The 119,315-nt window shown below is 36.8% G+C and overlaps 1 pseudogene; it reads right to left on the bottom strand.

Moving 5' to 3' along the window:
• Positions 1–9,619: 9,619 nt before the first annotated feature.
• Positions 9,620–117,175, bottom strand: LOC130453476 (vomeronasal type-2 receptor 26-like; annotated as a pseudogene).
• Between the last annotated feature and the right edge of the window lie 2,140 nt (positions 117,176–119,315).

Raw genomic sequence — 119,315 nt, 5'->3', positions numbered from 1 at the left:
GTTAGGTAATACATGACTGGAGAGATGAGTTTGAATGAACTGGATTTCTTTAAAACAGAGCAGAATCTCAAAGAGATATGATGGGAAGAGAATGATCCCAAGGAGCCGTGGGAAAGGCAATGGACCAAGAATTCGCTCTTTGGACTTTCCTCACTAAGGAAGGTGGTTCAAGGAGGCTGCTCTATGAGTTGAAAAAAATCTGTTTGGTTTTTCTTGAAGCATCTTAGCAGACAGGAGTGGTGCTGCAATTCCCTCATGATCACCAACAAGTGGAAGTCGAGTAAAGTAGAGAAAATGATCATTCAATAAAACAGAAGATTTTTAAACATCCCTAACTATACTATAAAACAGTGATCATCAAAATAATTTGGTATAGGCTAAAAGACAGAAAGGGGGATCAGTGGAACAGACTTGGTGTAAGTGACCTCAGCAAGACAGTCTATGACAAGCCCAAAGATCCCAGCTTTCAGGACCAAAACCCACTATTTCATAAAAACTGCTAGGAAAATTGGAAGACATAATGGGACAGATTAGGTTTGGATCAACACCTCACACCCTACACCAAGATGAAGTCAGAAAGGCTGAATGACTTGAATATAAAGAAGGAAACTATAAGCAAATTAGGTAAACACAGAATAGTATACATGTCAGATCTTTGGGAAAGGAAAGATTTTAAAACCAAGCAAGAGCTAGGAAAAAATGTAAAATCCATAATTTTGATAACATCAAATTAAAAAGGTTTTGTACAAACAAAACCAAAGTAACCAAAATTAGAAGGGAAGCAACAAATTGGGAAACAATCTTCATAACAAAAACCTCTGACAAAGGTCTAATTACTCAAATTTAAAAAAAGCTTAACCAATTGTACAAAAAATCAAGCCATTCTCCAGTTGATACATGGGCAAAGGAGATCAATAGGCAATTTTCAGTTAATGAAATCATAACTATTAATAAGCACATGAAAAAGTGTTCTAAATCTCTTATAAACAGAGAAATGCAAACCAAAACAACTCTGAGGTATCATCTCACACCTAAGCAGACTGGCTAAGATGACAGCAAAGGAAAGTCATGAATGCTGGAGGGGATGAGGCAAAGTCAGGAAATTAATGCATTGCTGATGGAGCTGTGAATTGATCCAACCATTCTGGAGGGTAATTTAGAACGATTCCCAAAGGGCTCTAAAAGACCCTTTGATCCTACCATAACACTGCCAGGTTTCTACCCCAAGGAGCTAATAAGGAAAAAGATATGTACAAAAATATTCGTAGCTGTGCTCTTTGTGGTGGCAAAAAAAAAATGGAAAATGAGGGGATGCCCTTCAATTGGGGAATGACTGAACAAATTGTGTTATATGTTAGTGATGGAATACTATTGTGCTCAAAGGAATAATGAACTGGAGGAATTTCATGCAAACTGGAACAACCTCCAGGAATTGATACAGAGCCAAAGGAGCAGAACCAGAACATTGTACATAGATACTGATACACTGTGGTACAATTAAATGTAATGGACTTCTCCATCAAGGACAATGCAGTGATCCTGAACAACTTGGAGGAATCTATGAGAAAAAAAACATTATCCAATTTCAGTCAAAACTGTGGAAGTAGAAACACAGAAGAAAAACAACTGCTCAAAAGCATGGGTCGGGGATACGGCTGGGGATGTAGATTCGAAATGAACACCCTAAAGCAAACACCAACAATATGGAAATAGGTTCTGATCAAGGAAACAGGTGATACCCAATGAAATTGCGTGTGGGCTGCTGGAAGTGTGGGGGAAGGGGAGGGATGGAAATAATGTGATTCTTGTAACCAAGGAATAATGTTCTAAATTGATTATATAAATTATTTTTTAAAAAGATTTTTAAGCATTTGTAATGAAAACACTAGACCTAACAGTTCTCTAAAGAAACTTAAAAAATATAAACAAGAAAGACAAAATTTAGAGATTCAAGATAGTCAAACAGTAGTTGTTTTTTTCTCTTCCTATGTGGAAAAAATATTCTTATCTTAAACTTGCTATCTTTATGAGGGAAGTGAGGAGGAATATACATAGATTGATGTTGTAAGAGAAGGTTGATTAGAATGGCATTGTATTCAAAGAAATCAAGGGGTGAAAAAGAAGATTGCATTGACAAAAAAGGGAAGGAAGATACAGAAGAGGATAAATTATCTCACTTAAAGGGGCATGAAAATAGCTGGAGTCAGAATCCAGATCCAAGCATACTATTTTCCCCTTTAGTTTATTGATGTTTTAATTTGGGGATTTTGGTTTAATATAAGTATTTTCTTACAACAGTGACCAATATGGAAGGATATTTTGCCGAATAATACAGGTATGTCTCAGCTCAAATTGATTACCACCTCTGAGAGGGGAGAGGCAAGGAAGGGAGGGAGAAAATGTCAGACTTATGTCAGAAATCATATGCTGAAAATTGTTATTAAATATAATAGGGGAAATAAATTATGTAAAAAATAAACTAAATAAAATGTAAAAGCCATTTTGAGTTGATCTTCTTTCTGAAAAATAGGAAGCCAGATGAGTTTGTTTCAGTTTTAGCTCACCAAAGTTGAAACTAATGAACTCTGATAGTTCTATGATATGAAAGGCGCAGCTGAACATATGGGAAATGCCTTTGAATGAGGAGTGGATACAGTTAATGGGAAAAATGGCAGGAACAATTTCAGCCTAGAGACTTACAACAGTCCTTTTCTTAATATTTTGGAAAATACAATAAATTAATCATGAATAAACCAGAGACAGGCACTTTGTCAGCCCAGGTCAGCATTAAATATAGAAAAATGGCTCTGTCCAATTCTTAGAAGAGAAGGAACATCAATATAGTTCCCATTGAATGGCTTTGAGCCCATAGAGACATTCAAGGATATCACAGCAACAAAAGAGATGGGCCCATGCTTGCTGCCCACCAGGGTGAAATGGGTGAATAAATAGTATCATTTCAAAAACATTTCAAATGGAGAAAGTTTCTAAAACTCTTGGCTTCAGACTCTCCTAAGTATATTATCTTTAAAATATCCCTAAATAAAGCTTTAATAGAGAACAAAATGGAAAAAGCCTCCATGTCCACCAGGGCCTTCCTCTTGGTGCTCTGCTATATGGGTGGGAAGGAAACACAGACACTACAGAACACCAGCATGCTGTAGGCACGTGGATTCATTGAAAGTTTCTGCCAGATTCCTTCCCAGAAAAGCTACCATAAAGCTAACCAAGGCCAGGAAGCCCATGTAGCCAGGACCCAGTAGAAGGTGAGGAAGCCTTCATTACACCAAATGACAATGAAGTCAGCATCAGAGTATATACCGTTTTTATTTTTTTTAATTAATTAATTTAGTCAATTTAGAACATTATTCCTTGGTTACAAGAATCACATTATTTCCCTCCCTCCCCTTCCCCCACACTTCCCGCAGCTGACCGGCAATTTCATTGGATATTTCCTGTGTCCTTGATCAGAACCTATTTCCATGTTGTTGGTGTTTGCTTTAGGATGTTCATTTAGAGTCTACATCCCCAGCCATATCCCCTCGACCCATGCCTTTGAGCAGTTGTTTTTCTTCTGTGTTTCTACTTCTACAATTTTGACTCTGAATGTGGATAACATTTTTTCTCATAGATTCCTCCAAGTTGTTCAGGATCACTGCATTGTCCTTGATGGAGAAGTCCATTACATTTGATTGTACGACAGTGTATTCGTCTCTGTGTACAATGTTCTGGCTTTGCTCCTTTGGCTCTGCATCAATTCCTGGAGGTCATTTCAGTTTGCATGGAATTCCTCCAGTTCATTATTCCTTTGAGCACAATAGTATTCCATCACCAACATATAACACAATTTGTTCAGCCATTCCCCAACTGCTGGGCATCCCCTCATTTTCCAATTTTTTGCCACCACAAAGCATGGCTATCAATATTTTTGTACAAGTATTTTCCCCTAATATGTTTTTGTGGTACAAACCCAGCAGTGCCATAGCTGGGTCAGAGTGCAGGCAGTCTTTTTGCATCCTTTGGGTATAATTCCAAATTGCCCTCCAGAATGGTTGCATCAATTCACAACTCCATCAGCAATGCATTAATGTCCCGACTTTGCCACATCCCCTCCAGCATTCATTATTTTTCATTGCTGTCATGTTAGCCAGTCTGCTAGATGTGAGGTGATACCTCAGAGTTGTTTTGATTTGTATCTCTCTATTATAACAGATTTAGAGCACTTTTTCATGTGCTTATTAATAGTTTTGATTTTATTAACTGAAAATTGCCTATTCATGTCCCTTGCCCATTTATCAATTGAAGAATGGCTTGATTTTTTTGTACAATTGGTTTAGCTCTTTATAAATTCGAGAAATTAGATCTTTTTCAGAGGTTTTTGTTATGAAGATTATTTCCCAACTTGTTGATTCCCTTCTAATTTTTGGTTGCATTGGTTTTGTTTGTACAAAAACTTTTTAATTTGATGTAATCAAAAGTATTGATTTTGCATTTTGTGATTTTTTTCTAGCTCTTGCTTGGTTTTAAAGTCTTTCCTTTCCCAAAGATCTGATATGTATACTATTCTGTGTTCACCTAATTTGCTTATAGTTTCCTTCTTTATATTCAAGTCATTCAACCATTCTGAGTTTATCCTGGTGTAGGGTATAAGATGTTGATCCAAACCTAATCTCTCCCATTTTGTCTTCTAATTTTCCCAATAGTTTTTATGAAATAGTGGGTTTTGGTCCCAAAAGCTGGCATCATTGGGCTTGTCATAGACTGTCTTGCTGTGGTCACTTATCCGAAGTCTATTCCACTGATTCTCCTTTCTGTCTCTTAGCCAATACCAAATTATTTTGATGACCACTGATTTATAGTATAGTTTGAGATCTGGGACTGCAAGGCCTCTTTCCTTGGCATATTTTTTTCAGGATTTCCCTGGATATCTTTGATCTTTTATTCTTTCAAATAAACTTTGTTATGTTTTTTTTTTCTAATTCAGTAAAAAAGTCTTTTGGTATTTCAATGGATATAGCACTAAATAAGTAATATATAATATATATATTGTAAGTAATATATAATATATATATATGAGGTATCACCTCACATCTAGCAGACTGGCTAACATGACAGCAATATATATAAAATAAATAAAGCACTAAATAAGTAAATTAATTTGGGTAGGATTGTCATTTGTATTATATTAGCTCATCCTACCCATAAGCAATCAATGTTTTTCCAATTGTTTAGATCTCCTTTTAATTGAGTGGAGAGTGTTTTGTAGTTGTGTTCACATAGTTCCTGCGTTTCTCTTGGCATATAGATTTGTAAGTATTTTATATTTTCTAGGGATTTTAAATGAAATTTCTCTTTCTAATTCTTGCTGCTGAGATGTGTTGGAAATATATACATAAATTTTGATGATTTGTGTAGGTTTATTTTGAATCCTGAAACTTTGCTAAAGTTGTTGATTATAGCTTTTTAGGTGATTCTCTAGGATTCTTTAAGAAGACCATCATGTCATCTGCAAAGAGCGATAATTTGGTCTCCTCGTTGCCTATTTTAATACCTTCAATTTCTTTTTCTTCTCTAATTGCTACTGCTAGTGTTTCTAGTACAATGTCAAATAGTAGAGGTGATAATGGGCATCCTTGTTTCACTCCTGATCGTATTGGAAAGGCTTATAGTTAATCCTCATTGCAGATAATGTTTGCTGATGGGTTTAGATCTATACTGTTCATTATTTTTATGACGGTCCCTTCTATTCCTATAGTTTCTAGTGTTTTCAAAAGGAATAAGTGTTGTATTTTGTCAAAACTTTTTCTGCATCTATTGAGATAATCATGTGGTTTTTCTTAGTTTGCTTGTTGATATGGTCAATTATATGGATGATTTTCTTATTATTGAACCATCCTTACATTCCTTGTATAAATCCTACCGGATTATAATGAATAACCCTCGTGGTCACTTGCTGAAGTCTTTTGGTTAGTCTTCTATTTAAGATTTTTGCATCTATGTTCATTAAGGAGATTGGCCTATAGTTTTCTGTCTCTGTTTTTCACCTGCCTAGCTTTGGAATTAAAGGAATTTGATAGAAGTCCTTCTTTGTTTATTGCTTATTATGTCAAATAGTTTGTATATTATTGGGATTAGTTTGTTCTTTCAATGTTTGATAGAATTCACTTGTGAATCAATCTGGTCCTGGAAATTTTTTTCTTCTTTGATGGCTTGTTCAATTTTTTTTCTGATATGGGATTATATAAGAATTTTATTTCTTCTTCTGTTAATCTAGGCAATTTACATTTTTGTAAATATTCATTCATATCACCTAGATTGCCATATTTATTGGCATATAATTGGGCATAATAGTTTTTAATGATTACCTTAATTTTCTCTTCATTTGAGGTGAGGTCTCCCTTTTCATCTATGATGCTGTTAATTTGCTTTTCTTTTTTCCTTTTTTAAATTAGATTGACCAGTACTTTGTTTATTTTATTTGTTTTTTCAAAATACAAGCTTCTAGTCTTATTTATTAAATCAATAGTGTAAATGGTCTGCCTGCTCTGAGCTTCTCCTCTTGCTGCCTCTACTCCACAATTGTTCTAAACCCTGAGACTGGCATAGCTTTGCCAGCAAGGTTCTCCCTCCAGCCTAGTGTCCTTGCCCACCCAGAGATTCCAGTCACCACTGCAGGCTCAGCACTGTAGGTGGGGGAGGGGTCCTGGGATCTTCCTTCTTCCTTCTCCTTAAACCTGCATGTTCTGGAGTTCAGTTTTGGGGGGGTGTACCTTTTAAGTTGGGTCCAGGAGCAGGGTTCTCTAGCTCTGTCTTATGTGAAAATTGGATTTAGCTCTCTCCTGATTGTAACAATGAAGATACTTAGCTCTTCCTTGATTGTGAAGATTAAATTGTAATCCCCTAATTGTAACAATGAAGGTACTTAGCTTTTCCTTTATTGGGAAGATTGGATTGTAATCCACCATCTATTTTTAGATTTTAATCTCCAAAAAGGTGGCAACTCAGTATTTTAAGTAGATCTATCCATTTTAACTACAAAAAGGTGTTAAGTAACTTCAAAAGGTGAAAGAACCAGAAAGGTGTTAAGTAACCCAAAAGGTATAATCTAACCAAAGAAGGTGTGAATTAAAGAGTGGACAGTCCTAGAGAAAAGTGCTGTGATTTGTAGACATGAAGTTTAGGGAAGGTGACACAAGAGAAAAAGGTCTTTTAAAAAGACAGCAAAAGGCCAGAATAAAAGATATATTCAATTCAAGGAGATCGAAGAGCTCTTTGGCTTGGAAGAGAGACTGAAAGACATACACTTGAGGAGTGACCAGAAGACAGACACTCAGACTTCTTTCCATTTAGATGGTCACCATTGGTGAGTGAAAAGCTGATTTAGTGACCCTGCCTTTCTCGGAGGGCTAAACCTCCGAGAAAAGGCCCATCAATTTGAGACTTTTTCCCCCTGATTGGGGCTTAGACATTCTAACTGATATCAGAAGAAGTCAGAGATCTCTACCTCTTTCTCTTTTTCTCTCTCTCTCTCCTTTTCTCTCTTCCTTAATATCTTTCCTCTATTGTAAACACACTACCATGAATTCCATTTACATTGATAATCCATTTTGGAATTTAGAAATTAAATCCCTGGTGACCACATAATTAATATATTTCCATCTCAAACACAAAGTACATTTAACACTTGTTGTTAGATTTGGTTTTCAATCCACTGGAAGCATTGTGTTTTTGATCAGTGAGGAAGGGTTTATATAGGTCTACATTTTTGCTACCTCTAAGCCACCATCTTGACTCCACCTCTCTGATAAATCTCATTTTTCATAAATCTGCCTGCTATGTTACTAGTGGGTTCATAGGGCCATCCTCCCAGAGGCAATTGGGACATAATCCAGAAGAGAAAAGTACATCACACAACAATTGTCATGTTTTAATTGGGAACCATTTTACTCTCATTCACAATAGGCCAATGTCAAGATTAAATAATTTATCTGAAATAAACATTCATTAAGTCCTGATTTTGAGTCAAGTATTTTTTGGAACTAAAGAAAAGACTTAAAACACTCCAATAAATTGATGATTTCACTGTGGGTTTTTCCTCCATAGACTGTGATCAAAATCTGGATATATCTGCCCATTCTGGGAGACTCAACTTCCCAAGTTAAGAACATCTCAGGTCTTCCATATAACTTCCAGTTTTACCCAAAATTATAAGGTTCCCATGGAGCATATTAATACTTCATTTCTTATCAATACTTATTGCTACTCTTACTATATGACCCATTCTCCTTATATTTTACCCATGCAGTTATGGAATGATGCTCTTTGTCCTTATTTTCCTCTAAAAAGCTGTCATTCTAATCCAATCCTATCAGGAAATACCTATTAAAAGGATTTATTTTTAATAATATTACCCTTTTGAGTAACAAGTTCAAGTTTATTTGTTTTGTTGATAAGTCATATTACTCATTTTGTGACCCTCCCTGAATTAGCTTCTTGGGACCAATTTCATTCCAAGTCCAGGATTTAGCTACTAACAAATTGGAGCACAGTCTACCATTTTATCCACAGAGTCTAGCTCTGTAGTTTCCATGAAATAGAAATTGATTAATACATACTGGTTGACTTCTTGCTCTAAAGAGTAAAATTTGGGGAGGACAAAATGACTTGACCTCCATCTAAATAGATGTTGGCATAATATTAGTATGTAGCTTCAAATTAGGGCAATCTTGGCTCCTACTCCTTCATTTTTAAGGAATGCCAACAATTTTTGACATCTCTTTTTCCAAGGTACAAACTTCACTGATACATATATGGTGTTCTTCTTGGTCCTCAGAACTATTTGGGTTCCTTGTTCTCAACTCTCTTTGTCACAGGGTAGGAAAAAGTGTATGTGTTTAACTCAGAAACAGAGGGACTTAAATTTTTCCCAGACTTATGGGTCTTAAAAATTTTCTCTCCTAGAACATGGGGACCTGAAATAAGAGAATTCAGGAGTACAATAAGGAAATATGTGATGTCCTCCACTTACCCAGGAAGTAAGGAAAAATCTTTCACCTTAGATTCATTCCCTGCTAAGGAAACTGTAAAGGCTGAAATCCAAAATATAGAGTCTAAGGTTGAAGCTGCCACAAGGTTCATAGACATGTGGTATACGTGTGATTGTACTGTGAGATTGTTTTCAGGTCAGTTGCTTTTCTAATGATAAATATGACATTTTCTTATATTTTTCATTGTTATTTTACTTTTTCTTGATTATTCATGGAGTCATTAGCATCAATTTGTCCAAACCTTATTTTAAAAGAATAATGTTCTTCAGTGATCTTATAAATCTTTTTGTCATTTCACCAATTCTAGTTTTTAAGTTCTTTTCTACAGTGAATTTTTATAAATATTTTCCTTTTGATTATAATAGATGCATCTTTTTAATCACTTCTCATGTAACAACAGGTTTATGTTACTTGTCATTTCAATGGGTGATGGAAGAAATGTAAAGCAGTAGAGAATTTGGAATTTGAGATTTTAAAACTAATAAAATAAGCCGTCTGAAGTTGAATTGCGAGACATATACAGAAAAAATATTTTTAAATGAAGGAAAAAACTGAATAAGTTCTGATGCATGATCATTTTCTCATTTTTATTATGTCTTATGGCAATCAACTACTGTTACATTCAAAGTATCATTCATGAAACAACAGGAAGAGAACAATTAGGCTTTGGCAAAAGATTGTTCATAAGAGATTATCATCATATGATAAAATAATTTATAGAAAGGAATCAAAGGCATAATAGCTTACTGTAGCTTGTTATACATGCAAAATCATCCTATTCAGTTGGGTCTTCATAATTCTTCAACAAATCATCTCTCCTATATTTACAATTCATCAAACAATAGCCAATAGATGTAATGACTGATATGACCCAGATAAACATATTGGGGAAAGAATAGACGTCCAGCTTTGCAAATCTTTTTAAATCAGAACCCTGGATAGGCTTATGCATAAAGAGAAATGTGATACAAACTCAACCAAGAATTAGAAATCAAGCCTTCATATTTTTAAATTCATTAATTATTCCATAATTATATTTGTCATCCCTATTGTAGGTGTCTACTCCATATAATGTATTTCTATATAACTACTTTTAATTCTTCCTCTATTAAAAAATCAGGCAACATGACTCCATTCAAAATAGTACTTGATTCCAATGAGAAAGAAAGAAATAACAACAGAAAATAAAAGGTATACAAGCTAGGCTATTTTATTAAGACTCTAGGAAGTTAAGAGCTGCATCTCTATGATTGGTGAGGAAGAGATTGAGATCACATTGCTCTTCAGAGACTAACTTTGTTTTTCAGTATCTCCAGAGTATTTCTGTCTGACCTCAGAAGGATCACATAGCATTTGGGAGCAAAGATACAGGTGAGAATCCCAGCACTGGAGACCACAATGGAAAAGATCTCCACGGCCACCATGGCCTTTCCCTTAGTGCTCTGATATGTGGGCAGGAAGGAAATCCAGACACTGCAGAAAACTAACATGGCAAAAGTCAAATACTTGGCTTCATTGAAAGTGTCTGGCAGTTTCCTTGCCAGAAAGGCCATCATGAAGCTAACCAAGGCCAGGAAGCCCATGTAGCCTAGAACAGAGTAGAAGAAAAAGAGGGATCCCTCATTGCACTGAATGACAATGAGGGAAGCCTCGGAGTGTGTATCCCTCTCAAGGAATGGGGCATGTGTTCCAAGCCAGATGCCACAGAGACACATTTGGATAAGAGTACAGATACAAATGAGAAAATAAGATGTTGTGGAGCCCAGCCACTTGCGGAGCCCACTCCCTGGCTTGGTGGCCGCAAAGGCCAGAACCACAGTTAGAGTTTTGGCCAAGATAGAAGCAATGGCCACGGTGAACACTACTGCAAATGAGATTTGTCTCAGCAGGCAGGTGGCTTGAGTGGGAAGACCAATGAAGAGCAAGGAACAGAGGAAACAAAGAGTGAGGGATATGAGAAGAGTGTAGCTGAGACTGCGGTTATTGGCTTTGACTATGGGGGTGTCTCTGTGCTTCACAAAGACTCCAAGGACTAGAGCAGTGAGCAGGGAGAAGCAGAGAGCTGCAGAAGCCAGAGCCATTCCCAGAGGTTCTTCATAAGCCAGGTAAGTTATTGTCTTGGGGAGGCATCTATCTCTCTCCTTGCTTGGGTACTGCTCTTCAGGGCATTGCAGACACTGCTGTGCATCTATGAATAAGACAAAAATGAATCTCTTGTTATATATATAGTTTTATTTCTCCAGTAAATCACAAGTTTAGTCATTCTACATGAAGCTCCATCTTTTCTTCCTACTACTCCTCCGGCAGGACAAGAATTTTAGAGGCTCAATAAGATATACCCATATTTCAGTATCTCCACATCTTTACATATGGATAAAATAATGTATTAAATTATTGCTTTACTATCATTTCCTTAATAAACAAAAATTAAAGTGTCTCTAATCCATTTAAAAATCAAACCTTCTATGTTATGTTGGTTGTCTCTCGAACCGAGGATGACGATTGACTTTGTGCGTTTTTGTGCACACAGACACTTGTGCATGAAGATTTAAGTGGAAAAGTCAATGCACAGAGACAGTCCCACTCTCTCGGCGCTGGAAGCCTGGGTCCAGTGGCACGAAAAGTCCTTACACCTGGAGACTTCCTCAGCTGCATTGGATGGCTATGTTGTCCTTTGTGCTCCAACACGCCCTAAGCACTCCACAGTGCTTTGCTGCGTCGCCATCTCAGCCATTGAACCTTCTTATTGGTTTCTTCCACATGTTCAGCCAAAGCAGTCTTCACATGCTGGGTGAGCAAAGCCCTGGTTCACCAGGGGTCGACGACCCGATGGCTACCCTCACAAGATTTAGCTGGCCTGTTGAAGCCATTGCCCGGGATGTGGCCACTGCAGCATGCTAACAGCTACTAGGAGCCACAAGTGAGACCTGGGTGTCCGGTGAGGGTCAGAGGCTGGAGGGCTGCCCTAGAAGGCCATGACAAGCCCTCCAGGGATGTATGGGGTGCTCAGGGAGGGGTAATAAAACCTTCTATAATGAGGCCTAAATTGATAAGTAACCAATTTAAATATAATCATCTATGTTCAAAATAGAAATGAGAAAATGAAAAATTTTATTATCATTTTTCATAGATAGACCACATATTGTTGAATAAATGATATGGAAAAGGGTTTTTTATTTGATTATGATTATTTTAATATTTTATATAAGTTTTATACAAATTATATTTCATGTAACTTCAAGTCTTCTGAGTTATTTTGGGCACATGATTATGGTGATGTAAATATTCTTCAATTAAAGTGACTAGTGTTAGTTTTGAAAAAGATCTTGACTTTCTCATCAGAACCTAGATTTTCCATCTGTGACGACTTCCTAGATTCAAGTTTTGTAAAAATAAACTTCTACCCTGATATCTTTATGGTTTCCATGCATCTGGGTGGTATTTCTATTGTATAGATATTAATTACTATAGCACCCATGACTATTCCCCATACTAGGTGGATATCTTGACTATGTACATAAATATTTAAGTCTTTCTTTCATTTTTGGCTCAACTATTAAAAAATGGTATGATCATGAACTTTGTTATTCATTTAATCTTATGTGATTAGGCTAGAAAGTGAAATTTAAAGACATAAGTGAAAGCTTATTGAAAAACAAACTTGATTAACTAGCATTTAATCAAAATGTGGTACCTTAGAAATAATTCATCACTCAATAAAATGGATATAGTAAAATCAATCATTTTTTTAAATATTAGGGTATAAAATATCTTTCCTACCATCAAATCTGGGATAAGAATATGCAATAAATAAAAATTAATCTTGAAGGCTTTATACTAAATTTATAAGTATTTATTAGTAAAGAGAAAGAAACAGAGAAAAAAGATATCACCAACAAACTCCCCAGAGTCAGTAGCCATGTTACTTCCCCTTCATCAGATCCTGGATTCCTAATGGGCCCTGATCCATTTCATAAGTTGGGGCCAAGGGGCCCAGCTACCCATATAATTGTGACAGACAAAATGAGACCTGGCATGGAGCTAACTTGAGTGCAGGAAGGTATGGGAGCCCAAGAGACTGTCCCTCTGCATCCTACCTTAATGTACCTGTGCCAACTATATGAGTTATACTTTATGTTATTTTAACACAATATATATAAGAGAAATGAATAAGGAGTAGGTAGAAAGAAGGGTGACAAGTCACCCTACATAGTTTATTTTTGGAGTACATCTACTCAATATCCCAATTTCATTCAAGTGTCACCACCACAAGATTCATAACATCCTCTTCATTACACCCATCAGGAAATGGAGGCAGCCATATATTTTCAGCATATTGGGCCCTGGTTATTTTATTCAACCATGGCAATCAAGAGAGAAATTATATAAGAAAAGTAAATAACCTAAAATATGGTACTCAATCTCATATATTCTATTCTGGTTATGTACTGGGAAAAAAAGCAAAGGAAGGGAAAAGGGAAATAGGTTGTGGTGAACCACACAGTTTATGTATCAGTTATAAATATTAAGTAATTCTGAATGTGGAAGAGTTATCAAAGGAGTCATAAATTATATTTGTAACTTTCAAATTTTTTTCACTATCATAATAGATAAAAAATTGATCCTAGGCAGAGACTGGGGTACTAAGTTATTTAAGATGATATGTAAAAAAGGGGGGAAGTGGAATAGAAGATGGCACCAGAGCAACTTAAAGGAAGAAGAAAAATAGGATGAATTATATCACAAAAAGAAGCTCATGGTGGGCAGGAAAGAAGAACACTCATAAGAAAGAGAGGAAGAGAGTGGTACTAGGTAATACTTAAACCTTGCTCTCAGTAGAATCAGTTCTAAGAGGGAAAAACAGCCAGATCTATTGGAGTATAGAATTCTGTTTTACCCCACAGGGAAGTTGAGAGGGAAAAACCAAAGTGGGGGAAATGGGGCAGGGAGCATTCAAAGTGAAGGAAAGTCAGAGGAGCTGCATTTAACAGACCTTAAAGAAAAATAAGAGGGGAATAAGAAGGGAGGGGAGGAAAGTAAAGTAAAATAAGTGTGTGGAATAAGGGGACAGATTAAAAGCAAAAAAAAAAAAAACCTAGTGTAAAATGAAACAATGAAAGAAGAAAGAGCAGGATGAAAAGAGGAAATAAAAATGATGTGTAATACACAGGTGGTAATCATAACTCTGAATGTAAATGGGATGAACCCACCCATAAAGTGGAAGGAGAGAGCAGAGTGGATTATAAACTAAAACCCAACATATGTTGTCTATGAGAAACATACATGAGGCAGGGAGACACACACCAGGAAAAGGTAAGAGGCTGGAGCCTAATTTATTGGGCATCAACTGAGAAAAAGAAGTCAGGAGTCTCAATCATGATATCTGAAAAAGCCAAAGTAAAAACAGATCTGATTAAAAGAGATAGGGAAGATAATAACAACCTGATAAAAGCAGTATAGACAATGAAGAAATAACAGTACTCAACATGTATGCACCAATAGTATAGCACCCAGATTTTTAAAGGAGAAACAATTGAAGCTTAAGGAGGAAATAGATAGTAAAAGTGTACTAGTGGGAGACCTGATGCTTCCTCTATCAGAACTAGATTAAACAAACCAAAAAACAAACAAGAAAGAGGTAAGAGATGTAAATGAAATCTTGGGAAATTGGAGTTAATAGATACATGGAAAAAAATAAATAGGGACAAAAAGTAATACAGCTTTTTTTTTCAGGAGCACATGGTACATTCACAAAGACGGACCATGTACTAGGGCATAAAAACATTGCAAACAAATGCAAAAAAGCATAAATAATAAATGCATCTTCTTTTTCCAGATCATAATGCAATAAAAATTATAATTTGTAAGAGTATATGGAGAGGTGAATCAAAAATTAATTGGAAATTAAGAAATGTGATTCTCCAAAATTGGTTCTTTAAAGAATAAATCATAGAAACAATTAATGATTTCATTGAAGAGAATGACAATGAGGAAACAACATATCAAAATCTATAGAATGTAGCCAAATCAGGACTCATGGGAAAATTTATGTCCTTGAGTGCATATGTCAACAAATAAGAGAGGGAAGAGGTCAATGAATTGGGCATGCAAATTTAAAAAAAAAGCACTAGAAAGAGAACAAATTAAAAAGCCCCAGATAAAAACTAAATTGGAAATCCTAAAAATCAAAGGAGAAATTAATAAAATTAAAAGTAAAAGAACTATTGAATTAATAAATAAGACTAGGAGCTGGTACATTGAAAAAAGAAATAAAATGATGTAATGGCTAATTTAATTAAAAAAATAAAATTAGCTGTACTAAAAATAAAAACGGCAACCTCACCTCTAATGAAGAGGAAATTAAGGTAATTATTCAGAACTATTTTGCCCAAATACATGGCAAAAAATAGGATAATCTAAGTAAAATGGATGAATATTTACAGAAATACAAATTACCTATATTAACAAAAGAGGAAATAGAATACTTAAACAATCTCATTTCAGAAAAAAATAAATTGAACAAGCCATCAACCAACTCCCTAAGAAAAAACTCCCAGGTCCTGATGGATTCACAGTGAATTCTATCAAACACTTAAAGAACAACTAATTCCAATACTATAAAAGTATTTGACAAAATAAGCAAAGAAGTTTTAAAAAAAATTCCTTTTATGACACAAATATGGTACTGGTTCCAAAGCCAGGCAGACCAAAAACAGAGACAAAAAACTACAGTCCAATCTTCTTAATGAATATAGATGCAAAAATCTTAAATAGAATCCTAGCAAAAAGAATCCAGCAAATGATCATACGAATTATTGATTATGACCAGGTGGGATTTATACCAGGAATTCAAGGATGATTTAATATTATGAAAACCATCCACATAATTGACCAACAACCAAAGCAACAGAAATCACATGATTATGTCAATAGATGCAGAAAAAAATCTTTGACAAAATGCAACATTCATTCCTATTGAAAAACACTAGTAAGTATAGGAATAGATGGGTCTTTCCTAAAAATAATAAACAGTATAAATTAAAAACCATCAACAGGTATCATTTGAAATGGAGTGAAGTTAGAAACTTTCCCAATAAGATCAAGAGTGACACAAGGATACCCATTTTCACCTCTATTATTTAACATTGTACTAGAAACCCTAGTAGTAGCAATTACAAAAGAAAATGAAATTGAAGGTATTAAAGTAGGCAATGAGGAGACCAAGCTATCACTCTTTGGAGATAATATGATTGTCTACTTAAAGAATCCTAGAGAATTAACTAAAAAGCTATTGGAAATATTCAACAACATTAACAAAGTTGCAGGATACAAAATAAACCCATATAAATCATCAGCATTTCTTTATATTTCCAACACAACTCATCAGCAAGAGTTAGAAAGAGAAACCCCATTTAAAATCACCCTAAACAATATAAAATAGTTAGGAATCTAAATGCCAAGATAAACGCAGGAATTATATGAACACAACTACTAAATACTTTTCACACAATTGAAATGACATCTAAATAATTGGAAAAATATTGATTTCCCATGGGGAAGATGAGATGATATAATAAAAATGACAATCCAACACAAATTAAGTTACTTATTCAATACCATACCTATCAAATTACCAAGAATCATTTTTTTATTGAATTAGAAAAAAAAACTATAACAAAGTTCATTTGGAAGAACCAAAGATCAAGAATATCAAGGGAATTTTTTTTTAAATGTGAAGGTTGGGGATCTAGCATTACCAGATCTTTAACTGTATTATCAATCAGTAGTAATCAAACAACATCATACTGGCTACGATACAGAAGAGAGGATGAATGGACTTGGGGTAAATGGCCTACACAAAATAGGATACAATAAACCCAAAGATCCCAGTTTTGGCAACAAGAACCCACTGTTTGACAAAAACTGGAAAAATTGGAAAACAGTATGGGAGAGATTTGATTTAGAACAACAGTTAGGACAGTTGTTTCTGAAAAAAATTTCTCACTCCAGCACAGGCATTTTTAACAGTCTCCGGGTGTAAGAAATCATCTCCTCTGATAGTACATCAAGACCCAATTGCAACTCAGCAGCTTCCATAAATTTGTCCAAGAATGCAGCAGGTGACTCCCCTAGATCTTGCTTAATGTATTCAAATTTTGACCAGGCACCAGGTCTTCTTGAATTCCTTTTCATAACGTCAATTATAAATTCTTTAGCTTGTTTCAATACTCTATAACTGTACACTGAACTTAAGTCAATTTCCTCATAAGTCTCTGGTCATGGTGTTAGATCAGCATCATTCTGGGTTTTTTCTATGTAGTATTCCTTCTCCCTTCTCATTAATAGTTCTTCCATAAGAAGAGAGAAATCAGCGTATGTAAAAAATAGACTCGAATACAGGACTACAATCCCCAAGAGCCTTTGCTCCACTTCCACAGAATTCCTTGTAATCTCACCTGGGCCGTGATCGAGAAGGTATTTAAACTGATTCAAAGGCTTTTGAGGGCTCTCTTGCTCTCTTGGACTTCCATTTTGGGGCAGATGTGGATTTTTTTCATAATGTAGGTGAGGTTGTGTCTAGGCCTCTCTATGGCCTGGACACGTGTCTCTTATCCTGTATTTTCTTTAATCCTTAATCCTTAATAAACCTCTAAAAAATATAATACTCCTTGCAGAGAGAAACTAATTTCTACCTGCCTCAGTCTCCCCATATTTCTAAATTTAACTGTAACAGATGGCTACCACTAGATTGGATGAGAACTTCTCAAAAAATTTTTTAGCCTAGAGAATTTTTTTTAAAAGCCACAATTCTCCAAGATGCTCTTTAGAAAACCATCTTGATCAGCTCCTGCCTGTGGTCCGCTCTGGCTCCTGCTTCTGCTCCTGGCCTCTCACCTGATGGCTCTTGGCCCGACCCACCCTGGTGGTCTGTCTCTCCCCCATCTGGCCTCCGACCCAGACGGCTCATCACCCCAGCCCCAGCGCCAGGAACGTGACCCCAGCCAGCTCATCACCCAGATCCTTGGAGCAGATCCCTGAGGACTCATTGTGACCAGCTGGTAACAGTATTGGCCACGTGGGTGGAGGGGAGAGAGGAGAGGGAAAGGAAAGAGGGAAAGGAGAACGGCAATTTTCCCTTAGGCTAAGCCTCTGAGCAAAAGGGGGTGTATTGACTCCACGTGGGCGGCCTGGGCTCCACGTGGACTGAGACAGGAGGAAGGATCATATCAGGGGAGAGGGGAAAGAGAGACTAGAGAGAAGAAACAGATTTTTTCAAACAGAAATGTAAAAAGCAATGGGCTGTTTAAAAGGATTTTTGACTGTTCTGGTAATTTCATTGATTTCACCTGCGTGCCAGAAGAAACATTCAGCCCAAAATTCAACTTTGAATTTGCAAATGGGTGGCTCAGGGCACTGAGAGCATGGTCCTGGGTTAAAATCTGGCCTCAGATTCTCCCCAGCTGTGGGGCTCCGAGCAGATCCATAGCTCTTAACACTCTGCCTTCTGACAATAGACATTTAAATGGATAAGAACCCAAGGAACTTTGAAGAGACTAAAGGCTATATTCTAAGGCATTTCAGACTCCAATGGTTTATAAAAATCTCTGTACTCTATTGCATTTTTTGTTATGGTTTAACTTTGTGATTTTAAGTTCATATATTACTGGATTGAATATTATTCTGTGAACTGAAGGTTGATTGAATTTATTTTGAATGTACTAAGTTTTGAAATTCTGTTGTTTTTCCCCTATAACTGTGCTGAAAATATTGTTGTGAATAAGCCCATATATGAAAAAACAGCTTTTCTATTTTGACTTTGTAAATTATCACATAGATGGACTTCAGAACTGGTTATAATTGTATTAACAACCTTTGGAAATTTTAATGTGCTAAATACCTCAAATGATTTGATTTTAAGGGTTTTTTAAATATGATTTTTGGAATTTTTTTAACAATCTGGTTATTTTTGCCTGCCCTAAGGCCCATTAGCTGAAGTGAAATAAATTTTATAACCCCCAACCTTCCCACATTTCTAAATATGTGAATGGAAGTTGGGCAGTTAATCTCAGGGCATTTGTATCCCTATTAGCCTCCGAAAAAGGAGCACCCCTTTATTTATACTCTTCAGCTCACTATTTTACTTCTACCAGAATGATATAGATTTCTTGATTATGTTCTAAACCCAAGATGAGTTTTACCTTGTTTAAAAAAAATAATATATATATACATATATATATATATGTATATGTTTATTACCAAGGTTGAAAGATTGCTATGTTTGTAAAAATTGTGACAAATGTCCATCAATTCATAGGTTTTAAAAATGTCATACAGCAACTTATGTGAAATATGAAAGTGTGTTTGTTTGCTATTGTAATTGATTGGGCTATTGAGAATTTGGGGGATTTAAAGCTCTTTTATTATTATATTTTTCTTGCATGTGCAATATACTTTTTCCGTTTTTTTATTATTTTTTCTCTCCTTTTTATATTTGAAGCACATGTCACCAGTATTAAGATTTTCTTTAACCTTTTGATTTTTAAGTTTAAGATACATTTGCTAATGCATGCCCTAAAAGGCTTGTGACTATAAAAACGATGCCACTATTTAAATAAATTATGGGGCTTTGCTTAATGATTCTGTCTGATTCCAGGACAAGATATACCCACAAGAGCCATTTCATAGGGCCAAAGAAAGGCCAATCTAGGATGGATTGATGCACTTCTAGGCCAATACAAAGGTCTTGAACCTAGTGTGAAGACTCGAGGTTACTCTGTTTAACATGTGTTAAGACATAGGCTTTCCTTGTATCCACACTCACCCTGAAGATACTCACAGACGAGTATCCCCGAAACCTTGGCTCCTATAATCTGGTCCCCTTTTCTGCCTCTCATAGTGTGGTACCTTTCTGTAGTCCTGGCACTGACTGGGTAAATGCCTCATTGCTTAGATCATTTTGATTGGGCCCTGATTGAAGGACCTGTTATAGATTTATTTTTCTTCTACTTGGAATTTTTATACATAAGACTTTGATAGTCTGTATTTTCATCCAGAAATTTTTCTTTTCTTTTGGATTTTCTGATGTCTTTTTAATATCCCTTGCCAATTGATTCATATACCTCATACCTCAGCCATGCATCCCTAACTGATTCTGAATCTTTCAATCACCCACAACATGGGGGAATGTAAAAAATATCATTATTTAAATTGCAAAGTTTAAATTCCTTTTGAGAAGAATTTTAGGTAAAGAAGATGCTACCTCTCTGAATCCAGAACTGAACTGTTGGAGAAGCCACCATGAAGAAGCCTCCAGACCACAAGTTGAACAAAATTGAACTTTGGGTGTGGTTGATTGAACATTTATTTGTATCTGCACTTTCATGCCAAAGGGGACTGCCCCCTAACTGGCTTTTTGTCAATGCTTTCAGCAATTATTGGTTTTATTCTTTTGTTTCTCTTATCCTCAAATTATTGTAATCTTTAAATTGATTATGTTTTCATGATTCTTTGGAAAAAAATGAATTTTTTCAAACGATCAAACGGGGGTATGTAAAAAATAGTCTCGAATACAGGACTACAATCCCCATGAGCCTTTGCTCCACTTCCACAGAATTCCTTGTAATCTCACCTGGGCCGAGAACGAGAAGGTATTTAAACTGATTCAAAGGCTTTGGAGGGCTCTCTCGCTCTCTTAGACTTCCATTTTGGGGCAGATGTGGATTTTTTTTCATAATGTAGGTGAGGTTGTGTCTAGGCCTCTCTATGGCCTGGACACGTGTCTCTTATTCTGTATTTTCTTTAATCCTTAATCCTTAATAAACCTCTAAAAAATATAATACTCCTTGCAGAGAGAAACTAATTTCTACCTGCCTCAGTCTCCCCATATTTCTAAATTTTATCTGTAACACATAATCAGGGTCAAAGATCTTAATCGCCGTCCTGAACTTGTGGACAACCTTATGAGGTTCATCAAAATATCTAAGGGGTCTCCTTTTCATTGCATCTAATTCAGCTGAGAAGAATTTCTTATGGGATTTTAGATGAATAATCCCCCTGGCTGGAGTAACAATAGGCAGGGCTCTCAAAGGAAACAACAAAGCACGTGTTTTATCTAATGCCTCAGTTTCCCTTTCTAGCCTACTTGGGAGTATTTAGTATTATATCACTTCCCTCAGCTAATTTCTCAACACCAAGCACATCAACATTTTAAAATTCAAAGCCAGTATTTTTCCGTTTATGTTATTTACAAGAGTTGCATTAAAACATTTCTCCATCATATTCAACTTTCCTTGCATTAATACCATCATCTGTTTCATCTCTGAGACCCTGAATTCCATTGTAAAAACCATCTCGATCTTATAGACAACCATAATAAAAAATCCATTTATATTTATATATAATAGCAACACCCACCAAAGCCACAGGTAAATGTGAACACACTGTCTGTAGTGACAATTGCACTATTGATCTTATCATGTCCCAATTTAACAATCCATACACACATCCTGGTATAACACTTAACAATTTATATGGCATCATCAGCAAATAACCATAGAAAACTTCCATTAGTGCCTGTAACATGTTAGCAGTCATACAAGAGTAATGAGGAAATAACACTGGATATAGGAAGGGTTGTGTAAAATTACCCTCCACTTTGAAAAACCCAAGCCTCTATCAAAGAGCTTCACTTCCACAGGGGACAGCAGCTTGTGCTCAGTGATAGATGCAACTGTGGTGCTGAAGGACAGCAGCCCCCTCCAGCAAGCACCTTAAAATCCTACTGCCTGCTGGCACTTGATTGACAGCTTCAGGAAATTCTAAGCCTGTCAGCTCAAAGTTCCCTCTCAAGTGTCAGTAAAAATCACTGACAAAAGTTTGAAAAAAATCCCTTACTCCCTTGCCCCAAAAGTAACCTAAGTCCAAACCACCTGACTCAGCCAAACTGTAATTTAGAGTGGTTTGGGGATGGGATTAGATGTTTTAATGTAGGCCAGTATCTGATGGACAACTGTTTTGGGAAGGCTACAAGTCTGGTCTAGGCAGAGCCTGACCTGAGGTAACAAACACAGATCACTCTATAACAGGGACAGATTGTAGAATTTATTAAACAAGAGATGGTGAAAAGGGGATTGGGGATAATCCTAAACTAATGTCAACTATCTAAAACCTCACTGATATAAATAACACTTCATAGAGTTTTCTTCACAGATTTTGAGCCACACTGATTTTTACCCATCTGTCTAAGATCCCAGACCCTAATATAAATAAACCTATACTAATCCCCAAACCCCCTTCTGACAGTGAAAGAAAGGTTTGGACAATTAGGCAGGAGAGGGCCAAGGAGAGGTCCTGGATCCATATGGATCTCAGAGCTAATCTAACAGACAGATGTTTCAGGATCAAACCAGGAAGCTCTGTAGATAAAAGCCAGCAGGGAAGCAAGTAAGACAGAAAAGATAAGGTAGAAACTGACACCAAGAGAAAATAGCCAGTCTCTCCAGGTCAACATGCCTGAACCTAAAAGTTAATTCAGATGGTATATATATATATATGTATGTATGTATATGTATATGTATACATATATAAGTGTATAAATACTTATATCACTGCAAACCCACTTCATCTGCTCTCTTATTTATAATACCACCAAGATAAATTCAGAATTGGGTAAACAATTTAAATATACAGAAGGAAACTATAAGTAAATTAGGTCAACATAGAATAATGTACCTGTCAGATCTATGGGAAAGGATTTAACACCTAGCAAGGAATAGAAAATATTATAAAATGCAGAATGAATAATTTTGATTACATTAAATTAAAAAGATTTTCTACAAACAAAACCAATGTATCCAAAATTAGAAGGGAAGAAACAAATTGGGAAAAAATTCTTTATAACAAAAACCATTGACAGAGGTCTAATTTCTCAAATTTATAAGGAGCTAAATCAATTGTACAAAAAAAAAATCAAGCAATTCTCCAATTAATAAATGGGCTGAGGACATGAATAGGACATTTTCAGCTAAAGACATCAAAATTGTCAATAAGCACATGAAAAAGTGTTCTAAATCTATTAAAATTAGAGAAATAAAAATCAAAATAACTCTGAGATACCATCTCATACCAAGCAGTTTGGCTAATCTGACAGCAAAAAAAAGTAATAAATGTTGGAGGGGATGTGGCAAAATTGGGACACTAATGCATTGCTGGTGGAGTTGTGAATTGATCCAACCATTCTGGAAGGCAATTTTGAATTTTACCCAAAGGACTTTAAAAGACTGCCTACCCTTTGACTGAGCCATAGCACGGCTGGGTTTGTACCCCAATAACATAATAGGGGAAAATACTTGTACAAAAATATTGATAGCCATTCTTTGTGGTAGCAAAAAGTTGGAAAATATGGGGATGCCCTTTGATTGGGGAGTGGCTGAGCAAGTTGTTGTATCTGTTGGTGATGGAATACTATTGTACTAAAAGGAATAATAAATTGGAGGAATTCCACGTGAACTGGAGCAACCTCCAAGAATTGATGCAGAGTAGAACCAGGAGAACATTTTATACAGAGACTGATACATGGTAGCACAACCAAATGTAATGGACTTCTTTACTAGCAGCAATTCAATGATACAGGAAAATTCTGAGGGACTTATGAGAAAGAACACTAGCCACATTCAGAGAAAGAACTGTGGGAGTAGAAACACAGAAGAAAAACAACTGTTTGATCACATAATTCAATAGGGAAATGATCACTCTGTTGCAAATATTTATAATATGGAAATAGGTCTTGATCAATGATACATGTAAAGCCCAGTTGCATTGCTCATTGGCTATGGGAAGGAGGATGAAGGAGGAGAAGGAAAGAATATGAATCATGTAACCATGGGAAAATATTCTAAATTAACTTAATTAATTAAAAAGTAATATAAAATAAAATCCTTTATATTTTTAAAATTTTAGAAATCAGAGCCAATGGAACTTTTCTCCTGTTATGGTATATATCAGTCAGTCAGTGCCCTTAACATTATTATAACTATATCCTTCTTCCTTTCATAGCAAGTTTCTATAATCAGGAAAAGTCAGCAGTAGAAGTTTGGTGAATACAATATTAAATTTATTAAATAATAGATTGATACTAGACCAACTCTGAGTTCCTATAATAAAATGCAAGAATGAAAACTTTTATAATTATAATCATCAAATTATATATGGATTATAGCCTCCTAATGGGACAATTAGACAAATCAAAAAGACAAAAAAGAAATGCGATGAAAACGTTTTCTAATTAAACAGACTAGCAAAATTTGAGAAAGCAACAGGATTTAAGAACTACATACATGAGCATATGATTGAATTCCAAGTTATTTTATCATAAAAATTCAGAATTTGTCTCTTAGTAATAAGTTCTTAAATATAGATTAAGGATCTTACATTTAAAATTGTAGAACTAATTGTAAAGAAAGTTAAATTATTTTCCCATTTTAATGTATCTTTCTGATCATTTTGAAAGACAGAAGAGTTTATTTTACAACTTATACCCTCATGCATTTTTAAAGATTTTTATATCTGGCATGGTATTAAGATACAGATAAAAATAGCAACAGATATGTTAAAAAAGTAATTCTCTGCCACTTCGGATATGGAGAAACAAATTTGAAACAGTACTGAATTATATTGTCTACTTATTGCCATATTTTGTCAGAATTTTCTAGGAATTTCAACAAATGGGTTAGAAACAGAAAAACAGACCCTTTCACAGCTGCTCTGAAAATGAGGCCTAATCCAGAATGTCCAAGAGACAACATTTCTAAGGATCAGCTGATAATCAGAACTAGTTCTGTTGATTAAATGGATATTGGGATTGGGTGACTAGTATGGAAAGAGATTTAATTTTTCAGATATTGATGATCATAATTATATTGCTTTAACCTTGCATTTCGTGGTTTTTATGTTTGCTGAGTTTTGTTGCTTGCCTTGGTGATATGAATCTGTCTTCAAAATTAGTTCTTTATGAGATCTCTAATCCATTTGATCTGTAGGTTGGCATATATTTTGATTATGAAAGTATAAAAAACACACAGCTTTGACTTAAGATAATTGATTCCTTGAGGAAGTATCTTTACCCCTACTTCATAAGTCAAAAGATGAAATTTAAGGAATTAGAACTGCAAGTGGAAGTGAGAATTGATTTAAAGCCACCAATTTCAGGGCAGCTAGGTGGCTGGGTGAATTAAAAGTCAGGCCCAGAAGCAGTAGTCCTGGGTTCGAGTCTGGTCTCAGACACTTCCTATCTGTGTGTCCCTGGACAAGTCACTTAACCCCCATTGACTAGCCCTTACCACTCTTCTGCCACTGAACCCATATATAGTATTGATTTCAATATGGAAGGTAACAGTCTAAAAAACAATTTTAAGTCACTGACTCTTTCTTTTGACTCAATTCTAGATTTAATTTAGTTTCAATTCTAATCAATTATGGATCTAATTCAGTTTGTGTGTTGTGAGAAAAATTCATTCAATTAAGCAAATTGTGCAAAATCCTTATCTGATTGCTTGAATAGGGAAGCTTGAATAGGGAGTAGGGAAGTTAAACTACATCTAAGCCACAACTTAGAGATCCTTAATTAAGAACCTCAGTTAGGCTGACCAAAAACCCAAAGACTGATGACAGGAGCTTTCTTATAATTATACATCTAAAGCAAACTATATGTATTTTCTAAAAACTGGCCCCATACTGAAAACTGGACCCAGAAAAAAAGCAATTTCTTCTTGGGCAAGAACTTTGCCTTTTATTGTGTCTTCTTGACTTGTCTAATATTGTGCTGTTCCCAAAGAAGGCACCCAATTCATTCGCAGTGAACACAAGTGATTGAATAAATACAGGGTTTTTTTTTAGCTCAGAAATGTTATTATATTAAGGAAAACTTTTCTCAGGTTAAGATTCAAAATAAAAAAGAAAGAAATCCAATGTCTCTAATTCGAGAGGACCATTTGTCTTGAGGCACCCACCTGTCTGATTGGAAATTTCCCTGTCAGAGCACAGAGTACAGTCGAAACAGCATATGGGCTCGCTTTCACGAATTATCTTCTTGAAACCAGGGCCACAGCTCACACTGCATATGGAAATTGGAGTCTGAGTTTCCATCAAGAGAAGAGAAAAAATATCATGGTAAGAAAGACTGATGAAACGTAGATGCACTGCGGCAAGGATGATTCCAGATCTCTCCCAAGGAAGACATTAGATTAAGGATTTTTAGTGATTCAGAGCAAGAATGATATATATATCTCAATGGAAATTTCCTTCTTTTTTCTTCCATCACTGCAAATCAATGTTTGCCCAAGTAATGATCACACACAGATGCTCCACAAAGCACAATAAAGTGCCTGATTTTTTTAAACGTTTATGTGGTCGCCACATTTTCCATCGAGTATATCATACTAGTATATCTCCAAAGTGCATTTCATTTTCTACAAATACTTCTGACATAATTCACAAGTGACCAGGCTGGCTGAGGGAAATTATTTTTTTTTCTCCAAATAGACCCTATTCTTTCTATTTTGGTGAAGAATCTTGAATGTTTCAATGAGTGAAAACTTTAGGGAGGTTATAATATAATTAATTAATTAAACCATACAGCATGATTGAATCTAAGAATCAGGTCATTTGATTGGTTTATCTTGTTTTTGAGGCTGGCATTTAGACTTAATTCTGGAGATTAATAAAGGATAGAATTTTTTGAATGACACAGAAGATTGAAACTGAAGCTGAATATAACTATATATGTATATATGTATGCATGCATGATCTACATTAGAAAAGGACATAACTATAACATTTAGATTTGGAGATGTGTCAGTTTCTCATTTTTGTCCATCTCTTCCTAGCTCTTCTTGGAATTTTCTTGGTAAAGGTTTTTTGGATGAGTTTGCTATTTCCTACTCCAACTGACTTTAAAATATGAAAAAATTGAGGCAAATGGGGTTAAGGATCTTGCCCAGGGTGATAGCAGTAGTAAAACGCTGACTATAAATCTGAACTGAGGAAAGGGGTCTTCTTGACTCGAGGCACTCTGTCCATTGCACCAACTTATCTAAATTAAGAATCTCTAAAAGTGAGTTGTATACTGGGAGTTAAGGTGACAAAGTAAAAGATAATGCACTCCTCCAACACACACACACACACACACACACACACACACACACACACACACACACACACAGGATCTAATTGCCTGAAAACCAAAGTAAAGTCAAAGGAAGATGTCTCATTGGGGTAAGAAGACAGAGTAGCCAAGGCAGCCCAATATATGTGGGAAATGGAAGAACTTAAACCAGTTCAACATGCTTTGACTCTGCCAGAGGCCACAAAGCTCTATCCAGGGAGCAGACCCAGTCCAAGCCATTCAACAGGCATATATCAGGCAGAGAGGGCAAGGAATGGAACCCGGCCAATGTAGGCCATGTGAAAGGGGTAGTAAAGTAAAAGAGGACAAGAAAACAACAAAAACTCACTTAGCTTCAGAGTGCCTGAGGCAGAAAGGGAGCAGAGTAGGGGACTGGCAAACTGCAAAAACTTACTCATCCCCACATGGCAACAGAATGCCTGAGGCTGCAGACCCCAAAACAATAAAGTGACAGAGTGGGAAATCTGCCCAGCTTAAACCACTCAACAGGGGCATTGAAGGCAAAGGCAGGAACGAACACACTTCCAGATGACAGAAGAGTATCTTGAGCAGTCAGTCCCAGAGAGGGTAGTTTGTCCAGCCAAAGGCAATTGGCAAGAAGAGGAAGTAGCAGAGTAGGGACCCATCCAGCCCATAAAACAACAGGGGAACTTGTAACACAGGGTGTTGAATCTGGTTGGACAAAAACAGCAACAAGCCTCCCTATGGCAAGCTAACAGAGCCAGATTCTCATTGGACTCAATATGGGGAAAAAAGGCAGGCTAGCCTACACTAAATTTTAGAGAATAGTATTCTGCAATTTATAGCAGTGCTCCCTCTACCCCATGAACTGAGAAGACCCTCGAAATATAGATGAGGAAACTGGGGGAAAATGAGCAAAAAAATTAAAACATCCTTATCTTAGAAAATTATCTTTTTTCAGCAAAGATAAAAATATGAACTCAAAAGAAAACAATAATTTTTAAAAGGGAACATGTGAAGAAGCTTCAAAGGAAAGTGTGAAAGGATGCTTTGTCCCCCCCAAAAAATGCCTGAAAGAACTTGGCAAGTCAAAAAACTAAATAATAAGAACCTTGACTGAAAAACTCTATAAATGGGGGGAAAGTCTCCTGAAGAAAGCAACTCCCTATAAAATGAAATAAGTAAAAAGAAAATGGACACAAAATAATACATTGAAATAAGAAGACCCTGAGGAATAGAAAGGACAAAATGAAAATTCAAGCCAAAAAGTATTGAGGGGAAAAAAACTCTTTAAAAATAGGATCAGTCAAGTGAAAAAGGAAGCACAAAAACTCAAGGAAGAATATTAGACATTAAGTTAAAATTAACATTATACAAAGAGTTAATGAATCCATATGACATCAGGAAATAATGAGACAAATTTTAAAAATTAAAAATAGAGGAAAATCTAAAGTGCCTCTCAAGAAAAATATCTGACATGGAAAATAGAAGGAGAGATAATCTAAGAATCATTGGAATACCAAAAAGCCACAGTCAGAAAGTGAGCCTGGACATCATATTATAAGAGATTCTATGGGAATATTTTCCTCAGAGGATAATGGAAATTAAGAGAATCTACCAATCACTTCCTGAAAAAGACCCCCAAATAAAATACCCTAGGACTATTATCACCCAAGTCCAGATCTCCCAAGACAACAACAACAAAAAAATATATATAACAAGCATTCAGAAGGAAAATATTCAAATATCAGAGAAACATAGTCAGTATTTCACAGGACCTAGCAGACCCTATATTAAAGGCCTGGAAGTCATGAAATATGATATTCAAAAAGGCAAAGAATTTAGTACTATAATCAAGAATTATATACCCAGCAAAACTGAAATTCATACTACAATGGGAAACAGAATTTAATTAAATAAAGGAATTTCAGAAGTTCTGGACTAAAAAGTCAGATCCAAATAGAAAATTTACTAAACAAATTCTACATTCATAAGATGGATAAAAACCCAAAGCAATAACTTAAGGGTTTCAATATGGCTAAATTGAGTACATTCATATATGGGAATGGGAAATTAAATTAAACACCAAATTAGAAATCATTAAAATCAAAGAAGAGATTAATAAAATGGAAAATAAGGAAAACACTGAACTAATAAATAAAACAAGGCATTGGTTTTGTGAAAAAAAATAAAGAAAATATGTAAATTAATAGCTAACATGATTTCAAACAGAAAGAATAAAGCCAAATTAGTAGTATCAAAAAAGAAAAAGGTAAAACCACAATCAATGCAGAAGAAATTATACCAATTATTGGAAGATTTTTCTAGCTATCTGCTGTTAGGGGTAAATTTTATGGTTGAGATTGAATATATTTTAATTAGTCTCCATGGATTTAAATTCTAAATCCCAATGAAATACTCGTCATAATGGAATTTTATGGTGGTTTATTTATAATAGAAGGAAGAAATTAAGAATGAGAGAGAGAGTGGGGAGGGGGGGAAGGGAAGGATAGCTGCCACAGCCTGGTCTGAACCTAGCAGGAGTTCATAGGCCTCAGCCAAAGGGCTTTTCCAGATGTTGTTGCCTCCAGAAAAGTCAAGGAAAGGGGGCCCAAGAGATGGGCCTTTCCAGATGCTGATTACTCCAGAAAAGCCAAAGCAAGGGGAATCAGCCTTATCACTCATCACGTTATTATCTAAGGGAAGCAGTCTGAGGTCTCACACTCAAGTTCCTTCATGAGCAAGTTCCACAGCCCAGCCCCTCTCACAGAAAGTCATGTGAAATATAAAGGCAGTTCTTTACATTTCTTCCTGTGTCTTACATGTACCAATGGTTGCTTAAACTTGGATTTGGAAAGCCCAGGGGGTCAATTAGTTGTTTCTGATTTGTCACTTGCTAGCACACGTGTGTCATCTTACTCCCCCACACTCAATCCTTAAGTGGGGGTGTCTACATTCTTGGTTGCTAAAATTCTAATGACTAAACAGGGTGGAGTAAATCTAAAATTCACACTGCCAAAAAAAATCTGAAAATCTAAGTGAAATAGACGAATATCTACAAAAATATAAATTATCCAAGTTAACAAAAGAAGAAATAGAACACTTAAACAACCCCATTACATAAAAAAGAAATGGAGCAATCAAAAAAACTAACTAAGAAAAGGCCCAGAGGGCCAAATAGATTTACAAATGAATTCTACAGAACAACCAAAGAACAACTAACTATATAAGTACATAAACTATTTGGGGGAGGTGGGGAAGGAAAGCAGGCATCCTTACAAATTCTTTTTATGACTCAAATATAGTACTGATATCTAAACCAAGTAGGGCTAGAAACAAAGAAAGAAAACTACAGCTCTATCTCCCTATTGTAAATTGATGTAAAAATTTTAAATAAAATACTAACAAAGAGATTACCACACTATATCACAAGAATCATATACCAAAATCAAGTAGATTTTATACTAGGAAAACAAGGTTGCCCTGATATTGGAAAAACCATCAGAATAGATGAAAACTATATGATTATTTCAATATATGCAGTAAAAAGAATTTTACAAAATACAATATGCATTCCTTATAAAATAATTAGAAACCATTGGAATAAATAGAACATTCCTCAGAATGATAAATGGTGTCAACTTAAAACCATCAGCAAGTATTATCTGTAATGGAAATAAAATGAAACCCTTCTCAGTAAGATTGGGGTTAAAGCAAGGATGCCCATTATCATCTCTAGTAATTAATATTATACTAGAAATGCAAGATATAGCAATAAAGGAAGAAAAATAAAGGTGAAATATATAAAAGAGCCAACAAAGTTATCACTCTTTGGAGATGATATGATGATATACATCGAAAACCCTAGAGAATCAACCAAAAAACTAATAGAAATAATTAACACCTTTAGCAAACATTCAGGATAAAAATTAAATACACATAAATCATCAGCATTTCTATTTACTACCTATGAAGCCCAATAACAAGATATAGAAAAGGAAATTACATTAAAATAACTCTAGACAATAAAAAATCTTTAGGGGCATACCTACAAAACAATTCTGCAAGTAAATGAACACAATTATAAAATACCCTTCATACAAATAAAGTCAGACCTAAAATATTGGGAAAATACTAATTACTAGGGGGCAGCTAGTTAGCTCAGTGGATCGAGAACCAAACCTACAAATTGGAGGTGCTAGGTTCATATGTGGTCTCAAATACTTCCTACATGTGTAACTCTGGACAAATTATTTAACCTATTTATTAACCAATTATTGCCTGGTCCTTAGCACTCTTATGCCTTGGAACCAATACATAGTATTAATTCTATGACATAAGGTAAGGGTTAAAAAATATACAAATTGCTCATTGAAAGGTCAAACCAATATAATAAATATGATAATCCTACCTAAAATAATATACCTATCCAATGCTATACAAATAAAACTACCCCCCAAAAGTTTGTAGAACTAGAAAAAAATAAAATTAATCTGGAAGAATGAAAGGCAAAAATATCAAGGGAATTGGTGAAAAAAATAAATAATGGAAGGAGGTCTACCTATACCAAATCTCAAACAATGCCATAAAGCACTAATCATCAAAACAATCTGGTCCTGGCTAAAAATTAAAGTAATGGATAATAGAATAGATTAGGTAATCAACATACTACTGTTAATGTCCATACCACTTAGTGTTCAATAAACACAAAGATGCAAACTTTGGGTGAAAGAATTCACTACTTGACAAAAATTGCTGGAAAACTGGAAAACAGTATGACAGAAACTAAGCATGGACAAAAATCTCACACCATACATTACAATAAAGTCAAACTGCTAAACATGAGCTTCAGTTTCTTAACATATTTCTGGGTAATTTGAGGGAAAATACTTCTTGGGAATCACTGGGGACAGAGCCCATGGGCCTTGTCACATTCCTTTCCAGGAAGGAAAATGTACACTGGATGGACTCAATAATATGAGACTTCTCCTAAACATTTCAAATAGGGAAAAAGAAATGTAAACTTTTCTTCCCATTTTGAACCATTATCAATGGGATTTAGGATATGTGAGACAGTGTCCCAAAAGACCTTGAAAGTCATCCTGGTCCCAGAAAGCTTAAAGGGGATCCTAATTTAAGAGGAATTATCTTCTTAGTAGATATTGAGAGATAACAGGTCCAATTAGTCTCATCTTAGGAGCTCATATTATTCACCTGTTACTTACCTCAGAGAAATCATCTGGCCAAGCAATGTCTTCTTCATTAATAATTAATCCCTTATTAAAAGGACTGATTTCTCCAACTTTCACCAGTGTCTCCTTAGGACCAGGAAAAAATTGAAAATTTAGGACATTATATGTCTCTGCCATGATCCTGGATTCATCCCCACATACTTCATCATTGGCACCAGGGACAGGATTGACACACTTCAGATAGTAGTGGAGCTGAAGGCAAGGACAGTAATTTGTTACTCCTTGGGGAAAGAAGGATTCATTAATGTCCCAATACTTGATTATCAACATAAAATGCGCTATGCATTTGGAGCTTGACAAAGTTATCATTCTCTCTTAAAATTCTTCATACTGAGCTCTTCTTAGCATTCTGTACTCAATTTCTCTTTTTCCCTAGCAAATCATAGACAACAGAAGAACAGAAAGGCCAGGAAACAAACATGTATTCTAGATAATGAACTTACCTCAAAAGTAATTTCATCTTTCCTCCACTAAATCATAATTTTTTTCAAATATCTTTGATACCTGGCATTATAATTTCTTTTGTAAAATCCATACTCACAGGGAACTTAGTGTCTTAGACAAGGACACCCCCAGTACTTCTTCCCCATTAGATTCCTAGATCATCGAAAACAAACTCTTTTCTGTATTTCCTTGCATTTCCCAAAACTTTTAACAATTCCTGGTACATAGTATCCCCTGCAACCTTCTTTTCTTACTAAACTTATCTCTTCCTCATAACAGTGGGTATTTTAAAAATGTGTGTTAGCACAATGATTTTAATAGCAATCTGCTAACTTTTAAAAAGTCTCTTTTAAAAAGTCCATATGAAGTCTGTGGAGTGGTAGATCACGTTTTCTTAGGAATGAAGGACAATATGATATTCATGGTGATAAAGTTCAAGGTATAGAAGGAAAAGGAAATACAAATGATTAAGTGGTTAAACAATTCCCAAAAAAAATCAGTAAAGAAAAATAAAGAGGGGGCAGAGTCAAGATGACAGCATAGAGGCACGAAAGTTCAGACCTCTGACAACCTTTCCTCACCGATTAAAACCTAAATGCTCCTAGGGGCCTGAAAACCAAACTTAACAACAGGACAGAGCTAAGGAACCCTCCTGATGGACTAAACTTAAAAGCTAAGCCCCCCAAAATCCTTAATTTGAGAACACTGAGGTCTAAGGGAAAGGAGGAAGGAAGGTCCCAGGACTCCTACAGTACTGAGCCCCCAGCAGTGACTGGAATCTCTGGGCTGCCAATGGCACTAATCTAGAGGGAGTACCTTGTGGACAAAGCTGTGCCAGGCTCAGGGCTTTGAACAAAGTGGCAAGGAGAAGCATAGAGCAACCAGCCTAGTCACAACAGAGACACTCCATATTGCCCCTCTTCCTAAGGTTTTTGCCTAGGGGCAACTCCAGATATGAAAGATCATCTCCTCTGGGATTAGTCTTATCAAGCCTTCAGAGGGCAGGGAAACTCAAGCCCCAACACCCCTCCCCCACAGACTACTCTGAGAGCTCTGCTGACTATGCTTTAATGGTGAAGTTTGACAGAAAAGTCCAAACACACAGATCCAGCACATGATGAGAAGAGCAAAGTGCAGGCAACTACAGGGGAAAAAGAAGGGGCAAATATGATCTAAGAACAGTAAAAAGAAAAAAGAAATTAAAACTGACATCTGCTATCCAGGCAATGAACAAAGTACAAATGTAGCAGAGGAAGATGAAGGAACACCAAGTAAAAATACAGAAACTCCAACAAATTGGACACAGGCTTTGGAAGAAGTCAAAATACAATTCAAAACACAATTAAGAGAGGCTGAAGACAACTGGGAAAAGAACTTAAAAATCAAGATAAGTCATCTGAAAACAGAGGCACTTGAGCTAAAATGAAAAAATAATGCCTTGAAAGTCAAAATTAATCTGTTTGAAAATGAGGCAAAAGAGATGAAAGATGAGGCAAAGAAGATTAAAAATGACCTTCAAAGAAAATCAGACCAGAAAAAGAAGGATGACCAAAAAGCCAGGAATGATATTCAGTCTTTAAAAACTAGAATACAACAATTAAAAGCAAGAGACTTCACAAAGCAGCAGGAAACTATAAAGCAAAATCAAAAGAATGAAAAAAATTGAGGAAAATATGAAATATTATATTCACAAAACAGAAGATTTAAAAAATAGTTCCAGGAGAGACAACTTAAGAATCATTGCTCTACCAGAAGACGATGACAAAATAAAAAGCCTGGACATCATCCTACAGTTAATCATCCAAGAAAAATGCCCCAACATTGTAAAACAAGAGGGAAAAGTGCAGATCGAAAGAATCCACAAATCACCTCCTGTACTTAATCCCCAACTGACAACATGCAGGAATGGTATAGCCAAATCCAAGAACTACCAGACCAAGTAAAAAATAGTACAAGCTGCTAAGAAGAAGTCATTCAGATACCATGGAACTACGGTGACGATAACTCAATATCTGGCTGCATCTACACTGAAGGACCAAAGACATGGAATATGATATTCTCGAAATCAAGGGAACTAGGTCTACTACCAAGAATCAACTCCCAGCAAAACTGACTATATTCTTGCAGGGGGGAGTATGGTCATGCAGCAACATAGAAGAATTCCAAGCATTCCTAAAGATAAGACCAGACCTGAATAGGAAATTTGGTGCCCAAATACAGAAGTCAAGAGAATCATCAAAATGTAATTAAGAAAGAGGGAAAACAAAGCAAAACAAAACAAAAAAAAATCTTTTTTAAAGGACCCAATAAGTTAAAATGTTAATTTTAATTTAATTTAATAAAAAGTTAAAATAAGTTAAAAAAAGAAGAGAGGATATTAGTAACTCTTAAAATTCTTAGAATCACCTGGGTAGCTGGAAGAATTATACTTTGAGGGAACATTGACAAACTGCATAGGATGAAGTGCCAAGACATAAATATGTATATAGACATATGTATGCATAAATGTATATATATACATATATATGCATACATATAAAACTAGATTTTTTTAAAGAGGTTAATACTAAGAGAAATGGGGAAAGAAACAAAGTGGGGTAAATTTATATGTCACAAAAAATATATAGCAAGGGGTGGGGGGAGAACATCAATACACTGGAAGGGTAAGGAGTTTGAAGATAGGAAATACTCAATTCTTACATGCATTGAAATTGACTTGGAGAGGGAAGAACAATCAAATACACTGGGGTAGAGAATTAATTTGTGCCCTATAGGGAAGTAGACAGGTAACAAATGGACTGGTGGGGAGGGAAGCAATACAAGGGAGGGAGAGGGTCGGAGTAGTCTAAAAAGACTGTAAAAAAAATAAGAGGAGGATAAGAAAGGAAGGTGTGAAAAGGAGAAGTAAAATAAGGGTGGGAATTAGGAGGACTGATTAAAAACAAAACACTGGTATAGAAGTAAATAGTGAAAGAAGGAAGAGTAGGACTAGGATTGGAACTCAAAATGTTGGGGAATACACAGCTGGTAATCATAACTCTGAATGTGAATGAAATGAACTCACCCATAAAGCACAAGAAAATAGCAGAGTGGATTAGAAACCAAAACCCTACCATATTCTGTCTACAAGAAACACGCATGAGAAAGTTAGACACTCATAGGGTAAAAGTAAGAGGATGGAACCAAATATATTGGGCATCAACTGAGAAAAAGAAAGCAGGAGTCACAATCATGATATCTGACAATGGTAAAGTAATAATAGATTAGTGAAAAGAGATACAGAGGGTGATTACATTCTGATAACATGGAGTATAGACAATGAGGAAATATCAGTATGTAACATGTATGCACCAAATGGCATAGGATCCAAATTTCTAAAGGAGAAACTAGTGGAGTTCAAGAATACAATAGATAAAAATCTATACTAGTGGGAGAACAGAACCTTCCTCTATCAGAACTAGATGAATCAAACCAAAAAATAAATAAGAAAGAGGTAAGAGAAGTGAACGAAATCTTAGAAAAATTAGAGTTAGTAGATATGTAGAGAAAAACAAATAGGGACAAAAAGGAATACACCTTTTCAACAGCATATGGTACATTAACAAAGATTGACCATGTGCTAGGGCATAAAAACATTGCAAATAAGTACAAAAGAGCAGAAATAATAAATGCAACCTTCTCAGATCATAATGCAATGAAAATAATATTTAAGTAATGGTACATGTAGAGGCAACTCAAAAGTTCATTGGAAAATAGACAATATGATTCTCCAAAATCAGTTAAAGAACAAATCATTGAAACAATAATTTCATTGAAGAAAATGACAATGATGAGACATCCTTTCAAAACCTATGGGATGCAACCAAAGCAGCATTCGGGGGAAATTTATATCTTTGAGTAAATAAATTAACAAATTAGGGAGGGCATAGGTCAATGAATTGGGCATGAGAATTAAAAAACAAGAAAGAGAACAAATTAAAATTTCTCCGATGAAAACTAAATTAGAGATCCTAAAAATCAAAGGACAAATTAATAAAATTGAAAGTCAAAGAACTATTTATTTAATAAATAAGACTAGAAGCTGGTACTTTGAAAAAAACAAATAAAATAGACAAAGTACTGGTCAATCTAATTTTTAAAAGGAGAGAAGAAAAACAAATTGACAGTATCCAAGATGAAAAGGGAGGCCTCACCTCTAATGAAGAGGAAATTAAGGCAATCATTAAAAACTATTATGCCCAATTACATGGCTATAAATAGGGAAATCTAGGTGATATGGATGAATATTTACAAAAATATAAATTGCCTAGATTAAGAGGAAGAAATAGAATCCTTAAATAACCCCATATCAGAAAAAGAAATCAAATAAATCATCAAAGAACTTCCTAAGAAAAAATCCCCAGAGCCAGAAGGATTCACAAATGAATTCCATCAAATATTCAAAGAAGAACTAATTATAAAATGTATTTGACAAAATAAGCAAAGACAGAGTTATACAAAATTCCTTTTATGACACAAATATGGTACTGATTCCAAAGCCAGGCAGGTCAAAAACATGAATGTATATAATGAATATAGATGTAAAAATCTTAAATAGGATACTAGCAAAAAGACTCCAGCAAGTGATCATGAGGGTTATTCATTATGACCAGGTAGGATTAATACCATGAATGCAAGGATGGTTCAATATTAGGAAAACCATCCACATAATTGACCGTATTAACAAGCAAACTAAGAAAAATTGCATGATTATATCAATAGATACAGAAAAAGCCTTTGACAAAATACAACAACTCATTCCTATTGAAAACACTAGAAAGCATAGAAATAGAAGGGCCTGTCCTAAAAATAATAAACAGTATATATCAGGAAACATCATCTACAATGGGGATAAAGTAGAAGCCTTCCCAATAAGATTAGGAGTGAAACAAGGATGCCCATTATCACCTTTATTGTTTAATATTGTACTAGAAACACTAGCAGTAGCAATTAGAGAAGAAAAAGAAATTGAAGGTATTAAAATTGGCAATGAGGAGACCAAACTATCACTCTTTCAAGATGTCATAATAGTCTACTTAAAGAATCCTAGAGAATCAACTAAAAAGTTAGTTGAAACAATCAACAACTTTAGCAGATTTGCAGGATACAAAATGAACCCACATGTCAAAATCATTTCTACATATTTCCAACACATCTCAGCAGCAAGAATTAGAAAAAGAAATTCCATTTAAAATACTTAAGAATCTATCTGCCAAGACAAACACAGGAACTATATGAACACAACTACAAAACAATCTCCATACAATTAAAACTAGATCTAAACAATTGGAAACACATCGACAAACTAACATAATAAAAATGACAATCCTGCTGAATTTAATTACTTATTTAGTGCAATATTCATTGAACTACCAAAATCCTTTTCTATTGAAATAGAAAAAACCATAACAAAGTTCATTTGGAAGAAAAAAAGTTCAAGGATATCCAGGTAAATAATGAAAAAAATGAGAAGGAAGGTGGCTTTGCAGTACCAGATCTCAAACTATACTATAAAGCAGTAGTCACCAAAACAATATGGTACTGGCTAAGAGATAGAAGGGAGGATCAGTGGAATAGACTTGGGGGAAGTGACCTCAGTCAGACTGTCTATGATAAGCCCAGAGATGCCAGCTGTTGGGACAAAAACCCACTTTTTGATAAAAACTGCTGTTGAAATTGGAAGACAGTATGGGAGACATTAGGGTGGGATCAACATCTCACATGCTACACCAAGATAAACTCAGAATGGCTGAATGATTTGAATATAAAGAAGGAAACTATAAGTAAATTTGGTGAACACAGAATAGTATACATGTCAGATCTTTGGAAAAGGAAAGATTTTAAGACCAAGCAAGAGTTAGAAAAAATCACAAAATGTAAAATTAACAATTTTGATTACATTAAATTAAAAAGATTTTGTACAAACAAAACCAATACAACAAAAATTAGAAGGGAAGTAACAAATTAGGAAGCAATCTTCATAACAAAAACCTCTGACAAAAGTCTAATTATGCAATTCTATAAAGTGTTAAATCAATTGGACAAAAATCGAGCCATTCTCCAATTGATCAATGGGCAAGAAATATGAATAGGCATTTTTCAGACAAAGAAAACAAAAGTATTAATAATCACATGAAAAGTGTTCTAAATCTCTTATGATCAGAGAGATGCAAATCAAAACAATTCTGAGGTATCACCTCATACCTAGCAGATTGGCTAATATGACAGGAAAGGAAAGTTATAAATGCTGGAGGGGATGTGGCAAAGTTGGGACATTAATTCATTGCTGGTGGACTTTTGAATTGATCCAACCATTCTGAAGGGCTATTTGGAACTATGCCCAAAGGGTGATAAAAGACTGTCTGCCCTTTGATCCAGCCATAGGACTGCTGGGTTTATATTCCAAAGAGATAATAAGGAAAAAGACCTGTACAAGAATATTCATAGCTGCACTCTTTGTGGTGGCCAAAAACTGGAAAATGAGGGGATGCCCTTCAATTTGGAAATGGCTGAACAAATTGTGGTATATGTTGGAGATGGAATACTTTTGTGCTCAAAGGAATAATAAACTGGAGGAATTCCATGTGAACTGGAATTATCTCTAGGAATTGAGACTGAGTGAGATGAGCAGAACCAGGAGAACATTATACACAGAGACTGATACACTGTGGTACAATCCAATTTAATGAACTTCCCCATTAATGGCAATGCAGTGATCCTGAACAGCTTGGAAGGATCTATGAAAAAGAACACCATCCACATACAGGGGAAAAATTGTGAGAGCAGAATCACTCAAGAAAAAGAACTACTTGATTACACGGGTCAAGGGGGATATGACTGGGGATGTAGACTCTAAATGATCATCCTAGTGCAAACATCAACAACATGGAAATGGGTTCTGATCAAGGACACATGTAAAAGCCATTGTAATTGCATGTCAGCTACAGGATGGTGGGGGAGGGGAAGGAGGGAAATAATGTGATTCTTGTAACCAAAGAATGTTCTAAATTGACAAAATAAAAATAAAATAAAAAAATTTTTAAATGAGATGAGGACAAAAAAAAGAAAAAAAGAAAAAGAAATAGGAAGGATAATTTCAATTCAAGAAAATGTAATTGTGAATGAGATGGACTCACCCATAAAAGAGAAAGAGAAAGCAGAATAGAATAGAAATCAGAATCTAACAATATGTTTCATTAGGAAAAAAAATCCTTGAAGCCAGAAGACACAGAAAGAACTCAGATAAGGAACTTTAATAGAATCAGTAGCATTTTAATGAGGTAAGAAAGTCATGGGAAACAATCATGATCTCAGACAAAGCAAAATAAAAAATATTCTTAATTAAAAAATATAATAAGGGAAATTATGTTATGACAAAAGATAGAAAAGTAATATTTTAAAATATTTTAATGCAAAATCATGTGGTAAAGTCTATATTCCTCAATATATTCATAGTTATAGCATACTTAATATAAAACTGATTCAAATTTATTAAAATAAGGGCCATTAACCAATTGATAAATGATCAAAAGATATAAACAGGCTATTTTCATAAGAAGAAATCAAGGCTAAAACTATCTTATTATAGATTAGAAAAATTGTAATTAAAATAATTTTGAGGTACCACCTTACACTTATCAACATGAGAAATGTTGGAGAGGATAAGTTAAAAATAACTGTGCCAATGAACTATTGGTGGAATAGTGTATTGGTACAACCATTATAAAGAATAATCTGAAACTCTGCCCAATGAGATATAAAACTATGCATACCCTTATAACCACTAATGCCAATACTAGAACCATATCCAAAAGAGATCAAAGGAAAAGGAAAAGGACCAATGTGTGCAAAAATATTTGTAATAGCTCTTTTCCATTTGACAATTAATTGTAAATTGAAAGGATGTTTTTCAATTGGTGATTAGCTGAACAACTTGTAGCATATGATTCTTAGAGTACTACCGTGCTAAGGGAAATAAGGATGGGGTTGGATTGAAAGAAACATGGCGAGATCTATATGAACTTTTGCAAAGTGAAGTAAAAAGGATGAGGAGAGCACTGTGCACAGCTAACATTAATGTAGAAGCAATGATCATTTGTAGAAGACTGGACTTCTCTAATCAATACAATGATCCAAAATAATACAAAGGATTCACATACACACACAAAAAAAATTATGTACCTCCAAAAGGAGAACTGATGAACTCTGAGTATAATTGAAGTATAATTTGCTCACTTTCTTCATATGTCTTGCTTCTTAAAGAAATTTTATCAAAACAGAATTATATTTCACATGATTTAAAATTTAAAGTTACTACCATATTGTTTCACTTTAATATGTGGGGTAAGTGGTATAAGGTAGAGACATAATTAAGAACTCAATATTTAAAAAGAAAAGAATGTTGAAATTAAATAAAGTATTCAAGTATGATATAAAAATGTCAGAAAAATATATGGGGTGCTTACAAGTGGTATGAGAGAAACCAGTTCTCCCCAAAAATCTATTCTCCAGAAATACTTCTACATTCAATCTGCATTATTAGATTTTCTCCCTCACTCTCTTAAGTCTCAACAACAACAACAAAAATCAATAAGAGAAGAGTTGAAATAAAACAACAAAAAGGTACTTCTTCTGGAAGGATTAAAAAAAAAAGTACTACCCTAAAGTTAATAAGGGTAATAGTAGTGGTGGTGATAGTAGAATTGTTAGTAGTAATAGTAGTGGTAGTGTAAAGATTAAAATTTAGGGGAGACGGGGAGACTGAGGCAGGTAGAAATTAGTTTCTCTCTGCAAGGAGTACTATATTTTTTAGAGGTTTATTGAAGATTAAGGATTAAAGAAAATACAGGATAAGAAACACGTGTCCAGGCCATAGAGTGGCCTAGACACAACCTCACCTACATTATGAAAAAAAGCCAGGCCTGCCCCAAAATGGAAGTCCAAGAGCCAAGAAAGAGCCCTCAAAAGCCTTTGAATCAGCCTAAATACCTTCTCGATCTAGGCCCAGGTGAGATTATAAGGCATTCTGGGGAAGTGGAGCAAAGGCTCATGGGGATTGTAGTCCTGTATTCGAGTCTATTTTTTACATTCCACCGTTTGATCATTTGAAAAAAATTAATTTTTTTTCCAAAGGATCATGAAAACATAATCAATTTAAAGATTACAATAATTTGAGGATAAGAGAAACAAAAGAATAAAACCAATAATTGCCGAACGCATTGACAAAAAGCCAGTTAGGGGGCAGTCCCCTTTGGCATGAAAGTACAGATACAAATAAATGTTCAATCAACTATAGCCAAAGTTCATTTTGATCTTGTGCAGCTTGTAGTCTGGAGGCTTCTTCATGGTGGCTTCTCCAACAGTTCAGTTTCTGGATTCAGAGAGGTAGCATCTTCTTTGCCTAAAATCCTTCTCAAAAGGAATTTAAACTTTGCAATTTACAATAATATTTTTTTACATTTCCCCGTGATGTGGGTGATTGAAAGATATGGATGCATGGCTGAGGTATGAGGTATATGAATCAATTGGCAAGAGATATTAAAAAGACATCAGAAAAATCAAAAAGAAAAGAAAAATTTCTGGATGAAATATAGACTATCAAAGTCTTATGTGTAAAAATTCCAAGTATAAGAAAAATAAATCTAAAACAGGTCCTTGAATCAGGGCCCAATCAAAATGATCTAAGCAATGATGCATTTACCCAGTCAGTGCCAGGACTACAGAAAGGTACCACGCTATGAGAGGCAGAAAAGGGGACCAGAGTATATAAGCCAAGGTTCCAGGAGCCAAGTTTGAGGTACTTGGTAGAATGTGGAACAAGGAAGACCTGCTTTTAACACATGTTAAACAGCCGCAACCTCGAACCCCAAACACATTCAAGTCTTCTTTGTCTAGGCTCAAAGTGACATCAATTTCACCAGGATTTGTCGGTCTCTTTGACCTTATGCTCTATTGGCACTATGCAGTGGCTCTTTTGTGTATATTTTGTCCTAGAATCAGACAGAATCATTAAGCAAAGTCCCATAATTTATTTAAATAATTAGTGGCATCGTTTTTATAGTCACAAGCTTTTTAGGGCATGCATTGACAAATCTATTTTAAACTTGTAGCACTGAAAAGTCAAAAAGTTAAAGAAAATCTTAATCCTGGTGACATGTGCTTCAAATATAAAAAGGAGAGAAAAATAATAAAAAAAACTGAAAAAGTATATTGCACAACATGCAAGAAAAATATAATAATAAAAGAGCTTTTAAGAAAATTCAAAAATATAGCTTATAATCATTGACACTCTGTGTCAGCTAAAAAAATAAAGATTACAAGACTTTCTCACCAAAAATGAGATCCATTTCCTCTTAATGTCTGGCCATGATCACTGTGAGTAGAAGGCAAATGAATTGAACAAGGTTAACAATTTTTTCATTTTTAAAAATACAGTAGTACAAATATGTAGTTACCAAAATCCCCAAAATTCTCAATAGCCCAATTAATTACAATAGCAAACAAACACACTTTCATATTTCACATAAGTTGCTGTATGACATTTTTTAAACCTATGAATTGATGGACATTTGTCACAAGTTTTACAAACATAGAAATCTTTCAACCTTGGTAATAAACATATATATATATATATATATATATATATATTTTTTTTTTTTAAACAAGGTAAAACTCATCTTGGGTTAAGAACATAATCAAGAAATCTAGATATCATTCTGGTGCAAGTAAAGTAGTGAGCTGAAGAGCATAAATAAAGGGATGCTCCTTTTGGAGGCTTATAGGGATACAAATGCCCTGAAATGAACTGCCCAACTTCCATTCACATGTGGGAAGGTTGGGGTTTATAAAATGTATTTCACTTCAGCTACTAGAATGGGCCTTACCTTATGGTGGGGGCAGGCAAAAATAACCAGAGATTGTTAAAAAAAATTCCAAAAATCATATTTAAAAAACCCTTAAAATCATTTGAGATATTTAGCACATTAAAATTTCCAAAGTTGTTAATATAATTATAACCAGTTCTGAAGTCCATCTATCCTCAGCAAAATAGAAAAAAGGCTGTTTTTTCATATATAGGCTTATTCACAATAATATTTGGTCAATAGTTATAGGGGGAAAACAACAGAATTTCAAAACTCAGTACATTCAAAATAAATTCAATCAACCTTCAGTTCACAGAATAATATTCAATCCAGTAATATATGAACTTAAAATCACAAAGTTAAACCATAACAAAAAATGCAATAGAATACAGAGATTTTTATAAACCATTGGAGTCTGAAATGTCTTAGAATAGAGCCTCTAGTCTTTAAAGTTCCTTAGGTGTGTTTATCCATTTAAATGTCTATTGTCCGAAGGTAGTGTAGTAAGAGCTAGGCAATGGGTTTCAAGGGACCTGTCCAGGGCCCCACAGCTGGGAAGTATCTGAGGCCAGATTTTAACCCAGGACCAAATGTCTATATGTCTGGCTATCAGGTCGCTGAGCCACCCATTTGCCTCCCCAAAGTTAAAGTTGAATCTTTGGGCTGAGTCTGCTCCCTGACAGGCAGGTAAAATCAATGAAATTACCAGAACAGTCAAAAATCCTTTTAAACAGCCCATTGCTTTTTAAGTTTCTGTTTGAAAAAATCTGTTTCTTCTCTCTTTCCCCTCTCCCCTGATATGATCCCTCCTCCTGCCCCAGTCCACGTGGAGCCCACGTGGAGTCTTAGCCTAAGGGAAAATTACCTGTTCTCCTTTCCCTCTCCTCTCTCCTCTCCTCCCACATGGCCAATACTGTTACCAGCTGGTCGAAATGAGTCCTGAGCGATCTGCTCCAAGGATCTGGGTGATGAGCCAACTGGGGTTGTGCTCGTGGGTCTGGGGCGCAGAAATAGGCAGGCAGCGGGCCAGTGAGAGGCCAGGAGCAGGAGCTGGAGCAGCTGCGGGGGTGGGAAAGGCCAGGACCAGGTACCAGGTGAGGACGATCAGGGCTGCAGGCTGCAGGCAGGAAGCGACGGGGCCGAGCCAGGTGGGGTGGGTCTTGCATCTTCCTGATCTCACACTGTGCCGTGGCTTGGAGAGACTTGAATCTGTCCTTTTTAGGAGCAGGGTTTGGGTTATTTTGCCACTCCATGAATACTTTGTTCTTTTTGCTCAATAGGTCTTCAATAGCAGTGTTGTTCTCGTCGAACCAGTTCTGGTGGTTGCATTGTTTGGGGCCTAGGACTGCCTTTGATGTTTCCTTCACTGCGTCTCTGAACTGGTTCCATTTCTCAGTTGAGCTTCCAGAGAGTGGTCCCTTGGCAGACAGCTTGTCGTCCAGGCAGAACTGGAATGTTTGCAAATAAGATGGATCTCTAAGACGACTCACATAAATGCGCAAACTACTTGGGTGAGTTTTGGATGGCAAGGCGCAATGCGCATTTGAAGAATCACTCTAACCAATTGCTGGTCTGTCCAGCATTCATCTCCTCTCATGGCTCTGATGATCTGTACATCCTGGATGTCAAGCCGGTGTACTATGATGTAGTCAATGACATGCCACTGTTTTGACCTTGGGTGCATCTATGTTGTTTTATATTTGTTCACCATTCTGAACACAGTGTTCGTGATGGTGAGTTTGAACTCTGAGCATTTGCTAAGTAGCAGTAGGCTGTTGTTGTTCATTTTGCCCACGCCGTGTTTGCCGAGCACTCCTTTCCATCTTTCATGGTCCTGGCCAATGCGGGCGTTGAAATCTCCCAGTAGTATCAGGTTGTCATTTGTGGGCACTGTGTGCAGGACAGCACTCAGGTCAGAATAGAACTGCTCGATGATCTCCTCTGTGCTGGTCAGTGTTGGGGCATATGCGCTGATGAATGTGGCATACCGGTCTTTGCTTTGCTGAGAGGTAAACAGATCTTCATGAGCCTCTCGCTGATGCCCACAGGCAAGTCTGGCAGCTGTTTGAGAAAACTGATCTTGATAGCTGGGCCAACACCGTGGATTCTGTCTTCATTTGAGGCTCTACCTTTCCAGAAGAAGGTGTATCCAGTGGTGGGTTCGCTGAGTGATCCCTCTTCTGGTAAGCATGTTTCACTTAGGGCTGTGATGTCAATGTTATATTGTGCCAGTTCTTTACCGATTAGAGCTGTTCTTCTCTCAGGTTTTGGGGTATTCTCTCTGTCAAGTAATGTCCTGGTGTTCCATGCTCCTAGTAGGAGTTTCTTTGTATTTTGTTTCTTTTGATTTCCAACCCACCAGCCTCGGTTTGCTGACTGGGTGTTTGTAGGGCAGGCAATGTTTGGGACACCTTTTCTAGTCCCCTCCCTTGATTAGGGTGAGCAGTGCTGTCCTAGAGAGGGCTGCTCAGTCACCCAGGATGCTGCCAAACGTCTCTGCTGCCCTACAGAGCCAAGCAACCACTGGTCCATGGGCTGCCTACGTGCAGGATCGTGACTACAACTGCCAGTGGTCACCTCCACCTGTTGCGCCTTCACTCCCCCATCACCGCAGGTCTTGAAGAGAGTGGATGGGGTTAGGATAGATAAGTGTACACAAAGATACTTGTGTGTGAAGGAGATTTAAGTGGAAAAGTCGATGCACAGAAACAGTCCCACTCTCTCGGCGTTGGAAGCCTGGGTCCAGTGGCACGAAAAAATTGTTACATCTGGAGACTTCCTCAGCTGCATTGGATGGCCATGTTGTCCTTTGTGCTCCAATACGCCCTGAGCACTCCACAGTGCTTTGCTGCATCGCCATCTCAGCCGTTGAACCTTCTTATTGGTTTCTTCCGCCTGTTCCGCCGAAGCAGTCTTCACATGCTGGGTGAGCAAAGCCCTGGTTCACCAGGGGTCAACGACCCAATGGCTACCCTTACAAGGGTTAGCCGGCCTGTCAAAGCCATTGCCCGGGGTGTGGCCGCTGCAGCAAGCTAGCAGCTACTGGGAGCCACAAGTGAGAGCTGGGTGTCAGGTGAGGGTCAGAGGCTGGAGAGCTGCCCTAAGAGGGAATGTCAAGCCCTCCATACCATAGATACTACCCCTACCTGAATACCCCATACACCCCAGTAGTAGTAATAGCAGTGGAAGTAGTAGTAGAAGTAGTAGTAGTGTTGTTTTTATTGTTATATAATTATATATTATATTTTACATAATGATGTTATATTTTATAATTATATATCATACATTTTAGGAACTATATATAAATATTAATAATCTTATTATTATTTTCATTAAAAGTAGTTTATATATATGTATGTGTATATATACATATATTACCTAATCAATGCCAGACATTTTGTTAGGAAATTTTTAACTATTTTTTTATCAAAACAACTCAGATTCTCCAAAGAGATAATAAGGAAAAAGACTCGTACAAAAATATTCATAGCTGGGCTCTTTGTGGTAGTAAAAAATTGGGAAATGAGGGGATCCCCTCCAATTGGGGAATGCCTGAACAAACTGTGGTATCTGTTGGTGATGGAATACTATTGTGGTCAAAGGAATAATGAACTGGAGGATTTCCATGGAGACTGGAACAACCTCCATGAACTGATGCAGTGAAAGGAGCAGAACCAGGAGAACATTGTACACAGAGACTGATACATTGTAGCACAATCGATTGTAACAGACTTTCTACTAGCAGCAATGCAATGACCCAGGAGAATCCAGAGGAACTTAGGAGAAAGAAATGTGGAACTGGAAATGCAGAAGAAAAATATGTGAAAGATCACGTAGTGTGATAGAGTTTTGATGTTAAGGGATTGCTATACTGCAGATGTGAATAACACAGAACTAGGTTTTGAACAATGTATAACACAGTGGAACAGCCTGTAGGAGCTGGGAAGGGCAGGGGGCATTATGAATCATGTAACCATGGAAAAATATTCTAAATAAAAAAGGGGAAAAAATCCCTGGGAAAAAAAAAACTTCCCAAAGAGGCTGATGTTATTCTTATCCCCATGTTATAGTTGAGGAAAATCAGAAAAATAGAGATTAAATGAGATCATATAGCTATTAAGTGTCTGAGGTTAGATTTTTTTAAATGAAATCTTTCTAAATCTAAATACAATACTCAGTAAATTATCATAGCTATCTCATCACATTAGGAGGGTGGGGGGATGGGGAAAGTCAGTACAAGATGGGCAGGTGGTTCTCCCACTCATTTATGAGCACAGACACACAGTCTCAAATGCCCTCAGAAACACTAATCAGTTGATCCAAAGCTTAGCTCCTGGGTAACCTTCATCCTTGCCCTGGTCAGAATATCCTTTATCTATACATTTACTAATCCACATTTTGTCAACTCAAATATTAGTTGCAGGGATTTCATAATCTAATTTCAAATTTGAACTGAAGTAGCCCCAAAAAGACCAAAGATGGAAAAAATTACCCCTGCCTGCATTTTGGGGGGATAGACCTGGTCTCCCTTCCTTCCAGGAGAGACAAGCTATTTAATCAGATAACAAACTGGTTTCTGCTTAGCTTGGGGGGAGGGGCAGTAGACAAAAGAGGAATTTCAGGAATATCAAAGGGTCAGAGAACTAACATTTGACTAAGTAAAGATAAACGCTCCTAAGATCACAACCCCAGGATGGGCTTCTTGTCTCCAACCTCAAATTCCTGCATTAAGGTCTGTGTACTGTCAGATAAGAACCTAAATGTGAAGAGAAATAACTTGTATCTTGGAAACCTATATAAACTGTTCCTTAATGTCAAACCAGTGAAGTTTTCCATTAGGGAATTCTGCCCCAATTAGTAAACTCTTTTTTCTCTCTCTTTTATTAAAGAATTATGGTTCCAATGAATGAAATTCTAGGTGTTTGAACTCATTTGTGAAGTGTACCACTTCAGAACAAAGAATTATCTCTCTTTACTATTTTGTTTTTCTATAATCAATTACAAAACTCATTCATTGTGGAAGACTAACCTTGGGAAAAAATAACAGATCAATGATTTCTTTATTGTCATTACTCACTTTCCCTTCCACCCAGAGTTCCTCTGTCTTTTAAAAAATGAATGCTCCTTAAGCTATTTTCTTCTTGCATGGCTTTTATTCGTCTTTCCTATTTTTCTTTTGCAATTCTTATTTGATTTTTAGATTTCTTTTTTTAACTCCTCCAGAGCCTGATTCAAATTCCCATTTTTCTCTGAAGTTTTACATAGTTTTTTAACTCACTGTCTGTGAATCTTAAAAATTCTCAGACTGTACATTAGAACATTTTTGGTTAAGGTTATTCCCCATTTAAACAATGGAGGTACTTGATCAGGAATGTATTGGAAACTCTAACATTACTCCACCCATACTTAGCCATACTTTAGGGGAAGATAAAGTTGTACAACTCCTTACTGAACAATGGAAAGGTACTTAACTCATATTTATAGTTGTAAACCTTAAAATTTCTTAGACTTATAAATGTTGGAAATTTCACCATTGGGAAATTTCATACTTGGAAAATTTCTTACTGATAGTGTATTGGAATGTGAAGCCCATTGGCATGGGAGGTTCCTTCTCCTCCTTTCTTAAGATTACTTTAGGACAGAAACCTTTTGCTGAACAATGGAAAGGGCTTTGACCTATGCTTAAGCACAGAACAGGAATTTCTTTGAGTCATGATTGATTTTAGAATTGATACAATAGAGATACTTGGAATGACAGAATCAGGTCTTGGAAAATACAATTTCCACCCCACTCAGTCCTAACAGGATTTAGGAAGGGCTGCAGCATAGATCAAAATTTAATTATTCCAATCTCTACCCTACTCAGTCCTAACAGGATTTAGGAAGGGCTGCAGCATAGATCAAAATTTAATTATTTGAGAATATGACCTCCAACAGACATGTGCAAAGTCACAGACCTCTGGGCGGTCCTGGGTTAAGCTAGAGCCACCATTGGCACAGGGAAAATGATGGACAGTAATTGGTAGATGTGAGAACAGAGGGGAGGGAACTTGGATGGTTTCCTTAAAGAGAGAGGGATCTGAGGACTGGGGGGTGGGAGAGTTTTGGCTCTGGGTGTTTGGAGAGGTGCTCTGAGAAGCTTGCTCTGAAGGAAGCTGAAGGTGGGGGTCTCTGAGACTGTTTCTCCATTTTGGTCACGTGAGTAATAGGGACTGATCTCTTTTCTTTGCCCCAGCTCTCTAAGGGCTTGGGCCTTTTGGCCCAGCCTAAACAGAAGGGGTATTTAAGCCCTATTCCCTTCTCTCCCCTTTTCTCTCTCCCTCTCTCTCTCTATCTCTAATTCCTTTCTTCCTCCTGTCTGTAATTAAACTCTATAAAAGGTTGACGGCTGACTTGAGTTTTCATTTAGGAATTACATAGCTGAATTCCTTGGTGACCTTAAATTAATATATATCAGTCTTTTAAAGTGATTTCCTTGTCACATAGTGAGACCAAAATCTCAAGTTAGGTCTATTTTAGATCTAATACAAAAGGGTGGTAAGTACCTATGAAGGTCAAATTAATCACTAAAAAGTCAAGCAATTTACAAAGGGCAATCTTAGCAAAGAGGTGTGAAGTTTTAGTCTCCCCAGAGAAGGTGATAACAAGATGTGAATTAAGAATGGTCAGCCCTTTGGAAAACATCTACTGTGATTGGTAGATCTGAAAATTTAGAGGAGGTGACATAGGAGAAAATTCTCTTTAAAAGGAGGTCAGGAGCTGAAAGCTGGGCTTGGTGACTGAACTTAGTTGAGCTGAGGAGCTGATCTGGAGGGTCTCTCTGAACACTAGGGTTTTGATTGGGACAAATCTTGTGGTGAGTGATAAAAGACTGACTAGTCTCTCTTAAGGCTTAGGCCTAGGCTGGCCCCAGCTGGTATAGGCCTTCTCCTACTATTTCCTCTTACTCTGTCTTTCTCTCTTTCCTTAAATTCCTTCATTTGTATTAATTAAAATTTTCATAAAACCCAGCTGACTTGGATATTTCATATTTGGTAATTTTTCTCATGGCGACCACTTATTTTTTATTTAAATCCATATTTTCACGGTCATATGTCCCCTTCTGAATCTATGCCTTGTTTTTTTTTACTCCATTATAATTTTTTTATTTTTAGAATTTTTTTTATTTCCTCATTTTCCCAGTCTTTGAACCTTCTTTTCCCATTTGGCCAATTCTGCTTTTTAAGTTTTGAATGGGGATAAAAAAAGGAATATACTTTCTTTTCAGTCATAAAAGGCATCTGAACAAAAATTGCCTATATACAAAAGTATCAAAACTCCACAATTAAATGCAAGAAAGCAGAAATAACAGATGCATCCTCTTCAGATTATAATTGTAAGAGAAGAGAAGAGAGATTCTAAATTGAGGAAATATGAGTCTCTTGAAGAGACCAGCTGAAGAGAGAGTGGAGGAGGGGCAAAGGAAAAGCTGAGAATTCTCAGGAACATTTAGAAGCTTGAAAATCCAGCTGGCAACTCTCTTCCAGCTGGGGAAGGTAGAGGAGAAAGGTGGGTTCCCTGAAGTTGAGAAGAAGCCTCTTTCTTTGAAGATCTACTATGCCTTCTGAAACCCTGAACACCTCCAATAAGATTTTCAGTTATAGTAGTCTAAAATCCTCAAGTGGGATTGTGGATTAGGACTTTGAACAAAGCCATCCACAGACCCTTTTCCTAAGATTTATCTCCCTTTCTCTCTCTCCCTTATATGTCCTTGGACTCATACTTTCAGGGTGCTAGTTGAGAGTAGGGGCAAGAAAGCAATTGGCAAAAGGGAGAGGTCAGGGCTGAGAAACATGTGACCTTCAGACTCTGAGGGGGGGGCAACTTGCTAGCAGGGACAATCCATAGGGCTTCCCTTTTTACTCACTTTCCTGCCTGACATCCCTGACATCTCATTTCTGCTTGAACCTCAATAAAATATTTGACATCTAGGAGTTTGTTTTGGGCCTGTTTTTAAACAAAATAGTTAAGGGGATTGAAGATTTGGGGTGGGGGGCGGGGTCACACCTCTACCCAAGAGAGGGTTGAGTTTCAGATCCCAGTGATTCAAGATTGTCTGACCAAAGGAACTGACATCTTTCCTAGACAGTTGACCACTTCTAAGACCCTGAAAAGGGCTGACAATTAATGTCTGTGGAGGAAGCAGAGGCGTAAGAGGTCATCTTGACTCTTAAGGACAGATTTGACCTCAGGAGCCCTGGGCTCCTCTGAGGGATGCATCCTCTCATCTCACTGAGGCAATCCCACACTACCCTCCTGTCCTCCATCTCCCAGAAAATATCTCTGTGGAGACATACTCCTTTTTTCAAGGGGCTATATAACCTGTCTTCTCTCCCCCCAGAAGTAAGGGAGGAGAAGAACAAATAGAACAAACCATTCACTCTCTCACCCCTATTCCCTCTTCCTCTCCATCATCTCTTCTCCTTCTTAACATAATACAATAAAAGTGATCACCAATAGAAGTCTGTGGAAAGCTAAAATAAAAATTATTTAGAAACTAAATAATCTAATTGTAAAAAAGGGGTAAATCAAAGAACAAACTATAGAAACAATATATATTTTCACTAAAGAGAATGACATTAAAAAGATTATAATGACAATTTATGGGATATAGTCAAAACAGTTTTTATGGGGAAAATTTATATCTCTGAGTGCTTATATCAATAAAATGGAGGAAAAGCAATCAATGAATTGGGTATTCAACTAGAAAAACTAGAAAATACATGAATTAAGAATCCCTGCTTAATGTTAAAATTGAAATACAAAAAATCAAAGGAGAAATTATAAAATTAAGAGAACCATTGAATTAATAAATAAAAGTAGGAGTTGGTGTTATAAAAATCAAATAAAATATATGTGGTTAATTTGATTTTTAAAAGAACAGAAGAAAATAAAATATCTAGTATCAAAAAGAAAATGATATGTTCAACACCAAAGGAGAAGAAATTAAAATAATCACTAAGAGCAATTTTGCCCAATTATCTGACTATAAATCTGACAATCTGGATGAAATGGATGATATTTATGAAAACATAAATTGCCCAGATTGACAAAAGAAGAAATGTAATACTTAAACAATCTCATCTCAGAAAAAGAAATTGAAAAATATTATCAAAGAACTCCACAAGAAAAAATCCTCAAGGCCAGATGGATTCTCAAATTAATTCTATCAAACATTTACAGAACATTTAATTCCAATACTACATAAATGATTTGTCAAAATAGGCAAATGACAAGATATCTTAAGAATTATTTTTATGACACAAACATGGTGCTGATACCTAAGCTAGGAAGACAAAACCCAGAGAAAGAAATTTTCTAAATGATTTCCTTAATTAACATCAAAGAAAAAATCTTAAATAAAATACTGGTGAAGACACTATAATAACATATCACAAGAATTTTTCAATTTGACCAGGTAGGATTTATACCAGAAATACAGGGCTGATTTCATATGAGGAAAACTATCAGTATCAGGTCATATCAATAACAAAAATAACAGAAATCACAAGACTATCTCAATAATGCAGAAAATATTTGACAATAGTCATTCCTTTTAAAAATACAGAAAGCCAAGGAATTTCTAAAAATGATAAGTAGTATCTTTCTAAAACCAACAGAAAGTATCATCTGCAATGGGAATGAATTAGAAGCCTTACAATTAACATCAGGATTGAAGGAAAGATGCTCATTATCACCTCTACTGCCACTATTATTTAATATTAAGCTAGAAATGCTACCTTTAGAAAAGAAGTAAAAGAAATTGAAGCAATTAAAGTAGGCAGTGAGGAAACTAAACTATCACTTTGCTGATAATATTTATGGTAAAATTAAAGAATACTAGAGAATCACCTAAAAAAACTAGTTGAAATAATTAGTAACTTTAGCAAAGTTGCAGGATACAAGATAAACCCACATAAATGAATGGCTAGAAAAGTATCAAGCAAATGGATAGCTAAGTCAAGCATCAAGATAAAAGGAATTCTACTAAAATAACTCTAGACCATATAAAATACTTTGGAATTGACTTGCCAAGACAAACACAGAAATTATATGAACACGATTACAAAATACTTTTCACACAAATAGTCAGTTCTAAAGAACTCTAAAAATATTGTTTGCAAGTAAGCCAATAGTATAAAAATAATAATTCTACCTAAATTAATTTACTAATTCAGTGCCATGCCAATCAAACTCCCAAAAATATTTTATTGGAAAAATATTCTAAAACATTTTAGAGAAATGGAAAATCAATAACAAAATTCTACTGGAAGAATTAAAAATCAAGGATATCATGGCAACTATTGGGGAAAAATGTGAAGGAAGGGGTCCTAGCAGCATAAAATCTCTAACTCTACTATAAAATAGTAATCCCCAAAACAATGAGCTAGCTAAGAACTAGAATGATGGATCAATGCAATACATATGATACAAAAATATAGAGGTAAATGACCCCACCAAACTACCATTTGGGGATAAGAGCTCACTATATGACAAAAACTGCTTGAAAAGCTGGAAAACAGTATGGTAGAAATGAGGTATAACCTAGTATCTCACAGCCTATAACTCAAATGGGTTGATGATTTAGACATAAAGGATGATACCATAAAAAATGGGGAACATAGAATAGTTTAGCCATCAAATCTATAAATCTATGGAGAAGGCTAGAATGTATGACCAAATAAAAGATAGAGAGCATTATAATATATACAATGAATAATTTTAACAATGTTAAATTTTAAAAGGGCTTTTTTGACAAACAAAAACAATGTAACCAACATTAGAAGGGAAAAAACAAACCGGGTTAAAATTTTATAACAAATTTCTCTGATAAAGATCTCATTTCTGAAATATATAGGGAACCAAGTCAAATTAATAAGAATAAGTAATTCTCCAATTGAAAATGGTCAAAAAATATGAACAAGTAGTTTTCAGAAGAAAAAATAAAAATTATCAAAAATCATATGAAAAAATTCCTAAGTCACTTTTAATTAGAGAACTGCAAACTTTTAAAACTCTGAAATATCACCTCACACCTATCAAATTGGCTAATATGCAAATGAAAATGCAAATGTAAAATGTTGGAAGGGATATGGCAAAATTGAGACGCTAATGCACTGTTGGTGGAGGTATGGGCCAATCCAAACTTTCTAGAGGGAAGTTTAGAACTATACTCAAAGGGTTATAAAACTGTGCATATGCTTTCTAACAATTATACTACTAGCAGTTCTAGATACCAAAGAGATCTAAAAGGAAGCTGAAAAGACCTAATTATATAAATTGTTTATACCAAAATTTTTTTGTGGTAGCAAAAATTGAAAATTGAGGGGATTTCCATCAACTTGGGAATGATTAAACAAATGATGGTATATGATGGTGATGGAATACCATGATGCTAATATGATGCATTTACTTAGTGGTTTTGGTTTTTTATGCATATTCATTTGCAACAATGAAAAATATGGAAATATATTTTGCATGACAATACATAAACCCAGCAAAAACAAGTAATTGTAGTATTGCAGCAAACGTGTCCAAATACAAATATCAAATATTTTGTTTATCATATAGCTGTTGTTAAAAGTTAAAATAATATTGATCAATGAGAAATCCCATGGAATCATTATGGCATTTGCAAGATTGAAATCAAGACCAGCATCAATACCCTAATTTGAATTAGATTCATTGAAACTCTCTTGCCACAGAGACTCATATCCTGAGGGATGTGTATGCAGAAGAACACCAACAATATTACAATTATTATTATATAAGAATTGTAGAAAATGCCTATTGAGAAAATCCCATTGTTTTACCCAGAATATAACACATGTGAAAAGAGGTCAGAAAAATATTAAGGAATAAGAAGTATTCATGAAATATCAGGTTATTGTTACATCATTCATACAACAAATCTAGCCACTGAAGGATGTGAGTAATCTGTTCTAAGTTCAAAGGTAGAAGAGAAATGTTACCTTCCAAGAAAGAAGTGGATGGACTCCAAGTTCCAGTGTCTCTTTTATCTCCATCTGAAGCATTTGGTGGATAGCATGAGCCAATAAATACACTTCATTGTAAATATTAGAACTCAATGTCATTATATCTGTGTTCAACTCATGAGTAGGTACATCTGCCAAGGACAAACCTTCTGGGCACAAAGAATATACCATTTTTACAGGACTTTCTTCAGAAATTCTACAATGAAAGACTACCTCCCAGAAAGTCTTTAGGAAAATGTCCTCAGAGTTTACAGTGGAATTTATGCTTCTTAGGAAATCTTTGAAACCAGGAATCTCTCTGTTGGCTTGAGAAAATATTATTGTGCCATGTAAATGGCTCATAATTTTACTATTATGCTGTGCAGAAATATCCCAGGAAATGGTAGTGACCAAAATCTTCCCATATAGTATATATTGAGTCATGAATATAGAAAATTTTAAAAGGCTATATGTATTTCCATAGATAAAAATCACTTTTGATGATGATGCAATGACTTTAGGAAAGATTTTATGATCTTCCCTATCTTCTTGGTTAAAGTTTTCAGGAACCTTTTCCTTAAAAGCTAGACACATACTATGCATAACCATTGCCTCTTCCAGATCACGGAAGAACTGTTGCCCTCTTGGGTTATCTGAAAAAAGAAGTCCTACCCAAGTCCAGCCAAAATATAACATCAATTGGACCACTGCCAGGTGTAGAGTAGATTCCTTGCTGCTCATCTGATAGACATATGGATACTGGACTTTATCAACCAGGACAGGATCAAATGGGCCATAAGTAATCTAAAAAAAAATAAAATAAGAATAACAGAATTCCTAATTTTAGAAATGCCACAATCTTTTTATTTGTATCTCAAATGTATGTCATTTGTATCTTTTGTTTTCATCAGTGCTTTATAAACACCAGATATTAATAAATGCTGATTTTTTGGAATGTGACATTTTGAAGGGAATTCTAAATCTGTACCTGACCAAGAATCCTTTTCCCAATGTCTCCTTAAGCAATTATTTAGTATACATTTGAAAATTTCCAGTTAGGGAAAAATGGACCCCTCAGTTAAATATTGGAGCACAGTTATCTATCCTTTCTAACTTATCTCATGTCTTCTTTGGCTCAATCATCAACCATTCCTTTATTCAGCTTTTTTAGAGTGAACATTCTACTCCTGTCATGATTTCAGGGAGGGACACATGGTCCCATAATCTTGCATAGGAGGAAAATTTCTCTAGCCCAAACTCAATCATGGATATAAGAGGGAGACTTCCTTAGCCTGAAATCAATTTTCAAGGTTGGCATTACATATTATCCCTACTTTTTTGATAAGAACACCTAAGAGAAAATCCAATTAAGAAACCTTAATCAGATTATATTCATTGTTTACATATATTATCTATATGTATATTTATTGTTTATTTTTAAATTGTATATTTATTGCTTTCTTAGAACTGTACACTCTGCATGTAATACTATTAGATACCCAGTATTATAAGAATAGATTATAATAGTAATAGAAAGAAAACTTTTCAATCATTGACTTAATAATCATATATGAGAATCTGAAATTAATAATCATTGTGTGAATAAAATAAAAAGGAAATATCCTCTGGAAGGGCTTGACAAAAAATCCTTGCCAATGGGAATTTTCTGTGCCTTCAACATCATGGATCGTGTCCACATGATCTAAGAGATTCATGACCTCTGATTTGGCTTTGAAACTACAGTGATGTTGGCTGTTACCACATATGGAATGCAGATTATGTAATTGCCTAGAGTATTAGAACACTTTACTTTCTTGAAAAAAATCTTCTAGGAGATGAAATTCTGGTTTGCCCATTGAGAAGAAACAATGAGTTGATCCTTGTGATTGTGTAATATGACTCTTGTGCTGACTATATATATATGTACTTTACACTTCATCAATTCTGGGTATTAGATCATAATGCTGGGTGTGTCTAGACTTTGGTGTTATGATCACTTATCTATCAATAAATGTCAGTTAGACTGAGATAACCACTTTCCAGTATTTATTTTTCTTTTATAAAGGGCCACCTCAGATGGACTATAATTTGGACTGAGATTCCTCGTACCTGAGCTCCTTCAGGAGAATCTCCTGGGGAAGTCCGAGGAAAACCCCAACTCGAGATACTAACTAGTAAAGGAAGTCAATTCACCTAAGATCCCTACTTCTGAGACTGGTGAATAACCTTAGCTGTTTTAAGAAGTAATTTGGCCTTGGACAATTTTTATAGATACTTGCTGTTTTTTTCTCTTTATACATTTTAGTTGTTATATGTTATACTTCAGAATTTTGTTGGGCTTGACGGTTATCTTATAACCAGCTTGGATTTTTTTTTGTGGGTTTGAGATTTTGTTTGGGGGTGAGGGCTGACATTCATTCAATCACCACTATTTTTACAAGTTGATAAGATTAATTCCTTCACCAATTTTAGAGTTCTTAGCAGAATCACAAATTATCTTGATTTCCTAGAGCTTACAACAAGAGTTCCAACATTTAGTGTGTGTGTCTGTGTGTGTGTGTGTGTGTGTGTGTGTGTGTGTGTGTTTAATTTCAAAGGGGCTGATTGTGCAAGAATAAGATAAATTTCTACCTCAAATTCTGAGTGGTCTAGGAGTGTGTGTTTAAACTTAGAATTGTTAAAAGTTTCTCTGACTTTATGTATGAGTGTCCATCTACTGAGTAATTTGATTTTAAAAGAAGTTTCAGAAAATATACAAGTTTTAAATAAGCAATCTAATCAGTTAAAGAATTGAACAAAACCAAACAATAAAATCTAACATCTGTAGGTACCACAATTAAGAATTATAATACAGATACTCTAGACTTTATAGCCAGCAATATTCCAGTCTGCTCTCATATTTCTGCATGTTCTTCACTTCTGCCAGAGCATAATCAGACAACTAGATTTTTTCTTTTTAAAATAAAATAGTCCAAAATGAGACGAGGCTTGAGAATATCTCTATATCATCACCCTTCGGATTATTACTATTTTAAATGAAATATATACTCATTCCATATCTCAAACAACCTAGTGAACTGGTAGTTGAACTTGTTATCTGCCAGTTAATGTTTACAAAATCAAATATCACATTGAGTCTCTGAAACACCTCATTCTTTAAGGTTATAACTAATTTTTGTGTAAAATCTTCTCCATAATTAATTAAATGTATCTGCAGATCCAAACCCAAGTTCTTGTTCAAATGGAATTCTCATTCTCTTTAAGTAAACTCATGTGCACCATCATTGAAATTAGGGAGTGGAGAAATTATATCTGCCAAAGTTCTTATGATTTTTATATTTGGCATTAAATTCCTTATAACATCTGGACTTCCTAATGAAAGTGAAATTTATTGGAGTGCAAAGTCTTGAAAAAGTAATGGATTAAATTATTCTGTACTTCAAATGTAATAGATTCTAATGGAACATTAAAAAAAACAAATTTTCTGAATTTTAAGGGCACTGTGAGTTTCTGACAGTTCATCATAGTTAAGAAGATTAAGACTACAAGATTATGGATGATTTTAACACCTTAACTAGGAATTGGAGAAATAATCTTTGAAAAGATATACTAATTTGTATCAAGATCTGCTTGGTAAATGACTTTAGCAGGAACATTTAATGAATCTCTATAAGCAACTTAGAACCAATGAAGCAAATCTGCTAAAAAGGAGACATATCCCAGAATGTCTGAGAGAAGCTGGTTTTAGAAAACTACTTCAGATATCTGAGATCTGAGATGAATTTTGTCACCATTGGAGATGGGTTACTGAAAAACAAAGAGACTCGTTAGTTAATATTGATATACCTTTACTTTTTGTTTCACTATATAAGGATACTAAGCTCTTCTGTTTACAAGTTGAGGGGATAAACAAAGGATTTAAGACCATGATAGGCACACTTTAAGTCAGAAACTCACCTCACAAGGCCTGATATTTTGCCTTTAGTTCTCTTCAAGTTGGAGTAGAGATAAGGGGGTGGATATTATGTTTCATCTCATAAAATATTTTGGTCACCCTATTTTCTATGCTGAATCTTTTGTCTAATGTACACATTACTACTAGAAAGAGACTTTTCTATTTCCTCTTATATTATATTAGATCGCTGCAGAGGTGGCTAAAGAAGCTAAAGCAATCAGACATTAATACACAACTTGGAACTCTTGATTTTTTCTCTATATGGATTTTCAACCTTAGGACCAAGTCTAAATAAAAATTTACACTGCTTCCTGACTGTGTGATCCTGGGCAAGTCCTTTAACCTCCATTGCCTAGCCCTTATCACTCTTCTGGCTTAGAACCAATACACGGTATTCATTCTAAGAAAGAAGGAAAGGGTATATTAATTTTTTTTACATTGTGCTGGATGTATACAACCATCTTGGGAAATATCACTATATAAGGTTAAAGAAAAAGATTCTTGGATCCTTTTATCTCATGCTGAAACAGTGTATAGGATCAACTAGTTTTTACCTTCCTCACTGATATTCAAAGAGGGACTTATGCCACCATTAATGAGTGCTGTTGCTAATACATAAATATCCCTGATGACATTGTTACACATGTCCAACAAAGGATCAGATGAAAACTTCACCAAGTTGTAAATAAGAATCCTGTTTCTTCCTCTCAGCCATGGTGAGACCCATTTTTCTGGCTTTCCTCAACCTTTTCCTGGCTTTTGGGTATTAGAATTATGTCTACTATTTTGAGATAAGTGCTCATTGTTCTAGCCATTATTATCCTTGGTCCAATGTTACTTAAATGATGCTTTAGTTGCTATACTAGACTGTGTTCATAACTGTCAATCTTCTTCTTTACCTTTATTTCCAAGAAACTTGGAAAGTCAACACATACTTTGTCAGACCTTATAATGATGATTTACCTCACAATCATCCCCAGACAACCTTGCTCCTGGTACAGCATCTATATAATTTAAGTGACCATAATTTTCGTTGTCTCTAGATTTATAACACCATAATATGTTGCTTTGATATAGGTACTGTTTGGCAAATCTATTTCCCAATTTCCTTTATCATCTTTTTGTCTCAGAAGGAGAATTTCCCTCTGCGATTGCTCCTCATAAAAATAAACCTCTAAGCAATTTGATTCTACCAGAACATCTCTTAAATTGGATCCATAGTTGGAGTGAAGAGGGAAATGTAAAAGAAAAGTCTAGTAAAGCAAATTTTATCAGTTAATATTCATTTTGTTATTTTAGAACTATAACCTCTGCATGAAATCCTATTAGATATCCAGTGTTATAATGATAAATTATTACCTTACATTTAATAGAAAGTAAAAAATCACAATTATTGATTGAATAATTGTGAGAATAAGTAATTAATAAAAAATATTGTGAGTAAAATAACTACAATAAATCCTCTGAAATGCCTTGACAATACATCCTTGCCAATGGGAGTTATGTGCATGACTTAATCTTATTGCAAAATGTCCAGATGCACCTAAGGCAAGAGATTTATAATATCTCAATTAGTTTTGAAGCTATAGAGTGATCTTGACTATCACCATATATGGAACAGAGATTTAATTGCCCACAAGATTTAGAAGAAAAAAAAAACAGCCTTTACTTTCTTGAAACAGGAAACCATCTAGAGGAGGAAAGTCTGTTTGCCCCACCTCAAAAGAAACATTCATTTGGCACCCTTCTCTAGTCGTGTCGGAGAGAGGAGTTGGAGAGTTGAGTATGTCTAATCTGGATTTTTTGCATTGACAATCTATACTTGATATTTATGTAACTCTGGGTCGCAGATCTTATACCAGGACTGGATATGTCTAGAACTTGGCCTTCTGATTTGTTTTTCTAACAATAAATGTCAGTTTTGTTCAGAAATATGTTTTTGGTATTTAATTTTCTTTAATAAACTATAAGATGAGCACTGGTTCACCACTCTGTATGCATTAATTATACCAATTCATGATCTCCTACCCCAAAATCTCCTCCAAATCACCAGGGTTGTCCTAGAGCAAGGTAATGTTTACTATGCATACTGTCTTCATCCTTAATCCTCAAATTTCTGAGAATGAGATAAAGGAACTAATGGTGAACTGTGATTTCAGTCATGCTCTAATAACCCAATCAGCATGAATATCTTGATTCCTACTCCCAAACTGATTTCCTTGTCAGCCAAATCTACTATTGGAATATGGTCAGTGAGAAAATAAGAAACTAGGATAAATAGTACTTCCCCACCCCCATGACATATGCTAACATCTAGTTATTCTTAGGCTTGTATCTATGATAAAAATGTATAAAATGTGGTCCATGGACATGGTAATTTAGTCATCAGAAGGGTAAGAAAAAAAAACACCATTGAAGAGAAAAGCTCATTTAGGATAAGAAGCTCCTGTTCCTTGAGTTGAGTATACTTTGAGCACATCTGCTACAAGGATGAGGGCTAAAATTTGAAAAAAGTCACCAATTACACCATTTATCCATTCAGATATCATCTTTTCTGGTCCTAAAAAAGTGACTTATATGAGTAAAGGATTCATATTACCAAAATCTTTCTCATAGTATTGGAACTTGACTGCTTCTCCCCCTCATTATCCTCCCAAAGCTCATAGAAACTGCCTCAGAATTGCTGGGAGCCATCAGGCCATGATGTCTTGACAAGATCACTCATGAAAGATAGGAGATCACAAAGTGGCTCCTTGGCAGGAGAGAATCACCCACACACCCCCCTCGGTATGTCCTCTCTCACCAACATCCTTTACTAATAGAATTGACATGACTATTGTCCTCTCCTTAGTCTCTGAAGAAGTAATATAAGCGCAAAATGCTTGCACATTATTTCCACAAAATATCACCAAAAGATCAGACTCACAAAAACAAACCCAAAGTACCATCATGGGTTAACTTTTGCTTAGGTATATGATTCCTAGCAAAATCTGTGCCCACTAGCTCTGCCCAGAAATCTCCTACTCCCACGCACTGAAATGTATTCTCTTAAGCCAGTATATATAAATTATTCATAAGGAGAGGCCTATATAATACGCTTTGGTATACCATGTCTCAACATGCCTCAGTGACTTGATTTACCAGCTGAAACCCTTCTTGAAAAACTCCTGAACAAACTCTGAAAAATGATCAGCCTGATACTAAATCTGAATTGTGTTTTCAGTACCCCTTTGATCTCTCATCCTCACTGCTATGATGGTTAATTGTCTTTAGGATTTCTGATTGATTATCTATTCTTATTAAAGGTAATAAGTGATTTTCCTTGATTGTCTGTAATCTCAAGCTCCTCGTAGGTTAATGAGAAAATTAAGCCACATGTAAAAAAATAATTTATGTTGTGTAAAACCTTTGCGTATCCTGTCAGAATCAATAGTTACAATATAAGTATAGAATGATCTCAGAATGTTTATCAAATGATTTGTTAAAAGTCACTGTATCAACTTCTGGGTAAGCATGGCAGCAGATTAGACATGGCTCACTTCCCCTCCTCAAACCCAACAATACAGGAGACCTCAAAAGACCCCCAAAAAACCATCCGCATAAGAATGGAGAAACTCCACTGTAGGGTGCAGCACTGAAGGTATGTGGAATTCGGGCATTTCCACACTATAAGGGAAAGAAAAAGCTCCCACCCAAACCTGAGCTAACCTACCCTCCCCTACCACACCTACAGAGCCAGAGTTAAAGTCAGTGAGCCCCAGAATGAACAAGTGAGAGAGGGGCACCCCAGGACTGAGCAGTGGGCAGCTCCAGGTCTGGGGAGCTAAGAACACCAAGGAATTGCCCCTGTGAGCAGTAACACCCCAAACCCCAGCAGGCGGGCAAAGGGAGCTCAGATCTCAGGTGCCCAGAACTAGCACACTATAATCAACGAGTGTGCAAAGGGCACCCCTGAAGTGAACACAGAACACCAATAGGTCTTGGGAGATAACTAAGACCACCAAGAACTTACTCCTGAGAGCAGTGACACCCAAAATCCCGGCAGGCGGGCAAGGGGAGCTCAGATCTTGGGCGCTCAGAACTATCCTGCTATAATCAATGAGTGCACGAAGGGCACACCTGAAGTGAACAAGGGGCACCTATAGGTCTTGGGAGTTAACTAAGACCACCAAGGACTTACCCCTGAGAGCAGTAACACCCAAAACACTGGCAGGCAGGGGAGGGCAGACCTTGGGCTCCCCCAGGAAAACAGCTCAGCTGAGGAGAATCGAGAATTTGCCTGAGGCAAAAGCCTTGATCATTAGACCCATAGACAGATAGCTAGCCCTCCTCACTCAGATTTCTGACTGGAAAGGGGAGAAAAAAATAGAGATGGCAAACAGTGCCCAGAAACAACAACACCCCAACACCAAGAAAGCAAGAAGGGGTTGACATTGGATACTTTTTATGGAGGAGAAATACAGAATACAGAGGAAATAGCAGAAAAGGAAACCCAAATAAATGCTCCAAACCTTTCCAAAAGAAATGGAAATTGTCTACAAGCTCTTGAAGAATTTAAATTGGAGGTTATCAAAAATATGGAAGCCTTCTGGCAGGAAAAATAGGAATAATGCAAAGGGAATTTAAAAATATGAAGCACAAGAACTCTCAATTGGAGAAACAGCTAAAAGCCTCAAAAAGCAGAATAGACCAAACTGAAAAGGAAAACTGGTCTTTAAAGGTCAGAATCAGGCAACTGGAAGACAATGATCTTGTAAAAGATCAAGAATTAATAAAGCAAAGTCAAAAGACTAAGAAATTAGAAGATAACACAAAATATCTCACTGACAAGGTGACAGACCTGGAAAACAGAGAAAGGAGAGAGAATCTGAGATTCATTGGTCTACCTGAAAAGCCAGAAATGAGCAGAAATCTTGATATCATAATACAAGATATCATCCAAGAAAACTTCCCTGGGGTTCTAGAAAAAGGGGGCAAAATAGGCAATGAAAGAGTTCATAGAACACCCTCTACACTAAATCCCCAAGATACAACTCCCCGGAATATAATTGCCAAATTCCAAAGCTTTTAAGCAAAAGAAAAAATCCTACAAGAAGTCCAAAAGAGACAATTTAGATACAAAGGAATGCCAATCAGGATCACACAAGACCTGTCAAATTCCACACTGAATAACTGCAAGGCCTGGAACATGACATTCAGAAACTGGGTCTTCAACCAAGAATCACCTATCCACCAAAACTGACTATATACTTCAAGGGGAAAGTATGGGCATTCAACAAAATAAAAGATTTCCAAGTAAAGAAAAGTCCAGTACTCTAGGGAAAGTTTGACATCCAAACACAAAGAGCAAGTGAAACATGAAAAGGTAAATATGAAGGAAAGGGAAAAGGAGGAAAATGTTTTATTTTTCTTTTATTTAAACTCTCTCCTATAAGGACTACATTAATATCAAATTATATATATATATATATACATATATATTAATATGTGGGGAAAATGTAATGTGTAACTCAAAAATTGTTTACATTATTAGAGTAATTAGAAGAATCACTCATAGGGAAATAGTGGGGTGTTAAGACGATATGGAGAAAGGGAGAAAGAAAAGCAAAAAGAAAGAAAAAAGGAAGGGGAATCATTGATGATACTAAGATATACTTGAATAAATAGAAAAAAATTAAATAAAATAATCTTTCTCACACAAAGTTATACATGGGAAAGGGGGGGGGAAGAATTCTCCTATAAGAAGGAGAGGAAGAGACTGCTAATTGATATTACATAAACCTTACTCTCAGTGAAATCAACTCTGAGAGGGAAGAGCATATAGATTCATTGTAATCTTGAATTCTACCTTATCCAACAGGGTAAGCAAGAAGGGAAAATTAAGGAGGGGAGGGGAGAGGGAGTATAAAAAGGGAGGGAAGGACAGGGTGCGGGAAGTTAACAGACCCTAAAAACAAACAAACAAACAAGAAAGGAACAAAAAGGGAGGGGATAGAAAAGGAAGCATATCAAGGGAGGGGACTAGGGGGATTGATTTAAAGTAAATCAGAGGTCAAAAAGTTTATAGCAAAAGAAGAAAGGTCAGGATTAGGGGAGGATATAAAAATGCCAGGGAATTCACAAGTGACAATGATAACTTTGAACATGAATGGGATGAACTCACCCATAAAAGGTAGACGAATAGCAGAGTGGATTAGAATCCAAACCCCTACCATATGTTGTCTTCAAGAAACACATATGAGGTGGGTTGATACTCACGAGGTTAGAATTAAAGGTTGGAGTAAGACCTATTGGGCCTCAACTGACTGAAAGAAGGCAGGAGTTGCAATCACAATATCTGACAAAGCCAAAGCAAAAATAGACCTGATTAAAATGGATAGGGAAGGTAAATACATCCTGTTAAAGGGAGAATAGACAATGAGGAAATATCACTAATCAACATGTATGCACCAAATGGTATAGTTCTCAAATTTCTAATGGAGAAACTAGGAGAATTGAAGGAGGAAATAGACAGTAAAACTATATTAGTGGGAAACCTAAACCAACCACTATCAAATTTAGATAAATCAAGTCAAAAATAAATAAAAAAGAGGTAAAAATGTGAATGAAATCTTAGAAAAATTAGAGTTAATAGATATATGGAAAAAAAATAAATAGGGGCAAAAAGTAATACACCTTCTTCTCATCAGCACATGGCACATTCACAAAGATTGACCATACACTAGGTCATAGAAACATGGCATACAAATGCAGAAAAGTAGAAATAAAAAATGCAACCTTTTCAGATCAATAGGCAATAAAAATAATAATCAGTAAGGGTTCATGGAGAGCCAAATCAAAAATTAATTGGAAATTAAATAATATAATACTCCAAAATAAGTTAGAGAACAAATCATAGAAACAATTAATAATTTCATTGAAGAAAAATGACAACAGTGAAACATCCTCTCAAACCTTATGGGATGCAGCCAAAGCAATACTCAGAATAAAATTCATATCCTTGTGTGCATATATTTACAAATTAGGGAGGGCAGAGATCAATGAATTGGACATGCAAGTAAAAAAACTTGAAAGTGAACAAATTAAAAACCCCCAGAAGAAAAAAAATTAGAGATCCTAAAAATTAAGGGAGAAATTAATAAAATCAAAAGTGATAGAACTATCAAACTAATAAATAAGACTAGAAGCTGGTATTTTGAAAAATCAAAAAAAAAATAGACAAAGTACTGGTCAATCTAATTTAAAAAAAGAAAGAAGAAAAGCAAATTACCAGCATCATAGATGAAAAGGGGGACCTCACCTCCAATGAAGAGGAAATTAAGGCGATCATTACAAACTTCTTTGCCCAATTATATGGCAATAAATGTGCCAATCTAGGTGATATGGATGAATATTTACAAAAATATAAATTGCCTAGACTAACAGAAGAAGAAATAGAATTCTTAAAGAATCCCACATCAGAAAAAGAAATCCAACAGGCCATCAAAGAACTTCCTAAGAAAAAATCCCCAGGGCCTGATGGATTCACAAGTGAATTCTATCAAATATTCAAAGAACAGCAAATCCCAATACTATACAAGCTATTTGAAATAATAAGCAAAGAGGGAGTTCTACAAAATTCCTTTTATGACACAAATATGATACTGATTTCAGGTCAAAAACAGAGAAAGAAAAGTACAGACCAATCTCCCTAATGAACATAGATACAAAAATGTTAAATAGGATACTAGCAAAAAGACTCTAGCAAGTAATCAGGAGGGTCATTCACTATTACTAAGTAAGATTTATACCAGGAAAGCAAGGATGGTTCAATATTAGGAAAACCATCCACATAATTGACCATATCAAAATGCAAACCAAGAAAAACCACATGATTATCTCAATAGACACAGAAAAAGCCTTTGATAAAATACAACACCCATTCCTATTAAAAACACTAGAAAGCATAGGAATACAAGGGTCTTTCCTAAAAATAATAAAGAGTATATATCTAAAACCATCAGCAAACATCATCTGCAATAGGGATAGATGCATTCCCAATAAAATCAGGAGTGAAACAAGAATGCCCATTATCACCGCGATTATTTAACATTGTACTAGAAACACTAGCAGTAGCAATTAGAGAAGAAAAAGCAACTGAAGGTATTACAATTGGCAATGAGGAGACCAAGCTATCACTCTTTGTGGATGATATGATGGTCTACTTAAAAAATCCTAGAGAATCCTAGAGAAAACTAAAAAGCTAGTGGAAATAATCAACAACTTTAGCAAAGTAGCAAGATACAAAATAAACATACATAAGTCATCAGCATTTCTATATATCTCCAACACATCACAGCAGCAGGAAATAGAAAGAGAAATCCCATTCAAAATCACCTTAGACAATAAAAAATACTTAGGAATTTATCTGCCAAGACAAACACAGGAATTATATGAACACAACTACAAAACACTTCCCACACAAATAAAACTAGATCTGAGCAATTGGAAAAACATTAACTTCTCATGGGTGGGATGAACTAACATAATAAAAATAGTCATCCTACCCAAACTTATCTATTTATTTAGTGCCATACCCATTGAAATTCCAAAAAAAAAAAAAAACTTCTTTACAGAATTAGAAAAAAAAACATAACAAAGCTCATTTGGAAGAACAAAAAATCAAGGATATCCAGGGAAATAATGAAAAAAAAATGTGAAGGAAGGGGGCCTTGCAATCCTAGATCTCAGACTATATTATAAAGCAGCAGTCATCAAAACAATTTGGTACTGGCTAAGAGACATAAAGCAGGATCAGTGGAATAGACTTGGAGTAAGGTACCTCAGCAGAACAGTCTATGACCCCAGCTTTTGGGGAAAAAATCCACTATTGGATAAAATTTGCTGGGAAAATTGGAAGATAGTGTGGGAGAGATTAGGATTGAACAAACACCTCACACCCTACACTAAGATAAACTCAGAATGGGTGAATTACCTGAACATAAAGAAGGAAACTATAAGTAAATTAGGTGAACACAGAAGAGAATTTTTGTCAGACCTTTGAGAAGGGAATAATTTTAAAACCAAGCAAGACTTAGAAAGAGTCACAAAATGTAAAATAAATAATTTTTACTACATCAAATTAAAAAGTTTCTGTACAAGCAAAACCAATGTAACCAAAATCAGAAGGGAAATAACAAACTGGGAAATGATTGTCATAACAAAAATCTCCAACAAAGGTCTAATTACTAAAATTTATAGAGTTAAACCAATTGTACAAAAAATCAAGCCATTGTCCAGTTGATAAATGGGCAAGGCACGTGAATGGGCAATTTTCAGTTAAAGAAATCAAAACTATTAATAAGCACATGAAAAAGTATTCTGGGTCTCTTTTAATCAGAGAGATGCAAATCAAAACAACTCTGAAGTATCACCTCACACTTAGCAGATTGGCTAACATGACAGCAAATGAAAGTAATGAATGCTGGAGGGGATGTGGCAAAGTTGGGACACTAATGCATTGCTGGTGGAGTTGTGAATTGATCCAATCATTTTAGAGGGCAATTTGGAACTATGCCCAAAGGGCAATAAAAGACTGTCTGCCCTTTGATCCAGCCATTGCACTGCTGGGTTTGTACCCCAGAGAGATTATATGGAAAAAGACATGTACCAGAATATTCATAGCTGCGCTCTTTGTGGTGGCAAAAAATTGGAAAAGGAGGGGATGCCCTTCAATTGGGGAATGGCTGAACAAATTGTGGTATATGTTGGTGATGGAATACTATTGTGCTAAAAGGAATAATAAAGTAGAGGAATTCCATGGAGACTGGAACAACCTCCAGGAAATGATGCAGAGTGAGAGGAGCAGAACCAGGAGAACATTGTACACAGAGACTGACACATTGTGGTACAATTGAAGGTAATGGACTCCTCCACTGGTGGTAATGCAATGACCCTGAACAACCTAGAGGGGTACAGGAGAAAAAAAAACACTATCCACATACAGACGAAAAACTGTGGGAGTAAAAACACTAAGGAAAAACTACAGCTTAATGAATGGGTTGAAGAAGATATGAATGGGGAAATAGACTCCAAATGAACAAAGCAAGTACCAACAACATGGGAAGAGCTTCTGATCAAGAACACAGGCAATACCCAGTCAAACTGCACATCGGCTATGGGAGGGATGGGGTAGGGGACGGAGAGAAATAAAATGATTTTTGTAACCAAGGAACAATGTGTGAAATTAAAATTTTAAATTAAAATAAAAGTCACTATCACATCCAATTATTTTTATTCGAACACATATGTTGAATAATGTAGCTGTGTGCCAAGAAAATGGGTATAAAAATAAAAGCTAAACCTGAGCATGGTGAAACAGCCACTTCATGCAGAGCCTTGCCCCAGGCAAATACATACACACAGCTGCCTTCCATCATTCATTTCCATGTTGCCACTCTACCTGCCGAGGACCCCTGGAGCTGTGAGCTGGACTGGACCCAGATTTGTGGCACAGAATCAACAATTTTTTAATACCCTCAATCTTCCCTTCTGAGAGAGAATCTCACTTCATTGTCTTCCCTTCCCAAGATAGGAAGAACTATCAATACCAAGGTCATTATGAAGAACCAAGATCTTGCAATGAATTATTATATTTCTTCCAAAGGTTGAGAGTATTATAGTCTCTTACAACATCATTAGCAATGGGGCTTGTACTTATGAAATGTGCCACTGAACAGAAGGGAAAAAAACTTATTAAACAAGGTACCAGGAAGTCAGAATATCATTCATAGCAAAAACAAAAAAGAACAGAATCAACAAAAATGAATGAATGAATATCAGCAACCCATGCAACAGAAATAACACAATATATTATACTTGATATATTATATCAGCAACTCATAGTGCCAGTAAAATGTACCATATGCCACAAGCAAATTTCTCTATGACACATGAAAATAGATTAAATAAAAGTGTTTGAGGAAAGAAATAATAACAATGGATGACCTAATGGTAGTAGTCTCTCGGTAACCGAGGATGACGATTGTCTTTGTGCGTTTTTGTGCACAAAGACACTTGTGCATGAAGATTTAAGTGGAAAAGTCGATGCACAGAGACAGTCCCAGTCTCTCGGCCTTGGAATCCTGGGTCCAGGGGCATGAAAAATCGTTACACCTGGAGACTCCTCAGCTGCATTGGGTGGCCGTGTTGTCTTTTGTGCTCCAACATGCCCTGAGCACTCCACAGTGCCTTGCTGCGTCGCCATCTCAGTTGTTGAACCTTCTTATTGGTTTCTTCCACCTGTTCCGCCGAAGCAGTCTTCACATGCTTGGTGAGCAAAGCCCTGGTTCACCAGGGGTCGATGACCCAATGGCTACCCTCACAAGGTTTAGCCGGCCTGTCGAAGCCGTTGCCCGGGGTTTGGCCGCTGCTGCATGCTAGCAGCTACTGGGAGCCACAAGTGAGAGCTGGGTGTCTGGTGAGGGTCAGAGGATGGAGAGCTGCCCTAGGAGGGCACGAGAAGCCCTCCATACCAAAGATATTACTCCTCCCTGAGCACCCCATACACCCCCCCAAATTGTTTATAACCTAGTTATACTCCCATCTGGATATTTTTTTTTTACCTCCACCATCAATTGTCCAGCATCTGGTGGGGGTTGGAAGAGGAGGCTTAGAGCTAGGATCTAGGTAGCTTGGTGGTACACTGCACAGACGACACTGGTCTTCACTTTCTTCATCTATAAAAAAGGAATAATAATGGCACCTGGTTCCCAAGGCTACTGTGGGGCTCAAATATATCAACATTTATAAAATCCTTTGCAAAGCTTAAAATACTATCCAAACCTATTATTGTTGTCGAAGCTGCTCCTGCTGTTGTTGTTATTGTATTACATGTTATGATAGAATAATATAGGCAATGATATAGGATATAGGCAATAATATAGGATGACCTAATAAACAACATATTAAACCAAATAGCAAAGGAAGCAAAAGTACTACCAAACAGGTCTAGCTCCAATACAAAAAAAAAAAAAAAACTCAGTATGAAAAACATATAAACTATTACATGAATGCATGATTTTATGAATATCTAAAATTATATTCAAGACAAACAATACAAGATGAAACATGGACATTATTATTAGGTTATATGTGTGATCCTTTTCCCCGTTTCATCTTGGATATCATCAGTGAGATAGAATAATCATCACCTAAATCTGTTCTGATCAAGGGCTTAGTCCATTAGTTTTCTTAATTATAAACTAAGGACATCGCCCATTCAGAAGGAATTTCTATGTGTGAAGGATTATGCTGAAATGGTACTTTCACTGGATTGGTTCAACTCTGCTTGTTTTGCTTTGGTTGGGTTTGGATTTTTGCATTTAATTTAATTGAATTGTAATTAATTTTATGTAAACAAAAGTTTTTAACATTTGTAATAATTCCTGGTTCCAACTTCCCTCCCCCTTTTTAGATTTTATATATATATTACGTGACTATATATATAGTCATATAGTCACATGAAATTTTTCCACTCAAGCCATGTTGCAAAAGAAAACCCAGACCAAAAAACCAAGAATATCAAAAATTTTAAGTATGTTTTTAATTATGTCTGAGTATGTTTATATCCTATCTCTTCCATTTCTGTAGAAAGATAATATTTGTAAAAATTAGATGCTGAGGAGTTGGAACTTCCGGTCAAGATGGCGGCATAGAAGCAGCGAAAGTTCAGACCTCGGGAACCCTTCCTTACCGATCACAAACCGAGTGCTCCTAAGACACCTAAATTCAAGCTGAACAACAGGATAGAACTGGGGAAACCTCCTCCTGGACCTGAATCAAAAGGTACCGCACCCCAAAAGCCAGAACCCTAGATTACTCGGATCTAAGGGGTAGGCAGAAGGAAGGTCCCAGGACCCATCTCCCCCCAACCCAGAGTGCTGAGCCCACGGCAGCAGCCGGAACCTCAGGGCTCTGAGGACTCACCTTGAAAGCAACCTGAGCAGGTCTCCGGGGCACCCAACACAGATGGCAGGGAAACATAGAGAAAAGGGGGAAGCCTGTAGCACCCTGGCTGGGTCCTTCCATCTGAGTCTCAAGGGAGGTCCCAGCTTTAGGGCACCAGCTGAACCCAATTCCATCAGGAGCACTTAGAGCTACTGAAAGGACAGAAAACTCAGAGCCAGCAAAGGGGTTGCCCCAAAGAGTGTATCTTGAAAATAACCTGGGCCAGTCTCCGGGCATTCAACACAGACTGTGGAAGAGGAGGTTGGTTTTTTTTTTCTTTTTTTTCCTCTTTTCTTTGGCTCAGGGATCATTTGACCCACACCACCTGAACCTAATCCCATCAGGAGCCCTCAGAGCTTCTGAAAGAACAAAAACCTCAGTGCCCCAGAAGGGCTTAACTTGATAACAACCTAGGCCAGTCTCCAGGCATTCAACACAGATTATGGAGGAGGAGGTTTTTTTGCTTCAGGGCTCATTTGGCCCAAACCAGGTGAACCTAATCCCATCAGGATCCCTCAAAGCCCAGGGAGGCCATGCACCTCCCCCTTAGAGAGCAGGGTCTTCTGAAAAAACAGAAACCTAGAGGCCAAGTCAAGATGGCAGCCTAGAAGGAGCATAGACCTGGCAGCCTGGCCAGAGCTTTGGAGATCCTCCATATTTGCTCCAGCCATTCAGGAAGTTTAAAACTCAGAGTAAACCCAGCAAACTAAGCTGAACTCAATCCCATCAAAAGTCTCCAGAACGCAGGCAAGCCCAGGCTCCCCACCCATCCTCATTGACTGCTGGACTTTAAGCCAATCAAAAGCCTCCATAGGGCAGGAAAGCTCAAACCCCCAACAACCCTCCCCCAGAGATTACACCAAGAGATATTCTGTTAAAGCACCAAGAGGGGAGACCAATAGAAGTGCCCATCCAAAAAAAAATGAGAGGAACAAAAGCACAGACAAATACGGGGAGGAAAGAAGGGGTGAATTTGAACAAACAACAGAAACAGAAGAAAGAAACTACAATAGACAGCTACTACTCAGCAAATGGAACAGAGGGGGAGAGATCAGCAAACAATAAATCAGAAATCCCAGCAAATTGGATACAGGCTGTGGAAGAACTCAAAACACAACTAAGAGAGACTGAAGACAATTGGGAAAAGAACTTAAAAATTAAGATAAGTCATCTGGAAACAGAGGCACTTGAACTAAAACAAGAAAATAGTGTCCTGAAAGCCAAAATCATCCAGCTGGAAAATGAGGCAAAGGAGATGAAAGATGAGTCAAAGGAGATGAAAGACGAGGTAAAGAGGATGAAAGACAATCTTCAAAGAAAATCAGACCAGAAGGAAAAAGATGACCAAAAAGCCAGAGATGAAATCCAATCTTTAAGAACCAGAGTAAAACAACTAGAATCAAGTGACCTCACAAGGCAGCAGGACACTATAAAACAAAACAAAAAGAATGAAAAAATTGAGGATAATGTGAAGCATCTCATTCACAAAACAGATGATTTAGAAAATCGTTCAAGAAGAGACAATTTAAGAATAATTGGACTACCAGAAGACCACGACAAAAGAAAAAGCCTGGACATGATACTAGAGGAAATTATCCAGGAAAACTGTCCCGAGATCCTAGAACAAGAGGGGAAAGTAGAGATTGAAAGAATCCAAAGGGCAGACAGTCTTTTATTGTCCTTTGGGCATAGTTCCAAATTGCCCTCCAGAATGGCTGGATCAGTTCACAACTCCATCAGCAATGAATTAATGTCCCTACTTTGCCACATCCCCTCCAGCATTCACTACTTTCCATAGCTGTCATGTTAGCCAATCTGCTAGGTGTGAGGTGATACCTCAGAGTTGTTTTGATTTGCATCTCTCTGATTATAAGAGATTTAGAACACTTCTTCATGTGCTTACTAATAGTTTTGATTTCTTTATTGAAAACTGCCTATCCATGTCCCTTGCCCATTTATCAATTGGGCAACGGCTTGATTTTTTGTACAATTGATTTAGTTCTTTATAAATTTGAGTAATTAAACCTTTGTCAGAGGTTTTTATGAAGATTTTTTCCCAATTTGTTGTTTTCCTTCTGATTTTAGTTACATTGGTTTTGTTTGTACAAAAGCCTTTTAATTTGATGTAGTTGAAATTATTTATTTTTCATTTTGTGATTCTTTCTATGTCTTGCTTGGTTTTAAAGTCTTTCCCCTCCCAAAGGTCTGACATGTATACTATTCTGTGTTTACCCAATTTACTTATGGTTTCCTTCTTTATGTTTAAGTCTTTCACCCATTTTGAATTTATCTTGGTGTAGGGTGTCAGGTGTTGATCAATTCCTAATCTCTCCCACACTTTCTTCCAATTTTCCCAGCAGTTTTTATGGAATAGTGAATTTTTGTCCCAAAACCTGGGATCTTTGGGTTTATTGTATACTGTCTGGCTGAGGTCACTTGCCCCCAGTCTATTCCACTGATCCTCCTTTCTGTCTCTTAGCCAGTACCAAATTGTTTTGATGACTGCTGCTTTATAATATAGTTTGAGGTCTGGGACTGCAAGGCCCCCCTCATTTGTGTTTTTTTTTCATTATTTCCCTGGATATCCTTGATCTTTTGTTATTCCAAATGAACTTTGTTATGGTTTTTTCCAAATCAGTAAAGAAATTTTTTGGGAGTTCCATGGGTATGGCACTAAATAGATAAATAAGTTTGGGTAGGGTGGTCATTTTTATTATATTGGCTTGTCCTACCCATGAGCAGTTAATGTTTTTTCCAATTGCTCAAGTCTAGTTTTAGTTGTGAGTGTTTTGTGGTTATGTTCATATAGTTCCTGTGTTTGTCTCGGGAGGTAGATTCCTAGGTATTTTATTTTGTCTAAGGTGATTTTGAATGGGCTTTCTCTTTCTAGTTCTTCCTGCTGAGCTGTGTTGGAGATATATAGATAAGCTGATGACTTATGTGGGTTTATTTTGTATCCTGCAACTTTGCTAAAGTTGTTGATTATTTCAATTAGCTTTTTGGTTGAATTTCTAGGATTCTTTAAGTAGATCATCATGTCATCTGCAAAGAATGATAGCTTGGTAAGGGGGACTGATTTAAAGTAAATCACTGGAGTAAAAGGTAGAGCTGAAGAAGAAAGGTTAGAATTAGGGAAGGATATCAAAATGCCAGGGAGTCCACAAGTGACAGTCAAAACTTTGAACATGAATGGGATGAACTCACCCATAAAACATAGACGAATAGCAGAATGGATTAGAATCCAAAACCCTACCATATGTTGTCTTCAAGAAACACCGAGGAAAAGTAACTGCCTGACGACAGTGGTTGAGGGGACATGACAGAGGAGAGACTCTAAACGAACACTCTAATGCAAATATTAACAACATGGCAATGGGTTCGAATCAAGAACACATGTGATACCCAGTGGAATCATGCGTAGGCTACGGTGGGGGGGGAAGAAAATGGTCTTTATCTTTAATGAATAATGCATGGAAATGATCAAATAAAATATTATAAAATTAAAAAAATTAGATGCTGAAAGACCCTTCTGAGTAAAGATCTGGCTTTATTGTGACAAAGAAATCACATGGCCAGAAGTCTGCAGGTTTCCTCCCAGTTCAAAATCTGGAGCACCACTTTGCAAATTGCACGTGCTTTTATAGTTTCCTGTCTGTACCTAACCCCATCCTTACCCCTAAACTCCACATTTCCCTGGCCCCTTCAGGAGGCCTCCAAGAGGTGTAGAAGGTGATTTCCTGAGCTCTGAGGAGCTTCAAAGAGCTATCAGGGTTTCTGGAGCTCCTTCTGGAGCTGGGGTTTCTAGAGCTCCAGAGCCTTCAGGTGATCCCCTGGTTCCTGTGTGAGCTACCTTGCTCAGAGTACCTTGTGAATGGATTAACATAATAACTCACTTATGATTAATATAATACACTTAAAATTATTCTAACAATATAAATAACTTAATAACTTTAATTACCCACTTAGTATCCTATAACTACTTGCCTAATCTGGTTATATACACAGATATTTGCATGAGACTAAATTCTTACTCTCAAATCACAGTGTTACAAGGTATCAAACTAAAGAGATTCTTAAACTAATAGAAATGAGGAAATTTTCTTCTTATAGATTACCATGAAGCATTGTATTTCTGAGAGTAGTTGTCATACACACTTTACCATCAATGTTGCTAATATTTCTATAAACTACTATAAAAATATTCTCCAGTTTCTGCTCGCTTCATTCTGCATCATTCCCACTAATCATCCTGGGATTTTCTAAAAGCATCCTACTCATCATTTCTTATACCCCTATAGGATTCCATCAAAATCATATAGCCCAATTTATTCAGCCATTTCCCATTTGATAGGCAATCCTTTCATTTCCAATTTTTTGCAATCACAAAAAAGAGTTTCTTTAATATTTTGGTATGTAAAGGTCCTTTATTCTCTTCCTTTGATCTCATTAGGTAATAGACAGAATCATGATATTGCTGGGTAAAACAATAGGTATAGTTTTACAACTCCTTGGATACAGCTTCAAATTCTTCTCTAGAGGGGTTAGAACAATTCAAAATAACAATAAGAGTGTTAGTGTCCCAATTTTTCCAAATATGCTCCAACATTTGTCATATTTCTTTTCTGTCATATTAGTATCTGGAAGGTGTGAAGGGGTAGATCACATTTGCTCTAATTTGCATTTCTTTAATAATAGTAATTTAAGAGTAGTATTCAGATATTTATCTACAGCTTTAATTCCTACATCTGAAAATTACATGTTCATATCCTTTGATCATTTATGAATTGGGGAATGATTGGTATTCTTAGAAATGACTTAGTGCTCTAAATATTTCAGGAAAAAAGTTCTTTATCAGAGAAATCTGCTGTAAATTTCCCCCACCCACTTTGCTGCTTTCCTCTTCATCCTAGTTATATTCACCCCATTTCTTTGAAATCATTTTATTTTGATATAATCAATATTATCAATTTTACATATCATAATGCTCTATATCTTGTTTGGCCATAGATTCTTCACTTATACATAGATCTGATAGGTAAAGTTTTCCATGCTACCTGATTTAGCTTGTGTTATCATGTTTATCTAAATCAGTTTTACCATATCTTTCAATATGGTGTTAGCTGTTGATTATACCTCATTTCTGCTAAACTACTTTCCAGTTTTCCCAGCAATTTTGTCAAATATGGATTTTTTTCCCACAAACAATTTCACTTACATTTCACTTTGAATATGAGCATATAATTGGGCAAAAGGAAACCACAAATACCAAAAAAGGGGGTGGGGGGAAGAGGAAGAAGATAATTTAATAGACTTTAAATAATAAAAGGGGAATAAAAAGGGAGGGGCAGAAAGGAAGGGTGGGGAGGGAAGTAATTCAAGGGCGGGGAGTGTGTGGGGTAGCTTAAAAAGACCCCAAAAGAAAATTAGAGAGGAATATGAAGGGAGAGGAGAGAAAGGAAAGTAAAATAAGGATAGGGATTAGGGGGACTGATTAAAAACAGAATATTGATAAAGAAGGAAATAATGAAAGAGGAAAGAGCTGAGCAAGGAGAGAAAAAGAAAATGTTGGGAAATACACAAGTAGTAATCATAACTTTGAATATGAATAAAATAAACTCACCTATGAAGCAGAAGTAAATAGCAGTGTGGATCAGAAACCAAAATCCTACCATATGTTGTCTACAAGAAATACACATGAGGAAGGTAGTTATGCATAGGGTAAAGGTATGCAGATGGCGCAAAATGTATTGGGTATCAGATGAAAACAAGGCAGGAGTTACAATCATGATATCTGACAAAGACAAAGTAAAAATAGATCTAGTTAAAAGAGATAGGGAAGTTAATTACATCCTGATAAAGGCAGTATAGATAATGAGGAAATATCAGTGCTCAACATGTATGCACCAAATGGCATAGCATCCAATTTTTTAAAGGAGAAATTAGTGAAGCTCAAGAATGAAAAAGATAGAAAAACTATACTAGTGGGAGATCTGAACCTTCCTCTAGAACTAGATAAATCAATCCAAAAAATAAATAAGAAAGAGGTAGGGGAAATAAATGAAATCTTAGAAAAATTAGAGTTAGTTGATATGAGGAGGAAAATAAATATGGACAAAAAGGAATACACCTTCTTTTCAGTAGTATATGGTACATTCACAAAGACTGACCATATACCAGGGCATAAAAACATTGCAAAAAATGCAAAAGAGCAGAAATAATAAATGCAACCTTTTCAGACCACAATGCAATAAAAATAATAATTAGTAAAGATATAGGGAGAGGCAAATCAAAAATTAATTAGAAATTAATATGACTCTCCAAAATCAGGTAAAGAGCAAATCATAGAAACAATAATTTCATTGAAGAAAATGACAATGAAGAGAAATTCTTTCAAAATCTATGGGATGCAGCTAAAGCAGTACTTAGGTTGAAATTTATATCCTTGAGTTCACATATTAATAAATTAGAGAGGGTAGAGGTCAATGAATTGGGCATGTAAATTAAAGAAATTAGAAAGTAAAAATATTAAAAATCCTCAGATGAAAACTAAATTAGAGATCCTAATAATTAAAGGAGAAATTAATAAAATTGAAAGTAAAAAAAATTATTGAATGAATAAACAAAACTAGAAGCTGGTACTTAAAAAGAAAACAAATAAAATAGACAAAGTATTGGTAAGTTTAATTTTAAAAAAAGAAAAGAAGAAAACCAAATTCATAGAATCCAAAATGAAAGGGAGACCTGACCTTTGAATGAAGAAGAAATTAAGGCAATCATTAAAAATTATTTTGCACAATTACATGGCAATAAATATCGCAATCTAGATGATATGGATGAATATTACAAAAATATAAATTGCCTAGATTAGCAGCAGAAGAAATAGAATCCTTAAATAACCCTATCTCAGAAAAATAAATTGAACAAGCCATCAAAGAACTGCCTAAGAAAAAATCTCCATGGCCTGATGGATTCACAAGTGAATTCTATAAAAAATTCAAAGAACAGCTAATCCAAATACTATAAAAACTATTTGACATCATAAGCAAAGAAGGAGTTTTACTAAATTCATTTCATGACACAAATATGGTACTGATTCCAAAGCCAGGTAGATCAAAAACAAAGAAATAAAACTATAGAGCAATCTCCTTAATGAACATGGATACAAAAATCTTAAATAGAATACTATCAAAAAGACTCCAGCAAGTGATCGATCACAAAGGTTATTCATTATGTTCAGGTAGGATTTATACCAGTAATGCAAAGATGGTTCAATATTAGGAAAACCATTCACATAACTGACCATATCAACAAGCAAACCAACAAAAATAACATGATTATCTCAATTGAAGCAGAAAAAGCCTTCAACAAAATACAACACTCATTCCTATTGAAAACACTAGAAAGCTTAGGAATAGATGGGCCTTTTCTAAAAATAATAAACAATATATATTTAAAACCAGAGGCAAACATCATCTGCAAATAGGGATAAATTAGAAGCATTCCCAATAAGATCAGGAGACAAGGATGCCCATTATTACCTTTATTATTTAACATTGTACTAGAAACACTAGCAGTAGCAATTAGATAAGAAAAAGACATTGACGGTATTAAAATAGGCAATGAGGAGACCAAGTTATCACTCTTTGCAGATGATATGATGGTCTACTTAAGGAATCCTAGAGGATCAACTAAAAAGCTAGTGGAAATAGTTAACAACTTTAGCAAAGTTGCAGGATACAAAATAAACCCACATAAATCATCAGCATTTCTATATACTTCCAACTCATCTCAGCAACAAGAGTTAGAAAAAGAAATTCCCATTAAAATCACCACAGACAGTAAAAAAATACTTAGGAATCTATCTGCCAAGATATATATAGGAACTATATGAAAATGACTACAAAACACTCTCCACACAATTAAAACTAGCACTAAGTAATTGGAAAAACATTAATTGCTCATGGGTAGGATGAGATAACATAATAAAACTGACAATCCTACTCAAACTAATTTACTTATTTGGGGCCACACACATCAAACTACCAAAAAACTTTTTTTTATAAAATTAGAAAAAACAATAACAAAGTTTATTTGGAAGAACAAAAGATCAAGAATATCAAGGGAAATAATGAAAAACAAAACTGCGAAGGAAGGTAGCCTAGCAGTACCAGATCTTAAACTGTACTATAAAGCAGTGATCATCAAAACCATATGGTACTGACTAAGAGACAGAAAGGAGGATCAGTGGAATAGAATTGGGGGAAGTGACCTCAGCAAGGCATTCTATGGCAAGCCCAAAGATCCCAGATTTGGGGACAAAAATCCACTATTTGATAAAAACTGCTGAGAAAATTAGGAGACAGTATGGGAGATATTAGGTTTAGATCAACACATCATACCCTATACCAAGATAAACTCAGAATGGGTGAATAACTTGAACATAAAGAAGGAAACAATAAGTAAATTAAGCAAACACAGAATAGTATACTTGTCAGATCTTTGGGAAAGGAAAGATTTTAAGAACTATCAAGACTTAGGAAAAATCACAAAATGCAAAATAGCTCATTTTGATTACATTAAATTAAAAAGGTTTTGTATAAACAAAACCAATGTAGTCAAAATTAGAAGGGATGCAACAAATTGGGAAACAATCTTTATAACAAAAACCTCTGACAAAGGTCTAATCACTCAAATTTATGATGAACTAAATCAATTGTACAAAAAAAAAAATCAATCCATTTCCCAGTTGATAAATAGGCAAGGGACATGAATAGGCAATTTTCAGATGAAGAAAACAAAACTATTAATAGTCACATGAAAAAGTGTTCTAAATCTTTTATAATCAGATAAATACAAAACAAAACAACTCTGAAGTATCACCTCACAACTAGCAGATTGGCCAACATGACAGCAAAGGAATGTAATGAATGTTGAAGGGGATGTGGCAAAATGGGGACATTAATGCATTGCTGGTGGAGTTGTGAATTGATCCAACCATTCTGGAAGGCAATTTGGAACTATGCCCAAAAGGCACCAGAAGACTGTCTGCCCTTTGATCCAGCCATAGCACTGCTGGGTTTGTACCCCAAAAAGATAATAAGGAAAAAGACATGTACAAGAATATTCATAGCTGCTCTCTTTGTGGTGGCCAAAAATTGGAAAATGAGGGGATGCCCATCCATTGGGGAATGGCCGAACAAATTGTGGTATATGTTGGTGATGGAATACTATTGTGCTAAAAGGAATAATAAAGTGGAGGCATTCCATGTGAACTGGAAAAGACCTCCAGGAATTGATGCAGACTTAAAGGAGCAGAACCAGGAGAACATTGTACACAGAGACTGATGCACTGTGGTAAATTCAAATGTAATGGACTTCTCTACCAGTAGCAGTGCAAGGAAACAGAACTATTTGGAATAACATATGAGAAAGAACACTATCCACATCCAGAGGAAGAACTGTGGGAAAAGAAACACAGAAGAAAACCAAACCCTTGATCACATGGGTCAGGGGGACTATGACTGGGAAAGTGGACTCTGAAAGATCACCCTAGTGCAAATATTAATAATAAGGTGTTGTGTTGATAATAAACTGGAGGAACTCCATGCCAACTGGAATGACCTCCAGTAATCGATGCAGAGCCAAAGGAGCAGAACCAGAACGTTGTACACAGAGTCTGATACACTGTGGTACAATCGAATGTAATGGACTTCTACATTAGTTTCAATGCAGCAATCCTGAACAACTTGGAGCCATCTACGAGAAAGACCACTATCCACATTCAGAGTCAAAACTGTGGAAGCAGAAACCCGAGGCAAATTGTGCATCATATATGGGAGGGGAATGATAGGAGAGGAGGGAAGGAATATGAGCTTTGTAATCATGGAAAATTATTCTAAATCATCTAATGAAATAAATTTTTTTTCAAAAAAGAATGTGAGGAAGTCCTCTATTTCAGGCTCTAAGATTTTGGCACATAAAATAATTTCTTGCTCCTCATAAGATTAGAAACTTCTTTCTCTCTACAAAGAAGGAATCAGAAACTATATTGATCTGCATGCTAGCAACAGTGTACTTTTCAGAGCAAATTTAAGTTTATATCCCTCAAATATGACATCTAGGTGACAAAACAGATGGAATGCTGGACCTAGAATCGGAAAAGGGCATCTTTCTGAGTTAAATTGTGGCCTCAGATACTTATTAGCTGTGTAAAAATGAGTTGGAAAATTAAATTACATACCACTTTAGGATCCTTGCCTAGGAAACTCTAAATAGAGTCAGAAAGAGTGGGACACGTCTGAAAGGATTAAACAACATTAACAAAAATCCTTAGAATACAAATATTCAATATTCAGCTGAAGTAGATTCCTTGATATTAAATAAACATAAAAACTTACTCTGTGCCTCAGTGTTTTGAACAATTTTTCTTTCCAGATCTCCTACCTCTTGTAGTCACTAAGGCCATGAACGTCCCAATTCAACTGGGAATCTATACTCGCTGATACAGCAATGTTCAATGATTTCCTTCAGCATTTGTTTGTATTGAGAAGACATTGAAGAGAAAAAATAGATGGATATTGTGTGGATAGAGGATAAAGTCTTGGTGTGACCCCACCTCTCTCTCTCTCTTTCCTTGAATGCAGCTGCTGAAGCTGGCTTTGAGCCAGGCAGGAGAATTTACACACATCATCTTACTTTAGTTAGGTAGTTAGGTTTTGTATTTTTTTATTTCTTCTACTTCAAGTGATTATTAATAAATATTATAAATTAATACTTGGAGTTATTGATATTAATGTTTATCTTACAAGAGATACATACAAACGTAGATCACTGTGTATATATGTATATCAGAATAATTTGTGAATGAGCAGCCCTGAAAAAGGTATGAAGTCCTCAGACCAGAGGTGCTAGTCCTCCATGAAAACCCAGTACACCAACACTCCTTTGTGGCTCCAATAAGCTATAATATGCAGTGGCCACACACCAGTAAAACCTTCTTTGTAAACAATCTAAACCAAGTTAAGGGTAACTGACTGGCTTCAAATCTCATCAGTTGGGATGTCTACCTCAAGCACATGAAGATAATATCCACCAGAATCGGCAGATGAAAATTCATTCCAAAATGGCCATGAGGCAGCTAAAGCATGTGTTATGGAGCAAAGGAAGAACAACAACAATTTGGAAATGTAATTTAATTAGGGTGCTGTTTGTGACCCAACAGGACAACAACAACTACATGAAGGAATAGGAAGTTTTTATATAATTAATTGAAATTTCATTCAGCATGATCCCTACATTCTAGCACAATGCATGTCACATGAAACAGGCTAATAAAAATGTTTTGTACAGAATTGTACTCGATCTCATTTGGTTTACAATTCAGGGATTTCACTAATCCTGACTTGTTTCCTGAAATAAAAATTAATTTTTGCTTTTTAAAAGCTGATGATAAATCATTATGATGTTTGAAGGATAAAAACTGTGAAAATACAAAAAGATCACGTAAGGACACAAGGACACTATAAATAAGCTATGGTATAGGAACATCAGTGAATTTATGGACATACATAATTCCTTACTTTTCTACTGCGTGTGCCTATCTCCTCTGCCTATCTCTATAGGATTGAAATCAATCCCTCTGGTTTGGTTTGGGCACAGAAAAGAAAATGACATCTTGAATTACACTTACTCATCTATTAATTCTGTTATGCTGCCTTTATGCCTCTCCAAACAGATTGCACAGAGGCCATAGGTGATATATCATCATATTCTGGTACTATTCGGTTATCATGCCCCAGAAATGAGTTGAATTAAATGAATAAGCAATTTCTGTTCTGAAGGGATAGATCACATCTTTAACAAATCAAACCCAAATTCTAGAAGGAAGAAAATACTTACTAGAATTGGAAGATAGCTATAACACAGAATTGGATGGAATTTATAAGTATAAATGCTGCAAGGAAGTTCTAGTATTTCATACTTTTCATGAAAAGGCACAGATCAATTTGAAAATGGAAAGGAGAGAGAAAAAGAAATCTCTTACATCTTAAATCTACAGAGTCGTATTCAAATATAAAAAGGTGAACTGAGAGGGCAGGTCTACTCGTTGGGAAGGTTTTTACTTGGTTCAGAACCATCAGAGGCAAAACAAATGAATCGAGAGAGCATTGCCTCATCTAGAGGACACGGTGAATTCCATCAAGGAAGACAATTTTGCCCACTATTTGGAGCTTCTGTTTTCAAAACAGAGCCTAGAATTTCTTGATCTTTGCTAATTGAATCACTAATGCTGCAGCAGGACACATTATAAAGGATTTGTCTATTTGAACCCCAAAGAGCAGATTGGTTGAAAATATGCAACAGTTCCTTACCTGTGGGACCTTATAGAGCCCCAGAATGGTGGCCATGGACATGGACAGTGCAGATGATATCCCTCCAATGACCGCTACTGACTTGTGCTGCCTGCCACAGCTATAATTAGGGATGGTCAGAGACCTCCCTGATAAATACGTCAAGGAGTTCTCCACAGCTACTTTGTTAGAGTTTAAGTTATTGAGTAACTGGTATCCCAGGGTTATGTTGGGCAGCAAATGGGGGTCCTTGTTGATCTGATCCACAGCAAATTGCAAAGTGAGAAAATGTTGGTAATTTTTGAGCATGAACCTAAAATGACAGAAAGTGAAGAAATGGGCAAAACTTGACATGCACAGAAACAAGGTGTCATAGTGGAGAGACTGTGGGTCATTAGGGGAATCCTTTCAAAGCCATGAAAAGAGGTGACCAGTGCTTAAAGGGCAGCCATTAAGTGAGTGGAAAGAGGGGACAATGTAGGAGTTTAGAGGTTGGTAGAGATTAGGAGTAACCAACTGATTGGTTTCATCCTTAATCAAGCACTGGATTATACAAAGGTTTATATGAACTCTACATTGGATAGAGGGAAGACAGAAAGAGAAGATCAAAATAATGGTTTCTGTATTCTCAGTATATAGCAAGATCCTGCTATCAGCTGAGAATAAGGATACTGAAGTGTTCTATGAAGTTTGTGAATGTAAATAAACACACTGATGAGCTGTTGGGAAGTAATACCCAAGTGGCCTTGTATCAGGGAGAGCTCAACTGGGATGACATAATACAATTTTGTAGTAGATCTAGTCTGCAGCATTTTCCCGACTGCTTAGTTCATTCATTTATTCATTAAGTATGTCTGCTAACTTCCCTTTGTGTGCCAATCACTGTTCTAGGAGCTAGAGATCAACATAGAGGAATTAAATCATCCTCGATATTTCTTGCTTATATTTTACTGATAAGAAACAAATTGCATGCATACAAACACACCCAACAAAAATGGAAAATAGATACACAAAATGGATAAAAATTGGAGGCTTTTTGATAGAGTAACTTGAAGACTCAGTCAATTTCTTGTAGAAAGTGGTACTCAAGGTGTGCTTTAAAGGAACCAAAGGATTAGAGTGAATGAGACACATAAGAATATCTTGCAGACATGGGGAACAGTCTGTGCTAAGATGTCATGGAAAGAAATGTGACTGCATATATGAGATAGAGCAAGTAAATCAGTTTGGATTCAATGTAGATTACTTCAAGGGGAATATTGTTCCCTTCTAAGGCAGATAAGCCTGGGTCAGAGCCTGAAAGGCTAGCAGACCTCAAAAGATGAATTCTTATTGGGTTTTTCAGGCAATAATTATCCAGGGATGTTCATTAGTGCCAATATGGACACAAACTCATGTTATCAAATACTCTTCTGGCCATTCTGAGAAGACACAAATCATTCCACTCAAAGGTTCATCTCTACAAAAAATATGATAAGGGTTCCTTTGACATTTTATTTCAGCTCCTTCTCCATGGAAGAGGACCCCACAGTCTCCAAGAGAAGGCAGGCCATATTTAAATAACATTAACCATTAGAAAGTGTTTGTCCATTATCAAATTTGAACCATCTCTCCTATTAATGATCTTTGGTATAAGGCAAAAAAAAAATCAATGAGTCTTCCAAATTAAATGTCTTAAATGTCTTTCACATTATATATATATATATATATAAAAATATATATATATATAAATTATCATGTTCCCCCACCCAGGTTTTTAAAACCACTAGGATTCTTTAAAATTGAATACCCTATGAAATGTCTTAAGACTCTTTCTTCAGCATACTTCTTGCCCATTTACACAAATTTTCTTAGCATCATCTACATCCTGGGACCAGAAAATAATGCAGCACTCCAGAAGTGACCTGATTAGAATTTTTGAATTTCTTAGTTGGATAAAATTCTACACTGATGGTAAGATTCTCAATGATTTCTCTTTTCTAGTGTCTTAGGTAAGTACTCTTAGATCCTTTGGCCAGTTTCCTGTGTAAAGATAGAAAGACTCTCCCAACCCAAATCTTATCCGAGGCTGACATAAATAAATGATTCCAAGAACTTCATCAATATGGTTCTGATGAAGAATACTTTCTTCCAAATATGGAAGCAATAACTTCTCAACAAAGGATATTCTTGAGGAATATCATTTTGCCACTTGAATCCCAACTTTACCCTACAAGAGTTGTTTCAGTCTGTAAGAATTCATGATTCTTTCAATTGAGATCTCCTGTGTATGTAGATTTTCTACTTTCCTGCTTGTTAAACTGCACAATGATTTTAAAGCCTTTGATTTTATCTGTTTCCCGAGTACCAATATGATAGACATTTCCAAACCCAAGTCCTTGATTTAACCAAATCTGTGAGGCCATATAAAATATTACTCTACTGACAGAGTCAATCAGTCAAAAATATGGATTAATATATTTCACCAGGCAAGAAAAAAAAAACAGAAATAGCAACTTACTGCTTGGCTGCACGAATCCATCTAGGAGAAGATGAGAAGGTTGACTGGTAAATATTAAGCTCAGTGATCGAAAACATGGAGAAGAAGCCTGCTATGACTAGGTCTCCTTCCTTTGTATATGTAGGATTGTACGGTCTCTTTAATTGGCAAGCATGCTCCCCTATCTGGTACTCAGAAAAAGAAATCTGAAAAAGCAGAAGGATCACAAATAATATAAAGAAAGGGAATCCTAGTTTGCTCAAACCCATGGGGACTATCCAAAATCAATAAAGTACCAAGGAATCAGAGAGTCTAAGATTACTGAAGTTCTTTTTTCATTCAGCTATCAGCACATTCTCTGAGACTAAAGACTTTTCTAATAGATGCTCAAGTTTTGCACGGTCCCTAATACTTGGGAAATCAGTGTCTGACAGGAGACCGGCCCCTGTTTAAGACAAAGGGTTTCAGGGGATATTTATAGGACACTTTTGCCTCCTGGATATTATTCTTCTTGGTCCCTCTGGAGAGATAAGGAAAGTTGCCACATCTTCAGACCTCTGGAGTACAATTCAAACAACTATGTTGACCAGTGTTTGAAAGTGAGAGCATCTGGGAACCAATCTGCCCTGCAACTCTACACCTGCAGCCTCCTTTTTGAGTTAAAAACTCAAGGGACAAAGTAGCTGCTTTTCTGCTTTCCGTCCCTGAAGTATCCGTAGCTTCCCGGAGTTTTGAGATGATCCAAAAGTCTCTCTGATCCCTCTTGAGCTGGGTTTCAGGGTATTCTGAAGTAATACTTCCATTTTCACCAGGCCAAATCACTGCAATGACTCAGTATCACCAGACGTTAAATGAGTCAGAGGAGAGTCTGACATGAGAAGGGCACAAAAGGAAACGTGAATGATACTGACAAGATCTAATAAAAATAGAACCTTGATGATGTTTTAGATTAAAGTTTCCTTCATCAAAAATCTGCCCATACCTCTCTCTAGTACAGGAGTCCCCAAACTATGGCCCGCAGGCCACATGAGGCCCCCTGAGGCCATGTATCTGGCCCCCACCACACTTCCGGAAGGGGCCCTTCTTTCATTGGTGGTCAATGAGAGGAGCACTGTGTGTGGCAGAGTCACTTACATACAGTATTACTTCCGGTGGCATAATCTTTGCGTGGTGCCTTGTTGTGAGAGTAACTGAAGGAGAACGAGGCACCGTACAAAGGATTATGTGGCTGCACAATGGAAGACATCAGTATGGTGAGCAGCAATCTGGGGAAGAGGATTCCACACTGTGTGTACTGCTGCCTTATGGGCCTGTGCAAGGTGGGACAGACCCATCCTAGCCAGTGCTGCAGCCTCCACTATCCCAGTGTCACAGGCCCAGAACTGCCTCCAGTACTGTATACACACATTGGATAGGGGTGATCTGGCCTGTGACATCAGCGGGGGGCCTCTACTGTGAGAAGCCCACCACAGCCACTGGGTGTGTTATAAGACACCCTCTGGTTTGGGGGCATCCAATTAATATAAGACAGTGTCTTATTTGGGGGGGAAACATGGTAGTACAATGGCCCTCACACTCCCCCAGATGCCCTACATATCATAGAGGCCATTATGTTGTGCATCTGGGGGAGTATGAGGTTGCCATTTTACTATATGGGGGGATTGAGGCATTTGTTTTTCATATTTCGATCTATAATTTCAGATCCATGAATACAGACCTCAAGAGGACACACACTACTGTCATGCCGTCTTTTTCCTGCTGTAGAATCTGGTTGCATGGGACTTACCCACAGATCTCAGTGCAGTTCTCACAGGGTAGCATGAACTGGAAAGTTGGTGGAGGAACTGGCTCTGTAATTGTGATAGTGCCTGCACCGCACCAGTGTGAGCCTGAGGTAAAAGTGGAGTTCCACCAATATGGCCCCTGGTAAGGCTGAAATGATGTGGACTGGGAAGGCTGCATTGATGGACACAGATCAGACTGCATTGATGGGCAATGCAGTTGGTATGCCTCTGTGTGGACAAAATTATTGTTGGCATATTGTTTTTGTAGGGCTGAATATATATATATATATATATATATATATATATATATATGTATTTTACTAATAGCAATTTGGAATCTCTTGGAAACAAAGTCATAAAGAAAGAGAAAAATTGACTCAGAGTGTAGGATGTTCAAAGAACAGTGGACTTAACATTACTTTTTCATGCAGTACAAGGAAAGAGTTGTGTGTTTGATATGCCAGAATATAGCATCTGTCTTCAAAGAATACAATTTGTGTTGACATTATCAAGCTCACCATGAAGATGAATATGATTGTTTGGTTGGAGATGTGAGAAAAGATAAAATATTAAAACTGAAAAATACATCAACAACTCAGCAAAATACTTTAGTGAAGCAGAAGCAGCTAAATATTTCATCATTGTGAGCAAGTTTTCAAGTTGCCCAGCTAATAGCATGCACTGGCAAACCATTTGTGGAGGAAGAATTTGTTAGAGTGACTTTTTTCTGTTTCCAAAGAGATGTGTCCAGAAAAGGCAGACATACTTAGTACAGTTAGTCTTTCAGGATCTACAATTACATGAAGGATTGAAGAAATGGGAGACAATTTACAGAGGTCTGTCCAGCTGCCTCTCTGAGGACCCAGGGTCTCTCTGCCCAGGTGTGGCATCATGGACAGAATAAGGAGATGAGACACACCGTGCATTCAACCCACGTATGTAGGCATCACACACAGTGCTCTGCCAGAGTATCACGGTACGTTTATTATATAGATTTTTTGGTACACACAAACATAATCAATTCGCTACATATGTGACATTCTACAGTTTGATTGGATATTATCAAGTCACCTAAATAACACTCTTGTGATGTTACTACAACAAAAGAAATCTGTGATCTTTTACCAGGTTTCTATAACACTGTAATAGATATGATTAAAGTGAATAAATCCATTTGTAAGTTAGTGCCCCTTGACCTGCTGAGAGGATCTTTGTGATTTTGGTCAGCTTTCACTATCCATCATAATTGAACTCCATAATAATTTGAACCCCAAAGAGCAGATTGGTTGAAAATATGCAACAGTTCCTTACCTGTGGGACTTTATAGAACACTAGAATGATCACCATGGACATGGACAGTGTAGATGACATCCCTCCAATGACCTCCACTGACTTGTGCTGCCTGCCACAGCTATAATTAGGGATGGTCAGAGACCTCCCTGATAAATACGTCAAGGAGTTCTCCACAGCTACTTTGTTAGAGTGTAAGTTATTGAGTAACTGGTATCCCAGGGTTATGTTGGGCAGCAAATGGGGGTCCTTGTTGATCTGATCCACAGCAAATTGCAAAGTGGGAAAGTGTTGGTAATGTTTGAGCATGAACTTAAAATGACAGAAAATGAAGAAATGGGCAAAAGTTGACATGCACAGAAACAAGGTGTCATAAGTGAGTGGAAAGAGGGGACAATTTAGGAGTTTAGAGGTTGGTAGAGATTAGGAGTGAGCAACTGATTGGTTTCATTCTTAATCAAGCACTGGATTATACAAATGCAAAAGGATCTCTTATATGAACTCTGCACTGGATAGAGGGAAGACAGAAAGAGAAGATCAAAATAATGGTTTCTGTTTTCTCAGTGTATTGGAAGATCCTGCTATCATCTGGGAATAAGGACAATGAGGTGTTCTATGAAGTTTGTGAATGGAATTGAACACACTGATGAGCTGTTGGGAAGTAATACCCAAGTGGCCTTGTATCAGGGAGAGCCCAATTTGGGCTACTACAATTTTGTAGTAGATCCAGTCTTCAGCATTTTCCGACTGCTTAGTTCATTCATTTATTCATTAAGTATGTCTGCTAACTTCCCTTTGTGTGCCAATCACTGTTCTAGGAGCTAGAGATCAACATAGAGGAATTAAATCATCCTCGATATTTCTTGCTTATATTTTACTGATAAGAAACAACTTGCACGCATACAAACACACCCAACAAAAATGGAAAATAGACACACAAAATGGATAAAAAGAAATTGGAGGCTTTTTGATAGAGTAACTTGAAGACTCAGTCAATTTCTTGTAGAAAGTGGTACTCAAGATGTGCTTTAAAGGAACCAAAGGATTGGAGTGACTGAGACACATGAGAACATCTTCCAGACATGGTGAACAGCCTGTGCTAAAATGTCATGGAAAGAAATGTGACTGCATATATGAGATAGAGCAAGTAAATCAGTTTGGATTCAATGTAGATTACTTCAAGGGGAATATTGTTCCCTTCTAAGGCAGATAAGCCTGGGTCAGAGCCTGAAAGGCTAGCAGACCTCAAAAGATGAATTCTTATTGGGTTTTACAGGCAATAATTAACCAAGGATGTTCATTAGTGCCAATATGGACACAAACTCTCATGTTATCAAATATTCTTCTGGCCATGCTGAGAAGACACAAATCATTCCACTCAAAGATTCATCTCTACAAAAATATGATAAGGGATCCTTTGCCATTTTATTTCAGCTCCTTCTCCACCCCACCTACTCCAAGAGAAGGCATGCCACATTTAAATAACATTAACTATTAGGAACTATTTGTTCATCATCAAATTTGAACCATCTCTCCTATTAATGATCTTTGGTATAAGGCAAAAAAAAATCAAGTGAGTCTTCCAAATTAAATGTCTTTTATATGTGATGTCAATTATCATACTCCTCCCCCGCCCCTCAGTGGTTTTTAAAACCTTTGGGCTTCTTTCTAATCTATTGCCCTGGGAAATTGCTTAAAGCCCTTCATCAGACTTCCTGCCCATTTGCTCCTTTTCACCAACTTTCTGTAGCATCTTCTACAATGTTGGGACCAGAAAGTAATGCGATCCACCAAAAGGAGCCTGACTAGAGTTTTGTCCTGAGAGACAATCACGTTCTTTGTGCTGGAAGAGAATTCTCCTGTTTCAGTCCCTTCATAGTTCTCTAAAATTGTCCAATGTTTTTTTTTCCTGATTGTAAGCACACATGAGTCCTAATATTCTTATCTTGCTGCTTTTGCAGGCAGAACATAAAGGAAATTTGACTCTGCTAAGTTTCTCCTTATTTGATTCATTTGCTAACATCAAACCTTCCAAGAATGTCCCTTGTCCTCAGTTTCCCATTCATTGGTTTATGAAACCTTACTAGTCCTGGGTCATGTGGCAATAGAATACGCTGCTCTCTTGTCCTTCACCAAGTCCTAGAAAAGACTGTGATTGAGTCATTGCATTTAGAGGACACCATGATTGAAACAAATAGGTCTTTCTCACTATACAGAAAAATGAGAGTTAATAGTTTTAGTAATTTACATTAATAGTTAATAATTTATAGAGCCTACTGTGATAGCAAAGTTTCCTTCTTTATTCCCAGAGTACTCATATGATCAGAATAAAGGTGAGATGAAGAAATTCTAGCAGAGAAAAGCATAATCAAGGATCATTAACTATGAGAAGGATTGAAAAGGAACAGAAGGGGCAGCTGGGTCGCTCAGTGGATGGAGAGCCAGGCCTAGAGATGGGAGGTCCTGGGTTCAAAGCTGGCCTCAGACACTTTCCAGCTGTGTGACCCTGGGCAAGTCACTTAAACCCCTTTGCCTAGCTCTTACCACTCTTCTGCCTTAGAGCCAATACCCAGTATTGACTCCAAGACAGAAGGAAAGGGTTTAAAAAAAAAAAAGAAAAGGAACAGAAACTTGAAGGAAGAACATGAGGAGCCATAATATCCTACCATGTAAAATGAAGGAGAATTAAATATGAGTGAGAAAAATAGTTGTCAGAGACTTCCCAGGTTAAGGTCCACACTTTAGCAAAACTTCTCCAGCAGGTTAGATAAGACTCACCAGAGGAATAAGAGATGCTGTGCATTCACCCATCTCTACCTGGAACACAATGCCATGATCTCTGAAGACACTGTGATAACCTCCTGGAGGCAATTCCAATATCCCAGCCCAGCCCTATGTCCCCTCTTAACATTTCAAAATCATCAGAAAGTGAAGAAACAGCAGGAAAAGGGAAGAAGGAAAATCAGAGTTAAAAGTTTTGTTAATCAAAGAAATGAGATTTTATTCTCTAAACGTTCAAAAAGAGCATCTCATTAGACAGAAGAGGAATTCTTTGGACAAATGATCATCTCCCATACAGGAAGCTTTGCTGTGATAGGAAATGACACTATTTTGAGGACAGAATCTTTTTTTCTTCAATTTTTTAACCCCTACTTCATGACATCCCATGGGGGACAAATAAGGAGAAGAAGCCCCCATGTCTAAGTCCCCTTCCTTTCTAAATGTGGGACTGTAATCTCTTTTTAAGTGACAAAGATGCTTCCCCATCTGGTAGTCAGAAAAAGAAACCTGTAAAAGTGGGAGGCTCACAAATAGTCTAAAGAAAGAGAGCCCCACTTTAGCCAAGCCCATGGCCAAAGTCCAAACTTGAGATAGAGTCAAGGAGTAGGGGAGTCAGAGAGGACTGGGGGGTGGGGGGGCTTGCTTCATTCAGCTATAGGCACATTCTCTGTTTGCAATATTTTTCTTTTCTAATCAATCCTCAAGTTTTGCTGTCCCACATATTTGAGAAATTCTAGTGGGAGTCATGAGACAGGCCCCCGTTTAGGATAAATGGAGAAGTTAGCCAGAACAGGGCATATTCATGGGACATTTTTGTCTCCTGAATATTATTCTCTTTGGTCCCCCTGGATAGATAAGGAAAGCTGCCCATCTTCATGCCTCTAGAGTGCAAGTTAAACAAGTATGTTGACCATGTGTGAGATCGAGGGCATCTGGGGATCAATCTGCCTTGCAACTCTCCACCTGCGCCTCCTTCTTGAGTTAAACTCGAGGGACAAAATAAGTTTAGAATCTGCTTTTCTTCTTTCAGTTCCTAAAATATTAGCAGCTTCCCTGGGGTTTGGGATTGTCCAAAAGGCTCTCTAAGCTCTCTCAAGTTAGGCTTCAGGGCCTTCTGGAGTAATACTTCCATTTTCATGAAGCCAAATGTCTTTGATGACTCAATATTACCAGATTATGAAGCAGGCAGAGGCCAGTTGGACATGAGAAGGGTGGAAAGGGTGAATGAAAGGATGGAGGTCCACAAGATCCCAGACTGAGATGAATTTGACATTTTTCTAGCCTTGATAACATTAATTACAGTGCTTTGGGCAGTGGAAGTACACACTAAGCCATTGCTTAATGAATAAATCATACTGATAAAAATGGAGCTTTACCAATGCTTTTAGGTTGATAAATGTCATTCTCCACAAGTCTGTCTATTACCTCACTAGTGGATCTCATGGGTTCAGAAGGGTAATCGTGCCCCATGCAACTGAGAAGGAATGTCAAGGAGGACACACAATTGAGCTCAGTTGGGTTATCCTCCATAACTAATTGGGAAACAATCTAGGAGAGAAATAAGAGTGAAGGGCCCAAGTGGACCACAATTAGAGTATGGTAGATGTGCAGGGACCCAAGTTTCTCTCCTAGATTCTGAATGACAAGATTTAATCATTTATCTGAAATAAACACATCAGGTGCTCATACTGTGCCACGTACCTGGTCAAACCTAAAGACAAGATTCATGACACTCCAAGAAATCGATGGTGTCCTCGCTGTTTGTTTCTCCTCCTTATATTTTGGTAACAGCCTAGTGAAATCTGCCCATTCTGGGAAACCCTCATTGAAACGAAGGGGGGTTGCACTATGTCCAAAAGAACAAGGTCCAAGAAACTGCAAGGCCATAGTGGATAGACATCCTGGAAGAACTGCAAGGCCACAGTCGAGACAGATTTCCTAGGAAAACTGTAAGACTCTCTACCCAAGACCAACGCTGTTGAATCCTCCCTTTAAGCTACTCTCTATAAATATGCACTCTTGGGTTTGCCCTAGGACGGTTCTTAAAAAAGAAGGAAATTTGCACAATGTATAGAAAGGAATTTGTGATCCAGAAGTGGACATGTATTCAGATACAAATTCCTGGAAAGTAATGAAGTAAATACAAATAATGTGTGCATACGTACTATAGAGAATTCAGTTTTACACCTAAATAGGTTAGGGGTATATGATATGCAAACTGTATGTCCTTAACGAGACTACCGTGACAAGCCCTTCTTGATATTAGGGCTTGTCGTGGGGATTACGTACACTTCAGTATAGTACTTTTCCTCTACTTACAGTAACGGCAAAGAGGAGGAGCCAGAAGTAATAAGAACACTGAATAGAGTTACTAGTTGATACTATGAATTCTAGTGTGGAAGAGATGCAACAAAGTATAAATTAGAATAATGTTGATGGACTTCAATTAGGAATGTAGCAATGTTTTGAGCTTTGGATGGGTTTGAGAGAAGTGCAGGTAAATGCTTTGCACCTCAGTTTGGTTGCACTGAAACATTGCTAAAGGACTTGATCGGAGTTATTGGAAGTGTGGAGTTCAAGGTGAAATCTACTAAGAGTAAATTATTTTGAAGGGAGTTTGATACATTCAAACTTTTAAAGTCATAGTAAGCTCACTGATTAAAGACGGATGGGATAAGGTTCCTAAGTAATAAACTCTAAACCAAGGGGAGCAGCCTTGGGATACATTGCTTGGCAGTTGTTAACCCCTTCCTTGCATACAGGGAGGAGAAAGGAGTGCTTGTAATTATTCCACACTGATACTTAGGGACTGAAATAGGGATCTAAAAAGGTAAAGTGGGCTTTAGCAGTATAGCCTAAAGAGGGGGTTTTCCATCCTTATCTATCTTTCTGTCATAAGAGGTTTCAAGGGAAAATGAAAATGGGTTTAAGTGTTTAAACTTACCTAAAATGGGTTTTTGTTTAAAATTATCAAATGACTTTCATCTCAATGGTTTTCCTCCCAGTGTATTAATGCTGGACTAAATTTATTATTACCTTTAACTTCTTGGTCTCAACAATAGATAATCAGCCTGCTTGTCAAAAGCTTGCTTTAAGGTTTACGGTCCTTACAAGGTTTCATATCTCCAAATTTGGAATAGATCCTGTAACACTAAATGCTTTATGAGATTGTTTTTAGAAATGTTCTGTGAGTTGCTTTTGAACTATGCATTTTAAGTATTGTTTGGATGTAAATAAAAGCTCATTGTTAACCTAACTCTACCATAGGTTTTGTTCAATACTTCGTGGTTACCTCAGTTTACCAATTTGTTCTATTAACTGTAATTTACAACGGATATGCCCTATCTTAAAGATGGTTCCATGATGTATTCCTTTAAATCAGAATTCTTTTGGGTTACCAATCAAAAACTGAAGTGATACCAAGGGGATGGTTCTTTGCCTTATGATGGTAAAAGAACATAAGAGAAAGTGTGGAGTTATGTTGGGTTTGAATTTGGAAGAAAGAGGGACTTTTCTCTAAAGTCCATGAAAGCCTGAGTATCCCAGTTTGTGAAGGAAAAATGGAAATTGTGTTCTGCTTTTTAAGCAGAGGGTTTTGAAGGAATAGAGAGGGAGAAGGTGAAAGAAAACAGACAGATGTTCTACTCTTATGAATGGATTTTTTTTTTTACTTAGGGATAATTTAACTTAGGGATAATTTCTAGAATTGATGTATGTAGTTTTGTAAAATCACAAATACTTCTGGAATTTCTCTGAAAGTTCCTTGGGGAGATTCCTTACTAATCTTGTCTTAGTTCCTTCAGATGGCCTAAGGACAGGAGTTCCTGTTCAGGTTTTGTGGCTAAAGTGAGATATATTAATTATTGCCAAAATACATAAGAATAATTGAGTGATCAGCCTTGTAGGGATAGCAAAGGCTTGTTTTGGGGGTATGGAGATGTTTTTCTGGTCTGCTGATAAGCAGTATTTCTCTCAGCTGAAATGGGCGAGACTTGTCTTTTACTACAAACAAAGGCTTCTGGGATTTAATGGTGACAAAGTACACTGAGGACAGTGAATGTCCTAGAATGGTTACAGAGGCATTTCCTGGGCTCACCTAGGAATAGGACCTTTTCTGACCATCTAGGCTATTGATTACCTGCATGTGAAGCCACTCACTGGGTCCTTTGGGACCTGAGGAAATATTTCCCTTTGTAACAATATCCCATGATCAGCACATAAGGCAAATTTTGATATTAAAGTTTCCATTTCCTCAAACAAGCCTAATAATTGAACATTCTCAAATTGTTAGGAATATACTTTGAGAAGAAGAGGCTGTGTGGTTCCCCTATGGCAGGGCCTGCCAGATGGCAGGATTCACTTACCAGAAGTTTATTCATAGATGGCTTGTATTTGCAGCCTTGATTTACCGCAGTTGAAGTTTGGTTCTTGAGCTTGGGAATATAGATCAAAGCTTTCTTGAATTTCTCCAGCATCTGGGAAATGGAAATTCATCTGTAAAATATTGTGACTCCAGTATTTATAGATGTTATTATTAATGTGTACTTTGCAAAAGGATATCCTTTAACAGAAACATCACATACCAGCTCTGCAAACAACTCAGGAATCCGATTTCCTAAAGGAATCTGTTCCTATCAGAAGATGATTTCTGATGATGGAGTCTGTTGGCTAAGATACCCAAATGCAAATGTGTAATGCCAATTACTGGTGTACTAATGTTCTGTTTCTATCTGGTATTCTAGTACTTCTATCTTAGGGGCCAGCTCTCCCCCTTCTGACTTGTCTGCCAATCAGGGGAAGCAGTGGCTGGACACCCTTCAGATCTCCAAGCAGGTCTCCATCAACCTGGGACCCTGGAATTCACTGAGGACAAGCCCCTAAAAACCCTGTGTCTGCAGCATTTCCCTCCCTGTTCAAGTTTTGGCTACTCCCCTGTGTAATATGTCTTCATATACATTTATAACCTTGGCAACTGTTCCAGCCTGAAAGCCCTGGACATTGCCTATAGCCAATCCCTCTCTCCTGACCATAGGCAGGGACAGCTCTACACCCATTCTCAGCTCTGAAGAAGCTACAGAATACTTGGACCTTTGCCCTTTTTCCCTTAGATACTTGGAGAGGGGAGGGGATGGAACAGCAGGGGGGGCACTGAACCAGGTGGGGCCTGAGATTCTGGCCCTCCTGGAGGCTGTGTGGTTCCCCTATGGATGGCTGGGCCTGCCAGATGGCAGGATTCACTTACCAGAAGCAGTGGGGAGACAGCTAGCAAAAAGAATACATGACACCACACATAGGAGAGGCACAAAACTGAGTGATATACTGGACAGAGACTTTTTCTTTCATACTATGCACAGAATATGCAAAGATATCACTTAGAGATGTGAAACGTGTGTGCAGATTAATCAAAAGGGGTAAACGAAAGAACCAGGGGGCACCAGGTGAAGAAGGCTGGAGCCAGGAGATCAGGGAGGTAGACTTTACAGAAATCAAGCCAGGGACATCTGGGTACAGGTGCCTTTTAGTCCTGATAGACACCTTTTCAGGTTGGGTAGAAGCCTATCCAACAAAACATGAATCTGCCTCAGGGGTAGTTAAACCTCCCCTAACCTCACTACCAGACTACCATATTTCGACATTTCCCCATCAGGTGCTTACTGGGCCTGCACCTCCTCAGGACTGACCCCTTGCATCTCCTCCACAACCTTGTCCCAGGACCCTGAGCTTTGTATCCTAGTCACCATCCTGCCCCGAGTACTATACCATCCGGGGACGGAGCTGCTGGACTATTGGGAACATCAAAGAATCGGCTGCCAGTAATGGGAACCTGTCCATGCACTGACCCTAGCCAAGCTCTTTGGCTTGGCAGGGATTGGCACAGGTATAGCCTCCCTCTTTCAAACAGCAGACCTAAGGCACCTACACACTGCCGTAGAGGCGGACCTCTGGCGTACAGAAAAATCACTAGACGCCCTCAAGAAATCGCTATCCTCCCCTTCAGAAGTCGTCCTCCAGAACTGAAGGGGCCTTGATCCTTTGTTCCTCAAGGAGGGGGGCCTCGGTGTCGTCATCAAGGAAGAGTGCTGCGTGTATACGGACCACGTGAGGATAGTCAGGGAGGCTTAGTCCAAAAACGCAAATGCACTCACACCCCACCTTGGTACCAGCAAGCATTTGTGAAATCCCCCTGACTCACCACCCTCATCTCCACTATAGCCGGACCGGTGTTAATTCTCTTCACTTTTTGACCTTATATAGTCCACCGACTGGTCCACTTTGTGAAGGACCAGGTAGGTTCACATCGTCCAGCTCATGGTCCTCAGGCAGCAGTATCAGGCCCTGACACCTCCCCCCTACCCATGGCTACGCTAATGCCCTGCCCCTGGAGGTCTCCACTTGCCCCTGAATAAGCATCATGAAATAAAAAGAACTGAGGAATGAAGGGAAGGGGGGTTGCACTATATCCAAATGAACAAGGTCCAAGAAACTGCAAGGCCATAGTGGATAGACATCCTGGAAGAACTACAAGGCCACAGTGGAGACAGATATCCTAGGATAACTGTAAGACTCTCTGCCCAAGGCCACAGCTATTGAATCCTCCCTTTAAGCTACTCTCTATAAATATGCACTCTCGGGTTTGCCCCAGGACAGTTCTTTTGGGGAAGTCCTAGCACTAGTAAATAAACATCTCCCTGCTACCTGTTGCATTGTCACTGCCTGTTGCATTGTCTCTGGGTGTTCCTTTGTGGGGTACTTCCACTCGGACCCTAACATCATCACTGTCTTCACATCAAGTCCCATTGAGGGACTTCTACTTGTCTTGGAAGGTTTTTTGTTTTTGTTTTTTATTTTTTTTAATTTGGAAAATTTTATTTAATTAACTACTTTAGAATATATTCCCATGGTTACAAGATCCATATGCTTTCCCTCCCCTCCTTCCTCCCTCCCCCCATAGCTGACATGCAATTCCACTGAGTTTTACATGTGTCATTCATCATGGCTTGGAAGTTTCTAATTTCCCCCAAAATCACAAATTCACAAAATCACAAAAATCACAAATGTAAGAGTAGAGCACACTAAGACTTTCTCACCTACTGCTACATTTATGGTGTGATTCAGCCTCCCTATATTTTACCCATACACTGCAGGAATGATGATCTCCACCCTGATTTCCCCTTCTAAGGCCTTCATTATAACAAACTCCCACCTGGTAACACCTATTAAAAAAGTTTCTTCGTAAAATTTCACCCTTTTAATTACGGGGTTTGCTTTGTAATGTTATATCAACTCATTGTTGTCACCCTGCATGAACTAACTACTTGGGATCCATTTCATGCTAAGTCTGGGATTAGGTACAGGCAAATTGGAGTGCAGCCTGTCATTATATCCACAGTGCCTAGCACAGTGCCTTGCACATAATAGGTGATTAATAAGTGCTGGCTGTCTCCTCATTCTCAAGGGCAAGATTTGGAGAGGATAAAATAATTCACTCTAAAGTACAGGCTGCCAAAATATTAGCACATGACTTCAAACTTGGACTGATGGACCAAAATCTGATCTTTTGTCCTACTTTTTTATGGCATTTGAAGCAATTATTCTTCATGCATTGTAATAAAAAATCATATTCTTTTAAAATGTAAAAGCCACTCTGACCTCATTGTCTGCATAAAAGCCAGGTGTCCAGAGGAGTTCATTTTACGTCCTCGCTCACCAAACTCTGTACTCAAACAATACAACAGTTCTACAAATTACAGGGTTCACCTGAACATAGGGAAAATGCTTTTGAATAAGGAGAGGAGACAGTTAATGGGAAAATGGCAGCAACAATTTCAGCCCAGAGACAACAATTATTCCCTTAAAAGTTTGGAAAATAGAGCAAACCTTGTCCTAATCATGAATCCATGAGTAAACCAGAGTCAGACCATTTGCCAGCCCAGGGCAGCTAAGGAGATTAAAAAAAGGGGGTCTCTATCAACAAGGTAAACAGAATGGCCTATGGATCCTGACACTGGGGCGTCACCACTGGCCATTCTACAGGAAGCATTGGTGTGGGAACTGATAAAGGAATGAAGCTGGAAACAAGGGCAAGGAGGGTAGAGTTCTCTACCTTAAACCTTAGCAGGAAAATCAGTGAAGGAAATGGAGTCCCTCTTTTTGCTCCTAGCTCTCTGGCTGTTCTGACTCTCTAACCATCCTGGAGCTTTTTATCTTATCACTTATCTCTGGCAAGTGGCAACATGGAAGGAAGTGCAGAGGCTACAATCCAGGATCAGATTTCTACCTTCGGTTAGAAAGGCTGGATACGTTGTTTCTCTCTTTCTTTCTCTTTACTAACAAATGCTTTTAAATATAAGCCTCCAAGATTGGTTTTTTTAATAACAGTCCTCAGTAGTGCTCAAGCTCTAAAACAAGAAGTAATTATAGAGCTCTGAGCTCAGAGAAAGAGCAGGTTCTCATTTCCAGACCCCAAACTAATCTGAGGACTAGAAAGTGGAAACTAGAATGTGTGAAGTCAAAGGTTTCCTTGAACTTCTAGTATTCTAAATCTATTGAGTGTTCGCTGGTACGCACCATCTGTATCCAGCAGCAGTCTCCTGGCAAACCCACAAGTTTGTTGTTCAGAACCAAACCCAATTCAGAAACTTGCATAGCTCTGGCCAGGAGAGCAATGAACAGATTTGGGCCCAGATCAGACCACTGGGGGAATATTAGAAACCTGTAGGACTCCACCCTGCATTTTTCTGAGATTCTAAAATAAACTATACCAAAGACCCTAAAAAGGAAGGAGAAACATTCAAGAGGACTCAAAATCAACCCAGAAATTCCTTCCCTAAGAGAGGAATGAGTAGTGAAAGTGAGAATACCATTAGAAGAAGCATGGATCATGAAAGAAATAATAAGACATTAGAAGGAGACTTAAAAACAACTTCAAGGAAACCTCAAAGAAAAACAGGGCTTGAGCAGAAATTCAACTAAAATTTCACAGAGAGAAAAAGCAAGAAAAAGTTTAAGGAGATAAAATGATTTTAAAATTGAATGAAATTTATAGTGAGAGAACTGCAGAAATAAATATGAAGAAAGGAAAAAAATGAATCTGAAAGAGAATTTTCATATGAGAACAAGTATAAAATTTTAATCAAGGAATAAAACTCCTTAAAAATTTAGATGCCCCCCAAAACGTAATGACTTCATGAAAAAAGTAGATATACAAAAATAAAATCAAAAAAGTATAAAATTAGAAAAAATAGAAGATATTTCAAAACAACTAAACTGTAAAACACTAATGAGAGAAGACTTCAGCATCTAAAAATATGATTAAGACAGATTCTAGATACTATATTTACAGAAGTCAAAAAAGTGGCCTTTTTTCCAGTAAGAATGAGGGATAAAAGAATCATTATAGCCAAGCTCTCCCAATACCTCTCCCCGTTAAAAAAAATAACAACTTTAAAATAATACTTCAAATTAAATTTTTGATTGGCATAAACAAACAAACAAACAAACAAAAAAGTCAGTCTAAGAAAATTTCCAGCCCAAAACAAGTTAGGAGGTGGGAAGAAGGCTGAGATCCTGGGTTAGGGGATGGCCCAGATTGTGGCAGCTGTGGGCCTGAGAGGTAGCTATGACAATAGCAGCAGTGATTTGGGGAGATTATAGCTCAGAGACAGTAAAAGAATTAAGAAACTACTCACAAAGAGATTATAGAAGAGCACTATGCTAATGCCAGGGAAAAACCTATGGACTGTTTGGGAATTTCATTGCAAATATCCAGTTGTGGATCCTAGTTCCAGGATGATGAAGAGTGTTTGCAGTTGAAAGGGAACAAGAGAATTAGACACAGGTCCAGGACAGAGAGGAGAGCTGATACATCTTCCTGAAAGTGAACAGGTGAAGAAAACAACTCCTTTAGAAGTAGAATTGGCCAGATGGAAAAGGAGATACAAAAGCTTAGTTGAAAAAAATCCTTAAAAGTTAGAATTGAACAAGGGGGAAGCTAATGGCTCCATAAGGCACCAAGAGACAATAATACAAAAATAAAAGATTAATAAATAGAAGAAAATGTTAGATATTAGAAGTATAGACATATGGGTACAGGTGTCTTTTAGTCCTGATAGACACTTTTTCAGGTTGGGTAGAAACCTATCCAACAAAACATGAAATTGCCTCAGTGGTAGTTAAACCGAACCTCACCAAACCTCACTGCCAGCTGCTGACTTTGCCTTGATTCCCAACCACCAGATGACGAAGCCATTGCCTTCAATGCTTCGTTCAATTCCCCCCAGGAGGATAACCCCCAAGGTTGCAACTGGAGCTACTGTGAAGAAGGCCTGACCATGCTTATATCCAGCCAAGCTATATGTGTAGGCAACTTTTCACAGGGTAGCCACTGGTGCCTTAATGACCCCCCTCCCCCTTCCTCAATAGGGTACATTCACCCTCTCTGTCTATATTCCCAGATGTTTTCTACAAAAGAAAAGTTCTTTCACTCTGTTACCATGTTGATTCTACTCCACCAGAATTCTTCTTAAGGTCCATTTCAAATTTATTTGGAGAATAAAGCCAGAGAGGTTTGAGGTTTCCTTGCATATACTCTGCCATGTAGGCTCCACTTCTCAGCTTTAACTTCATAAATGAATATTTTCTTTTATTTAAAATGGAAAAGAAAGTAGCCCAAATTCTCTAAAAATCTTGTCGAAGATGGAATTTTGTCCATATGTCCATATTTGAACTCAGGTGCTTAAATTTTGCCATACTCTACTACAGACTATAGTCAAGTCATTATGTCCTCTTCTAATCTTGCTTTGAGAACAAGAAGTCAGCCAGCATTTATTCTTCACCACACATTTTGTGTCATAGTTTGGATGAAGCCCACCCAGATGCAGTTCGGCAATTCACTTGTAAATTGTCATTGTAGGATGTGCCTGGGGGCTGCCTGCAAGGTTATAGGACTTGTTCACGGCCATATAGTTAATATAGATGAAAGGCTGGGGGTTGGTCATGTGTCAATGTAACTGAAGGTAATCATGGTCTAAGAATTAAATTGTTCTCATGTAGATAATTCAGGAGGTGTCACAGCAATGAGTTGATAGAACATTACAAAGAAAACTCTAATTCTTTAATGAAAAGACTGATATCTTAAAAATAAATAGTTTTAATATTAATTAATAATTACATAATGGGGTTTCTAATACTAAGGGCCATATAAAGGAAACTAGTATAGATTTCTGTATTCCTTATATGCAGGTAAAAAAAAAAAACACAAGTAGACTGGATCACATGATATCTGTAGAAATAAAAGATGAAGTGATAGCATACTCTGTGGTTACATTTGCCTGTACAGAGAAATCAGGGATTTCTCAAGGTTACGTGGTAATCCCACAATAAGAAACTAATGGGAAGACTGAGAATAGTGTCTTCCAGAATGGGCAAGTATATCTGGATTATCAAAATCTCTGGCAGAAAAAATGATGGTGAGGGTATCATCAATTGTTGAAATTCTTTTTATTACTATTATGCATATATTAATTCAGGGTTGATTTAGTGTATACTTTCACAGGCCAAAGCTTTGTGGTTAATGTATTCAAGGCTAGATTCAACACTGTCTAGGAACATTGGTCCATGTCATGGAAACTATCACTCTCTCTTCCTGACTTTTCATCTAAAGCTAGAATCTGCCTGATGTAATATCTGAAAATATTGAGTCATTGCAGAGAATTAGTTTGGTGAGAATGGAAGTATCACTCCAGAAGTCCTTAAGCACACAATTAAGACAGATAGGACAGCACTTTGGACATCTCAAACCCCAGGGAAGCTGCTAATACTGCAGGGACTGAAACAAGGAAGCAGGTGACCAAACTTATTTTATCCCTTTTTTTAACTCAGGAAGGAGGATGCAGGTGAAGAATTGCAGGTCAGGACGGTCCCCAATGATCTCACTTTCTGACTCTGGTCAACGTGTTTTTTTGACTAACACTCCAGAGACATAAAGCTGAGACCATTTTCACTCCCTATCCATAGGGAACAAAAGGAATAATATCCAGAAGGCAAAAAGTCCGATAAATATACACTATTTGGCTATCTTTTCTGTTTAACCAAAACAGAGGCCTGTGTCGTATCTCATATTAGGATTTCCCTAATTTGAGGGACTGTTCAAAATAGAACAGTTTAAAAAATTATTAAAAAATCAAAACCTTTAGAAACAGAAAATGTGCCGATAAATTCTTGAAAACATATCCGCAATCCTATTCGATTTCTCTACTCTTAGACACTTCATAGATTTTGGAATTTAGTCATGGATTTTGGCAAATTGGGGCCATTTTTATTTAAATTACTTGTGATCCTGCTTTTTCAGTTTTCTTTTCCTGAATATCAGATGGGAGAACCTCCTTGTTGCTTAGAAAGAGATTACAGGCCCACGTATAGAAAGGAAGGAGACAGTTATAGGGGCCTTCCTCTCTATGTATCTGAAGTGTGAATTGCATATTGACAAGTTATTTTTCAAACAACTTCCACTATGGAAAGCTCCAGAAACAGGACAGGTTGTTATTACTGTATTATTTTTCTCATTGGTGAAATGTCATTGATATTCCTGACTACCTGGTCTTTCTGGTAGAATTGGGTTTTTTGTGCCCTCACAGCATTGAGTAAAGAAAAGATTTTGGTTTGATGTTATAAGGAAAAAGGTATTGAGGAAATTGCTAAAATCATAGGCTTTTACATTGTGTATTGTGCAGCAAGCAGCCAGATAGAAAGTATGTATACACGGTATGTGGTAACATAGATAGCGAGAAATGCATCACCATGGATGGAAGGACATTGAGGACAATGATTGAGGAGACATAGCAGAGAGGGAATATACTCAATGTTGGGATTCAAGTGGCAGAATTAGGTTCCCCAAGAATACCCTTATTTGAGAAAAGGCTGCTAGTCCCAAATATAGAAAGTCAGATTTCTTATCAGAAACATAAAGATGAAGACGTTTTGGGGATCACTTACTTATAATGATCTGTTTGGATAAAATTTGCCAGGGAAAGTCTCTGAATCTGATGTTACAGACTGAAAGAAGGATCTATCATTGGCTTACTAAGGCATCAGAAAAGAGAACTAATTCAGAATTCGACAATCACTCTACAGATTTATCCAACCAAAACCTTCACATCTCATCTGTCTGAAAGAGATTTAGTGATGGAAAACTAAAAAACGTTTATCTTTCCCTACGAGCTGTTATGGGGTTTAGGAGAACTTGGTGGAATTGACTTTCTATGGAGTTTTATCATTATAATATAACAGCAAAAGATAAATAAAATATCAAATAATATTAAGCTTTAAATGACCACAAGTGCCATGTATTTAGATGCCTGAAAAAACTGTCAATTAAGAATATTGCAAAATAAGTTATATCGGGGATGATTTTTTGGTTCAATTGTTCCCCTTTTGCATAAGATTGTTCTCTTGGAACCTTTAGAGATTGCGTACATATAAAATCCCCTCATTTCTTTTTATAAACCACAATTGCATTGCTCTGATTTCCCTATTTTTCTTTAATACTCTTTTTCAAACTTCTGATGTTTAGGTTTAGGAGAGAAAATAGTGATGTAATCTGATTTAATAATTGCCACCAGATGGTCATCACAATGTCCTCCAAGAAAATGGCATCATGCTGTCTTCTAGGATATATCCAACCTGAGTTGGGTTAGCTGCATGATATTTCTTATTCCTCCTGCATGGTCAGCAAGTGGAATTTTACTAAAGCCTGGGCATGCAAAATCTCTCACAACTATTTTCCTTCCTTTCAATTAATTCTTCTCCATTATATAGGAAAAGATATTATGGCTCCTCAAATCCTTCCGTCCCAGTTGTACCTTTTTTTTAGTCCTTGTCTTGGTTTATAATTGTCTTCTTTTTTGCCAGAATTCCTTCATCTTCTTTTTATTCTGAACATACAACTCTGAGGATGGAGAAAGTATTTCAGCATTCTCACTAGGTTTTGTTATGACTAAAGAATTTCTTAAAACTAATAACTCTCAGGATTTTCTTTCTTAAAATCTTCAAAGTTAGTCACTGACCACTATTCTGAATATAATGGGATGGACCCCCATATTTTCCATCAATGTGTCCCCCAACTGCAATAACTCAAGTCCCACCTTTTCTAAGGGCTTGGTGAAGTACAAGAGAGCAATCCAACCTATTTTCAGATGGCCAAGAAATCTTTCATATCAGGATCACAAGGAGGAGCTAATGGCCCCAGAGCTGGGTCTAGAAGGAAAATTCACTTTTTTTTAATTCATTTAGGGATGTAAGATGGTAACTTCCTCCCACTGAAAGCTGATGTCACAGTTGGCATTACACATCATCCCTACCCTACTAATAAGAACTCAAGGAGATTAACTCTCCTCCACTCCACAATTCATTAAGTATCCAAATTCCTAGTCTCTAACCCAATACTTGTTCCAGCATTAGATCTCAAGTCACCAGATTTCTCCCGGCAATAAGGGAATGTTTGACATTATCCTAAACTTCATCATGAATTTTTGTAGAATGAATTAAAATAGCTTGTGAACAGTGAGTTAATCAATCTAAAGTGACCCAATCAGCAAGGATATCTTGATACAGATTGCCAAACTGACCCTCTTATAAGTTGAACCCACTATGGTAAGGTTCTTGGAAAAATATAGTCTCATTCTGACATCTTTATCATATTCAGTGAGAAAGGGAGAAGCTAAATGAATGGTACTTCCTCATCCTATGACATGTAATCTCATAAGTTATTTTTAGGTTGGTACCTATGATTAAAATTGGAAAATGTTGCCTACAATCATGGTAATGTCATGATCAGAAGTGCAACTAGGAAATGTTCCTATGTTGTCACCCCAGTTTCAAAGCAAATTCTTTGTCCTGAGTACCATTCACTAGGAAAGTATTCTCTCTCTTATTGATAGAGAACGTGCCATCTCACAACTATCAACCTGACTCATATGAGAGAATAGGAAAATACAAATACTGCTAATAATTTTCAAAAATTGGCACACTAGTGGATTGTTGGGGTAAATGTGTTCTAATCCAACCATTTTCAAAAGACATTTGGAATCCTGTCTTATATGTTAGGAAACTGTGTATACCATTTGACCAAACAATACCACATTTAGATTTCTTTCCCAAGGTAAATGAAAATTATTTTCCTAAAATGTTTCTAGAGGTTCCCTTTCTGGAGGCAAAGAATTGCGACTGATGGTATGTCCATCAATTGGGGCCTGACTGAATAGATTTTAGTATAACTTTATGATGAAATACATCAGTATGAGTAAGAAAAGAAAAGCAAGTTGATTTTAGGGAGAAAAAATGCCTTGTGTGAAGCAATATAGAGTAAAATTAGCAAAACCAAGAGAAATCTGTATACACTAATAGCATACAGAGAAGAGTCTTAATAGTAATTGTATGATTAAATCATTCTGAGTAATATAATCATTCAATTACCAGTTTGAAAAAGAAAACATAGACGAAAAATTGAATAATAAAGATTTTTAAGTATATGTAGAATTAATTGGTGAGTAAGTATTTAGTATTCTTTATTGCCTATATGCTAGGAGTAGACACACTTATAACTCACTGATTGTTCAATTAACCTCAACGTTTTTTAACCTGTCTCCTGAGACCGGATATGAGCACAGTGCATATTACTTTTGACAATCACACAGGAGAACTGGGAGAAGGCGAGCCAGGAAAGCTGGATCAACATTCCTCAAAAGAGCTTAGCAAGCCCTTATAGCAGAGGTAATTATTCTTCCAGAAAATCCCATATGCCCCTCTGCCTCTGAATATACTCTCTTTAATTTCCCAAATAATTTACTGATTTGCTTCTGATTCTTCTTCTTTCCTCTTTTTAGAATTCTCTTAAGATTTGTTATTTTAGGGTCAGAATTTTTTTTATTTTTCTTAATGCCTTACCTTCCATCTTGGAATCAATACTATGTATTGGTTCCAAGGCAGAAGAGTGGTAAGGGCTGGGCAATGGGGGTTAAATGACCAGTCCAGGGTCACACAGTTGAGAAGTGTCTGAGGCCAGATTTGAACCTAGGAACTCCCGTCCTGACTCTCAATCCACTAAGCTACCCAGCAGCCCCCTAGGGTCAGAGTTTTTATCCAACTCTGGTCCTTCCTCAGAAATCCTTGATGGCCTCTATTTCTGCTTTACATCCATGATTGAGGCATCTTGGTGGCATCAAAAATAGTGTGCTGGACTTTGAGGCAGGAAAACAAATCTTTGTGAGTTCAAATCTGGTCTCAGGTACTTATTAACTGTGTTCTCCTAAGAAAGTCACTCATCACTATTTGCCTAAGTTTCTGTATATGAAACATGAATTTGAGAAGGAAATTGAAAACTACTCGAGGGTCTTTGCCTAGAAAAATCCCAAATTGGGCAGGAACAACATCTGAAAGGATGGAGCAACAACACAACAGCAGCAGCAGAAACTTTAGAGTGCAAATATTGAACATTTCTGCTGAACTCGACTCCTGGAGTTGATTTGGACAGACAATGTCATCTTCTGGTTCAGTGGCTTAGAGCAAGTTTTCTGTCCCGCTGTAGCATACCAGGCATGTCAGCATCTTGGAAATATGGTTGATGTTTTGTTATGGTACCCTGTATATTCATTTACCAGACACATGGTCAGATCACTTGGTGATCATTATATAGAAAGGGACAGTCCAAAGGACTAGCAAATTCCTGGTCTGGGAGTGGCCAGCTACAGAGTCCTGGCTCTGATAATATTCCTTTACAAAGCGCAGGTTGGATTAATCTCCTCCAATTTGATTTTGTCATTGCCAATTCAACCAATGTTAAAACCTATATCTTCTCACGTATTCATTTATCATCCCCTACTTGACATTCCTAAAGTCTCCAATAAAAACTGGGGAACATGTGTGAGCCGCCCTCTTACTTCTCCTGCACTTGCACTTGCTCTTGCTCCTTGCACCTCCTAATCATGCTATGGCCTATAATGGCCTCCTCATGTCTGACTGACTTATTCAGCACAGTTGCTCCTCACATCTCCCATTAATCTCTTGGCCATCTGGTCCATGGGTGATGTTCTGGAGTTCTCTGCTCCATGCATGTTCTCTTGTTTCACATACATGTAATTTCTCCACTTGCTTTCTCTTTCTAGAGAGGTAATTATGGAGCTTGCGACTCCCCATATGTTTTAACTTGTGATCTCTGAGACTTTATTCCTGCATCTCTTCTTCTGACTGCCTCATCTACCTTACATCCATGTTCCTCTAGCCAACAATTTCCTTCTCAGGTCACCACCAACAGGTTCTTTATATAGGAGCTGCTGGTGGATCCTATACCAGCCTTCTCATTTCTCCCTTTTGTAATCACGAAGGTCATGACCATCCCTCTCAAGGGTATATAAATTTATATATACATACATATATCAGAATAATTTGTGGATGAGCAACCCAAACAGGATTCAGCAAACCATAATACTGGAGGTGCTAATCCTTCCTGAAGACCCAATATACCTTTGGTGTCTGCCTACACTCACTCATGGCTCCTAGAAGCCCTCCCATTCAAAGTGACTCCACACCAGTAAATCCTTATTTGCCAGGAGTCTAAATGGGGCTGAGGATAACTGACCAGCCTCACAACTATTAACCAGATAGGATATATCTACCTCGGCCCACAAGGGGCTGCCCCATCAGAATGGGCTGATGGCACCAATTTGTTCCATAGGCCATGAAGGCAGTTAAAGCAAGTGCTACAGAGCAGAGAAAGAGTAGCAACTTGTGAGCATCATTTAATTGGTGTACCCATCTGTAACTGGAAATGGCAACAAGAACTGCAGAAAGTAATCAGAATCATTTTATGTTTTGGAAATTATCTTTTTCTTGTACTATGCCTATCACATGATACTGCTCAATCAATGTGGTTTGAATGGAATTATCCTGAATCACATTTCTGGAATTATGCAATGATTTCCCTGATCCTGACTCTTGAAATAAAGGCTAATTTTTATACCACCATTCATCAAACTCTGCTAAAAACAAGTGATGATCGATCACCATGATTTCTCAGGAATCAAAATTATGAGAATACCAAAGGATAAAGAGAGAAACAAGTAAAACATGAATACTTTATGGCAGAGAAGCATCGTTGAATTGATTAAAATCCATAGTTTCTTTCTTTTCTAACACATATCCCCATCTTTCTTGCTATAGAGGCACTCTTAGGGCTTGCAAGTAAAAGGCATATTGTTTTAGTATTGAATCAGCTCTTCATTCTGTCTGCTTGCCCTGATGGCTTTCTATTGTAGTGTATTTTTATGAATAAAAATTTAATATTTAAAATTGTGTTTGAAAAGAATTTCAGGAAAAGAAATTTGCTAAATCCTTGAATCCAGAAAAAAAAAAAACTCTTCAAAGAAAAATGCTTGCAGAAACCTACACTGCATCAAGAAGATACAGAATGAAGATTTGGGTACAATTGATTGAACAGAAGGGGATTTAACATTTCTTGTAAATGTACACTTTTATGTCAAAGGGGACTGCCCCCTAATTTGGCTTTTTGTCAATGTGCCTAGTAAATCACTGCCTTTTCTTTCTCTCTTTTCTAATTCTAATTTGTATAAATCAGTATTTAGAAGGTTTTAGGACTACAAGATGATTCTGTTAAAAGATAAATGGGGAGAGTAGTCTCCCAATGATCATGGGGGGGGGTGAAGATTGCATTTAGCTCTCCCCTGATTGTAAAAATGAAGTTATTTAACTCTTCCTTAATTGTGAAGATTAAATTGTAATCCCCTGATTGTAACCATGAAGGTACTTAGTAATGTACCTTCATGGTTACAATCAGGAGAGCGCTAAATTCCATCTTCACACTATCCAGACCACCAAGAGGTTTTATTTTCATCATAATATTCTCTGAGGATCCAGTTAGAAAAAGCATATCAGGCTAACTGATCAAGACTAACTAGAAATACATTAAACTGATGGGCAAAAAATTTGTGTACTGAAGGATATATTACATATTTGGCAAAACAGGCCCTAAATGAGGAAGAAATTTCTCAGCTAAAATTTAAATATCCCTGTAACACAGAATTGGATGGTACTTGTTAGCATAGAGTACTGAATGGATGCACTAGCGCTTCATACTTTTGGGGGAAACGTATAAATCAATTTCCAAATAAAAAGAAATGTTCTTCATCCTGGAAGTTTTATGAAGTGAGAGGGGAAAAAAATCTTGCTTCTCTCTAAAATTTTCAGAGGTTTATTCAAATATATAAAGGTGAACTGAGAGGATAGGATTTTAAGTTCAGAAGATTCTTTACTTGACCCAAAACTATCCCTAAAAACAAATACTTCATTATGACATCACCTCATCTGAAAAATACAATGAGTACCTTCAGAGAGGGGACTTTTTCCTTTTTTGTATTTCTAATTTCATGTCTGTGCCTAGAGCTTCCTGATAAATGTGAACTGTATCAATGGTGCCATTTGGCTATTTGAATGACAAAGAGCATCCTGGCTAAAAATACACAACAGTATTGCCTCTCTTACCTGAGTCCTAACATGGTAGCCATGGCCATGGACAGTGTAGAGGACATTCCACCAATGACAGCCACTGATTTGTGCTGCATTTCACAATTGTAGTTAGGGATGGTCGGACCGTTCCCTGACAGCCAAATCAAAGAGTTCTCCACAGCTAGTTCATTAGAATGGAAGTTACTGACCAACTGGTATCCCAGAGTTATATTGGGTAGCAAATGGGGGTCCTTGTTGATCTCGTCCACAGCAAATTGGAAAATGAGAAAATGTTGGTAATGTTTGAGCATGAACCTAAAGTGGCAGGAAGAAAATAAATAACTAGATCCAACTTGACAGAAACAGCAAAGTTTGATATTAGAAAGGATGTAGGTCATTAGTGTTATGTTTTCAAGGCTATATATATAGGGCGTGACTAATACTTAAAGAACAGTCATTGAGTGAAGGGAAAGAAGATGCTGGTGTAAAAGTTTATACATTGGTTGAAATTAATTAAGAGTGTACAAAAGACTGGGTCCATCTCTTCATCAGACATTGGAGTATATGAAGAAAGATTGGGAAACAGTGTGAATAGTACATTGTCAAAAGAGTGTGAGAAGGAGCAGATCAAACTAATGGCTTCTGTTTCCTCAGTATATTTTAAGGCGATGTACACAGCTGAATTGGAGGAGAATGACGCGATGATAGTAGAAGTTGCTAATGAAAGTGAGGATTTGGAAGAGCTGTTGTGGGAAGAAGAAGAAATCACGTAAGAAGCAGCACATGGAAGCACATTGTAACTTTTGGAATGAAAGCAGTGTGCAAGTTCTTGTGCCTTCATCAAATCTGTTTAGCAGCACCTGAGTAGGAATGAAGCAGAAGCTACTAGGAAGAATCAGGCCTGGCATCTGCCAACACTTAAACAACGATTGGTGCTATCCAAGAAGCCATCCCAGAAATTCCACAGTGGAAAAGACTAGCCATCTGTCCCTTCCTCTGCTCTCCTCATTCACTTATTAGTTAAATATATATTTACAAAAAAGCCTTCTATGTGCCAATGACCATTTTTGGAGCTTGGAAAGTAAATGTGGAAATTAAATCAGACTGTGATTTTCTTCCTTATATTTGATTGGTAGGAAATAAGTTGCACACATACAACATAAACAAATGCAAGCAAAGTACAAAGTAGATACAAAGAAAAGTGTGGGGTTTTGTTACAGTAACATGAAAACTCAAGGTAAAATCCTCATAGAAAACAGTAATCATGAATAGCTTTGAAGGAAACAAAGGATTTGGAGTGACTGAGTAGACATGAGAGCATCTTTCAGACCTGGGATACAGCCTGTGTTAAGGGAGCATGAAAAACCATGATTTCAAGCATGAGATAAAGCAAGTAAATTCATTTGGAGTCAACGTCAGTAACTTGAAAGGGATTGTTGTACAATAAACCTTCAAAGGAAAATGAGGCCTGTGTGATTCTGAAACTCTATAAGACTTTAACGGATGAGTTCTTACTTGGTTTTGAAGGCCTGAATTAGGTATTGGTAGTCCTTTGTGACTAGAACAGAGGAATAATATGTGCATATTTGTTATCAATAATTTGTTATCAAATACTGTTCTGGCAGCTCTGTAAAAACTAGAACCGCTTCTACCAAAGGTGAATCTTTCCAAGATATGTGAGGTCCTCTGCCCTTTTATTTAACTCTATCAGTATCCTGCAGTCTCTAAAAGGAAATCATCCCATATTTATATCACTGACCATTAGGAGGTATTTCTTTCCATTAATCCCAAAATAATTTACTGGCAAATTTAAACAAAATTTCCTATTCATAAACTTCACTTAAAAGTAAAAAATGAAGTGAGTTTCCAAAAGTAATCATATTTTAAACATTATAATATATAATATATTATTTCAATGTATTATTTAATATTAAATATATTATATCATTTATAACATTTCCCCCCAGTTTTCCACCTTCTCCCCAAACTTTTGCAGCATTTTCTACAATCCTGGGATCAGAAAATAACAGAACACATCCAATGTGGCTTGACTAGATTTTTATACTGAGAGACTCTCACATTTCTATAACATAGGACAATTCTTCTCTTTCCCTCATTCACTAAATTTCTTCAATATGTTTTTTCTCTTCATAACCATGCTTCAGTCCTAGTACTCTGGTGTTGTTGATCTTGAAGGCAAAATTAATAATGGATATAACCCAGCTAAGTTTCTCCTTATGTGATTATTTTTCCATCCTCAAACCTTCCAATACTGTACATTTTCCTGAGTTACCATTCATTGTTTTATCAAAGCTTCCTTACCAGATACTCCTCATGCATATACTTCACCAAGCTCTGGCACAAGGTGGGACTTGAGATATTGCATTCAGGGAACATATTGCTTTATATGACTGGGGTCCTTCCAATTATATGCAGAACAGTGATCAGTAACTAACTTTAAAGCTATTAAAAAGAGAATTCCAACAGTTATTAGTTTTAAGGCATACTTTCGTCCTAACAAAAGCTCCTGGGATTGTTGAACTATCTTCTCCATTCCAAGTGTTGTATGATCACAATAAAGATGAGACAAAGAAATTCTGGCAGAAAAGAAGAAAGTCATCAAGGATGTTTATGCAAAAGAAGGACTGCCAAGAGAAGAACTTTGAAAGAAGAATATGAGGAACCATAAAAATCTTACCATGCAAAGAGGAGAATTAAAGAAGAGCAAGAGAAGTAATTTTGCCTTTACATGCCCATACCTTGGCACAATTACATCCGCTGAGAAGCTAAGTCCCACAGGAGGATTAAGGAATATTGTGCATCTCCCATATCTCAGTTTGGAGATATCCTAAAAGTCTACACAATTCCATTATCTCTGAGGACATTGAGATGACCACCTATGGACAATACTAAATTCAGATTCAATCTCTATCTTCTTTCCTCAAATTGCAAAACTATCAGGAGGTTGAGAAATAATAGAGAAGGAAAGGACAGAAAGCAGAGGAAAAGATTGAGTTAATAGGAAATGAGAGGAACTGTTTAATCCTGATCTAGAAAGGCTCAAAAAGAGCCATCTCGTTAGCTAGATAATTCAGTGGAGTGAAAGGGTCCTCTAGTGTATATTTCCTAGACACACAGGTGGTGAAAACTCAATATGATTGAAGAATTGTTTCACACATCTAATGTACGTTGCATTTGTGATCATTATGAACTTAAGATTGTTTGGTACTTTAGGTATACGTGCCTATTATATTACAAAGATAGAGCTCCAATATGAAGTCATTTGACTAAGTTGTTCTAGTGTCCATAAAATCTTAGAGGGAAATAGAAACATTTTGTACTTTTCCACTGTTAAATCTCTTTCAGGAAATAAGATTTGAAGCTTCTAGTTGGATAAAATTCTGGAGTGATTGGAGGATTCTGAATTGTTTCTCTTTTCTGGTGCCTTAGTTAGTTAATGATGGATCCTTCTCCCAGTTTGCTATATAAATCTTGAGTCTCCCCCTATGAAAATTTCATCCAAACTTGTTCAAAATGCCATGCCAAAAACTTCTTCTTCAATATGCACCTGATGCATTTTTACATATTTAGAATCAATAACCTTTTCTCAAATATGGGCATTCTTGGGGAATCTAATTTTGTCACCAGAATCCCAACATTGAGTATATTCCCTCCCTGCTATGCCTCCTTAATCATTGCCCTGGTGAGTTCCTTCCATTTGTGGTGAAAAATCCCAGACTATTTCTATTGCCATATCATGTGGCAATATAAATAGATATTTATATACTCTCTTGCTTGCTACACCGTATACAATGAAAAAACTTTCTGATCAGCTTCCTTAATACCCCTTCCCTAGAAATTTCCAAACCCAGATCTTTGCTTTAACCAAAGCTGTGAGGCCAAATAAAACACAATTCTGCCCACAAGAACAGTTGATCAGGAACATGGATAATTACATTTCACCGGTCAGAAATATAACAAAGAATAACAACTTACTTTGAATCTGCAGTTATCCAGCCTGGAGAAATTCTGGAAGAAAATTTGAGAAATGAATCTTCAGAAACAGGGAGAGGAAGCCCCCTATAACCAAGTCCCCTTCCTTTCTATATGTAGGACTATAATCTCTTTTTAAGTGACAAGGATGATTCCCCATCTGGTATGCAGAAAAAGAAAACTGACAAAGCAGGATCACAAATAATCTAAAGGAAGACAGCCTCAGTTTACCCAAGCCCATGGCCAATATCCAAAATGTAAAAAGATTTAAGGACAAGAGAAGTCTAAGATAATTGGGCAGGTCTTTTTTCATGACTCTGTGAACATATTCTCTGTAACAAAAGATATTTCTTTACTAATAAATGCTCTACATTTTTCAACAATCCCTCATACATTGGAAATTCTAATGTGAGACATGAGACAGGACTCTGTTTAGGATGAAGGAAAAAGATATACAGAATGGGGTATATTTATGGGACAGTTTTACCTCCTGGATATTATCCACCTGATTTCCTGTGGGTAGGCAAGGAAAGTCATCATATCATCATGTCTCTCCAGTGGTAGTCAAAAAAATATGTTGACCAAAGTCTAAGAGTGAGGGCCTCTGGGGACCACTCTGCCCTGTAGCTCTTCACCTGCATCCTCCTTCCTGAGTTAAAAACTCATTGTACACAGAGACTAATACACTGTGGTATAATCGAATGTAATGGACTTCTCCATTAGTGGTGGTGTAATGTCCCTGAACAATTTACAGGGATCTAGGAGAAAAAAAACACTATTCATAAGCAAAGGATAAACTATGGGAGTGGAAATACAGAGGAAAAGCAACTGCCTGAATACAGAGGTTGAGGGGACATGACAGAGGAGAGACTCTAAATGAACACTCTAACGCTAATATTATCAACATGGCAATGGGTTCAAATCAAGAAAACATGTAATGCCCAGTGGATTTGCGTGTCGGCTATGGGGGGTGGGGGGGAGGAAAAGAAAATGATCTATGTCTTTAACGAATAATGCTTGGAAATGATCAAATAAAATATAACTTAAAAAAAAACTCAAGTGACAAAGTAACTTTTAGAACCTGCTTCCCTGCTTTCAATCCCTAGAGCATTAGCAGTTTCCCTGGGGTTTGAGATGTCCACATACCTATTTGATGTATATCAGTACTGTATTTAGACTTCAAGAGTAATGTATCCTCTCTGGCCAAACCAAATCTCTGCAATGACTCAATATTTCCAGATATTGCATAAAGCAGAGACCAGTTTGACATGAGAAAGGCAGAAAGTGAGAGAGTTAGTGTCAATGTTGAGGGTCACAAATTAATAAGTAATCTAGAATTGGCATATATTCTATTGAACTTGTAAGAGAGGAAACAGACTGAATCTGCCAAAGAAAGAAGAAAATCAGACTCATCATACTGGGAGACCATCTTGAGTGGGGAAAGGGCAAGAAGGAGAGAGAAATTCAAAGGAAGAACAGAGGAACTGAGAAGATCAAGACAGCTGAACTCACTTCACTTTGGGAAGCCTACAAGAGAGGTTGCTTTGAGCAAACCTCTGAACCTAGAGCCCCATTCTGTAAATCCTGATTCCAGTATCCAGTGAAGATAAATCAGAAGATCTTCTAAATCCCTCTAGACAATCCTTTGAACTTAATAATAACTAGAACAGATAAAAGTCAGGACAACTCTCACAATTGACCCGGGGTGGGGGGGTCAGGCAGACAAAGCCTGACCCTGAAAGATTTTGGGTGATGGAGTTCAATTGTTATTATTAGGGACTTCCTATTTCCCTCTTTCCCAATCACCTTATCCCACAACTCACTTTCCTTACCTTTTATATATTCTTTAGAATAAATAGCTGTTTATAAGATCAAGTGCCTGCTTCATAGTAATCAAGAAGAGAGATTCAGAATCTGGGGGTAGGAATATTATACTTCTCTCCTCAGAGAGGGAGAAGCCTTCTTCCCTGTACTTCTATTTCAACCAAATCTATGAGGAAAGGACTTCCGGTCAAGATGGCGGCTTAGAGGCAGGAAAGGTTTAGACCTCTAAAAACCCTTCCTTACCAATCACAAACTGAATGTACCTAGGGCACCAGAATTCAAACTGAAGAACAGGACAGACCCAGGGAACCCAGGGAGCACCTTCAAAGCAACCTGAGACAGTCAGGAGAGCCCAACACAGATGGCAGGGAAACAGAGAGAGACAGGAAAAGCCTGTAGCCCCCTGTCTGGGTCCTTCAATCTGAGTTTCACCAGAGGTTCCAGCTTCAGGGCAAATCCAGTCCAACCCAGCTTATTCTAATTCCATCAGGAGCCCTCAGAGCTCAGGGAAGCCAGGACCCCTCCACCCATAGAGTGCAGGGTCTTCTGAAAGGACA

This window comes from Monodelphis domestica, chromosome 6 (assembly GCF_027887165.1).
Source record: "Monodelphis domestica isolate mMonDom1 chromosome 6, mMonDom1.pri, whole genome shotgun sequence".
NCBI classification, from domain to species: Eukaryota; Metazoa; Chordata; class Mammalia; order Didelphimorphia; family Didelphidae; genus Monodelphis; species Monodelphis domestica.
This window is presented reverse-complemented; position numbering and strand designations above follow the sequence as displayed.